Consider the following 144,179-nt stretch of genomic DNA (forward strand, 5'->3'; position numbering starts at 1 on the left):
GGCCCGAGCGCCCGGTAGCCAAGAGGGTCGAGAGCAAGTCTCGTAAATGTCCTCCCCGCCAGCAGCCTCGGAAGAAAACTTACATCGAGTCTTTCGAGGACGTGAACGCCAAGTCCGCGTTGCTGGCCAGGCTGGATGCCGAGGGTAGCGGAAAAGACGTCGCTGAAGAGATCTCGGACGGATCCTACCTCGAATACTACGCTGATTTGTTGGCAAGAGTCAGAGCCTCTAGGACTGACTAAGTGAAGCGCGGTCGATCGTACGCGTCGTGCAGATAACTGACTGCCTGCCCGGCTTTAAGACCTAGCCGGGATCATAGGGGGAAGAGAGAGGTGGGTTGTCGGGCCTCCCTTCCCCCGTTTTCCTCCTCTAGTCTACGCCTTGTCGCGGCGAGGGGGCTTGAGTGCACCGATGAAGACTTCGAGCTATGCCGGCAGTGGTTAAGAGCCACTTCAAGGGTTTCCCAAGCCGGACAGGTCGGAGTGGAGGTGCCAGACCGAGTAGACAAAACTGCAAACACAAATCCGCGGCAATGCGGTCACGAGAATTCGACTTTCTTTCAGCGAGAGAAATGTCTGGAGAAACTTTCGCAGCGCCATCTGTTGAACAGAATCGATCGCGCGAACGAAATCGGCCCCCCCCCCCCGAGTCGAAAACGCTGGATTCTACCAGCTCGTACCTGATATGACTTTGACGTATCAAGAGTAGCAAAGAGCTCTTTTGGGAGAATACCGACCGATGCGACAACTATCGATCGACGTTATCGAAAAGAATTTCCCATCACCCTTTGACATAGTTTTTTTTTTTTTTATTTACTCTCTCTCCCAAGATTCGTCACTACCATCGTTGCTGAGGAGAACCCGTGTTCGTCTGGGGATGTTTACGTGACACTTGGTCTCTTGTTATTTTTGAGAAAATTGCAGTCGGCTTACATCAATCGTAAGGAGACATTTTTCCCTGCTTTCGCGACTGGCGAATAAATATTTCGTACGAGCAGTTCGAAAATACATATTCACCCTCCAACTCCCTTTTCAAAAACTTCTATACCAACGTGCTTGCTGTTTTCCTCTGCGCGAGTTCTTTCCGAACGAGATTTGTGCGCACGGAAGGCGAGCAGAACATTCCTTAACTTGTCATTAGGGGAGGGGGATACCCGTCGTACTTTTTTTTCCACGAAAAAATTCGCCATTTCCAGGAAAACGTTTCAAAATTTTCTACGAACTGACTGGAATATTCCACGAAATAATTGGAATATTTGCGTACGGAACGCGCGCGCGAGCAGAACATTCCTCAGCTCTCCATTAGGGGAGGGGGATACCCGTCGTAGTGTTTTTCTTTTTTTTTCCACGAAAAAATTCGCCATTTCCAAGAAAACGTTTCAAAATTTTCCACGAAATCACTGGATTATTCCACGAAATAATTGGAATATTTTCCTCGACGCTAGGGTATATAAGGAATGCGAGAGGCTCACTCTTTCTCGGCTTTCGCCTTTCTGTCTCTCTGCGTGTTTTTCTCGGATATACGGAATCGCGGGCCGGCTCTTTTAATTTGTGTGCATCGTTATTTGTACGCCTCGTATTAACGTGTCGTGATGTATCTCTTCGGTTTTTTCGTGGCATTCGTATCTTGCTTCTGGTGGTTCTGGAAGCGGAACTCTGCTCCGGCTGTTGTTCCGAAGATGAACCGCCGCCGTCAGTCGGAGGGGCGTAGGTTGTTACCTCTCGTCTCGAATGGATCTGCTGAACTCGACCTGTCACTCGTGCCGTCGCTCACCTATTCGGATTTTCTCGCCGATCTTCTGGTAGGGGCGCACGTTCCAGGGAGGGTTAGCGATGTCTACCGTTACGATGTCGAGGACCGTATCGAGCCTTCACCCGAACTTGCACTGGTGCCTTGGCCTGCTTTTTCGACCTCTGACTGTTTCGTTTTCGAACGAACGCTCGCGATCGAAAATGCAGTCCTCAGCATCGACGAGAACCGGGTGAAGGGCGAGGAACGGGATCGTCGTGCGATCGAGCCTTCTCTTGCTTTGGTACCGTGGCCTCTCCCTTCATCTGCTGATCGATCGCTCAACTCAACGTTCGTGATCGAGAAGACAGATGTTATGAACGCTACTTTCGTGGTGGAGAGAACGGCTAAGGACAAGAAGAAGGGCGACGAACGGAAAATGCTCTCGCGCAAGCCTCGTCCGGTTAACGGTGCACGCTCGAAAATCCCCACCCCAGCGGGTAGGAGGCCCGAGCGCCCGGTAGCCAAGAGGGTCGAGAGCAAGTCTCGTAAATGTCCTCCCCGCCAGCAGCCTCGGAAGAAAACTTACATCGAGTCTTTCGAGGACGTGAACGCCAAGTCCGCGTTGCTGGCCAGGCTGGATGCCGAGGGTAGCGGAAAAGACGTCGCTGAAGAGATCTCGGACGGATCCTACCTCGAATACTACGCTGATTTGTTGGCAAGAGTCAGAGCCTCTAGGACTGACTAAGTGAAGCGCGGTCGATCGTACGCGTCGTGCAGATAACTGACTGCCTGCCCGGCTTTAAGTCCTAGCCGGGATCATAGGGGGAAGAGAGAGGTGGGTTGTCGGGCCTCCCTTCCCCCGTTTTCCTCCTCTAGTCTACGCCTTGTCGCGGCGAGGGGGCTTGAGTGCACCGATGAAGACTTCGAGCTATGCCGGCAGTGGTTAAGAGCCACTTCAAGGGTTTCCCAAGCCGGACAGGTCGGAGTGGAGGTGCCAGACCGAGTAGACAAAACTGCAAACACAAATCCGCGGCAATGCGGTCACGAGAATTCGACTTTCTTTCAGCGAGAGAAATGTCTGGAGAAACTTTCGCAGCGCCATCTGTTGAACAGAATCGATCGCGCGAACGAAATCGGCCCCCCCCCCGAGTCGAAAACGCTGGATTCTACCAGCTCGTACCTGATATGACTTTGACGTATCAAGAGTAGCAAAGAGCTCTTTTGGGAGAATACCGACCGATGCGACAACTATCGATCGACGTTATCGAAAAGAATTTCCCATCACCCGTGGACATAGTTTTTTTTTTTTTTATTTACTCTCTCTCCCAAGATTCGTCACTACCATCGTTGCTGAGGAGAACCCGTGTTCGTCTGGGGATGTTTACGTGACACTTGGTCTCTTGTTATTTTTGAGAAAATTGCAGTCGGCTTACATCAATCGTAAGGAGACATTTTTCCCTGCTTTCGCGACTGGCGAATAAATATTTCGTACGAGCAGTTCGAAAATACATATTCACCCTCCAACTCCCTTTTCAAAAACTTCTATACCAACGTGCTTGCTGTTTTCCTCTGCGCGAGTTCTTTCCGAACGAGATTTGTGCGCACGGAAGGCGAGCAGAACATTCCTTAACTTGCCATTAGGGGAGGGGGATACCCGTCGTACTTTTTTTTCCACGAAAAAATTCGCCATTTCCAGGAAAACGTTTCAAAATTTTCTACGAACTGACTGGAATATTCCACGAAATAATTGGAATATTTGCGTACGGAACGCGCGCGCGAGCAGAACATTCCTCAGCTCTCCATTAGGGGATGGGGATACCCGTCGTAGTGTTTTTCTTTTTTTTTCCACGAAAAAATTCGCCATTTCCAAGAAAACGTTTCAAAATTTTCCACGAAATCACTGGATTATTCCACGAAATAATTGGAATATTTTCCTCGACGCTAGGGTATATAAGGAATGCGAGAGGCTCACTCTTTCTCGGCTTTCGCCTTTCTGTCTCTCTGCGTGTTTTTCTCGGATATACGGAATCGCGGGCCGGCTCTTTTAATTTGTGTGCATCGTTATTTGTACGCCTCGTATTAACGTGTCGTGATGTATCTCTTCGGTTTTTTCGTGGCATTCGTATCTTGCTTCTGGTGGTTCTGGAAGCGGAACTCTGCTCCGGCTGTTGTTCCGAAGATGAACCGCCGCCGTCAGTCGGAGGGGCGTAGGTTGTTACCTCTCGTCTCGAATGGATCTGCTGAACTCGACCTGTCACTCGTGCCGTCGCTCACCTATTCGGATTTTCTCGCCGATCTTCTGGTAGGGGCGCACGTTCCAGGGAGGGTTAGCGATGTCTACCGTTACGATGTCGAGGACCGTATCGAGCCTTCACCCGAACTTGCACTGGTGCCTTGGCCTGCTTTTTCGACCTCTGACTGTTTCGTTTTCGAACGAACGCTCGCGATCGAAAATGCAGTCCTCAGCATCGACGAGAACCGGGTGAAGGGCGAGGAACGGGATCGTCGTGCGATCGAGCCTTCTCTTGCTTTGGTACCGTGGCCTCTCCCTTCATCTGCTGATCGATCGCTCAACTCAACGTTCGTGATCGAGAAGACAGATGTTATGAACGCTACTTTCGTGGTGGAGAGAACGGCTAAGGACAAGAAGAAGGGCGACGAACGGAAAATGCTCTCGCGCAAGCCTCGTCCGGTTAACGGTGCACGCTCGAAAATCCCCACCCCAGCGGGTAGGAGGCCCGAGCGCCCGGTAGCCAAGAGGGTCGAGAGCAAGTCTCGTAAATGTCCTCCCCGCCAGCAGCCTCGGAAGAAAACTTACATCGAGTCTTTCGAGGACGTGAACGCCAAGTCCGCGTTGCTGGCCAGGCTGGATGCCGAGGGTAGCGGAAAAGACGTCGCTGAAGAGATCTCGGACGGATCCTACCTCGAATACTACGCTGATTTGTTGGCAAGAGTCAGAGCCTCTAGGACTGACTAAGTGAAGCGCGGTCGATCGTACGCGTCGTGCAGATAACTGACTGCCTGCCCGGCTTTAAGTCCTAGCCGGGATCATAGGGGGAAGAGAGAGGTGGGTTGTCGGGCCTCCCTTCCCCCGTTTTCCTCCTCTAGTCTACGCCTTGTCGCGGCGAGGGGGCTTGAGTGCACCGATGAAGACTTCGAGCTATGCCGGCAGTGGTTAAGAGCCACTTCAAGGGTTTCCCAAGCCGGACAGGTCGGAGTGGAGGTGCCAGACCGAGTAGACAAAACTGCAAACACAAATCCGCGGCAATGCGGTCACGAGAATTCGACTTTCTTTCAGCGAGAGAAATGTCTGGAGAAACTTTCGCAGCGCCATCTGTTGAACAGAATCGATCGCGCGAACGAAATCGGCCCCCCCCCCGAGTCGAAAACGCTGGATTCTACCAGCTCGTACCTGATATGACTTTGACGTATCAAGAGTAGCAAAGAGCTCTTTTGGGAGAATACCGACCGATGCGACAACTATCGATCGACGTTATCGAAAAGAATTTCCCATCACCCGTGGACATAGTTTTTTTTTTTTTTTATTTACTCTCTCTCCCAAGATTCGTCACTACCATCGTTGCTGAGGAGAACCCGTGTTCGTCTGGGGATGTTTACGTGACACTTGGTCTCTTGTTATTTTTGAGAAAATTGCAGTCGGCTTACATCAATCGTAAGGAGACATTTTTCCCTGCTTTCGCGACTGGCGAATAAATATTTCGTACGAGCAGTTCGAAAATACATATTCACCCTCCAACTCCCTTTTCAAAAACTTCTATACCAACGTGCTTGCTGTTTTCCTCTGCGCGAGTTCTTTCCGAACGAGATTTGTGCGCACGGAAGGCGAGCAGAACATTCCTTAACTTGCCATTAGGGGAGGGGGATACCCGTCGTACTTTTTTTTCCACGAAAAAATTCGCCATTTCCAGGAAAACGTTTCAAAATTTTCTACGAACTGACTGGAATATTCCACGAAATAATTGGAATATTTGCGTACGGAACGCGCGCGCGAGCAGAACATTCCTCAGCTCTCCATTAGGGGATGGGGATACCCGTCGTAGTGTTTTTCTTTTTTTTTCCACGAAAAAATTCGCCATTTCCAAGAAAACGTTTCAAAATTTTCCACGAAATCACTGGATTATTCCACGAAATAATTGGAATATTTTCCTCGACGCTAGGGTATATAAGGAATGCGAGAGGCTCACTCTTTCTCGGCTTTCGCCTTTCTGTCTCTCTGCGTGTTTTTCTCGGATATACGGAATCGCGGGCCGGCTCTTTTAATTTGTGTGCATCGTTATTTGTACGCCTCGTATTAACGTGTCGTGATGTATCTCTTCGGTTTTTTCGTGGCATTCGTATCTTGCTTCTGGTGGTTCTGGAAGCGGAACTCTGCTCCGGCTGTTGTTCCGAAGATGAACCGCCGCCGTCAGTCGGAGGGGCGTAGGTTGTTACCTCTCGTCTCGAATGGATCTGCTGAACTCGACCTGTCACTCGTGCCGTCGCTCACCTATTCGGATTTTCTCGCCGATCTTCTGGTAGGGGCGCACGTTCCAGGGAGGGTTAGCGATGTCTACCGTTACGATGTCGAGGACCGTATCGAGCCTTCACCCGAACTTGCACTGGTGCCTTGGCCTGCTTTTTCGACCTCTGACTGTTTCGTTTTCGAACGAACGCTCGCGATCGAAAATGCAGTCCTCAGCATCGACGAGAACCGGGTGAAGGGCGAGGAACGGGATCGTCGTGCGATCGAGCCTTCTCTTGCTTTGGTACCGTGGCCTCTCCCTTCATCTGCTGATCGATCGCTCAACTCAACGTTCGTGATCGAGAAGACAGATGTTATGAACGCTACTTTCGTGGTGGAGAGAACGGCTAAGGACAAGAAGAAGGGCGACGAACGGAAAATGCTCTCGCGCAAGCCTCGTCCGGTTAACGGTGCACGCTCGAAAATCCCCACCCCAGCGGGTAGGAGGCCCGAGCGCCCGGTAGCCAAGAGGGTCGAGAGCAAGTCTCGTAAATGTCCTCCCCGCCAGCAGCCTCGGAAGAAAACTTACATCGAGTCTTTCGAGGACGTGAACGCCAAGTCCGCGTTGCTGGCCAGGCTGGATGCCGAGGGTAGCGGAAAAGACGTCGCTGAAGAGATCTCGGACGGATCCTACCTCGAATACTACGCTGATTTGTTGGCAAGAGTCAGAGCCTCTAGGACTGACTAAGTGAAGCGCGGTCGATCGTACGCGTCGTGCAGATAACTGACTGCCTGCCCGGCTTTAAGACCTAGCCGGGATCATAGGGGGAAGAGAGAGGTGGGTTGTCGGGCCTCCCTTCCCCCGTTTTCCTCCTCTAGTCTACGCCTTGTCGCGGCGAGGGGGCTTGAGTGCACCGATGAAGACTTCGAGCTATGCCGGCAGTGGTTAAGAGCCACTTCAAGGGTTTCCCAAGCCGGACAGGTCGGAGTGGAGGTGCCAGACCGAGTAGACAAAACTGCAAACACAAATCCGCGGCAATGCGGTCACGAGAATTCGACTTTCTTTCAGCGAGAGAAATGTCTGGAGAAACTTCCGCAGCGCCATCTGTTGAACAGAATCGATCGCGCGAACGAAATCGGCCCCCCCCCGAGTCGAAAACGCTGGATTCTACCAGCTCGTACCTGATATGACTTTGACGTATCAAGAGTAGCAAAGAGCTCTTTTGGGAGAATACCGACCGATGCGACAACTATCGATCGACGTTATCGAAAAGAATTTCCCATCACCCGTGGACATAGTTTTTTTTTTTTTTATTTACTCTCTCTCCCAAGATTCGTCACTACCATCGTTGCTGAGGAGAACCCGTGTTCGTCTGGGGATGTTTACGTGACACTTGGTCTCTTGTTATTTTTGAGAAAATTGCAGTCGGCTTACATCAATCGTAAGGAGACATTTTTCCCTGCTTTCGCGACTGGCGAATAAATATTTCGTACGAGCAGTTCGAAAATACATATTCACCCTCCAACTCCCTTTTCAAAAACTTCTATACCAACGTGCTTGCTGTTTTTCTCTGCGCGAGTTCTTTCCGAACGAGATTTGTGCGCACGGAAGGCGAGCAGAACATTCCTTAACTTGCCATTAGGGGAGGGGGATACCCGTCGTAGTTTTTTTTCCACGAAAAAATTCGCCATTTCCAGGAAAACGTTTCAAAATTTTCTACGAACTGACTGGAATATTCCACGAAATAATTGGAATATTTGCGTACGGAACGCGCGCGCGAGCAGAACATTCCTCAGCTCTCCATTAGGGGAGGGGGATACCCGTCGTAGTGTTTTTCTTTTTTTTTCCACGAAAAAATTCGCCATTTCCAAGAAAACGTTTCAAAATTTTCCACGAAATCACTGGATTATTCCACGAAATAATTGGAATATTTTCCTCGACGCTAGGGTATATAAGGAATGCGAGAGGCTCACTCTTTCTCGGCTTTCGCCTTTCTGTCTCTCTGCGTGTTTTTCTCGGATATACGGAATCGCGGGCCGGCTCTTTTAATTTGTGTGCATCGTTATTTGTACGCCTCGTATTAACGTGTCGTGATGTATCTCTTCGGTTTTTTCGTGGCATTCGTATCTTGCTTCTGGTGGTTCTGGAAGCGGAACTCTGCTCCGGCTGTTGTTCCGAAGATGAACCGCCGCCGTCAGTCGGAGGGGCGTAGGTTGTTACCTCTCGTCTCGAATGGATCTGCTGAGCTCGACCTGTCACTCGTGCCGTCGCTCACCTATTCGGATTTTCTCGCCGATCTTCTGGTAGGGGCGCACGTTCCAGGGAGGGTTAGCGATGTCTACCGTTACGATGTCGAGGACCGTATCGAGCCTTCACCCGAACTTGCACTGGTGCCTTGGCCTGCTTTTTCGACCTCTGACTGTTTCGTTTTCGAACGAACGCTCGCGATCGAAAATGCAGTCCTCAGCATCGACGAGAACCGGGTGAAGGGCGAGGAACGGGATCGTCGTGCGATCGAGCCTTCTCTTGCTTTGGTACCGTGGCCTCTCCCTTCATCTGCTGATCGATCGCTCAACTCAACGTTCGTGATCGAGAAGACAGATGTTATGAACGCTACTTTCGTGGTGGAGAGAACGGCTAAGGACAAGAAGAAGGGCGACGAACGGAAAATGCTCTCGCGCAAGCCTCGTCCGGTTAACGGTGCACGCTCGAAAATCCCCACCCCAGCGGGTAGGAGGCCCGGTAGCCAAGAGGGTCGAGAGCAAGTCTCGTAAATGTCCTCCCCGCCAGCAGCCTCGGAAGAAAACTTACATCGAGTCTTTCGAGGACGTGAACGCCAAGTCCGCGTTGCTGGCCAGGCTGGATGCCGAGGGTAGCGGAAAAGACGTCGCTGAAGAGATCTCGGACGGATCCTACCTCGAATACTACGCTGATTTGTTGGCAAGAGTCAGAGCCTCTAGGACTGACTAAGTGAAGCGCGGTCGATCGTACGCGTCGTGCAGATAACTGACTGCCTGCCCGGCTTTAAGACCTAGCCGGGATCATAGGGGGAAGAGAGAGGTGGGTTGTCGGGCCTCCCTTCCCCCGTTTTCCTCCTCTAGTCTACGCCTTGTCGCGGCGAGGGGGCTTGAGTGCACCGATGAAGACTTCGAGCTATGCCGGCAGTGGTTAAGAGCCACTTCAAGGGTTTCCCAAGCCGGACAGGTCGGAGTGGAGGTGCCAGACCGAGTAGACAAAACTGCAAACACAAATCCGCGGCAATGCGGTCACGAGAATTCGACTTTCTTTCAGCGAGAGAAATGTCTGGAGAAACTTCCGCAGCGCCATCTGTTGAACAGAATCGATCGCGCGAACGAAATCGCCCCCCCCCCCGAGTCGAAAACGCTGGATTCTACCAGCTCGTACCTGATATGACTTTGACGTATCAAGAGTAGCAAAGAGCTCTTTTGGGAGAATACCGACCGATGCGACAACTATCGATCGACGTTATCGAAAAGAATTTCCCATCACCCGTGGACATAGTTTTTTTTTTTTTTATTTACTCTCTCTCCCAAGATTCGTCACTACCATCGTTGCTGAGGAGAACCCGTGTTCGTCTGGGGATGTTTACGTGACACTTGGTCTCTTGTTATTTTTGAGAAAATTGCAGTCGGCTTACATCAATCGTAAGGAGACATTTTTCCCTGCTTTCGCGACTGGCGAATAAATATTTCGTACGAGCAGTTCGAAAATACATATTCACCCTCCAACTCCCTTTTCAAAAACTTCTATACCAACGTGCTTGCTGTTTTTCTCTGCGCGAGTTCTTTCCGAACGAGATTTGTGCGCACGGAAGGCGAGCAGAACATTCCTTAACTTGCCATTAGGGGAGGGGGATACCCGTCGTACTTTTTTTTCCACGAAAAAATTCGCCATTTCCAGGAAAACGTTTCAAAATTTTCTACGAACTGACTGGAATATTCCACGAAATAATTGGAATATTTGCGTACGGAACGCGCGCGCGAGCAGAACATTCCTCAGCTCTCCATTAGGGGAGGGGGATACCCGTCGTAGTGTTTTTCTTTTTTTTTCCACGAAAAAATTCGCCATTTCCAAGAAAACGTTTCAAAATTTTCCACGAAATCACTGGATTATTCCACGAAATAATTGGAATATTTTCCTCGACGCTAGGGTATATAAGGAATGCGAGAGGCTCACTCTTTCTCGGCTTTCGCCTTTCTGTCTCTCTGCGTGTTTTTCTCGGATATACGGAATCGCGGGCCGGCTCTTTTAATTTGTGTGCATCGTTATTTGTACGCCTCGTATTAACGTGTCGTGATGTATCTCTTCGGTTTTTTCGTGGCATTCGTATCTTGCTTCTGGTGGTTCTGGAAGCGGAACTCTTCTCCGGCTGTTGTTCCGAAGATGAACCGCCGCCGTCAGTCGGAGGGGCGTAGGTTGTTACCTCTCGTCTCGAATGGATCTGCTGAGCTCGACCTGTCACTCGTGCCGTCGCTCACCTATTCGGATTTTCTCGCCGATCTTCTGGTAGGGGCGCACGTTCCAGGGAGGGTTAGCGATGTCTACCGTTACGATGTCGAGGACCGTATCGAGCCTTCACCCGAACTTGCACTGGTGCCTTGGCCTGCTTTTTCGACCTCTGACTGTTTCGTTTTCGAACGAACGCTCGCGATCGAAAATGCAGTCCTCAGCATCGACGAGAACCGGGTGAAGGGCGAGGAACGGGATCGTCGTGCGATCGAGCCTTCTCTTGCTTTGGTACCGTGGCCTCTCCCTTCATCTGCTGATCGATCGCTCAACTCAACGTTCGTGATCGAGAAGACAGATGTTATGAACGCTACTTTCGTGGTGGAGAGAACGGCTAAGGACAAGAAGAAGGGCGACGAACGGAAAATGCTCTCGCGCAAGCCTCGTCCGGTTAACGGTGCACGCTCGAAAATCCCCACCCCAGCGGGTAGGAGGCCCGGTAGCCAAGAGGGTCGAGAGCAAGTCTCGTAAATGTCCTCCCCGCCAGCAGCCTCGGAAGAAAACTTACATCGAGTCTTTCGAGGACGTGAACGCCAAGTCCGCGTTGCTGGCCAGGCTGGATGCCGAGGGTAGCGGAAAAGACGTCGCTGAAGAGATCTCGGACGGATCCTACCTCGAATACTACGCTGATTTGTTGGCAAGAGTCAGAGCCTCTAGGACTGACTAAGTGAAGCGCGGTCGATCGTACGCGTCGTGCAGATAACTGACTGCCTGCCCGGCTTTAAGACCTAGCCGGGATCATAGGGGGAAGAGAGAGGTGGGTTGTCGGGCCTCCCTTCCCCCGTTTTCCTCCTCTAGTCTACGCCTTGTCGCGGCGAGGGGGCTTGAGTGCACCGATGAAGACTTCGAGCTATGCCGGCAGTGGTTAAGAGCCACTTCAAGGGTTTCCCAAGCCGGACAGGTCGGAGTGGAGGTGCCAGACCGAGTAGACAAAACTGCAAACACAAATCCGCGGCAATGCGGTCACGAGAATTCGACTTTCTTTCAGCGAGAGAAATGTCTGGAGAAACTTTCGCAGCGCCATCTGTTGAACAGAATCGATCGCGCGAACGAAATCGGCCCCCCCCCCCGAGTCGAAAACGCTGGATTCTACCAGCTCGTACCTGATATGACTTTGACGTATCAAGAGTAGCAAAGAGCTCTTTTGGGAGAATACCGACCGATGCGACAACTATCGATCGACGTTATCGAAAAGAATTTCCCATCACCCGTGGACATAGTTTTTTTTTTTTTTTATTTACTCTCTCTCCCAAGATTCGTCACTACCATCGTTGCTGAGGAGAACCCGTGTTCGTCTGGGGATGTTTACGTGACACTTGGTCTCTTGTTATTTTTGAGAAAATTGCAGTCGGCTTACATCAATCGTAAGGAGACATTTTTCCCTGCTTTCGCGACTGGCGAATAAATATTTCGTACGAGCAGTTCGAAAATACATATTCACCCTCCAACTCCCTTTTCAAAAACTTCTATACCAACGTGCTTGCTGTTTTCCTCTGCGCGAGTTCTTTCCGAACGAGATTTGTGCGCACGGAAGGCGAGCAGAACATTCCTTAACTTGCCATTAGGGGAGGGGGATACCCGTCGTACTTTTTTTTCCACGAAAAAATTCGCCATTTCCAGGAAAACGTTTCAAAATTTTCTACGAACTGACTGGAATATTCCACGAAATAATTGGAATATTTGCGTACGGAACGCGCGCGCGAGCAGAACATTCCTCAGCTCTCCATTAGGGGAGGGGGATACCCGTCGTAGTGTTTTTCTTTTTTTTTCCACGAAAAAATTCGCCATTTCCAAGAAAACGTTTCAAAATTTTCCACGAAATCACTGGATTATTCCACGAAATAATTGGAATATTTTCCTCGACGCTAGGGTATATAAGGAATGCGAGAGGCTCACTCTTTCTCGGCTTTCGCCTTTCTGTCTCTCTGCGTGTTTTTCTCGGATATACGGAATCGCGGGCCGGCTCTTTTAATTTGTGTGCATCGTTATTTGTACGCCTCGTATTAACGTGTCGTGATGTATCTCTTCGGTTTTTTCGTGGCATTCGTATCTTGCTTCTGGTGGTTCTGGAAGCGGAACTCTGCTCCGGCTGTTGTTCCGAAGATGAACCGCCGCCGTCAGTCGGAGGGGCGTAGGTTGTTACCTCTCGTCTCGAATGGATCTGCTGAACTCGACCTGTCACTCGTGCCGTCGCTCACCTATTCGGATTTTCTCGCCGATCTTCTGGTAGGGGCGCACGTTCCAGGGAGGGTTAGCGATGTCTACCGTTACGATGTCGAGGACCGTATCGAGCCTTCACCCGAACTTGCACTGGTGCCTTGGCCTGCTTTTTCGACCTCTGACTGTTTCGTTTTCGAACGAACGCTCGCGATCGAAAATGCAGTCCTCAGCATCGACGAGAACCGGGTGAAGGGCGAGGAACGGGATCGTCGTGCGATCGAGCCTTCTCTTGCTTTGGTACCGTGGCCTCTCCCTTCATCTGCTGATCGATCGCTCAACTCAACGTTCGTGATCGAGAAGACAGATGTTATGAACGCTACTTTCGTGGTGGAGAGAACGGCTAAGGACAAGAAGAAGGGCGACGAACGGAAAATGCTCTCGCGCAAGCCTCGTCCGGTTAACGGTGCACGCTCGAAAATCCCCACCCCAGCGGGTAGGAGGCCCGAGCGCCCGGTAGCCAAGAGGGTCGAGAGCAAGTCTCGTAAATGTCCTCCCCGCCAGCAGCCTCGGAAGAAAACTTACATCGAGTCTTTCGAGGACGTGAACGCCAAGTCCGCGTTGCTGGCCAGGCTGGATGCCGAGGGTAGCGGAAAAGACGTCGCTGAAGAGATCTCGGACGGATCCTACCTCGAATACTACGCTGATTTGTTGGCAAGAGTCAGAGCCTCTAGGACTGACTAAGTGAAGCGCGGTCGATCGTACGCGTCGTGCAGATAACTGACTGCCTGCCCGGCTTTAAGACCTAGCCGGGATCATAGGGGGAAGAGAGAGGTGGGTTGTCGGGCCTCCCTTCCCCCGTTTTCCTCCTCTAGTCTACGCCTTGTCGCGGCGAGGGGGCTTGAGTGCACCGATGAAGACTTCGAGCTATGCCGGCAGTGGTTAAGAGCCACTTCAAGGGTTTCCCAAGCCGGACAGGTCGGAGTGGAGGTGCCAGACCGAGTAGACAAAACTGCAAACACAAATCCGCGGCAATGCGGTCACGAGAATTCGACTTTCTTTCAGCGAGAGAAATGTCTGGAGAAACTTTCGCAGCGCCATCTGTTGAACAGAATCGATCGCGCGAACGAAATCGCCCCCCCCCCCGAGTCGAAAACGCTGGATTCTACCAGCTCGTACCTGATATGACTTTGACGTATCAAGAGTAGCAAAGAGCTCTTTTGGGAGAATACCGACCGATGCGACAACTATCGATCGACGTTATCGAAAAGAATTTCCCATCACCCGTGGACATAGTTTTTTTTTTTTTTTATTTACTCTCTCTCCCAAGATTCGTCACTACCATCGTTGCTGAGGAGAACCCGTGTTCGTCTGGGGATGTTTACGTGACACTTGGTCTCTTGTTATTTTTGAGAAAATTGCAGTCGGCTTACATCAATCGTAAGGAGACATTTTTCCCTGCTTTCGCGACTGGCGAATAAATATTTCGTACGAGCAGTTCGAAAATACATATTCACCCTCCAACTCCCATTTCAAAAACTTCTATACCAACGTGCTTGCTGTTTTTCTCTGCGCGAGTTCTTTCCGAACGAGATTTGTGCGCACGGAAGGCGAGCAGAACATTCCTTAACTTGCCATTAGGGGAGGGGGATACCCGTCGTACTTTTTTTTCCACGAAAAAATTCGCCATTTCCAGGAAAACGTTTCAAAATTTTCTACGAACTGACTGGAATATTCCACGAAATAATTGGAATATTTGCGTACGGAACGCGCGCGCGAGCAGAACATTCCTCAGCTCTCCATTAGGGGAGGGGGATACCCGTCGTAGTGTTTTTCTTTTTTTTTCCACGAAAAAATTCGCCATTTCCAAGAAAACGTTTCAAAATTTTCCACGAAATCACTGGATTATTCCACGAAATAATTGGAATATTTTCCTCGACGCTAGGGTATATAAGGAATGCGAGAGGCTCACTCTTTCTCGGCTTTCGCCTTTCTGTCTCTCTGCGTGTTTTTCTCGGATATACGGAATCGCGGGCCGGCTCTTTTAATTTGTGTGCATCGTTATTTGTACGCCTCGTATTAACGTGTCGTGATGTATCTCTTCGGTTTTTTCGTGGCATTCGTATCTTGCTTCTGGTGGTTCTGGAAGCGGAACTCTGCTCCGGCTGTTGTTCCGAAGATGAACCGCCGCCGTCAGTCGGAGGGGCGTAGGTTGTTACCTCTCGTCTCGAATGGATCTGCTGAACTCGACCTGTCACTCGTGCCGTCGCTCACCTATTCGGATTTTCTCGCCGATCTTCTGGTAGGGGCGCACGTTCCAGGGAGGGTTAGCGATGTCTACCGTTACGATGTCGAGGACCGTATCGAGCCTTCACCCGAACTTGCACTGGTGCCTTGGCCTGCTTTTTCGACCTCTGACTGTTTCGTTTTCGAACGAACGCTCGCGATCGAAAATGCAGTCCTCAGCATCGACGAGAACCGGGTGAAGGGCGAGGAACGGGATCGTCGTGCGATCGAGCCTTCTCTTGCTTTGGTACCGTGGCCTCTCCCTTCATCTGCTGATCGATCGCTCAACTCAACGTTCGTGATCGAGAAGACAGATGTTATGAACGCTACTTTCGTGGTGGAGAGAACGGCTAAGGACAAGAAGAAGGGCGACGAACGGAAAATGCTCTCGCGCAAGCCTCGTCCGGTTAACGGTGCACGCTCGAAAATCCCCACCCCAGCGGGTAGGAGGCCCGAGCGCCCGGTAGCCAAGAGGGTCGAGAGCAAGTCTCGTAAATGTCCTCCCCGCCAGCAGCCTCGGAAGAAAACTTACATCGAGTCTTTCGAGGACGTGAACGCCAAGTCCGCGTTGCTGGCCAGGCTGGATGCCGAGGGTAGCGGAAAAGACGTCGCTGAAGAGATCTCGGACGGATCCTACCTCGAATACTACGCTGATTTGTTGGCAAGAGTCAGAGCCTCTAGGACTGACTAAGTGAAGCGCGGTCGATCGTACGCGTCGTGCAGATAACTGACTGCCTGCCCGGCTTTAAGACCTAGCCGGGATCATAGGGGGAAGAGAGAGGTGGGTTGTCGGGCCTCCCTTCCCCCGTTTTCCTCCTCTAGTCTACGCCTTGTCGCGGCGAGGGGGCTTGAGTGCACCGATGAAGACTTCGAGCTATGCCGGCAGTGGTTAAGAGCCACTTCAAGGGTTTCCCAAGCCGGACAGGTCGGAGTGGAGGTGCCAGACCGAGTAGACAAAACTGCAAACACAAATCCGCGGCAATGCGGTCACGAGAATTCGACTTTCTTTCAGCGAGAGAAATGTCTGGAGAAACTTTCGCAGCGCCATCTGTTGAACAGAATCGATCGCGCGAACGAAATCGCCCCCCCCCCCCGAGTCGAAAACGCTGAATTCTACCAGCTCGTACCTGATATGACTTTGACGTATCAAGAGTAGCAAAGAGCTCTTTTGGGAGAATACCGACCGATGCGACAACTATCGATCGACGTTATCGAAAAGAATTTCCCATCACCCGTGGACATAGTTTTTTTTTTTTTTTATTTACTCTCTCTCCCAAGATTCGTCACTACCATCGTTGCTGAGGAGAACCCGTGTTCGTCTGGGGATGTTTACGTGACACTTGGTCTCTTGTTATTTTTGAGAAAATTGCAGTCGGCTTACATCAATCGTAAGGAGACATTTTTCCCTGCTTTCGCGACTGGCGAATAAATATTTCGTACGAGCAGTTCGAAAATACATATTCACCCTCCAACTCCCTTTTCAAAAACTTCTATACCAACGTGCTTGCTGTTTTTCTCTGCGCGAGTTCTTTCCGAACGAGATTTGTGCGCACGGAAGGCGAGCAGAACATTCCTTAACTTGCCATTAGGGGAGGGGGATACCCGTCGTACTTTTTTTTCCACGAAAAAATTCGCCATTTCCAGGAAAACGTTTCAAAATTTTCTACGAACTGACTGGAATATTCCACGAAATAATTGGAATATTTGCGTACGGAACGCGCGCGCGAGCAGAACATTCCTCAGCTCTCCATTAGGGGAGGGGGATACCCGTCGTAGTGTTTTTCTTTTTTTTTCCACGAAAAAATTCGCCATTTCCAAGAAAACGTTTCAAAATTTTCCACGAAATCACTGGATTATTCCACGAAATAATTGGAATATTTTCCTCGACGCTAGGGTATATAAGGAATGCGAGAGGCTTACTCTTTCTCGGCTTTCGCCTTTCTGTCTCTCTGCGTGTTTTTCTCGGATATACGGAATCGCGGGCCGGCTCTTTTAATTTGTGTGCATCGTTATTTGTACGCCTCGTATTAACGTGTCGTGATGTATCTCTTCGGTTTTTTCGTGGCATTCGTATCTTGCTTCTGGTGGTTCTGGAAGCGGAACTCTGCTCCGGCTGTTGTTCCGAAGATGAACCGCCGCCGTCAGTCGGAGGGGCGTAGGTTGTTACCTCTCGTCTCGAATGGATCTGCTGAACTCGACCTGTCACTCGTGCCGTCGCTCACCTATTCGGATTTTCTCGCCGATCTTCTGGTAGGGGCGCACGTTCCAGGGAGGGTTAGCGATGTCTACCGTTACGATGTCGAGGACCGTATCGAGCCTTCACCCGAACTTGCACTGGTGCCTTGGCCTGCTTTTTCGACCTCTGACTGTTTCGTTTTCGAACGAACGCTCGCGATCGAAAATGCAGTCCTCAGCATCGACGAGAACCGGGTGAAGGGCGAGGAACGGGATCGTCGTGCGATCGAGCCTTCTCTTGCTTTGGTACCGTGGCCTCTCCCTTCATCTGCTGATCGATCGCTCAACTCAACGTTCGTGATCGAGAAGACAGATGTTATGAACGCTACTTTCGTGGTGGAGAGAACGGCTAAGGACAAGAAGAAGGGCGACGAACGGAAAATGCTCTCGCGCAAGCCTCGTCCGGTTAACGGTGCACGCTCGAAAATCCCCACCCCAGCGGGTAGGAGGCCCGAGCGCCCGGTAGCCAAGAGGGTCGAGAGCAAGTCTCGTAAATGTCCTCCCCGCCAGCAGCCTCGGAAGAAAACTTACATCGAGTCTTTCGAGGACGTGAACGCCAAGTCCGCGTTGCTGGCCAGGCTGGATGCCGAGGGTAGCGGAAAAGACGTCGCTGAAGAGATCTCGGACGGATCCTACCTCGAATACTACGCTGATTTGTTGGCAAGAGTCAGAGCCTCTAGGACTGACTAAGTGAAGCGCGGTCGATCGTACGCGTCGTGCAGATAACTGACTGCCTGCCCGGCTTTAAGACCTAGCCGGGATCATAGGGGGAAGAGAGAGGTGGGTTGTCGGGCCTCCCTTCCCCCGTTTTCCTCCTCTAGTCTACGCCTTGTCGCGGCGAGGGGGCTTGAGTGCACCGATGAAGACTTCGAGCTATGCCGGCAGTGGTTAAGAGCCACTTCAAGGGTTTCCCAAGCCGGACAGGTCGGAGTGGAGGTGCCAGACCGAGTAGACAAAACTGCAAACACAAATCCGCGGCAATGCGGTCACGAGAATTCGACTTTCTTTCAGCGAGAGAAATGTCTGGAGAAACTTTCGCAGCGCCATCTGTTGAACAGAATCGATCGCGCGAACGAAATCGCCCCCCCCCCCGAGTCGAAAACGCTGGATTCTACCAGCTCGTACCTGATATGACTTTGACGTATCAAGAGTAGCAAAGAGCTCTTTTGGGAGAATACCGACCGATGCGACAACTATCGATCGACGTTATCGAAAAGAATTTCCCATCACCCGTGGACATAGTTTTTTTTTTTTTTTATTTACTCTCTCTCCCAAGATTCGTCACTACCATCGTTGCTGAGGAGAACCCGTGTTCGTCTGGGGATGTTTACGTGACACTTGGTCTCTTGTTATTTTTGAGAAAATTGCAGTCGGCTTACATCAATCGTAAGGAGACATTTTTCCCTGCTTTCGCGACTGGCGAATAAATATTTCGTACGAGCAGTTCGAAAATACATATTCACCCTCCAACTCCCTTTTCAAAAACTTCTATACCAACGTGCTTGCTGTTTTTCTCTGCGCGAGTTCTTTCCGAACGAGATTTGTGCGCACGGAAGGCGAGCAGAACATTCCTTAACTTGCCATTAGGGGAGGGGGATACCCGTCGTACTTTTTTTTCCACGAAAAAATTCGCCATTTCCAGGAAAACGTTTCAAAATTTTCTACGAACTGACTGGAATATTCCACGAAATAATTGGAATATTTGCGTACGGAACGCGCGCGCGAGCAGAACATTCCTCAGCTCTCCATTAGGGGAGGGGGATACCCGTCGTAGTGTTTTTCTTTTTTTTTCCACGAAAAAATTCGCCATTTCCAAGAAAACGTTTCAAAATTTTCCACGAAATCACTGGATTATTCCACGAAATAATTGGAATATTTTCCTCGACGCTAGGGTATATAAGGAATGCGAGAGGCTCACTCTTCCTCGGCTTTCGCCTTTCTGTCTCTCTGCGTGTTTTTCTCGGATATACGGAATCGCGGGCCGGCTCTTTTAATTTGTGTGCATCGTTATTTGTACGCCTCGTATTAACGTGTCGTGATGTATCTCTTCGGTTTTTTCGTGGCATTCGTATCTTGCTTCTGGTGGTTCTGGAAGCGGAACTCTGCTCCGGCTGTTGTTCCGAAGACGAACCGCCGCCGTCAGTCGGAGGGGCGTAGGTTGTTACCTCTCGTCTCGAATGGATCTGCTGAACTCGACCTGTCACTCGTGCCGTCGCTCACCTATTCGGATTTTCTCGCCGATCTTCTGGTAGGGGCGCACGTTCCAGGGAGGGTTAGCGATGTCTACCGTTACGATGTCGAGGACCGTATCGAGCCTTCACCCGAACTTGCACTGGTGCCTTGGCCTGCTTTTTCGACCTCTGACTGTTTCGTTTTCGAACGAACGCTCGCGATCGAAAATGCAGTCCTCAGCATCGACGAGAACCGGGTGAAGGGCGAGGAACGGGATCGTCGTGCGATCGAGCCTTCTCTTGCTTTGGTACCGTGGCCTCTCCCTTCATCTGCTGATCGATCGCTCAACTCAACGTTCGTGATCGAGAAGACAGATGTTATGAACGCTACTTTCGTGGTGGAGAGAACGGCTAAGGACAAGAAGAAGGGCGACGAACGGAAAATGCTCTCGCGCAAGCCTCGTCCGGTTAACGGTGCACGCTCGAAAATCCCCACCCCAGCGGGTAGGAGGCCCGAGCGCCCGGTAGCCAAGAGGGTCGAGAGCAAGTCTCGTAAATGTCCTCCCCGCCAGCAGCCTCGGAAGAAAACTTACATCGAGTCTTTCGAGGACGTGAACGCCAAGTCCGCGTTGCTGGCCAGGCTGGATGCCGAGGGTAGCGGAAAAGACGTCGCTGAAGAGATCTCGGACGGATCCTACCTCGAATACTACGCTGATTTGTTGGCAAGAGTCAGAGCCTCTAGGACTGACTAAGTGAAGCGCGGTCGATCGTACGCGTCGTGCAGATAACTGACTGCCTGCCCGGCTTTAAGACCTAGCCGGGATCATAGGGGGAAGAGAGAGGTGGGTTGTCGGGCCTCCCTTCCCCCGTTTTCCTCCTCTAGTCTACGCCTTGTCGCGGCGAGGGGGCTTGAGTGCACCGATGAAGACTTCGAGCTATGCCGGCAGTGGTTAAGAGCCACTTCAAGGGTTTCCCAAGCCGGACAGGTCGGAGTGGAGGTGCCAGACCGAGTAGACAAAACTGCAAACACAAATCCGCGGCAATGCGGTCACGAGAATTCGACTTTCTTTCAGCGAGAGAAATGTCTGGAGAAACTTTCGCAGCGCCATCTGTTGAACAGAATCGATCGCGCGAACGAAATCGGCCCCCCCCCCGAGTCGAAAACGCTGGATTCTACCAGCTCGTACCTGATATGACTTTGACGTATCAAGAGTAGCAAATAGCTCTTTTGGAAGCATACCGACCGATGCGACAACTATCGATCGACGTTATCGAAAAGAATTTCCCATCACCCGTGGACATAGTTTTTTTTTTTTTTTATTTACTCTCTCTCCCAAGATTCGTCACTACCATCGTTGCTGAGGAGAACCCGTGTTCGTCTGGGGATGTTTACGTGACACTTGGTCTCTTGTTATTTTTGAGAAAATTGCAGTCGGCTTACATCAATCGTAAGGAGACATTTTTCCCTGCTTTCGCGACTGGCGAATAAATATTTCGTACGAGCAGTTCGAAAATACATATTCACCCTCCAACTCCCTTTTCAAAAACTTCTATACCAACGTGCTTGCTGTTTTTCTCTGCGCGAGTTCTTTCCGAACGAGATTTGTGCGCACGGAAGGCGAGCAGAACATTCCTTAACTTGCCATTAGGGGAGGGGGATACCCGTCGTACTTTTTTTTCCACGAAAAAATTCGCCATTTCCAGGAAAACGTTTCAAAATTTTCTACGAACTGACTGGAATATTCCACGAAATAATTGGAATATTTGCGTACGGAACGCGCGCGCGAGCAGAACATTCCTCAGCTCTCCATTAGGGGAGGGGGATACCCGTCGTAGTGTTTTTCTTTTTTTTTCCACGAAAAAATTCGCCATTTCCAAGAAAACGTTTCAAAATTTTCCACGAAATCACTGGATTATTCCACGAAATAATTGGAATATTTTCCTCGACGCTAGGGTATATAAGGAATGCGAGAGGCTCACTCTTCCTCGGCTTTCGCCTTTCTGTCTCTCTGCGTGTTTTTCTCGGATATACGGAATCGCGGGCCGGCTCTTTTAATTTGTGTGCATCGTTATTTGTACGCCTCGTATTAACGTGTCGTGATGTATCTCTTCGGTTTTTTCGTGGCATTCGTATCTTGCTTCTGGTGGTTCTGGAAGCGGAACTCTGCTCCGGCTGTTGTTCCGAAGACGAACCGCCGCCGTCAGTCGGAGGGGCGTAGGTTGTTACCTCTCGTCTCGAATGGATCTGCTGAACTCGACCTGTCACTCGTGCCGTCGCTCACCTATTCGGATTTTCTCGCCGATCTTCTGGTAGGGGCGCACGTTCCAGGGAGGGTTAGCGATGTCTACCGTTACGATGTCGAGGACCGTATCGAGCCTTCACCCGAACTTGCACTGGTGCCTTGGCCTGCTTTTTCGACCTCTGACTGTTTCGTTTTCGAACGAACGCTCGCGATCGAAAATGCAGTCCTCAGCATCGACGAGAACCGGGTGAAGGGCGAGGAACGGGATCGTCGTGCGATCGAGCCTTCTCTTGCTTTGGTACCGTGGCCTCTCCCTTCATCTGCTGATCGATCGCTCAACTCAACGTTCGTGATCGAGAAGACAGATGTTATGAACGCTACTTTCGTGGTGGAGAGAACGGCTAAGGACAAGAAGAAGGGCGACGAACGGAAAATGCTCTCGCGCAAGCCTCGTCCGGTTAACGGTGCACGCTCGAAAATCCCCACCCCAGCGGGTAGGAGGCCCGAGCGCCCGGTAGCCAAGAGGGTCGAGAGCAAGTCTCGTAAATGTCCTCCCCGCCAGCAGCCTCGGAAGAAAACTTACATCGAGTCTTTCGAGGACGTGAACGCCAAGTCCGCGTTGCTGGCCAGGCTGGATGCCGAGGGTAGCGGAAAAGACGTCGCTGAAGAGATCTCGGACGGATCCTACCTCGAATACTACGCTGATTTGTTGGCAAGAGTCAGAGCCTCTAGGACTGACTAAGTGAAGCGCGGTCGATCGTACGCGTCGTGCAGATAACTGACTGCCTGCCCGGCTTTAAGACCTAGCCGGGATCATAGGGGGAAGAGAGAGGTGGGTTGTCGGGCCTCCCTTCCCCCGTTTTCCTCCTCTAGTCTACGCCTTGTCGCGGCGAGGGGGCTTGAGTGCACCGATGAAGACTTCGAGCTATGCCGGCAGTGGTTAAGAGCCACTTCAAGGGTTTCCCAAGCCGGACAGGTCGGAGTGGAGGTGCCAGACCGAGTAGACAAAACTGCAAACACAAATCCGCGGCAATGCGGTCACGAGAATTCGACTTTCTTTCAGCGAGAGAAATGTCTGGAGAAACTTTCGCAGCGCCATCTGTTGAACAGAATCGATCGCGCGAACGAAATCGGCCCCCCCCCCCGAGTCGAAAACGCTGGATTCTACCAGCTCGTACCTGATATGACTTTGACGTATCAAGAGTAGCAAATAGCTCTTTTGGAAGCATACCGACCGATGCGACAACTATCGATCGACGTTATCGAAAAGAATTTCCCATCACCCGTGGACATAGTTTTTTTTTTTTTTTATTTACTCTCTCTCCCAAGATTCGTCACTACCATCGTTGCTGAGGAGAACCCGTGTTCGTCTGGGGATGTTTACGTGACACTTGGTCTCTTGTTATTTTTGAGAAAATTGCAGTCGGCTTACATCAATCGTAAGGAGACATTTTTCCCTGCTTTCGCGACTGGCGAATAAATATTTCGTACGAGCAGTTCGAAAATACATATTCACCCTCCAACTCCCTTTTCAAAAACTTCTATACCAACGTGCTTGCTGTTTTTCTCTGCGCGAGTTCTTTCCGAACGAGATTTGTGCGCACGGAAGGCGAGCAGAACATTCCTTAACTTGCCATTAGGGGAGGGGGATACCCGTCGTACTTTTTTTTCCACGAAAAAATTCGCCATTTCCAGGAAAACGTTTCAAAATTTTCTACGAACTGACTGGAATATTCCACGAAATAATTGGAATATTTGCGTACGGAACGCGCGCGCGAGCAGAACATTCCTCAGCTCTCCATTAGGGGAGGGGGATACCCGTCGTAGTGTTTTTCTTTTTTTTTCCACGAAAAAATTCGCCATTTCCAAGAAAACGTTTCAAAATTTTCCACGAAATCACTGGATTATTCCACGAAATAATTGGAATATTTTCCTCGACGCTAGGGTATATAAGGAATGCGAGAGGCTCACTCTTCCTCGGCTTTCGCCTTTCTGTCTCTCTGCGTGTTTTTCTCGGATATACGGAATCGCGGGCCGGCTCTTTTAATTTGTGTGCATCGTTATTTGTACGCCTCGTATTAACGTGTCGTGATGTATCTCTTCGGTTTTTTCGTGGCATTCGTATCTTGCTTCTGGTGGTTCTGGAAGCGGAACTCTGCTCCGGCTGTTGTTCCGAAGACGAACCGCCGCCGTCAGTCGGAGGGGCGTAGGTTGTTACCTCTCGTCTCGAATGGATCTGCTGAACTCGACCTGTCACTCGTGCCGTCGCTCACCTATTCGGATTTTCTCGCCGATCTTCTGGTAGGGGCGCACGTTCCAGGGAGGGTTAGCGATGTCTACCGTTACGATGTCGAGGACCGTATCGAGCCTTCACCCGAACTTGCACTGGTGCCTTGGCCTGCTTTTTCGACCTCTGACTGTTTCGTTTTCGAACGAACGCTCGCGATCGAAAATGCAGTCCTCAGCATCGACGAGAACCGGGTGAAGGGCGAGGAACGGGATCGTCGTGCGATCGAGCCTTCTCTTGCTTTGGTACCGTGGCCTCTCCCTTCATCTGCTGATCGATCGCTCAACTCAACGTTCGTGATCGAGAAGACAGATGTTATGAACGCTACTTTCGTGGTGGAGAGAACGGCTAAGGACAAGAAGAAGGGCGACGAACGGAAAATGCTCTCGCGCAAGCCTCGTCCGGTTAACGGTGCACGCTCGAAAATCCCCACCCCAGCGGGTAGGAGGCCCGAGCGCCCGGTAGCCAAGAGGGTCGAGAGCAAGTCTCGTAAATGTCCTCCCCGCCAGCAGCCTCGGAAGAAAACTTACATCGAGTCTTTCGAGGACGTGAACGCCAAGTCCGCGTTGCTGGCCAGGCTGGATGCCGAGGGTAGCGGAAAAGACGTCGCTGAAGAGATCTCGGACGGATCCTACCTCGAATACTACGCTGATTTGTTGGCAAGAGTCAGAGCCTCTAGGACTGACTAAGTGAAGCGCGGTCGATCGTACGCGTCGTGCAGATAACTGACTGCCTGCCCGGCTTTAAGACCTAGCCGGGATCATAGGGGGAAGAGAGAGGTGGGTTGTCGGGCCTCCCTTCCCCCGTTTTCCTCCTCTAGTCTACGCCTTGTCGCGGCGAGGGGGCTTGAGTGCACCGATGAAGACTTCGAGCTATGCCGGCAGTGGTTAAGAGCCACTTCAAGGGTTTCCCAAGCCGGACAGGTCGGAGTGGAGGTGCCAGACCGAGTAGACAAAACTGCAAACACAAATCCGCGGCAATGCGGTCACGAGAATTCGACTTTCTTTCAGCGAGAGAAATGTCTGGAGAAACTTTCGCAGCGCCATCTGTTGAACAGAATCGATCGCGCGAACGAAATCGGCCCCCCCCCCGAGTCGAAAACGCTGGATTCTACCAGCTCGTACCTGATATGACTTTGACGTATCAAGAGTAGCAAATAGCTCTTTTGGAAGCATACCGACCGATGCGACAACTATCGATCGACGTTATCGAAAAGAATTTCCCATCACCCGTGGACATAGTTTTTTTTTTTTTTTATTTACTCTCTCTCCCAAGATTCGTCACTACCATCGTTGCTGAGGAGAACCCGTGTTCGTCTGGGGATGTTTACGTGACACTTGGTCTCTTGTTATTTTTGAGAAAATTGCAGTCGGCTTACATCAATCGTAAGGAGACATTTTTCCCTGCTTTCGCGACTGGCGAATAAATATTTAGTACGAGCAGTTCGAAAATACATATTCACCCTCCAACTCCCTTTTCAAAAACTTCTATACCAACGTGCTTGCTGTTTTTCTCTGCGCGAGTTCTTTCCGAACGAGATTTGTGCGCACGGAAGGCGAGCAGAACATTCCTTAACTTGCCATTAGGGGAGGGGGATAGCCGTCGTACTTTTTTTTCCACGAAAAAATTCGCCATTTCCAGGAAAACGTTTCAAAATTTTCTACGAACTGACTGGAATATTCCACGAAATAATTGGAATATTTGCGTACGGAACGCGCGCGCGAGCAGAACATTCCTCAGCTCTCCATTAGGGGAGGGGGATACCCGTCGTAGTGTTTTTCTTTTTTTTTCCACGAAAAAATTCGCCATTTCCAAGAAAACGTTTCAAAATTTTCCACGAAATCACTGGATTATTCCACGAAATAATTGGAATATTTTCCTCGACGCTAGGGTATATAAGGAATGCGAGAGGCTCACTCTTCCTCGGCTTTCGCCTTTCTGTCTCTCTGCGTGTTTTTCTCGGATATACGGAATCGCGGGCCGGCTCTTTTAATTTGTGTGCATCGTTATTTGTACGCCTCGTATTAACGTGTCGTGATGTATCTCTTCGGTTTTTTCGTGGCATTCGTATCTTGCTTCTGGTGGTTGTGGAAGCGGAATTCTGCTCCGGCTGTTGTTCCGAAGACGAACCGCCGCCGTCAGTCGGAGGGGCGTAGGTTGTTACCTCTCGTCTCGAATGGATCTGCTGAACTCGACCTGTCACTCGTGCCGTCGCTCACCTATTCGGATTTTCTCGCCGATCTTCTGGTAGGGGCGCACGTTCCAGGGAGGGTTAGCGATGTCTACCGTTACGATGTCGAGGACCGTATCGAGCCTTCACCCGAACTTGCACTGGTGCCTTGGCCTGCTTTTTCGACCTCTGACTGTTTCGTTTTCGAACGAACGCTCGCGATCGAAAATGCAGTCCTCAGCATCGACGAGAACCGGGTGAAGGGCGAGGAACGGGATCGTCGTGCGATCGAGCCTTCTCTTGCTTTGGTACCGTGGCCTCTCCCTTCATCTGCTGATCGATCGCTCAACTCAACGTTCGTGATCGAGAAGACAGATGTTATGAACGCTACTTTCGTGGTGGAGAGAACGGCTAAGGACAAGAAGAAGGGCGACGAACGGAAAATGCTCTCGCGCAAGCCTCGTCCGGTTAACGGTGCACGCTCGAAAATCCCCACCCCAGCGGGTAGGAGGCCCGAGCGCCCGGTAGCCAAGAGGGTCGAGAGCAAGTCTCGTAAATGTCCTCCCCGCCAGCAGCCTCGGAAGAAAACTTACATCGAGTCTTTCGAGGACGTGAACGCCAAGTCCGCGTTGCTGGCCAGGCTGGATGCCGAGGGTAGCGGAAAAGACGTCGCTGAAGAGATCTCGGACGGATCCTACCTCGAATACTACGCTGATTTGTTGGCAAGAGTCAGAGCCTCTAGGACTGACTAAGTGAAGCGCGGTCGATCGTACGCGTCGTGCAGATAACTGACTGCCTGCCCGGCTTTAAGACCTAGCCGGGATCATAGGGGGAAGAGAGAGGTGGGTTGTCGGGCCTCCCTTCCCCCGTTTTCCTCCTCTAGTCTACGCCTTGTCGCGGCGAGGGGGCTTGAGTGCACCGATGAAGACTTCGAGCTATGCCGGCAGTGGTTAAGAGCCACTTCAAGGGTTTCCCAAGCCGGACAGGTCGGAGTGGAGGTGCCAGACCGAGTAGACAAAACTGCAAACACAAATCCGCGGCAATGCGGTCACGAGAATTCGACTTTCTTTCAGCGAGAGAAATGTCTGGAGAAACTTTCGCAGCGCCATCTGTTGAACAGAATCGATCGCGCGAACGAAATCGCCCCCCCCCCCCCGAGTCGAAAACGCTGGATTCTACCAGCTCGTACCTGATATGACTTTGACGTATCAAGAGTAGCAAAGAGCTCTTTTGGGAGAATACCGACCGATGCGACAACTATCGATCGACGTTATCGAAAAGAATTTCCCATCACCCGTGGACATAGTTTTTTTTTTTTTTATTTACTCTCTCTCCCAAGATTCGTCACTACCATCGTTGCTGAGGAGAACCCGTGTTCGTCTGGGGATGTTTACGTGACACTTGGTCTCTTGTTATTTTTGAGAAAATTGCAGTCGGCTTACATCAATCGTAAGGAGACATTTTTCCCTGCTTTCGCGACTGGCGAATAAATATTTCGTACGAGCAGTTCGAAAATACATATTCATCCTCCAACTCCCTTTTCAAAAACTTCTATACCAACGTGCTTGCTGTTTTTCTCTGCGCGAGTTCTTTCCGAACGAGATTTGTGCGCACGGAAGGCGAGCAGAACATTCCTTAACTTGCCATTAGGGGAGGGGGATACCCGTCGTACTTTTTTTTCCACGAAAAAATTCGCCATTTCCAGGAAAACGTTTCAAAATTTTCTACGAACTGACTGGAATATTCCACGAAATAATTGGAATATTTGCGTACGGAACGCGCGCGCGAGCAGAACATTCCTCAGCTCTCCATTAGGGGAGGGGGATACCCGTCGTAGTGTTTTTCTTTTTTTTTCCACGAAAAAATTCGCCATTTCCAAGAAAACGTTTCAAAATTTTCCACGAAATCACTGGATTATTCCACGAAATAATTGGAATATTTTCCTCGACGCTAGGGTATATAAGGAATGCGAGAGGCTCACTCTTCCTCGGCTTTCGCCTTTCTGTCTCTCTGCGTGTTTTTCTCGGATATACGGAATCGCGGGCCGGCTCTTTTAATTTGTGTGCATCGTTATTTGTACGCCTCGTATTAACGTGTCGTGATGTATCTCTTCGGTTTTTTCGTGGCATTCGTATCTTGCTTCTGGTGGTTCTGGAAGCGGAACTCTGCTCCGGCTGTTGTTCCGAAGACGAACCGCCGCCGTCAGTCGGAGGGGCGTAGGTTGTTACCTCTCGTCTCGAATGGATCTGCTGAACTCGACCTGTCACTCGTGCCGTCGCTCACCTATTCGGATTTTCTCGCCGATCTTCTGGTAGGGGCGCACGTTCCAGGGAGGGTTAGCGATGTCTACCGTTACGATGTCGAGGACCGTATCGAGCCTTCACCCGAACTTGCACTGGTGCCTTGGCCTGCTTTTTCGACCTCTGACTGTTTCGTTTTCGAACGAACGCTCGCGATCGAAAATGCAGTCCTCAGCATCGACGAGAACCGGGTGAAGGGCGAGGAACGGGATCGTCGTGCGATCGAGCCTTCTCTTGCTTTGGTACCGTGGCCTCTCCCTTCATCTGCTGATCGATCGCTCAACTCAACGTTCGTGATCGAGAAGACAGATGTTATGAACGCTACTTTCGTGGTGGAGAGAACGGCTAAGGACAAGAAGAAGGGCGACGAACGGAAAATGCTCTCGCGCAAGCCTCGTCCGGTTAACGGTGCACGCTCGAAAATCCCCACCCCAGCGGGTAGGAGGCCCGAGCGCCCGGTAGCCAAGAGGGTCGAGAGCAAGTCTCGTAAATGTCCTCCCCGCCAGCAGCCTCGGAAGAAAACTTACATCGAGTCTTTCGAGGACGTGAACGCCAAGTCCGCGTTGCTGGCCAGGCTGGATGCCGAGGGTAGCGGAAAAGACGTCGCTGAAGAGATCTCGGACGGATCCTACCTCGAATACTACGCTGATTTGTTGGCAAGAGTCAGAGCCTCTAGGACTGACTAAGTGAAGCGCGGTCGATCGTACGCGTCGTGCAGATAACTGACTGCCTGCCCGGCTTTAAGACCTAGCCGGGATCATAGGGGGAAGAGAGAGGTGGGTTGTCGGGCCTCCCTTCCCCCGTTTTCCTCCTCTAGTCTACGCCTTGTCGCGGCGAGGGGGCTTGAGTGCACCGATGAAGACTTCGAGCTATGCCGGCAGTGGTTAAGAGCCACTTCAAGGGTTTCCCAAGCCGGACAGGTCGGAGTGGAGGTGCCAGACCGAGTAGACAAAACTGCAAACACAAATCCGCGGCAATGCGGTCACGAGAATTCGACTTTCTTTCAGCGAGAGAAATGTCTGGAGAAACTTTCGCAGCGCCATCTGTTGAACAGAATCGATCGCGCGAACGAAATCGGCCCCCCCCCCCCGAGTCGAAAACGCTGGATTCTACCAGCTCGTACCTGATATGACTTTGACGTATCAAGAGTAGCAAAGAGCTCTTTTGGAAGCATACCGACCGATGCGACAACTATCGATCGACGTTATCGAAAAGAATTTCCCATCACCCGTGGACATAGTTTTTTTTTTTTTTTATTTACTCTCTCTCCCAAGATTCGTCACTACCATCGTTGCTGAGGAGAACCCGTGTTCGTCTGGGGATGTTTACGTGACACTTGGTCTCTTGTTATTTTTGAGAAAATTGCAGTCGGCTTACATCAATCGTAAGGAGACATTTTTCCCTGCTTTCGCGACTGGCGAATAAATATTTCGTACGAGCAGTTCGAAAATACATATTCACCCTCCAACTCCCTTTTCAAAAACTTCTATACCAACGTGCTTGCTGTTTTTCTCTGCGCGAGTTCTTTCCGAACGAGATTTGTGCGCACGGAAGGCGAGCAGAACATTCCTTAACTTGCCATTAGGGGAGGGGGATACCCGTCGTACTTTTTTTTCCACGAAAAAATTCGCCATTTCCAGGAAAACGTTTCAAAATTTTCTACGAACTGACTGGAATATTCCACGAAATAATTGGAATATTTGCGTACGGAACGCGCGCGCGAGCAGAACATTCCTCAGCTCTCCATTAGGGGAGGGGGATACCCGTCGTAGTGTTTTTCTTTTTTTTTCCACGAAAAAATTCGCCATTTCCAAGAAAACGTTTCAAAATTTTCCACGAAATCACTGGATTATTCCACGAAATAATTGGAATATTTTCCTCGACGCTAGGGTATATAAGGAATGCGAGAGGCTCACTCTTTCTCGGCTTTCGCCTTTCTGTCTCTCTGCGTGTTTTTCTCGGATATACGGAATCGCGGGCCGGCTCTTTTAATTTGTGTGCATCGTTATTTGTACGCCTCGTATTAACGTGTCGTGATGTATCTCTTCGGTTTTTTCGTGGCATTCGTATCTTGCTTCTGGTGGTTCTGGAAGCGGAACTCTGCTCCGGCTGTTGTTCCGAAGATGAACCGCCGCCGTCAGTCGGAGGGGCGTAGGTTGTTACCTCTCGTCTCGAATGGATCTGCTGAACTCGACCTGTCACTCGTGCCGTCGCTCACCTATTCGGATTTTCTCGCCGATCTTCTGGTAGGGGCGCACGTTCCAGGGAGGGTTAGCGATGTCTACCGTTACGATGTCGAGGACCGTATCGAGCCTTCACCCGAACTTGCACTGGTGCCTTGGCCTGCTTTTTCGACCTCTGACTGTTTCGTTTTCGAACGAACGCTCGCGATCGAAAATGCAGTCCTCAGCATCGACGAGAACCGGGTGAAGGGCGAGGAACGGGATCGTCGTGCGATCGAGCCTTCTCTTGCTTTGGTACCGTGGCCTCTCCCTTCATCTGCTGATCGATCGCTCAACTCAACGTTCGTGATCGAGAAGACAGATGTTATGAACGCTACTTTCGTGGTGGAGAGAACGGCTAAGGACAAGAAGAAGGGCGACGAACGGAAAATGCTCTCGCGCAAGCCTCGTCCGGTTAACGGTGCACGCTCGAAAATCCCCACCCCAGCGGGTAGGAGGCCCGAGCGCCCGGTAGCCAAGAGGGTCGAGAGCAAGTCTCGTAAATGTCCTCCCCGCCAGCAGCCTCGGAAGAAAACTTACATCGAGTCTTTCGAGGACGTGAACGCCAAGTCCGCGTTGCTGGCCAGGCTGGATGCCGAGGGTAGCGGAAAAGACGTCGCTGAAGAGATCTCGGACGGATCCTACCTCGAATACTACGCTGATTTGTTGGCAAGAGTCAGAGCCTCTAGGACTGACTAAGTGAAGCGCGGTCGATCGTACGCGTCGTGCAGATAACTGACTGCCTGCCCGGCTTTAAGACCTAGCCGGGATCATAGGGGGAAGAGAGAGGTGGGTTGTCGGGCCTCCCTTCCCCCGTTTTCCTCCTCTAGTCTACGCCTTGTCGCGGCGAGGGGGCTTGAGTGCACCGATGAAGACTTCGAGCTATGCCGGCAGTGGTTAAGAGCCACTTCAAGGGTTTCCCAAGCCGGACAGGTCGGAGTGGAGGTGCCAGACCGAGTAGACAAAACTGCAAACACAAATCCGCGGCAATGCGGTCACGAGAATTCGACTTTCTTTCAGCGAGAGAAATGTCTGGAGAAACTTTCGCAGCGCCATCTGTTGAACAGAATCGATCGCGCGAACGAAATCGCCCCCCCCCCCGAGTCGAAAACGCTGGATTCTACCAGCTCGTACCTGATATGACTTTGACGTATCAAGAGTAGCAAAGAGCTCTTTTGGAAGCATACCGACCGATGCGACAACTATCGATCGACGTTATCGAAAAGAATTTCCCATCACCCGTGGACATAGTTTTTTTTTTTTTTTATTTACTCTCTCTCCCAAGATTCGTCACTACCATCGTTGCTGAGGAGAACCCGTGTTCGTCTGGGGATGTTTACGTGACACTTGGTCTCTTGTTATTTTTGAGAAAATTGCAGTCGGCTTACATCAATCGTAAGGAGACATTTTTCCCTGCTTTCGCGACTGGCGAATAAATATTTCGTACGAGCAGTTCGAAAATACATATTCACCCTCCAACTCCCTTTTCAAAAACTTCTATACCAACGTGCTTGCTGTTTTTCTCTGCGCGAGTTCTTTCCGAACGAGATTTGTGCGCACGGAAGGCGAGCAGAACATTCCTTAACTTGCCATTAGGGGAGGGGGATACCCGTCGTACTTTTTTTTCCACGAAAAAATTCGCCATTTCCAGGAAAACGTTTCAAAATTTTCTACGAACTGACTGGAATATTCCACGAAATAATTGGAATATTTGCGTACGGAACGCGCGCGCGAGCAGAACATTCCTCAGCTCTCCATTAGGGGAGGGGGATACCCGTCGTAGTGTTTTTCTTTTTTTTTCCACGAAAAAATTCGCCATTTCCAAGAAAACGTTTCAAAATTTTCCACGAAATCACTGGATTATTCCACGAAATAATTGGAATATTTTCCTCGACGCTAGGGTATATAAGGAATGCGAGAGGCTCACTCTTCCTCGGCTTTCGCCTTTCTGTCTCTCTGCGTGTTTTTCTCGGATATACGGAATCGCGGGCCGGCTCTTTTAATTTGTGTGCATCGTTATTTGTACGCCTCGTATTAACGTGTCGTGATGTATCTCTTCGGTTTTTTCGTGGCATTCGTATCTTGCTTCTGGTGGTTCTGGAAGCGGAACTCTGCTCCGGCTGTTGTTCCGAAGACGAACCGCCGCCGTCAGTCGGAGGGGCGTAGGTTGTTACCTCTCGTCTCGAATGGATCTGCTGAACTCGACCTGTCACTCGTGCCGTCGCTCACCTATTCGGATTTTCTCGCCGATCTTCTGGTAGGGGCGCACGTTCCAGGGAGGGTTAGCGATGTCTACCGTTACGATGTCGAGGACCGTATCGAGCCTTCACCCGAACTTGCACTGGTGCCTTGGCCTGCTTTTTCGACCTCTGACTGTTTCGTTTTCGAACGAACGCTCGCGATCGAAAATGCAGTCCTCAGCATCGACGAGAACCGGGTGAAGGGCGAGGAACGGGATCGTCGTGCGATCGAGCCTTCTCTTGCTTTGGTACCGTGGCCTCTCCCTTCATCTGCTGATCGATCGCTCAACTCAACGTTCGTGATCGAGAAGACAGATGTGTTGAACGCTACTTTCGTGGTGGAGAGAACGGCTAAGGACAAGAAGAAGGGCGACGAACGGAAAATGCTCTCGCGCAAGCCTCGTCCGGTTAACGGTGCACGCTCGAAAATCCCCACCCCAGCGGGTAGGAGGCCCGAGCGCCCGGTAGCCAAGAGGGTCGAGAGCAAGTCTCGTAAATGTCCTCCCCGCCAGCAGCCTCGGAAGAAAACTTACATCGAGTCTTTCGAGGACGTGAACGCCAAGTCCGCGTTGCTGGCCAGGCTGGATGCCGAGGGTAGCGGAAAAGACGTCGCTGAAGAGATCTCGGACGGATCCTACCTCGAATACTACGCTGATTTGTTGGCAAGAGTCAGAGCCTCTAGGACTGACTAAGTGAAGCGCGGTCGATCGTACGCGTCGTGCAGATAACTGACTGCCTGCCCGGCTTTAAGACCTAGCCGGGATCATAGGGGGAAGAGAGAGGTGGGTTGTCGGGCCTCCCTTCCCCCGTTTTCCTCCTCTAGTCTACGCCTTGTCGCGGCGAGGGGGCTTGAGTGCACCGATGAAGACTTCGAGCTATGCCGGCAGTGGTTAAGAGCCACTTCAAGGGTTTCCCAAGCCGGACAGGTCGGAGTGGAGGTGCCAGACCGAGTAGACAAAACTGCAAACACAAATCCGCGGCAATGCGGTCACGAGAATTCGACTTTCTTTCAGCGAGAGAAATGTCTGGAGAAACTTTCGCAGCGCCATCTGTTGAACAGAATCGATCGCGCGAACGAAATCGCCCCCCCCCCCGAGTCGAAAACGCTGGATTCTACCAGCTCGTACCTGATATGACTTTGACGTATCAAGAGTAGCAAAGAGCTCTTTTGGAAGCATACCGACCGATGCGACAACTATCGATCGACGTTATCGAAAAGAATTTCCCATCACCCGTGGACATAGTTTTTTTTTTTTTTTATTTACTCTCTCTCCCAAGATTCGTCACTACCATCGTTGCTGAGGAGAACCCGTGTTCGTCTGGGGATGTTTACGTGACACTTGGTCTCTTGTTATTTTTGAGAAAATTGCAGTCGGCTTACATCAATCGTAAGGAGACATTTTTCCCTGCTTTCGCGACTGGCGAATAAATATTTCGTACGAGCAGTTCGAAAATACATATTCACCCTCCAACTCCCTTTTCAAAAACTTCTATACCAACGTGCTTGCTGTTTTTCTCTGCGCGAGTTCTTTCCGAACGAGATTTGTGCGCACGGAAGGCGAGCAGAACATTCCTTAACTTGCCATTAGGGGAGGGGGATACCCGTCGTACTTTTTTTTCCACGAAAAAATTCGCCATTTCCAGGAAAACGTTTCAAAATTTTCTACGAACTGACTGGAATATTCCACGAAATAATTGGAATATTTGCGTACGGAACGCGCGCGCGAGCAGAACATTCCTCAGCTCTCCATTAGGGGAGGGGGATACCCGTCGTAGTGTTTTTCTTTTTTTTTCCACGAAAAAATTCGCCATTTCCAAGAAAACGTTTCAAAATTTTCCACGAAATCACTGGATTATTCCACGAAATAATTGGAATATTTTCCTCGACGCTAGGGTATATAAGGAATGCGAGAGGCTCACTCTTCCTCGGCTTTCGCCTTTCTGTCTCTCTGCGTGTTTTTCTCGGATATACGGAATCGCGGGCCGGCTCTTTTAATTTGTGTGCATCGTTATTTGTACGCCTCGTATTAACGTGTCGTGATGTATCTCTTCGGTTTTTTCGTGGCATTCGTATCTTGCTTCTGGTGGTTCTGGAAGCGGAACTCTGCTCCGGCTGTTGTTCCGAAGACGAACCGCCGCCGTCAGTCGGAGGGGCGTAGGTTGTTACCTCTCGTCTCGAATGGATCTGCTGAACTCGACCTGTCACTCGTGCCGTCGCTCACCTATTCGGATTTTCTCGCCGATCTTCTGGTAGGGGCGCACGTTCCAGGGAGGGTTAGCGATGTCTACCGTTACGATGTCGAGGACCGTATCGAGCCTTCACCCGAACTTGCACTGGTGCCTTGGCCTGCTTTTTCGACCTCTGACTGTTTCGTTTTCGAACGAACGCTCGCGATCGAAAATGCAGTCCTCAGCATCGACGAGAACCGGGTGAAGGGCGAGGAACGGGATCGTCGTGCGATCGAGCCTTCTCTTGCTTTGGTACCGTGGCCTCTCCCTTCATCTGCTGATCGATCGCTCAACTCAACGTTCGTGATCGAGAAGACAGATGTTATGAACGCTACTTTCGTGGTGGAGAGAACGGCTAAGGACAAGAAGAAGGGCGACGAACGGAAAATGCTCTCGCGCAAGCCTCGTCCGGTTAACGGTGCACGCTCGAAAATCCCCACCCCAGCGGGTAGGAGGCCCGAGCGCCCGGTAGCCAAGAGGGTCGAGAGCAAGTCTCGTAAATGTCCTCCCCGCCAGCAGCCTCGGAAGAAAACTTACATCGAGTCTTTCGAGGACGTGAACGCCAAGTCCGCGTTGCTGGCCAGGCTGGATGCCGAGGGTAGCGGAAAAGACGTCGCTGAAGAGATCTCGGACGGATCCTACCTCGAATACTACGCTGATTTGTTGGCAAGAGTCAGAGCCTCTAGGACTGACTAAGTGAAGCGCGGTCGATCGTACGCGTCGTGCAGATAACTGACTGCCTGCCCGGCTTTAAGACCTAGCCGGGATCATAGGGGGAAGAGAGAGGTGGGTTGTCGGGCCTCCCTTCCCCCGTTTTCCTCCTCTAGTCTACGCCTTGTCGCGGCGAGGGGGCTTGAGTGCACCGATGAAGACTTCGAGCTATGCCGGCAGTGGTTAAGAGCCACTTCAAGGGTTTCCCAAGCCGGACAGGTCGGAGTGGAGGTGCCAGACCGAGTAGACAAAACTGCAAACATAAATCCGCGGCAATGCGGTCACGAGAATTCGACTTTCTTTCAGCGAGAGAAATGTCTGGAGAAACTTTCGCAGCGCCATCTGTTGAACAGAATCGATCGCGCGAACGAAATCGGCCCCCCCCCCCGAGTCGAAAACGCTGGATTCTACCAGCTCGTACCTGATATGACTTTGACGTATCAAGAGTAGCAAAGAGCTCTTTTGGGAGAATACCGACCGATGCGACAACTATCGATCGACGTTATCGAAAAGAATTTCCCATCACCCGTGGACATAGTTTTTTTTTTTTTTTATTTACTCTCTCTCCCAAGATTCGTCACTACCATCGTTGCTGAGGAGAACCCGTGTTCGTCTGGGGATGTTTACGTGACACTTGGTCTCTTGTTATTTTTGAGAAAATTGCAGTCGGCTTACATCAATCGTAAGGAGACATTTTTCCCTGCTTTCGCGACTGGCGAATAAATATTTCGTACGAGCAGTTCGAAAATACATATTCACCCTCCAACTCCCTTTTCAAAAACTTCTATACCAACGTGCTTGCTGTTTTTCTCTGCGCGAGTTCTTTCCGAACGAGATTTGTGCGCACGGAAGGCGAGCAGAACATTCCTTAACTTGCCATTAGGGGAGGGGGATACCCGTCGTACTTTTTTTTCCACGAAAAAATTCGCCATTTCCAGGAAAACGTTTCAAAATTTTCTACGAACTGACTGGAATATTCCACGAAATAATTGGAATATTTGCGTACGGAACGCGCGCGCGAGCAGAACATTCCTCAGCTCTCCATTAGGGGAGGGGGATACCCGTCGTAGTGTTTTTCTTTTTTTTTCCACGAAAAAATTCGCCATTTCCAAGAAAACGTTTCAAAATTTTCCACGAAATCACTGGATTATTCCACGAAATAATTGGAATATTTTCCTCGACGCTAGGGTATATAAGGAATGCGAGAGGCTCACTCTTCCTCGGCTTTCGCCTTTCTGTCTCTCTGCGTGTTTTTCTCGGATATACGGAATCGCGGGCCGGCTCTTTTAATTTGTGTGCATCGTTATTTGTACGCCTCGTATTAACGTGTCGTGATGTATCTCTTCGGTTTTTTCGTGGCATTCGTATCTTGCTTCTGGTGGTTCTGGAAGCGGAACTCTGCTCCGGCTGTTGTTCCGAAGACGAACCGCCGCCGTCAGTCGGAGGGGCGTAGGTTGTTACCTCTCGTCTCGAATGGATCTGCTGAACTCGACCTGTCACTCGTGCCGTCGCTCACCTATTCGGATTTTCTCGCCGATCTTCTGGTAGGGGCGCACGTTCCAGGGAGGGTTAGCGATGTCTACCGTTACGATGTCGAGGACCGTATCGAGCCTTCACCCGAACTTGCACTGGTGCCTTGGCCTGCTTTTTCGACCTCTGACTGTTTCGTTTTCGAACGAACGCTCGCGATCGAAAATGCAGTCCTCAGCATCGACGAGAACCGGGTGAAGGGCGAGGAACGGGATCGTCGTGCGATCGAGCCTTCTCTTGCTTTGGTACCGTGGCCTCTCCCTTCATCTGCTGATCGATCGCTCAACTCAACGTTCGTGATCGAGAAGACAGATGTGTTGAACGCTACTTTCGTGGTGGAGAGAACGGCTAAGGACAAGAAGAAGGGCGACGAACGGAAAATGCTCTCGCGCAAGCCTCGTCCGGTTAACGGTGCACGCTCGAAAATCCCCACCCCAGCGGGTAGGAGGCCCGAGCGCCCGGTAGCCAAGAGGGTCGAGAGCAAGTCTCGTAAATGTCCTCCCCGCCAGCAGCCTCGGAAGAAAACTTACATCGAGTCTTTCGAGGACGTGAACGCCAAGTCCGCGTTGCTGGCCAGGCTGGATGCCGAGGGTAGCGGAAAAGACGTCGCTGAAGAGATCTCGGACGGATCCTACCTCGAATACTACGCTGATTTGTTGGCAAGAGTCAGAGCCTCTAGGACTGACTAAGTGAAGCGCGGTCGATCGTACGCGTCGTGCAGATAACTGACTGCCTGCCCGGCTTTAAGACCTAGCCGGGATCATAGGGGGAAGAGAGAGGTGGGTTGTCGGGCCTCCCTTCCCCCGTTTTCCTCCTCTAGTCTACGCCTTGTCGCGGCGAGGGGGCTTGAGTGCACCGATGAAGACTTCGAGCTATGCCGGCAGTGGTTAAGAGCCACTTCAAGGGTTTCCCAAGCCGGACAGGTCGGAGTGGAGGTGCCAGACCGAGTAGACAAAACTGCAAACACAAATCCGCGGCAATGCGGTCACGAGAATTCGACTTTCTTTCAGCGAGAGAAATGTCTGGAGAAACTTTCGCAGCGCCATCTGTTGAACAGAATCGATCGCGCGAACGAAATCGCCCCCCCCCCCGAGTCGAAAACGCTGGATTCTACCAGCTCGTACCTGATATGACTTTGACGTATCAAGAGTAGCAAAGAGCTCTTTTGGGAGAATACCGACCGATGCGACAACTATCGATCGACGTTATCGAAAAGAATTTCCCATCACCCGTGGACATAGTTTTTTTTTTTTTTATTTACTCTCTCTCCCAAGATTCGTCACTACCATCGTTGCTGAGGAGAACCCGTGTTCGTCTGGGGATGTTTACGTGACACTTGGTCTCTTGTTATTTTTGAGAAAATTGCAGTCGGCTTACATCAATCGTAAGGAGACATTTTTCCCTGCTTTCGCGACTGGCGAATAAATATTTCGTACGAGCAGTTCGAAAATACATATTCACCCTCCAACTCCCTTTTCAAAAACTTCTATACCAACGTGCTTGCTGTTTTTCTCTGCGCGAGTTCTTTCCGAACGAGATTTGTGCGCACGGAAGGCGAGCAGAACATTCCTTAACTTGCCATTAGGGGAGGGGGATACCCGTCGTACTTTTTTTTCCACGAAAAAATTCGCCATTTCCAGGAAAACGTTTCAAAATTTTCTACGAACTGACTGGAATATTCCACGAAATAATTGGAATATTTGCGTACGGAACGCGCGCGCGAGCAGAACATTCCTCAGCTCTCCATTAGGGGAGGGGGATACCCGTCGTAGTGTTTTTCTTTTTTTTTCCACGAAAAAATTCGCCATTTCCAAGAAAACGTTTCAAAATTTTCCACGAAATCACTGGATTATTCCACGAAATAATTGGAATATTTTCCTCGACGCTAGGGTATATAAGGAATGCGAGAGGCTCACTCTTCCTCGGCTTTCGCCTTTCTGTCTCTCTGCGTGTTTTTCTCGGATATACGGAATCGCGGGCCGGCTCTTTTAATTTGTGTGCATCGTTATTTGTACGCCTCGTATTAACGTGTCGTGATGTATCTCTTCGGTTTTTTCGTGGCATTCGTATCTTGCTTCTGGTGGTTCTGGAAGCGGAACTCTGCTCCGGCTGTTGTTCCGAAGACGAACCGCCGCCGTCAGTCGGAGGGGCGTAGGTTGTTACCTATCGTCTCGAATGGATCTGCTGAACTCGACCTGTCACTCGTGCCGTCGCTCACCTATTCGGATTTTCTCGCCGATCTTCTGGTAGGGGCGCACGTTCCAGGGAGGGTTAGCGATGTCTACCGTTACGATGTCGAGGACCGTATCGAGCCTTCACCCGAACTTGCACTGGTGCCTTGGCCTGCTTTTTCGACCTCTGACTGTTTCGTTTTCGAACGAACGCTCGCGATCGAAAATGCAGTCCTCAGCATCGACGAGAACCGGGTGAAGGGCGAGGAACGGGATCGTCGTGCGATCGAGCCTTCTCTTGCTTTGGTACCGTGGCCTCTCCCTTCATCTGCTGATCGATCGCTCAACTCAACGTTCGTGATCGAGAAGACAGATGTGTTGAACGCTACTTTCGTGGTGGAGAGAACGGCTAAGGACAAGAAGAAGGGCGACGAACGGAAAATGCTCTCGCGCAAGCCTCGTCCGGTTAACGGTGCACGCTCGAAAATCCCCACCCCAGCGGGTAGGAGGCCCGAGCGCCCGGTAGCCAAGAGGGTCGAGAGCAAGTCTCGTAAATGTCCTCCCCGCCAGCAGCCTCGGAAGAAAACTTACATCGAGTCTTTCGAGGACGTGAACGCCAAGTCCGCGTTGCTGGCCAGGCTGGATGCCGAGGGTAGCGGAAAAGACGTCGCTGAAGAGATCTCGGACGGATCCTACCTCGAATACTACGCTGATTTGTTGGCAAGAGTCAGAGCCTCTAGGACTGACTAAGTGAAGCGCGGTCGATCGTACGCGTCGTGCAGATAACTGACTGCCTGCCCGGCTTTAAGACCTAGCCGGGATCATAGGGGGAAGAGAGAGGTGGGTTGTCGGGCCTCCCTTCCCCCGTTTTCCTCCTCTAGTCTACGCCTTGTCGCGGCGAGGGGGCTTGAGTGCACCGATGAAGACTTCGAGCTATGCCGGCAGTGGTTAAGAGCCACTTCAAGGGTTTCCCAAGCCGGACAGGTCGGAGTGGAGGTGCCAGACCGAGTAGACAAAACTGCAAACATAAATCCGCGGCAATGCGGTCACGAGAATTCGACTTTCTTTCAGCGAGAGAAATGTCTGGAGAAACTTTCGCAGCGCCATCTGTTGAACAGAATCGATCGCGCGAACGAAATCGGCCCCCCCCCCGAGTCGAAAACGCTGGATTCTACCAGCTCGTACCTGATATGACTTTGACGTATCAAGAGTAGCAAAGAGCTCTTTTGGAAGCATACCGACCGATGCGACAACTATCGATCGACGTTATCGAAAAGAATTTCCCATCACCCGTGGACATAGTTTTTTTTTTTTTTTATTTACTCTCTCTCCCAAGATTCGTCACTACCATCGTTGCTGAGGAGAACCCGTGTTCGTCTGGGGATGTTTACGTGACACTTGGTCTCTTGTTATTTTTGAGAAAATTGCAGTCGGCTTACATCAATCGTAAGGAGACATTTTTCCCTGCTTTCGCGACTGGCGAATAAATATTTCGTACGAGCAGTTCGAAAATACATATTCACCCTCCAACTCCCTTTTCAAAAACTTCTATACCAACGTGCTTGCTGTTTTTCTCTGCGCGAGTTCTTTCCGAACGAGATTTGTGCGCACGGAAGGCGAGCAGAACATTCCTTAACTTGCCATTAGGGGAGGGGGATACCCGTCGTACTTTTTTTTCCACGAAAAAATTCGCCATTTCCAGGAAAACGTTTCAAAATTTTCTACGAACTGACTGGAATATTCCACGAAATAATTGGAATATTTGCGTACGGAACGCGCGCGCGAGCAGAACATTCCTGAGCTCTCCATTAGGGGAGGGGGATACCCGTCGTAGTGTTTTTCTTTTTTTTTCCACGAAAAAATTCGCCATTTCCAAGAAAACGTTTCAAAATTTTCCACGAAATCACTGGATTATTCCACGAAATAATTGGAATATTTTCCTCGACGCTAGGGTATATAAGGAATGCGAGAGGCTCACTCTTCCTCGGCTTTCGCCTTTCTGTCTCTCTGCGTGTTTTTCTCGGATATACGGAATCGCGGGCCGGCTCTTTTAATTTGTGTGCATCGTTATTTGTACGCCTCGTATTAACGTGTCGTGATGTATCTCTTCGGTTTTTTCGTGGCATTCGTATCTTGCTTCTGGTGGTTCTGGAAGCGGAACTCTGCTCCGGCTGTTGTTCCGAAGACGAACCGCCGCCGTCAGTCGGAGGGGCGTAGGTTGTTACCTATCGTCTCGAATGGATCTGCTGAACTCGACCTGTCACTCGTGCCGTCGCTCACCTATTCGGATTTTCTCGCCGATCTTCTGGTAGGGGCGCACGTTCCAGGGAGGGTTAGCGATGTCTACCGTTACGATGTCGAGGACCGTATCGAGCCTTCACCCGAACTTGCACTGGTGCCTTGGCCTGCTTTTTCGACCTCTGACTGTTTCGTTTTCGAACGAACGCTCGCGATCGAAAATGCAGTCCTCAGCATCGACGAGAACCGGGTGAAGGGCGAGGAACGGGATCGTCGTGCGATCGAGCCTTCTCTTGCTTTGGTACCGTGGCCTCTCCCTTCATCTGCTGATCGATCGCTCAACTCAACGTTCGTGATCGAGAAGACAGATGTGTTGAACGCTACTTTCGTGGTGGAGAGAACGGCTAAGGACAAGAAGAAGGGCGACGAACGGAAAATGCTCTCGCGCAAGCCTCGTCCGGTTAACGGTGCACGCTCGAAAATCCCCACCCCAGCGGGTAGGAGGCCCGAGCGCCCGGTAGCCAAGAGGGTCGAGAGCAAGTCTCGTAAATGTCCTCCCCGCCAGCAGCCTCGGAAGAAAACTTACATCGAGTCTTTCGAGGACGTGAACGCCAAGTCCGCGTTGCTGGCCAGGCTGGATGCCGAGGGTAGCGGAAAAGACGTCGCTGAAGAGATCTCGGACGGATCCTACCTCGAATACTACGCTGATTTGTTGGCAAGAGTCAGAGCCTCTAGGACTGACTAAGTGAAGCGCGGTCGATCGTACGCGTCGTGCAGATAACTGACTGCCTGCCCGGCTTTAAGACCTAGCCGGGATCATAGGGGGAAGAGAGAGGTGGGTTGTCGGGCCTCCCTTCCCCCGTTTTCCTCCTCTAGTCTACGCCTTGTCGCGGCGAGGGGGCTTGAGTGCACCGATGAAGACTTCGAGCTATGCCGGCAGTGGTTAAGAGCCACTTCAAGGGTTTCCCAAGCCGGACAGGTCGGAGTGGAGGTGCCAGACCGAGTAGACAAAACTGCAAACATAAATCCGCGGCAATGCGGTCACGAGAATTCGACTTTCTTTCAGCGAGAGAAATGTCTGGAGAAACTTTCGCAGCGCCATCTGTTGAACAGAATCGATCGCGCGAACGAAATCGGCCCCCCCCCCGAGTCGAAAACGCTGGATTCTACCAGCTCGTACCTGATATGACTTTGACGTATCAAGAGTAGCAAAGAGCTCTTTTGGAAGCATACCGACCGATGCGACAACTATCGATCGACGTTATCGAAAAGAATTTCCCATCACCCGTGGACATAGTTTTTTTTTTTTTTTATTTACTCTCTCTCCCAAGATTCGTCACTACCATCGTTGCTGAGGAGAACCCGTGTTCGTCTGGGGATGTTTACGTGACACTTGGTCTCTTGTTATTTTTGAGAAAATTGCAGTCGGCTTACATCAATCGTAAGGAGACATTTTTCCCTGCTTTCGCGACTGGCGAATAAATATTTCGTACGAGCAGTTCGAAAATACATATTCACCCTCCAACTCCCTTTTCAAAAACTTCTATACCAACGTGCTTGCTGTTTTTCTCTGCGCGAGTTCTTTCCGAACGAGATTTGTGCGCACGGAAGGCGAGCAGAACATTCCTTAACTTGCCATTAGGGGAGGGGGATACCCGTCGTACTTTTTTTTCCACGAAAAAATTCGCCATTTCCAGGAAAACGTTTCAAAATTTTCTACGAACTGACTGGAATATTCCACGAAATAATTGGAATATTTGCGTACGGAACGCGCGCGCGAGCAGAACATTCCTCAGCTCTCCATTAGGGGAGGGGGATACCCGTCGTAGTGTTTTTCTTTTTTTTTCCACGAAAAAATTCGCCATTTCCAAGAAAACGTTTCAAAATTTTCCACGAAATCACTGGATTATTCCACGAAATAATTGGAATATTTTCCTCGACGCTAGGGTATATAAGGAATGCGAGAGGCTCACTCTTTCTCGGCTTTCGCCTTTCTGTCTCTCTGCGTGTTTTTCTCGGATATACGGAATCGCGGGCCGGCTCTTTTAATTTGTGTGCATCGTTATTTGTACGCCTCGTATTAACGTGTCGTGATGTATCTCTTCGGTTTTTTCGTGGCATTCGTATCTTGCTTCTGGTGGTTCTGGAAGCGGAACTCTGCTCCGGCTGTTGTTCCGAAGACGAACCGCCGCCGTCAGTCGGAGGGGCGTAGGTTGTTACCTCTCGTCTCGAATGGATCTGCTGAACTCGACCTGTCACTCGTGCCGTCGCTCACCTATTCGGATTTTCTCGCCGATCTTCTGGTAGGGGCGCACGTTCCAGGGAGGGTTAGCGATGTCTACCGTTACGATGTCGAGGACCGTATCGAGCCTTCACCCGAACTTGCACTGGTGCCTTGGCCTGCTTTTTCGACCTCTGACTGTTTCGTTTTCGAACGAACGCTCGCGATCGAAAATGCAGTCCTCAGCATCGACGAGAACCGGGTGAAGGGCGAGGAACGGGATCGTCGTGCGATCGAGCCTTCTCTTGCTTTGGTACCGTGGCCTCTCCCTTCATCTGCTGATCGATCGCTCAACTCAACGTTCGTGATCGAGAAGACAGATGTTATGAACGCTACTTTCGTGGTGGAGAGAACGGCTAAGGACAAGAAGAAGGGCGACGAACGGAAAATGCTCTCGCGCAAGCCTCGTCCGGTTAACGGTGCACGCTCGAAAATCCCCACCCCAGCGGGTAGGAGGCCCGAGCGCCCGGTAGCCAAGAGGGTCGAGAGCAAGTCTCGTAAATGTCCTCCCCGCCAGCAGCCTCGGAAGAAAACTTACATCGAGTCTTTCGAGGACGTGAACGCCAAGTCCGCGTTGCTGGCCAGGCTGGATGCCGAGGGTAGCGGAAAAGACGTCGCTGAAGAGATCTCGGACGGATCCTACCTCGAATACTACGCTGATTTGTTGGCAAGAGTCAGAGCCTCTAGGACTGACTAAGTGAAGCGCGGTCGATCGTACGCGTCGTGCAGATAACTGACTGCCTGCCCGGCTTTAAGACCTAGCCGGGATCATAGGGGGAAGAGAGAGGTGGGTTGTCGGGCCTCCCTTCCCCCGTTTTCCTCCTCTAGTCTACGCCTTGTCGCGGCGAGGGGGCTTGAGTGCACCGATGAAGACTTCGAGCTATGCCGGCAGTGGTTAAGAGCCACTTCAAGGGTTTCCCAAGCCGGACAGGTCGGAGTGGAGGTGCCAGACCGAGTAGACAAAACTGCAAACACAAATCCGCGGCAATGCGGTCACGAGAATTCGACTTTCTTTCAGCGAGAGAAATGTCTGGAGAAACTTTCGCAGCGCCATCTGTTGAACAGAATCGATCGCGCGAACGAAATCGCCCCCCCCCCCCCCGAGTCGAAAACGCTGGATTCTACCAGCTCGTACCTGATATGACTTTGACGTATCAAGAGTAGCAAAGAGCTCTTTTGGAAGCATACCGACCGATGCGACAACTATCGATCGACGTTATCGAAAAGAATTTCCCATCACCCGTGGACATAGTTTTTTTTTTTTTTTATTTACTCTCTCTCCCAAGATTCGTCACTACCATCGTTGCTGAGGAGAACCCGTGTTCGTCTGGGGATGTTTACGTGACACTTGGTCTCTTGTTATTTTTGAGAAAATTGCAGTCGGCTTACATCAATCGTAAGGAGACATTTTTCCCTGCTTTCGCGACTGGCGAATAAATATTTCGTACGAGCAGTTCGAAAATACATATTCACCCTCCAACTCCCTTTTCAAAAACTTCTATACCAACGTGCTTGCTGTTTTTCTCTGCGCGAGTTCTTTCCGAACGAGATTTGTGCGCACGGAAGGCGAGCAGAACATTCCTTAACTTGCCATTAGGGGAGGGGGATACCCGTCGTACTTTTTTTTCCACGAAAAAATTCGCCATTTCCAGGAAAACGTTTCAAAATTTTCTACGAACTGACTGGAATATTCCACGAAATAATTGGAATATTTGCGTACGGAACGCGCGCGCGAGCAGAACATTCCTCAGCTCTCCATTAGGGGAGGGGGATACCCGTCGTAGTGTTTTTCTTTTTTTTTCCACGAAAAAATTCGCCATTTCCAAGAAAACGTTTCAAAATTTTCCACGAAATCACTGGATTATTCCACGAAATAATTGGAATATTTTCCTCGACGCTAGGGTATATAAGGAATGCGAGAGGCTCACTCTTCCTCGGCTTTCGCCTTTCTGTCTCTCTGCGTGTTTTTCTCGGATATACGGAATCGCGGGCCGGCTCTTTTAATTTGTGTGCATCGTTATTTGTACGCCTCGTATTAACGTGTCGTGATGTATCTCTTCGGTTTTTTCGTGGCATTCGTATCTTGCTTCTGGTGGTTCTGGAAGCGGAACTCTGCTCCGGCTGTTGTTCCGAAGACGAACCGCCGCCGTCAGTCGGAGGGGCGTAGGTTGTTACCTCTCGTCTCGAATGGATCTGCTGAACTCGACCTGTCACTCGTGCCGTCGCTCACCTATTCGGATTTTCTCGCCGATCTTCTGGTAGGGGCGCACGTTCCAGGGAGGGTTAGCGATGTCTACCGTTACGATGTCGAGGACCGTATCGAGCCTTCACCCGAACTTGCACTGGTGCCTTGGCCTGCTTTTTCGACCTCTGACTGTTTCGTTTTCGAACGAACGCTCGCGATCGAAAATGCAGTCCTCAGCATCGACGAGAACCGGGTGAAGGGCGAGGAACGGGATCGTCGTGCGATCGAGCCTTCTCTTGCTTTGGTACCGTGGCCTCTCCCTTCATCTGCTGATCGATCGCTCAACTCAACGTTCGTGATCGAGAAGACAGATGTTATGAACGCTACTTTCGTGGTGGAGAGAACGGCTAAGGACAAGAAGAAGGGCGACGAACGGAAAATGCTCTCGCGCAAGCCTCGTCCGGTTAACGGTGCACGCTCGAAAATCCCCACCCCAGCGGGTAGGAGGCCCGAGCGCCCGGTAGCCAAGAGGGTCGAGAGCAAGTCTCGTAAATGTCCTCCCCGCCAGCAGCCTCGGAAGAAAACTTACATCGAGTCTTTCGAGGACGTGAACGCCAAGTCCGCGTTGCTGGCCAGGCTGGATGCCGAGGGTAGCGGAAAAGACGTCGCTGAAGAGATCTCGGACGGATCCTACCTCGAATACTACGCTGATTTGTTGGCAAGAGTCAGAGCCTCTAGGACTGACTAAGTGAAGCGCGGTCGATCGTACGCGTCGTGCAGATAACTGACTGCCTGCCCGGCTTTAAGACCTAGCCGGGATCATAGGGGGAAGAGAGAGGTGGGTTGTCGGGCCTCCCTTCCCCCGTTTTCCTCCTCTAGTCTACGCCTTGTCGCGGCGAGGGGGCTTGAGTGCACCGATGAAGACTTCGAGCTATGCCGGCAGTGGTTAAGAGCCACTTCAAGGGTTTCCCAAGCCGGACAGGTCGGAGTGGAGGTGCCAGACCGAGTAGACAAAACTGCAAACACAAATCCGCGGCAATGCGGTCACGAGAATTCGACTTTCTTTCAGCGAGAGAAATGTCTGGAGAAACTTTCGCAGCGCCATCTGTTGAACAGAATCGATCGCGCGAACGAAATCGCCCCCCCCCCCGAGTCGAAAACGCTGGATTCTACCAGCTCGTACCTGATATGACTTTGACGTATCAAGAGTAGCAAAGAGCTCTTTTGGAAGCATACCGACCGATGCGACAACTATCGATCGACGTTATCGAAAAGAATTTCCCATCACCCGTGGACATAGTTTTTTTTTTTTTTTATTTACTCTCTCTCCCAAGATTCGTCACTACCATCGTTGCTGAGGAGAACCCGTGTTCGTCTGGGGATGTTTACGTGACACTTGGTCTCTTGTTATTTTTGAGAAAATTGCAGTCGGCTTACATCAATCGTAAGGAGACATTTTTCCCTGCTTTCGCGACTGGCGAATAAATATTTCGTACGAGCAGTTCGAAAATACATATTCACCCTCCAACTCCCTTTTCAAAAACTTCTATACCAACGTGCTTGCTGTTTTTCTCTGCGCGAGTTCTTTCCGAACGAGATTTGTGCGCACGGAAGGCGAGCAGAACATTCCTTAACTTGCCATTAGGGGAGGGGGATACCCGTCGTACTTTTTTTTCCACGAAAAAATTCGCCATTTCCAGGAAAACGTTTCAAAATTTTCTACGAACTGACTGGAATATTCCACGAAATAATTGGAATATTTGCGTACGGAACGCGCGCGCGAGCAGAACATTCCTCAGCTCTCCATTAGGGGAGGGGGATACCCGTCGTAGTGTTTTTCTTTTTTTTTCCACGAAAAAATTCGCCATTTCCAAGAAAACGTTTCAAAATTTTCCACGAAATCACTGGATTATTCCACGAAATAATTGGAATATTTTCCTCGACGCTAGGGTATATAAGGAATGCGAGAGGCTCACTCTTTCTCGGCTTTCGCCTTTCTGTCTCTCTGCGTGTTTTTCTCGGATATACGGAATCGCGGGCCGGCTCTTTTAATTTGTGTGCATCGTTATTTGTACGCCTCGTATTAACGTGTCGTGATGTATCTCTTCGGTTTTTTCGTGGCATTCGTATCTTGCTTCTGGTGGTTCTGGAAGCGGAACTCTGCTCCGGCTGTTGTTCCGAAGACGAACCGCCGCCGTCAGTCGGAGGGGCGTAGGTTGTTACCTCTCGTCTCGAATGGATCTGCTGAACTCGACCTGTCACTCGTGCCGTCGCTCACCTATTCGGATTTTCTCGCCGATCTTCTGGTAGGGGCGCACGTTCCAGGGAGGGTTAGCGATGTCTACCGTTACGATGTCGAGGACCGTATCGAGCCTTCACCCGAACTTGCACTGGTGCCTTGGCCTGCTTTTTCGACCTCTGACTGTTTCGTTTTCGAACGAACGCTCGCGATCGAAAATGCAGTCCTCAGCATCGACGAGAACCGGGTGAAGGGCGAGGAACGGGATCGTCGTGCGATCGAGCCTTCTCTTGCTTTGGTACCGTGGCCTCTCCCTTCATCTGCTGATCGATCGCTCAACTCAACGTTCGTGATCGAGAAGACAGATGTTATGAACGCTACTTTCGTGGTGGAGAGAACGGCTAAGGACAAGAAGAAGGGCGACGAACGGAAAATGCTCTCGCGCAAGCCTCGTCCGGTTAACGGTGCACGCTCGAAAATCCCCACCCCAGCGGGTAGGAGGCCCGAGCGCCCGGTAGCCAAGAGGGTCGAGAGCAAGTCTCGTAAATGTCCTCCCCGCCAGCAGCCTCGGAAGAAAACTTACATCGAGTCTTTCGAGGACGTGAACGCCAAGTCCGCGTTGCTGGCCAGGCTGGATGCCGAGGGTAGCGGAAAAGACGTCGCTGAAGAGATCTCGGACGGATCCTACCTCGAATACTACGCTGATTTGTTGGCAAGAGTCAGAGCCTCTAGGACTGACTAAGTGAAGCGCGGTCGATCGTACGCGTCATGCAGATAACTGACTGCCTGCCCGGCTTTAAGACCTAGCCGGGATCATAGGGGGAAGAGAGAGGTGGGTTGTCGGGCCTCCCTTCCCCCGTTTTCCTCCTCTAGTCTACGCCTTGTCGCGGCGAGGGGGCTTGAGTGCACCGATGAAGACTTCGAGCTATGCCGGCAGTGGTTAAGAGCCACTTCAAGGGTTTCCCAAGCCGGACAGGTCGGAGTGGAGGTGCCAGACCGAGTAGACAAAACTGCAAACACAAATCCGCGGCAATGCGGTCACGAGAATTCGACTTTCTTTCAGCGAGAGAAATGTCTGGAGAAACTTTCGCAGCGCCATCTGTTGAACAGAATCGATCGCGCGAACGAAATCGGCCCCCCCCCCCGAGTCGAAAACGCTGGATTCTACCAGCTCGTACCTGATATGACTTTGACGTATCAAGAGTAGCAAAGAGCTCTTTTGGAAGCATACCGACCGATGCGACAACTATCGATCGACGTTATCGAAAAGAATTTCCCATCACCCGTGGACATAGTTTTTTTTTTTTTTTATTTACTCTCTCTCCCAAGATTCGTCACTACCATCGTTGCTGAGGAGAACCCGTGTTCGTCTGGGGATGTTTACGTGACACTTGGTCTCTTGTTATTTTTGAGAAAATTGCAGTCGGCTTACATCAATCGTAAGGAGACCTTTTTCCCTGCTTTCGCGACTGGCGAATAAATATTTCGTACGAGCAGTTCGAAAATACATATTCACCCTCCAACTCCCTTTTCAAAAACTTCTATACCAACGTGCTTGCTGTTTTTCTCTGCGCGAGTTCTTTCCGAACGAGATTTGTGCGCACGGAAGGCGAGCAGAACATTCCTTAACTTGCCATTAGGGGAGGGGGATACCCGTCGTACTTTTTTTTCCACGAAAAAATTCGCCATTTCCAGGAAAACGTTTCAAAATTTTCTACGAACTGACTGGAATATTCCACGAAATAATTGGAATATTTGCGTACGGAACGCGCGCGCGAGCAGAACATTCCTCAGCTCTCCATTAGGGGAGGGGGATACCCGTCGTAGTGTTTTTCTTTTTTTTTCCACGAAAAAATTCGCCATTTCCAAGAAAACGTTTCAAAATTTTCCACGAAATCACTGGATTATTCCACGAAATAATTGGAATATTTTCCTCGACGCTAGGGTATATAAGGAATGCGAGAGGCTCACTCTTTCTCGGCTTTCGCCTTTCTGTCTCTCTGCGTGTTTTTCTCGGATATACGGAATCGCGGGCCGGCTCTTTTAATTTGTGTGCATCGTTATTTGTACGCCTCGTATTAACGTGTCGTGATGTATCTCTTCGGTTTTTTCGTGGCATTCGTATCTTGCTTCTGGTGGTTCTGGAAGCGGAACTCTGCTCCGGCTGTTGTTCCGAAGATGAACCGCCGCCGTCAGTCGGAGGGGCGTAGGTTGTTACCTCTCGTCTCGAATGGATCTGCTGAACTCGACCTGTCACTCGTGCCGTCGCTCACCTATTCGGATTTTCTCGCCGATCTTCTGGTAGGGGCGCACGTTCCAGGGAGGGTTAGCGATGTCTACCGTTACGATGTCGAGGACCGTATCGAGCCTTCACCCGAACTTGCACTGGTGCCTTGGCCTGCTTTTTCGACCTCTGACTGTTTCGTTTTCGAACGAACGCTCGCGATCGAAAATGCAGTCCTCAGCATCGACGAGAACCGGGTGAAGGGCGAGGAACGGGATCGTCGTGCGATCGAGCCTTCTCTTGCTTTGGTACCGTGGCCTCTCCCTTCATCTGCTGATCGATCGCTCAACTCAACGTTCGTGATCGAGAAGACAGATGTTATGAACGCTACTTTCGTGGTGGAGAGAACGGCTAAGGACAAGAAGAAGGGCGACGAACGGAAAATGCTCTCGCGCAAGCCTCGTCCGGTTAACGGTGCACGCTCGAAAATCCCCACCCCAGCGGGTAGGAGGCCCGAGCGCCCGGTAGCCAAGAGGGTCGAGAGCAAGTCTCGTAAATGTCCTCCCCGCCAGCAGCCTCGGAAGAAAACTTACATCGAGTCTTTCGAGGACGTGAACGCCAAGTCCGCGTTGCTGGCCAGGCTGGATGCCGAGGGTAGCGGAAAAGACGTCGCTGAAGAGATCTCGGACGGATCCTACCTCGAATACTACGCTGATTTGTTGGCAAGAGTCAGAGCCTCTAGGACTGACTAAGTGAAGCGCGGTCGATCGTACGCGTCGTGCAGATAACTGACTGCCTGCCCGGCTTTAAGACCTAGCCGGGATCATAGGGGGAAGAGAGAGGTGGGTTGTCGGGCCTCCCTTCCCCCGTTTTCCTCCTCTAGTCTACGCCTTGTCGCGGCGAGGGGGCTTGAGTGCACCGATGAAGACTTCGAGCTATGCCGGCAGTGGTTAAGAGCCACTTCAAGGGTTTCCCAAGCCGGACAGGTCGGAGTGGAGGTGCCAGACCGAGTAGACAAAACTGCAAACACAAATCCGCGGCAATGCGGTCACGAGAATTCGACTTTCTTTCAGCGAGAGAAATGTCTGGAGAAACTTTCGCAGCGCCATCTGTTGAACAGAATCGATCGCGCGAACGAAATCGCCCCCCCCCCCCCCCCGAGTCGAAAACGCTGGATTCTACCAGCTCGTACCTGATATGACTTTGACGTATCAAGAGTAGCAAAGAGCTCTTTTGGAAGCATACCGACCGATGCGACAACTATCGATCGACGTTATCGAAAAGAATTTCCCATCACCCGTGGACATAGTTTTTTTTTTTTTTTATTTACTCTCTCTCCCAAGATTCGTCACTACCATCGTTGCTGAGGAGAACCCGTGTTCGTCTGGGGATGTTTACGTGACACTTGGTCTCTTGTTATTTTTGAGAAAATTGCAGTCGGCTTACATCAATCGTAAGGAGACATTTTTCCCTGCTTTCGCGACTGGCGAATAAATATTTCGTACGAGCAGTTCGAAAATACATATTCACCCTCCAACTCCCTTTTCAAAAACTTCTATACCAACGTGCTTGCTGTTTTTCTCTGCGCGAGTTCTTTCCGAACGAGATTTGTGCGCACGGAAGGCGAGCAGAACATTCCTTAACTTGCCATTAGGGGAGGGGGATACCCGTCGTACTTTTTTTTCCACGAAAAAATTCGCCATTTCCAGGAAAACGTTTCAAAATTTTCTACGAACTGACTGGAATATTCCACGAAATAATTGGAATATTTGCGTACGGAACGCGCGCGCGAGCAGAACATTCCTCAGCTCTCCATTAGGGGAGGGGGATACCCGTCGTAGTGTTTTTCTTTTTTTTTCCACGAAAAAATTCGCCATTTCCAAGAAAACGTTTCAAAATTTTCCACGAAATCACTGGATTATTCCACGAAATAATTGGAATATTTTCCTCGACGCTAGGGTATATAAGGAATGCGAGAGGCTCACTCTTTCTTGGCTTTCGCCTTTCTGTCTCTCTGCGTGTTTTTCTCGGATATACGGAATCGCGGGCCGGCTCTTTTAATTTGTGTGCATCGTTATTTGTACGCCTCGTATTAACGTGTCGTGATGTATCTCTTCGGTTTTTTCGTGGCATTCGTATCTTGCTTCTGGTGGTTCTGGAAGCGGAACTCTGCTCCGGCTGTTGTTCCGAAGATGAACCGCCGCCGTCAGTCGGAGGGGCGTAGGTTGTTACCTCTCGTCTCGAATGGATCTGCTGAACTCGACCTGTCACTCGTGCCGTCGCTCACCTATTCGGATTTTCTCGCCGATCTTCTGGTAGGGGCGCACGTTCCAGGGAGGGTTAGCGATGTCTACCGTTACGATGTCGAGGACCGTATCGAGCCTTCACCCGAACTTGCACTGGTGCCTTGGCCTGCTTTTTCGACCTCTGACTGTTTCGTTTTCGAACGAACGCTCGCGATCGAAAATGCAGTCCTCAGCATCGACGAGAACCGGGTGAAGGGCGAGGAACGGGATCGTCGTGCGATCGAGCCTTCTCTTGCTTTGGTACCGTGGCCTCTCCCTTCATCTGCTGATCGATCGCTCAACTCAACGTTCGTGATCGAGAAGACAGATGTTATGAACGCTACTTTCGTGGTGGAGAGAACGGCTAAGGACAAGAAGAAGGGCGACGAACGGAAAATGCTCTCGCGCAAGCCTCGTCCGGTTAACGGTGCACGCTCGAAAATCCCCACCCCAGCGGGTAGGAGGCCCGAGCGCCCGGTAGCCAAGAGGGTCGAGAGCAAGTCTCGTAAATGTCCTCCCCGCCAGCAGCCTCGGAAGAAAACTTACATCGAGTCTTTCGAGGACGTGAACGCCAAGTCCGCGTTGCTGGCCAGGCTGGATGCCGAGGGTAGCGGAAAAGACGTCGCTGAAGAGATCTCGGACGGATCCTACCTCGAATACTACGCTGATTTGTTGGCAAGAGTCAGAGCCTCTAGGACTGACTAAGTGAAGCGCGGTCGATCGTACGCGTCGTGCAGATAACTGACTGCCTGCCCGGCTTTAAGACCTAGCCGGGATCATAGGGGGAAGAGAGAGGTGGGTTGTCGGGCCTCCCTTCCCCCGTTTTCCTCCTCTAGTCTACGCCTTGTCGCGGCGAGGGGGCTTGAGTGCACCGATGAAGACTTCGAGCTATGCCGGCAGTGGTTAAGAGCCACTTCAAGGGTTTCCCAAGCCGGACAGGTCGGAGTGGAGGTGCCAGACCGAGTAGACAAAACTGCAAACACAAATCCGCGGCAATGCGGTCACGAGAATTCGACTTTCTTTCAGCGAGAGAAATGTCTGGAGAAACTTTCGCAGCGCCATCTGTTGAACAGAATCGATCGCGCGAACGAAATCGCCCCCCCCCCCCCCCGAGTCGAAAACGCTGGATTCTACCAGCTCGTACCTGATATGACTTTGACGTATCAAGAGTAGCAAAGAGCTCTTTTGGAAGCATACCGACCGATGCGACAACTATCGATCGACGTTATCGAAAAGAATTTCCCATCACCCGTGGACATAGTTTTTTTTTTTTTTTTATTTACTCTCTCTCCCAAGATTCGTCACTACCATCGTTGCTGAGGAGAACCCGTGTTCGTCTGGGGATGTTTACGTGACACTTGGTCTCTTGTTATTTTTGAGAAAATTGCAGTCGGCTTACATCAATCGTAAGGAGACATTTTTCCCTGCTTTCGCGACTGGCGAATAAATATTTCGTACGAGCAGTTCGAAAATACATATTCACCCTCCAACTCCCTTTTCAAAAACTTCTATACCAACGTGCTTGCTGTTTTTCTCTGCGCGAGTTCTTTCCGAACGAGATTTGTGCGCACGGAAGGCGAGCAGAACATTCCTTAACTTGCCATTAGGGGAGGGGGATACCCGTCGTACTTTTTTTTCCACGAAAAAATTCGCCATTTCCAGGAAAACGTTTCAAAATTTTCTACGAACTGACTGGAATATTCCACGAAATAATTGGAATATTTGCGTACGGAACGCGCGCGCGAGCAGAACATTCCTCAGCTCTCCATTAGGGGAGGGGGATACCCGTCGTAGTGTTTTTCTTTTTTTTTCCACGAAAAAATTCGCCATTTCCAAGAAAACGTTTCAAAATTTTCCACGAAATCACTGGATTATTCCACGAAATAATTGGAATATTTTCCTCGACGCTAGGGTATATAAGGAATGCGAGAGGCTCACTCTTTCTCGGCTTTCGCCTTTCTGTCTCTCTGCGTGTTTTTCTCGGATATACGGAATCGCGGGCCGGCTCTTTTAATTTGTGTGCATCGTTATTTGTACGCCTCGTATTAACGTGTCGTGATGTATCTCTTCGGTTTTTTCGTGGCATTCGTATCTTGCTTCTGGTGGTTCTGGAAGCGGAACTCTGCTCCGGCTGTTGTTCCGAAGATGAACCGCCGCCGTCAGTCGGAGGGGCGTAGGTTGTTACCTCTCGTCTCGAATGGATCTGCTGAACTCGACCTGTCACTCGTGCCGTCGCTCACCTATTCGGATTTTCTCGCCGATCTTCTGGTAGGGGCGCACGTTCCAGGGAGGGTTAGCGATGTCTACCGTTACGATGTCGAGGACCGTATCGAGCCTTCACCCGAACTTGCACTGGTGCCTTGGCCTGCTTTTTCGACCTCTGACTGTTTCGTTTTCGAACGAACGCTCGCGATCGAAAATGCAGTCCTCAGCATCGACGAGAACCGGGTGAAGGGCGAGGAACGGGATCGTCGTGCGATCGAGCCTTCTCTTGCTTTGGTACCGTGGCCTCTCCCTTCATCTGCTGATCGATCGCTCAACTCAACGTTCGTGATCGAGAAGACAGATGTTATGAACGCTACTTTCGTGGTGGAGAGAACGGCTAAGGACAAGAAGAAGGGCGACGAACGGAAAATGCTCTCGCGCAAGCCTCGTCCGGTTAACGGTGCACGCTCGAAAATCCCCACCCCAGCGGGTAGGAGGCCCGAGCGCCCGGTAGCCAAGAGGGTCGAGAGCAAGTCTCGTAAATGTCCTCCCCGCCAGCAGCCTCGGAAGAAAACTTACATCGAGTCTTTCGAGGACGTGAACGCCAAGTCCGCGTTGCTGGCCAGGCTGGATGCCGAGGGTAGCGGAAAAGACGTCGCTGAAGAGATCTCGGACGGATCCTACCTCGAATACTACGCTGATTTGTTGGCAAGAGTCAGAGCCTCTAGGACTGACTAAGTGAAGCGCGGTCGATCGTACGCGTCGTGCAGATAACTGACTGCCTGCCCGGCTTTAAGACCTAGCCGGGATCATAGGGGGAAGAGAGAGGTGGTTTGTCGGGCCTCCCTTCCCCCGTTTTCCTCCTCTAGTCTACGCCTTGTCGCGGCGAGGGGGCTTGAGTGCACCGATGAAGACTTCGAGCTATGCCGGCAGTGGTTAAGAGCCACTTCAAGGGTTTCCCAAGCCGGACAGGTCGGAGTGGAGGTGCCAGACCGAGTAGACAAAACTGCAAACACAAATCCGCGGCAATGCGGTCACGAGAATTCGACTTTCTTTCAGCGAGAGAAATGTCTGGAGAAACTTTCGCAGCGCCATCTGTTGAACAGAATCGATCGCGCGAACGAAATCGCCCCCCCCCCGAGTCGAAAACGCTGGATTCTACCAGCTCGTACCTGATATGACTTTGACGTATCAAGAGTAGCAAAGAGCTCTTTTGGAAGCATACCGACCGATGCGACAACTATCGATCGACGTTATCGAAAAGAATTTCCCATCACCCGTGGACATAGTTTTTTTTTTTTTTTTATTTACTCTCTCTCCCAAGATTCGTCACTACCATCGTTGCTGAGGAGAACCCGTGTTCGTCTGGGGATGTTTACGTGACACTTGGTCTCTTGTTATTTTTGAGAAAATTGCAGTCGGCTTACATCAATCGTAAGGAGACATTTTTCCCTGCTTTCGCGACTGGCGAATAAATATTTCGTACGAGCAGTTCGAAAATACATATTCACCCTCCAACTCCCTTTTCAAAAACTTCTATACCAACGTGCTTGCTGTTTTTCTCTGCGCGAGTTCTTTCCGAACGAGATTTGTGCGCACGGAAGGCGAGCAGAACATTCCTTAACTTGCCATTAGGGGAGGGGGATACCCGTCGTACTTTTTTTTCCACGAAAAAATTCGCCATTTCCAGGAAAACGTTTCAAAATTTTCTACGAACTGACTGGAATATTCCACGAAATAATTGGAATATTTGCGTACGGAACGCGCGCGCGAGCAGAACATTCCTCAGCTCTCCATTAGGGGAGGGGGATACCCGTCGTAGTGTTTTTCTTTTTTTTTCCACGAAAAAATTCGCCATTTCCAAGAAAACGTTTCAAAATTTTCCACGAAATCACTGGATTATTCCACGAAATAATTGGAATATTTTCCTCGACGCTAGGGTATATAAGGAATGCGAGAGGCTCACTCTTTCTCGGCTTTCGCCTTTCTGTCTCTCTGCGTGTTTTTCTCGGATATACGGAATCGCGGGCCGGCTCTTTTAATTTGTGTGCATCGTTATTTGTACGCCTCGTATTAACGTGTCGTGATGTATCTCTTCGGTTTTTTCGTGGCATTCGTATCTTGCTTCTGGTGGTTCTGGAAGCGGAACTCTGCTCCGGCTGTTGTTCCGAAGATGAACCGCCGCCGTCAGTCGGAGGGGCGTAGGTTGTTACCTCTCGTCTCGAATGGATCTGCTGAACTCGACCTGTCACTCGTGCCGTCGCTCACCTATTCGGATTTTCTCGCCGATCTTCTGGTAGGGGCGCACGTTCCAGGGAGGGTTAGCGATGTCTACCGTTACGATGTCGAGGACCGTATCGAGCCTTCACCCGAACTTGCACTGGTGCCTTGGCCTGCTTTTTCGACCTCTGACTGTTTCGTTTTCGAACGAACGCTCGCGATCGAAAATGCAGTCCTCAGCATCGACGAGAACCGGGTGAAGGGCGAGGAACGGGATCGTCGTGCGATCGAGCCTTCTCTTGCTTTGGTACCGTGGCCTCTCCCTTCATCTGCTGATCGATCGCTCAACTCAACGTTCGTGATCGAGAAGACAGATGTTATGAACGCTACTTTCGTGGTGGAGAGAACGGCTAAGGACAAGAAGAAGGGCGACGAACGGAAAATGCTCTCACGCAAGCCTCGTCCGGTTAACGGTGCACGCTCGAAAATCCCCACCCCAGCGGGTAGGAGGCCCGAGCGCCCGGTAGCCAAGAGGGTCGAGAGCAAGTCTCGTAAATGTCCTCCCCGCCAGCAGCCTCGGAAGAAAACTTACATCGAGTCTTTCGAGGACGTGAACGCCAAGTCCGCGTTGCTGGCCAGGCTGGATGCCGAGGTTAGCGGAAAAGACGTCGCTGAAGAGATCTCGGACGGATCCTACCTCGAATACTACGCTGATTTGTTGGCAAGAGTCAGAGCCTCTAGGACTGACTAAGTGAAGCGCGGTCGATCGTACGCGTCGTGCAGATAACTGACTGCCTGCCCGGCTTTAAGACCTAGCCGGGATCATAGTGGGAAGAGAGAGGTGGGTTGTCGGGCCTCCCTTCCCCCGTTTTCCTCCTCTAGTCTACGCCTTGTCGCGGCGAGGGGGCTTGAGTGCACCGATGAAGACTTCGAGCTATGCCGGCAGTGGTTAAGAGCCACTTCAAGGGTTTCCCAAGCCGGACAGGTCGGAGTGGAGGTGCCAGACCGAGTAGACAAAACTGCAAACACAAATCCGCGGCAATGCGGTCACGAGAATTCGACTTTCTTTCAGCGAGAGAAATGTCTGGAGAAACTTTCGCAGCGCCATCTGTTGAACAGAATCGATCGCGCGAACGAAATCGCCCCCCCCCCCCGAGTCGAAAACGCTGGATTCTACCAGCTCGTACCTGATATGACTTTGACGTATCAAGAGTAGCAAAGAGCTCTTTTGGGAGAATACCGACCGATGCGACAACTATCGATCGACGTTATCGAAAAGAATTTCCCATCACCCATGGACATAGTTTTTTTTTTTTTTATTTACTCTCTCTCCCAAGATTCGTCACTACCATCGTTGCTGAGGAGAACCCGTGTTCGTCTGGGGATGTTTACGTGACACTTGGTCTCTTGTTATTTTTGAGAAAATTGCAGTCGGCTTACATCAATCGTAAGGAGACATTTTTCCCTGCTTTCGCGACTGGCGAATAAATATTTCGTACGAGCAGTTCGAAAATACATATTCACCCTCCAACTCCCTTTTCAAAAACTTCTATACCAACGTGCTTGCTGTTTTTCTCTGCGCGAGTTCTTTCCGAACGAGATTTGTGCGCACGGAAGGCGAGCAGAACATTCCTTAACTTGCCATTAGGGGAGGGGGATACCCGTCGTAGTTTTTTTTCCACGAAAAAATTCGCCATTTCCAGGAAAACGTTTCAAAATTTTCTACGAACTGACTGGAATATTCCACGAAATAATTGGAATATTTGCGTACGGAACGCGCGCGCGAGCAGAACATTCCTCAGCTCTCCATTAGGGGAGGGGGATACCCGTCGTAGTGTTTTTCTTTTTTTTTCCACGAAAAAATTCGCCATTTCCAAGAAAACGTTTCAAAATTTTCCACGAAATCACTGGATTATTCCACGAAATAATTGGAATATTTTCCTCGACGCTAGGGTATATAAGGAATGCGAGAGGCTCACTCTTTCTCGGCTTTCGCCTTTCTGTCTCTCTGCGTGTTTTTCTCGGATATACGGAATCGCGGGCCGGCTCTTTTAATTTGTGTGCATCGTTATTTGTACGCCTCGTATTAACGTGTTGTGATGTATCTCTTCGGTTTTTTCGTGGCATTCGTATCTTGCTTCTGGTGGTTCTGGAAGCGGAACTCTGCTCCGGCTGTTGTTCCGAAGATGAACCGCCGCCGTCAGTCGGAGGGGCGTAGGTTGTTACCTCTCGTCTCGAATGGATCTGCTGAACTCGACCTGTCACTCGTGCCGTCGCTCACCTATTCGGATTTTCTCGCCGATCTTCTGGTAGGGGCGCACGTTCCAGGGAGGGTTAGCGATGTCTACCGTTACGATGTCGAGGACCGTATCGAGCCTTCACCCGAACTTGCACTGGTGCCTTGGCCTGCTTTTTCGACCTCTGACTGTTTCGTTTTCGAACGAACGCTCGCGATCGAAAATGCAGTCCTCAGCATCGACGAGAACCGGGTGAAGGGCGAGGAACGGGATCGTCGTGCGATCGAGCCTTCTCTTGCTTTGGTACCGTGGCCTCTCCCTTCATCTGCTGATCGATCGCTCAACTCAACGTTCGTGATCGAGAAGACAGATGTTATGAACGCTACTTTCGTGGTGGAGAGAACGGCTAAGGACAAGAAGAAGGGCGACGAACGGAAAATGCTCTCGCGCAAGCCTCGTCCGGTTAACGGTGCACGCTCGAAAATCCCCACCCCAGCGGGTAGGAGGCCCGAGCGCCCGGTAGCCAAGAGGGTCGAGAGCAAGTCTCGTAAATGTCCTCCCCGCCAGCAGCCTCGGAAGAAAACTTACATCGAGTCTTTCGAGGACGTGAACGCCAAGTCCGCGTTGCTGGCCAGGCTGGATGCCGAGGGTAGCGGAAAAGACGTCGCTGAAGAGATCTCGGACGGATCCTACCTCGAATACTACGCTGATTTGTTGGCAAGAGTCAGAGCCTCTAGGACTGACTAAGTGAAGCGCGGTCGATCGTACGCGTCGTGCAGATAACTGACTGCCTGCCCGGCTTTAAGACCTAGCCGGGATCATAGGGGGAAGAGAGAGGTGGGTTGTCGGGCCTCCCTTCCCCCGTTTTCCTCCTCTAGTCTACGCCTTGTCGCGGCGAGGGGGCTTGAGTGCACCGATGAAGACTTCGAGCTATGCCGGCAGTGGTTAAGAGCCACTTCAAGGGTTTCCCAAGCCGGACAGGTCGGAGTGGAGGTGCCAGACCGAGTAGACAAAACTGCAAACACAAATCCGCGGCAATGCGGTCACGAGAATTCGACTTTCTTTCAGCGAGAGAAATGTCTGGAGAAACTTTCGCAGCGCCATCTGTTGAACAGAATCGATCGCGCGAACGAAATCGCCCCCCCCCCGAGTCGAAAACGCTGGATTCTACCAGCTCGTACCTGATATGACTTTGACGTATCAAGAGTAGCAAAGAGCTCTTTTGGGAGAATACCGACCGATGCGACAACTATCGATCGACGTTATCGAAAAGAATTTCCCATCACCCGTGGACATAGTTTTTTTTTTTTTTTATTTACTCTCTCTCCCAAGATTCGTCACTACCATCGTTGCTGAGGAGAACCCGTGTTCGTCTGGGGATGTTTACGTGACACTTGGTCTCTTGTTATTTTTGAGAAAATTGCAGTCGGCTTACATCAATCGTAAGGAGACATTTTTCCCTGCTTTCGCGACTGGCGAATAAATATTTCGTACGAGCAGTTCGAAAATACATATTCACCCTCCAACTCCCTTTTCAAAAACTTCTATACCAACGTGCTTGCTGTTTTTCTCTGCGCGAGTTCTTTCCGAACGAGATTTGTGCGCACGGAAGGCGAGCAGAACATTCCTTAACTTGCCATTAGGGGAGGGGGATACCCGTCGTACTTTTTTTTCCACGAAAAAATTCGCCATTTCCAGGAAAACGTTTCAAAATTTTCTACGAACTGACTGGAATATTCCACGAAATAATTGGAATATTTGCGTACGGAACGCGCGCGCGAGCAGAACATTCCTCAGCTCTCCATTAGGGGAGGGGGATACCCGTCGTAGTGTTTTTCTTTTTTTTTCCACGAAAAAATTCGCCATTTCCAAGAAAACGTTTCAAAATTTTCCACGAAATCACTGGATTATTCCACGAAATAATTGGAATATTTTCCTCGACGCTAGGGTATATAAGGAATGCGAGAGGCTCACTCTTCCTCGGCTTTCGCCTTTCTGTCTCTCTGCGTGTTTTTCTCGGATATACGGAATCGCGGGCCGGCTCTTTTAATTTGTGTGCATCGTTATTTGTACGCCTCGTATTAACGTGTCGTGATGTATCTCTTCGGTTTTTTCGTGGCATTCGTATCTTGCTTCTGGTGGTTCTGGAAGCGGAACTCTGCTCCGGCTGTTGTTCCGAAGACGAACCGCCGCCGTCAGTCGGAGGGGCGTAGGTTGTTACCTCTCGTCTCGAATGGATCTGCTGAACTCGACCTGTCACTCGTGCCGTCGCTCACCTATTCGGATTTTCTCGCCGATCTTCTGGTAGGGGCGCACGTTCCAGGGAGGGTTAGCGATGTCTACCGTTACGATGTCGAGGACCGTATCGAGCCTTCACCCGAACTTGCACTGGTGCCTTGGCCTGCTTTTTCGACCTCTGACTGTTTCGTTTTCGAACGAACGCTCGCGATCGAAAATGCAGTCCTCAGCATCGACGAGAACCGGGTGAAGGGCGAGGAACGGGATCGTCGTGCGATCGAGCCTTCTCTTGCTTTGGTACCGTGGCCTCTCCCTTCATCTGCTGATCGATCGCTCAACTCAACGTTCGTGATCGAGAAGACAGATGTTATGAACGCTACTTTCGTGGTGGAGAGAACGGCTAAGGACAAGAAGAAGGGCGACGAACGGAAAATGCTCTCGCGCAAGCCTCGTCCGGTTAACGGTGCACGCTCGAAAATCCCCACCCCAGCGGGTAGGAGGCCCGAGCGCCCGGTAGCCAAGAGGGTCGAGAGCAAGTCTCGTAAATGTCCTCCCCGCCAGCAGCCTCGGAAGAAAACTTACATCGAGTCTTTCGAGGACGTGAACGCCAAGTCCGCGTTGCTGGCCAGGCTGGATGCCGAGGGTAGCGGAAAAGACGTCGCTGAAGAGATCTCGGACGGATCCTACCTCGAATACTACGCTGATTTGTTGGCAAGAGTCAGAGCCTCTAGGACTGACTAAGTGAAGCGCGGTCGATCGTACGCGTCGTGCAGATAACTGACTGCCTGCCCGGCTTTAAGACCTAGCCGGGATCATAGGGGGAAGAGAGAGGTGGGTTGTCGGGCCTCCCTTCCCCCGTTTTCCTCCTCTAGTCTACGCCTTGTCGCGGCGAGGGGGCTTGAGTGCACCGATGAAGACTTCGAGCTATGCCGGCAGTGGTTAAGAGCCACTTCAAGGGTTTCCCAAGCCGGACAGGTCGGAGTGGAGGTGCCAGACCGAGTAGACAAAACTGCAAACACAAATCCGCGGCAATGCGGTCACGAGAATTCGACTTTCTTTCAGCGAGAGAAATGTCTGGAGAAACTTTCGCAGCGCCATCTGTTGAACAGAATCGATCGCGCGAACGAAATCGCCCCCCCCCCCCGAGTCGAAAACGCTGGATTCTACCAGCTCGTATCTGATATGACTTTGACGTATCAAGAGTAGCAAAGAGCTCTTTTGGGAGAATACCGACCGATGCGACAACTATCGATCGACGTTATCGAAAAGAATTTCCCATCACCCGTGGACATAGTTTTTTTTTTTTTTTATTTACTCTCTCTCCCAAGATTCGTCACTACCATCGTTGCTGAGGAGAACCCGTGTTCGTCTGGGGATGTTTACGTGACACTTGGTCTCTTGTTATTTTTGAGAAAATTGCAGTCGGCTTACATCAATCGTAAGGAGACATTTTTCCCTGCTTTCGCGACTGGCGAATAAATATTTCGTACGAGCAGTTCGAAAATACATATTCACCCTCCAACTCCCTTTTCAAAAACTTCTATACCAACGTGCTTGCTGTTTTTCTCTGCGCGAGTTCTTTCCGAACGAGATTTGTGCGCACGGAAGGCGAGCAGAACATTCCTTAACTTGCCATTAGGGGAGGGGGATACCCGTCGTACTTTTTTTTCCACGAAAAAATTCGCCATTTCCAGGAAAACGTTTCAAAATTTTCTACGAACTGACTGGAATATTCCACGAAATAATTGGAATATTTGCGTACGGAACGCGCGCGCGAGCAGAACATTCCTCAGCTCTCCATTAGGGGAGGGGGATACCCGTCGTAGTGTTTTTCTTTTTTTTTCCACGAAAAAATTCGCCATTTCCAAGAAAACGTTTCAAAATTTTCCACGAAATCACTGGATTATTCCACGAAATAATTGGAATATTTTCCTCGACGCTAGGGTATATAAGGAATGCGAGAGGCTCACTCTTCCTCGGCTTTCGCCTTTCTGTCTCTCTGCGTGTTTTTCTCGGATATACGGAATCGCGGGCCGGCTCTTTTAATTTGTGTGCATCGTTATTTGTACGCCTCGTATTAACGTGTCGTGATGTATCTCTTCGGTTTTTTCGTGGCATTCGTATCTTGCTTCTGGTGGTTCTGGAAGCGGAACTCTGCTCCGGCTGTTGTTCCGAAGACGAACCGCCGCCGTCAGTCGGAGGGGCGTAGGTTGTTACCTCTCGTCTCGAATGGATCTGCTGAACTCGACCTGTCACTCGTGCCGTCGCTCACCTATTCGGATTTTCTCGCCGATCTTCTGGTAGGGGCGCACGTTCCAGGGAGGGTTAGCGATGTCTACCGTTACGATGTCGAGGACCGTATCGAGCCTTCACCCGAACTTGCACTGGTGCCTTGGCCTGCTTTTTCGACCTCTGACTGTTTCGTTTTCGAACGAACGCTCGCGATCGAAAATGCAGTCCTCAGCATCGACGAGAACCGGGTGAAGGGCGAGGAACGGGATCGTCGTGCGATCGAGCCTTCTCTTGCTTTGGTACCGTGGCCTCTCCCTTCATCTGCTGATCGATCGCTCAACTCAACGTTCGTGATCGAGAAGACAGATGTTATGAACGCTACTTTCGTGGTGGAGAGAACGGCTAAGGACAAGAAGAAGGGCGACGAACGGAAAATGCTCTCGCGCAAGCCTCGTCCGGTTAACGGTGCACGCTCGAAAATCCCCACCCCAGCGGGTAGGAGGCCCGAGCGCCCGGTAGCCAAGAGGGTCGAGAGCAAGTCTCGTAAATGTCCTCCCCGCCAGCAGCCTCGGAAGAAAACTTACATCGAGTCTTTCGAGGACGTGAACGCCAAGTCCGCGTTGCTGGCCAGGCTGGATGCCGAGGGTAGCGGAAAAGACGTCGCTGAAGAGATCTCGGACGGATCCTACCTCGAATACTACGCTGATTTGTTGGCAAGAGTCAGAGCCTCTAGGACTGACTAAGTGAAGCGCGGTCGATCGTACGCGTCGTGCAGATAACTGACTGCCTGCCCGGCTTTAAGACCTAGCCGGGATCATAGGGGGAAGAGAGAGGTGGGTTGTCGGGCCTCCCTTCCCCCGTTTACCTCCTCTAGTCTACGCCTTGTCGCGGCGAGGGGGCTTGAGTGCACCGATGAAGACTTCGAGCTATGCCGGCAGTGGTTAAGAGCCACTTCAAGGGTTTCCCAAGCCGGACAGGTCGGAGTGGAGGTGCCAGACCGAGTAGAAAAAACTGCAAACACAAATCCGCGGCAATGCGGTCACGAGAATTCGACTTTCTTTCAGCGAGAGAAATGTCTGGAGAAACTTTCGCAGCGCCATCTGTTGAACAGAATCGATCGCGCGAACGAAATCGCCCCCCCCCCCGAGTCGAAAACGCTGGATTCTACCAGCTCGTACCTGATATGACTTTGACGTATCAAGAGTAGCAAAGAGCTCTTTTGGGAGAATACCGACCGATGCGACAACTATCGATCGACGTTATCGAAAAGAATTTCCCATCACCCGTGGACATAGTTTTTTTTTTTTTTATTTACTCTCTCTCCCAAGATTCGTCACTACCATCGTTGCTGAGGAGAACCCGTGTTCGTCTGGGGATGTTTACGTGACACTTGGTCTCTTGTTATTTTTGAGAAAATTGCAGTCGGCTTACATCAATCGTAAGGAGACATTTTTCCCTGCTTTCGCGACTGGCGAATAAATATTTCGTACGAGCAGTTCGAAAATACATATTCACCCTCCAACTCCCTTTTCAAAAACTTCTATACCAACGTGCTTGCTGTTTTTCTCTGCGCGAGTTCTTTCCGAACGAGATTTGTGCGCACGGAAGGCGAGCAGAACATTCCTTAACTTGCCATTAGGGGAGGGGGATACCCGTCGTACTTTTTTTTCCACGAAAAAATTCGCCATTTCCAGGAAAACGTTTCAAAATTTTCTACGAACTGACTGGAATATTCCACGAAATAATTGGAATATTTGCGTACGGAACGCGCGCGCGAGCAGAACATTCCTCAGCTCTCCATTAGGGGAGGGGGATACCCGTCGTAGTGTTTTTCTTTTTTTTTCCACGAAAAAATTCGCCATTTCCAAGAAAACGTTTCAAAATTTTCCACGAAATCACTGGATTATTCCACGAAATAATTGGAATATTTTCCTCGACGCTAGGGTATATAAGGAATGCGAGAGGCTCACTCTTCCTCGGCTTTCGCCTTTCTGTCTCTCTGCGTGTTTTTCTCGGATATACGGAATCGCGGGCCGGCTCTTTTAATTTGTGTGCATCGTTATTTGTACGCCTCGTATTAACGTGTCGTGATGTATCTCTTCGGTTTTTTCGTGGCATTCGTATCTTGCTTCTGGTGGTTCTGGAAGCGGAACTCTGCTCCGGCTGTTGTTCCGAAGACGAACCGCCGCCGTCAGTCGGAGGGGCGTAGGTTGTTACCTCTCGTCTCGAATGGATCTGCTGAACTCGACCTGTCACTCGTGCCGTCGCTCACCTATTCGGATTTTCTCGCCGATCTTCTGGTAGGGGCGCACGTTCCAGGGAGGGTTAGCGATGTCTACCGTTACGATGTCGAGGACCGTATCGAGCCTTCACCCGAACTTGCACTGGTGCCTTGGCCTGCTTTTTCGACCTCTGACTGTTTCGTTTTCGAACGAACGCTCGCGATCGAAAATGCAGTCCTCAGCATCGACGAGAACCGGGTGAAGGGCGAGGAACGGGATCGTCGTGCGATCGAGCCTTCTCTTGCTTTGGTACCGTGGCCTCTCCCTTCATCTGCTGATCGATCGCTCAACTCAACGTTCGTGATCGAGAAGACAGATGTTATGAACGCTACTTTCGTGGTGGAGAGAACGGCTAAGGACAAGAAGAAGGGCGACGAACGGAAAATGCTCTCGCGCAAGCCTCGTCCGGTTAACGGTGCACGCTCGAAAATCCCCACCCCAGCGGGTAGGAGGCCCGAGCGCCCGGTAGCCAAGAGGGTCGAGAGCAAGTCTCGTAAATGTCCTCCCCGCCAGCAGCCTCGGAAGAAAACTTACATCGAGTCTTTCGAGGACGTGAACGCCAAGTCCGCGTTGCTGGCCAGGCTGGATGCCGAGGGTAGCGGAAAAGACGTCGCTGAAGAGATCTCGGACGGATCCTACCTCGAATACTACGCTGATTTGTTGGCAAGAGTCAGAGCCTCTAGGACTGACTAAGTGAAGCGCGGTCGATCGTACGCGTCGTGCAGATAACTGACTGCCTGCCCGGCTTTAAGACCTAGCCGGGATCATAGGGGGAAGAGAGAGGTGGGTTGTCGGGCCTCCCTTCCCCCGTTTTCCTCCTCTAGTCTACGCCTTGTCGCGGCGAGGGGGCTTGAGTGCACCGATGAAGACTTCGAGCTATGCCGGCAGTGGTTAAGAGCCACTTCAAGGGTTTCCCAAGCCGGACAGGTCGGAGTGGAGGTGCCAGACCGAGTAGACAAAACTGCAAACACAAATCCGCGGCAATGCGGTCACGAGAATTCGACTTTCTTTCAGCGAGAGAAATGTCTGGAGAAACTTTCGCAGCGCCATCTGTTGAACAGAATCGATCGCGCGAACGAAATCGCCCCCCCCCCCGAGTCGAAAACGCTGGATTCTACCAGCTCGTACCTGATATGACTTTGACGTATCAAGAGTAGCAAAGAGCTCTTTTGGGAGAATACCGACCGATGCGACAACTATCGATCGACGTTATCGAAAAGAATTTCCCATCACCCGTGGACATAGTTTTTTTTTTTTTTTATTTACTCTCTCTCCCAAGATTCGTCACTACCATCGTTGCTGAGGAGAACCCGTGTTCGTCTGGGGATGTTTACGTGACACTTGGTCTCTTGTTATTTTTGAGAAAATTGCAGTCGGCTTACATCAATCGTAAGGAGACATTTTTCCCTGCTTTCGCGACTGGCGAATAAATATTTCGTACGAGCAGTTCGAAAATACATATTCACCCTCCAACTCCCTTTTCAAAAACTTCTATACCAACGTGCTTGCTGTTTTTCTCTGCGCGAGTTCTTTCCGAACGAGATTTGTGCGCACGGAAGGCGAGCAGAACATTCCTTAACTTGCCATTAGGGGAGGGGGATACCCGTCGTACTTTTTTTTCCACGAAAAAATTCGCCATTTCCAGGAAAACGTTTCAAAATTTTCTACGAACTGACTGGAATATTCCACGAAATAATTGGAATATTTGCGTACGGAACGCGCGCGCGAGCAGAACATTCCTCAGCTCTCCATTAGGGGAGGGGGATACCCGTCGTAGTGTTTTTCTTTTTTTTTCCACGAAAAAATTCGCCATTTCCAAGAAAACGTTTCAAAATTTTCCACGAAATCACTGGATTATTCCACGAAATAATTGGAATATTTTCCTCGACGCTAGGGTATATAAGGAATGCGAGAGGCTCACTCTTTCTCGGCTTTCGCCTTTCTGTCTCTCTGCGTGTTTTTCTCGGATATACGGAATCGCGGGCCGGCTCTTTTAATTTGTGTGCATCGTTATTTGTACGCCTCGTATTAACGTGTCGTGATGTATCTCTTCGGTTTTTTCGTGGCATTCGTATCTTGCTTCTGGTGGTTCTGGAAGCGGAACTCTGCTCCGGCTGTTGTTCCGAAGATGAACCGCCGCCGTCAGTCGGAGGGGCGTAGGTTGTTACCTCTCGTCTCGAATGGATCTGCTGAACTCGACCTGTCACTCGTGCCGTCGCTCACCTATTCGGATTTTCTCGCCGATCTTCTGGTAGGGGCGCACGTTCCAGGGAGGGTTAGCGATGTCTACCGTTACGATGTCGAGGACCGTATCGAGCCTTCACCCGAACTTGCACTGGTGCCTTGGCCTGCTTTTTCGACCTCTGACTGTTTCGTTTTCGAACGAACGCTCGCGATCGAAAATGCAGTCCTCAGCATCGACGAGAACCGGGTGAAGGGCGAGGAACGGGATCGTCGTGCGATCGAGCCTTCTCTTGCTTTGGTACCGTGGCCTCTCCCTTCATCTGCTGATCGATCGCTCAACTCAACGTTCGTGATCGAGAAGACAGATGTTATGAACGCTACTTTCGTGGTGGAGAGAACGGCTAAGGACAAGAAGAAGGGCGAAGAACGGAAAATGCTCTCGCGCAAGCCTCGTCCGGTCAACGGTGCACGCTCGAAAATCCCCACCCCAGCGGGTAGGAGGCCCGAGCGCCCGGTAGCCAAGAGGGTCGAGAGCAAGTCTCGTAAATGTCCTCCCCGCCAGCAGCCTCGGAAGAAAACTTACATCGAGTCTTTCGAGGACGTGAACGCCAAGTCCGCGTTGCTGGCCAGGCTGGATGCCGAGGGTAGCGGAAAAGACGTCGCTGAAGAGATCTCGGACGGATCCTACCTCGAATACTACGCTGATTTGTTGGCAAGAGTCAGAGCCTCTAGGACTGACTAAGTGAAGCGCGGTCGATCGTACGCGTCGTGCAGATAACTGACTGCCTGCCCGGCTTTAAGACCTAGCCGGGATCATAGGGGGAAGAGAGAGGTGGGTTGTCGGGCCTCCCTTCCCCCGTTTTCCTCCTCTAGTCTACGCCTTGTCGCGGCGAGGGGGCTTGAGTGCACCGATGAAGACTTCGAGCTATGCCGGCAGTGGTTAAGAGCCACTTCAAGGGTTTCCCAAGCCGGACAGGTCGGAGTGGAGGTGCCAGACCGAGTAGACAAAACTGCAAACACAAATCCGCGGCAATGCGGTCACGAGAATTCGACTTTCTTTCAGCGAGAGAAATGTCTGGAGAAACTTTCGCAGCGCCATCTGTTGAACAGAATCGATCGCGCGAACGAAATCGCCCCCCCCCCCGAGTCGAAAACGCTGGATTCTACCAGCTCGTACCTGATATGACTTTGACGTATCAAGAGTAGCAAAGAGCTCTTTTGGAAGCATACCGACCGATGCGACAACTATCGATCGACGTTATCGAAAAGAATTTCCCATCACCCGTGGACATAGTTTTTTTTTTTTTTTTATTTACTCTCTCTCCCAAGATTCGTCACTACCATCGTTGCTGAGGAGAACCCGTGTTCGTCTGGGGATGTTTACGTGACACTTGGTCTCTTGTTATTTTTGAGAAAATTGCAGTCGGCTTACATCAATCGTAAGGAGACATTTTTCCCTGCTTTCGCGACTGGCGAATAAATATTTCGTACGAGCAGTTCGAAAATACATATTCACCCACCAACTCCCTTTTCAAAAACTTCTATACCAACGTGCTTGCTGTTTTTCTCTGCGCGAGTTCTTTCCGAACGAGATTTGTGCGCACGGAAGGCGAGCAGAACATTCCTTAACTTGCCATTAGGGGAGGGGGATACCCGTCGTACTTTTTTTCCACGAAAAAATTCGCCATTTCCAGGAAAACGTTTCAAAATTTTCTACGAACTGACTGGAATATTCCACGAAATAATTGGAATATTTGCGTACGGAACGCGCGCGCGAGCAGAACATTCCTCAGCTCTCCATTAGGGGAGGGGGATACCCGTCGTAGTGTTTTTCTTTTTTTTTCCACGAAAAAATTCGCCATTTCCAAGAAAACGTTTCAAAATTTTCCACGAAATCACTGGATTATTCCACGAAATAATTGGAATATTTTCCTCGACGCTAGGGTATATAAGGAATGCGAGAGGCTCACTCTTTCTCGGCTTTCGCCTTTCTGTCTCTCTGCGTGTTTTTCTCGGATATACGGAATCGCGGGCCGGCTCTTTTAATTTGTGTGCATCGTTATTTGTACGCCTCGTATTAACGTGTCGTGATGTATCTCTTCGGTTTTTTCGTGGCATTCGTATCTTGCTTCTGGTGGTTCTGGAAGCGGAACTCTGCTCCGGCTGTTGTTCCGAAGATGAACCGCCGCCGTCAGTCGGAGGGGCGTAGGTTGTTACCTCTCGTCTCGAATGGATCTGCTGAACTCGACCTGTCACTCGTGCCGTCGCTCACCTATTCGGATTTTCTCGCCGATCTTCTGGTAGGGGCGCACGTTCCAGGGAGGGTTAGCGATGTCTACCGTTACGATGTCGAGGACCGTATCGAGCCTTCACCCGAACTTGCACTGGTGCCTTGGCCTGCTTTTTCGACCTCTGACTGTTTCGTTTTCGAACGAACGCTCGCGATCGAAAATGCAGTCCTCAGCATCGACGAGAACCGGGTGAAGGGCGAGGAACGGGATCGTCGTGCGATCGAGCCTTCTCTTGCTTTGGTACCGTGGCCTCTCCCTTCATCTGCTGATCGATCGCTCAACTCAACGTTCGTGATCGAGAAGACAGATGTTATGAACGCTACTTTCGTGGTGGAGAGAACGGCTAAGGACAAGAAGAAGGGCGACGAACGGAAAATGCTCTCGCGCAAGCCTCGTCCGGTTAACGGTGCACGCTCGAAAATCCCCACCCCAGCGGGTAGGAGGCCCGAGCGCCCGGTAGCCAAGAGGGTCGAGAGCAAGTCTCGTAAATGTCCTCCCCGCCAGCAGCCTCGGAAGAAAACTTACATCGAGTCTTTCGAGGACGTGAACGCCAAGTCCGCGTTGCTGGCCAGGCTGGATGCCGAGGTTAGCGGAAAAGACGTCGCTGAAGAGATCTCGGACGGATCCTACCTCGAATACTACGCTGATTTGTTGGCAAGAGTCAGAGCCTCTAGGACTGACTAAGTGAAGCGCGGTCGATCGTACGCGTCGTGCAGATAACTGACTGCCTGCCCGGCTTTAAGACCTAGCCGGGATCATAGGGGGAAGAGAGAGGTGGGTTGTCGGGCCTCCCTTCCCCCGTTTTCCTCCTCTAGTCTACGCCTTGTCGCGGCGAGGGGGCTTGAGTGCACCGATGAAGACTTCGAGCTATGCCGGCAGTGGTTAAGAGCCACTTCAAGGGTTTCCCAAGCCGGACAGGTCGGAGTGGAGGTGCCAGACCGAGTAGACAAAACTGCAAACACAAATCCGCGGCAATGCGGTCACGAGAATTCGACTTTCTTTCAGCGAGAGAAATGTCTGGAGAAACTTTCGCAGCGCCATCTGTTGAACAGAATCGATCGCGCGAACGAAATCGCCCCCCCCCCCCCGAGTCGAAAACGCTGGATTCTACCAGCTCGTACCTGATATGACTTTGACGTATCAAGAGTAGCAAAGAGCTCTTTTGGGAGAATACCGACCGATGCGACAACTATCGATCGACGTTATCGAAAAGAATTTCCCATCACCCGTGGACATAGTTTTTTTTTTTTTTTATTTACTCTCTCTCCCAAGATTCGTCACTACCATCGTTGCTGAGGAGAACCCGTGTTCGTCTGGGGATGTTTACGTGACACTTGGTCTCTTGTTATTTTTGAGAAAATTGCAGTCGGCTTACATCAATCGTAAGGAGACATTTTTCCCTGCTTTCGCGACTGGCGAATAAATATTTCGTACGAGCAGTTCGAAAATACATATTCACCCTCCAACTCCCTTTTCAAAAACTTCTATACCAACGTGCTTGCTGTTTTTCTCTGCGCGAGTTCTTTCCGAACGAGATTTGTGCGCACGGAAGGCGAGCAGAACATTCCTTAACTTGCCATTAGGGGAGGGGGATACCCGTCGTACTTTTTTTTCCACGAAAAAATTCGCCATTTCCAGGAAAACGTTTCAAAATTTTCTACGAACTGACTGGAATATTCCACGAAATAATTGGAATATTTGCGTACGGAACGCGCGCGCGAGCAGAACATTCCTCAGCTCTCCATTAGGGGAGGGGGATACCCGTCGTAGTGTTTTTCTTTTTTTTTCCACGAAAAAATTCGCCATTTCCAAGAAAACGTTTCAAAATTTTCCACGAAATCACTGGATTATTCCACGAAATAATTGGAATATTTTCCTCGACGCTAGGGTATATAAGGAATGCGAGAGGCTCACTCTTCCTCGGCTTTCGCCTTTCTGTCTCTCTGCGTGTTTTTCTCGGATATACGGAATCGCGGGCCGGCTCTTTTAATTTGTGTGCATCGTTATTTGTACGCCTCGTATTAACGTGTCGTGATGTATCTCTTCGGTTTTTTCGTGGCATTCGTATCTTGCTTCTGGTGGTTCTGGAAGCGGAACTCTGCTCCGGCTGTTGTTCCGAAGACGAACCGCCGCCGTCAGTCGGAGGGGCGTAGGTTGTTACCTCTCGTCTCGAATGGATCTGCTGAACTCGACCTGTCACTCGTGCCGTCGCTCACCTATTCGGATTTTCTCGCCGATCTTCTGGTAGGGGCGCACGTTCCAGGGAGGGTTAGCGATGTCTACCGTTACGATGTCGAGGACCGTATCGAGCCTTCACCCGAACTTGCACTGGTGCCTTGGCCTGCTTTTTCGACCTCTGACTGTTTCGTTTTCGAACGAACGCTCGCGATCGAAAATGCAGTCCTCAGCATCGACGAGAACCGGGTGAAGGGCGAGGAACGGGATCGTCGTGCGATCGAGCCTTCTCTTGCTTTGGTACCGTGGCCTCTCCCTTCATCTGCTGATCGATCGCTCAACTCAACGTTCGTGATCGAGAAGACAGATGTTATGAACGCTACTTTCGTGGTGGAGAGAACGGCTAAGGACAAGAAGAAGGGCGACGAACGGAAAATGCTCTCGCGCAAGCCTCGTCCGGTTAACGGTGCACGCTCGAAAATCCCCACCCCAGCGGGTAGGAGGCCCGAGCGCCCGGTAGCCAAGAGGGTCGAGAGCAAGTCTCGTAAATGTCCTCCCCGCCAGCAGCCTCGGAAGAAAACTTACATCGAGTCTTTCGAGGACGTGAACGCCAAGTCCGCGTTGCTGGCCAGGCTGGATGCCGAGGGTAGCGGAAAAGACGTCGCTGAAGAGATCTCGGACGGATCCTACCTCGAATACTACGCTGATTTGTTGGCAAGAGTCAGAGCCTCTAGGACTGACTAAGTGAAGCGCGGTCGATCGTACGCGTCGTGCAGATAACTGACTGCCTGCCCGGCTTTAAGACCTAGCCGGGATCATAGGGGGAAGAGAGAGGTGGGTTGTCGGGCCTCCCTTCCCCCGTTTTCCTCCTCTAGTCTACGCCTTGTCGCGGCGAGGGGGCTTGAGTGCACCGATGAAGACTTCGAGCTATGCCGGCAGTGGTTAAGAGCCACTTCAAGGGTTTCCCAAGCCGGACAGGTCGGAGTGGAGGTGCCAGACCGAGTAGACAAAACTGCAAACACAAATCCGCGGCAATGCGGTCACGAGAATTCGACTTTCTTTCAGCGAGAGAAATGTCTGGAGAAACTTTCGCAGCGCCATCTGTTGAACAGAATCGATCGCGCGAACGAAATCGCCCCCCCCCCGAGTCGAAAACGCTGGATTCTACCAGCTCGTACCTGATATGACTTTGACGTATCAAGAGTAGCAAAGAGCTCTTTTGGGAGAATACCGACCGATGCGACAACTATCGATCGACGTTATCGAAAAGAATTTCCCATCACCCGTGGACATAGTTTTTTTTTTTTTTTATTTACTCTCTCTCCCAAGATTCGTCACTACCATCGTTGCTGAGGAGAACCCGTGTTCGTCTGGGGATGTTTACGTGACACTTGGTCTCTTGTTATTTTTGAGAAAATTGCAGTCGGCTTACATCAATCGTAAGGAGACATTTTTCCCTGCTTTCGCGACTGGCGAATAAATATTTCGTACGAGCAGTTCGAAAATACATATTCACCCTCCAACTCCCTTTTCAAAAACTTCTATACCAACGTGCTTGCTGTTTTTCTCTGCGCGAGTTCTTTCCGAACGAGATTTGTGCGCACGGAAGGCGAGCAGAACATTCCTTAACTTGCCATTAGGGGAGGGGGATACCCGTCGTACTTTTTTTTCCACGAAAAAATTCGCCATTTCCAGGAAAACGTTTCAAAATTTTCTACGAACTGACTGGAATATTCCACGAAATAATTGGAATATTTGCGTACGGAACGCGCGCGCGAGCAGAACATTCCTCAGCTCTCCATTAGGGGAGGGGGATACCCGTCGTAGTGTTTTTCTTTTTTTTTCCACGAAAAAATTCGCCATTTCCAAGAAAACGTTTCAAAATTTTCCACGAAATCACTGGATTATTCCACGAAATAATTGGAATATTTTCCTCGACGCTAGGGTATATAAGGAATGCGAGAGGCTCACTCTTCCTCGGCTTTCGCCTTTCTGTCTCTCTGCGTGTTTTTCTCGGATATACGGAATCGCGGGCCGGCTCTTTTAATTTGTGTGCATCGTTATTTGTACGCCTCGTATTAACGTGTCGTGATGTATCTCTTCGGTTTTTTCGTGGCATTCGTATCTTGCTTCTGGTGGTTCTGGAAGCGGAACTCTGCTCCGGCTGTTGTTCCGAAGACGAACCGCCGCCGTCAGTCGGAGGGGCGTAGGTTGTTACCTCTCGTCTCGAATGGATCTGCTGAACTCGACCTGTCACTCGTGCCGTCGCTCACCTATTCGGATTTTCTCGCCGATCTTCTGGTAGGGGCGCACGTTCCAGGGAGGGTTAGCGATGTCTACCGTTACGATGTCGAGGACCGTATCGAGCCTTCACCCGAACTTGCACTGGTGCCTTGGCCTGCTTTTTCGACCTCTGACTGTTTCGTTTTCGAACGAACGCTCGCGATCGAAAATGCAGTCCTCAGCATCGACGAGAACCGGGTGAAGGGCGAGGAACGGGATCGTCGTGCGATCGAGCCTTCTCTTGCTTTGGTACCGTGGCCTCTCCCTTCATCTGCTGATCGATCGCTCAACTCAACGTTCGTGATCGAGAAGACAGATGTTATGAACGCTACTTTCGTGGTGGAGAGAACGGCTAAGGACAAGAAGAAGGGCGACGAACGGAAAATGCTCTCGCGCAAGCCTCGTCCGGTTAACGGTGCACGCTCGAAAATCCCCACCCCAGCGGGTAGGAGGCCCGAGCGCCCGGTAGCCAAGAGGGTCGAGAGCAAGTCTCGTAAATGTCCTCCCCGCCAGCAGCCTCGGAAGAAAACTTACATCGAGTCTTTCGAGGACGTGAACGCCAAGTCCGCGTTGCTGGCCAGGCTGGATGCCGAGGGTAGCGGAAAAGACGTCGCTGAAGAGATCTCGGACGGATCCTACCTCGAATACTACGCTGATTTGTTGGCAAGAGTCAGAGCCTCTAGGACTGACTAAGTGAAGCGCGGTCGATCGTACGCGTCGTGCAGATAACTGACTGCCTGCCCGGCTTTAAGACCTAGCCGGGATCATAGGGGGAAGAGAGAGGTGGGTTGTCGGGCCTCCCTTCCCCCGTTTTCCTCCTCTAGTCTACGCCTTGTCGCGGCGAGGGGGCTTGAGTGCACCGATGAAGACTTCGAGCTATGCCGGCAGTGGTTAAGAGCCACTTCAAGGGTTTCCCAAGCCGGACAGGTCGGAGTGGAGGTGCCAGACCGAGTAGACAAAACTGCAAACACAAATCCGCGGCAATGCGGTCACGAGAATTCGACTTTCTTTCAGCGAGAGAAATGTCTGGAGAAACTTTCGCAGCGCCATCTGTTGAACAGAATCGATCGCGCGAACGAAATCGCCCCCCCCCCCCCCGAGTCGAAAACGCTGGATTCTACCAGCTCGTACCTGATATGACTTTGACGTATCAAGAGTAGCAAAGAGCTCTTTTGGGAGAATACCGACCGATGCGACAACTATCGATCGACGTTATCGAAAAGAATTTCCCATCACCCGTGGACATAGTTTTTTTTTTTTTTTATTTACTCTCTCTCCCAAGATTCGTCACTACCATCGTTGCTGAGGAGAACCCGTGTTCGTCTGGGGATGTTTACGTGACACTTGGTCTCTTGTTATTTTTGAGAAAATTGCAGTCGGCTTACATCAATCGTAAGGAGACATTTTTCCCTGCTTTCGCGACTGGCGAATAAATATTTCGTACGAGCAGTTCGAAAATACATATTCACCCTCCAACTCCCTTTTCAAAAACTTCTATACCAACGTGCTTGCTGTTTTTCTCTGCGCGAGTTCTTTCCGAACGAGATTTGTGCGCACGGAAGGCGAGCAGAACATTCCTTAACTTGCCATTAGGGGAGGGGGATACCCGTCGTACTTTTTTTTCCACGAAAAAATTCGCCATTTCCAGGAAAACGTTTCAAAATTTTCTACGAACTGACTGGAATATTCCACGAAATAATTGGAATATTTGCGTACGGAACGCGCGCGCGAGCAGAACATTCCTCAGCTCTCCATTAGGGGAGGGGGATACCCGTCGTAGTGTTTTTCTTTTTTTTTCCACGAAAAAATTCGCCATTTCCAAGAAAACGTTTCAAAATTTTCCACGAAATCACTGGATTATTCCACGAAATAATTGGAATATTTTCCTCGACGCTAGGGTATATAAGGAATGCGAGAGGCTCACTCTTCCTCGGCTTTCGCCTTTCTGTCTCTCTGCGTGTTTTTCTCGGATATACGGAATCGCGGGCCGGCTCTTTTAATTTGTGTGCATCGTTATTTGTACGCCTCGTATTAACGTGTCGTGATGTATCTCTTCGGTTTTTTCGTGGCATTCGTATCTTGCTTCTGGTGGTTCTGGAAGCGGAACTCTGCTCCGGCTGTTGTTCCGAAGACGAACCGCCGCCGTCAGTCGGAGGGGCGTAGGTTGTTACCTCTCGTCTCGAATGGATCTGCTGAACTCGACCTGTCACTCGTGCCGTCGCTCACCTATTCGGATTTTCTCGCCGATCTTCTGGTAGGGGCGCACGTTCCAGGGAGGGTTAGCGATGTCTACCGTTACGATGTCGAGGACCGTATCGAGCCTTCACCCGAACTTGCACTGGTGCCTTGGCCTGCTTTTTCGACCTCTGACTGTTTCGTTTTCGAACGAACGCTCGCGATCGAAAATGCAGTCCTCAGCATCGACGAGAACCGGGTGAAGGGCGAGGAACGGGATCGTCGTGCGATCGAGCCTTCTCTTGCTTTGGTACCGTGGCCTCTCCCTTCATCTGCTGATCGATCGCTCAACTCAACGTTCGTGATCGAGAAGACAGATGTGTTGAACGCTACTTTCGTGGTGGAGAGAACGGCTAAGGACAAGAAGAAGGGCGACGAACGGAAAATGCTCTCGCGCAAGCCTCGTCCGGTTAACGGTGCACGCTCGAAAATCCCCACCCCAGCGGGTAGGAGGCCCGAGCGCCCGGTAGCCAAGAGGGTCGAGAGCAAGTCTCGTAAATGTCCTCCCCGCCAGCAGCCTCGGAAGAAAACTTACATCGAGTCTTTCGAGGACGTGAACGCCAAGTCCGCGTTGCTGGCCAGGCTGGATGCCGAGGGTAGCGGAAAAGACGTCGCTGAAGAGATCTCGGACGGATCCTACCTCGAATACTACGCTGATTTGTTGGCAAGAGTCAGAGCCTCTAGGACTGACTAAGTGAAGCGCGGTCGATCGTACGCGTCGTGCAGATAACTGACTGCCTGCCCGGCTTTAAGACCTAGCCGGGATCATAGGGGGAAGAGAGAGGTGGGTTGTCGGGCCTCCCTTCCCCCGTTTTCCTCCTCTAGTCTACGCCTTGTCGCGGCGAGGGGGCTTGAGTGCACCGATGAAGACTTCGAGCTATGCCGGCAGTGGTTAAGAGCCACTTCAAGGGTTTCCCAAGCCGGACAGGTCGGAGTGGAGGTGCCAGACCGAGTAGACAAAACTGCAAACACAAATCCGCGGCAATGCGGTCACGAGAATTCGACTTTCTTTCAGCGAGAGAAATGTCTGGAGAAACTTTCGCAGCGCCATCTGTTGAACAGAATCGATCGCGCGAACGAAATCGGCCCCCCCCCCGAGTCGAAAACGCTGGATTCTACCAGCTCGTACCTGATATGACTTTGACGTATCAAGAGTAGCAAAGAGCTCTTTTGGAAGCATACCGACCGATGCGACAACTATCGATCGACGTTATCGAAAAGAATTTCCCATCACCCGTTGACATAGTTTTTTTTTTTTTTATTTACTCTCTCTCCCAAGATTCGTCACTACCATCGTTGCTGAGGAGAACCCGTGTTCGTCTGGGGATGTTTACGTGACACTTGGTCTCTTGTTATTTTTGAGAAAATTGCAGTCGGCTTACATCAATCGTAAGGAGACATTTTTCCCTGCTTTCGCGACTGGCGAATAAATATTTCGTACGAGCAGTTCGAAAATACATATTCACCCTCCAACTCCCTTTTCAAAAACTTCTATACCAACGTGCTTGCTGTTTTTCTCTGCGCGAGTTCTTTCCGAACGAGATTTGTGCGCACGGAAGGCGAGCAGAACATTCCTTAACTTGCCATTAGGGGAGGGGGATACCCGTCGTACTTTTTTTTCCACGAAAAAATTCGCCATTTCCAGGAAAACGTTTCAAAATTTTCTACGAACTGACTGGAATATTCCACGAAATAATTGGAATATTTGCGTACGGAACGCGCGCGCGAGCAGAACATTCCTCAGCTCTCCATTAGGGGAGGGGGATACCCGTCGTAGTGTTTTTCTTTTTTTTTCCACGAAAAAATTCGCCATTTCCAAGAAAACGTTTCAAAATTTTCCACGAAATCACTGGATTATTCCACGAAATAATTGGAATATTTTCCTCGACGCTAGGGTATATAAGGAATGCGAGAGGCTCACTCTTCCTCGGCTTTCGCCTTTCTGTCTCTCTGCGTGTTTTTCTCGGATATACGGAATCGCGGGCCGGCTCTTTTAATTTGTGTGCATCGTTATTTGTACGCCTCGTATTAACGTGTCGTGATGTATCTCTTCGGTTTTTTCGTGGCATTCGTATCTTGCTTCTGGTGGTTCTGGAAGCGGAACTCTGCTCCGGCTGTTGTTCCGAAGACGAACCGCCGCCGTCAGTCGGAGGGGCGTAGGTTGTTACCTCTCGTCTCGAATGGATCTGCTGAACTCGACCTGTCACTCGTGCCGTCGCTCACCTATTCGGATTTTCTCGCCGATCTTCTGGTAGGGGCGCACGTTCCAGGGAGGGTTAGCGATGTCTACCGTTACGATGTCGAGGACCGTATCGAGCCTTCACCCGAACTTGCACTGGTGCCTTGGCCTGCTTTTTCGACCTCTGACTGTTTCGTTTTCGAACGAACGCTCGCGATCGAAAATGCAGTCCTCAGCATCGACGAGAACCGGGTGAAGGGCGAGGAACGGGATCGTCGTGCGATCGAGCCTTCTCTTGCTTTGGTACCGTGGCCTCTCCCTTCATCTGCTGATCGATCGCTCAACTCAACGTTCGTGATCGAGAAGACAGATGTTATGAACGCTACTTTCGTGGTGGAGAGAACGGCTAAGGACAAGAAGAAGGGCGACGAACGGAAAATGCTCTCGCGCAAGCCTCGTCCGGTTAACGGTGCACGCTCGAAAATCCCCACCCCAGCGGGTAGGAGGCCCGAGCGCCCGGTAGCCAAGAGGGTCGAGAGCAAGTCTCGTAAATGTCCTCCCCGCCAGCAGCCTCGGAAGAAAACTTACATCGAGTCTTTCGAGGACGTGAACGCCAAGTCCGCGTTGCTGGCCAGGCTGGATGCCGAGGGTAGCGGAAAAGACGTCGCTGAAGAGATCTCGGACGGATCCTACCTCGAATACTACGCTGATTTGTTGGCAAGAGTCAGAGCCTCTAGGACTGACTAAGTGAAGCGCGGTCGATCGTACGCGTCGTGCAGATAACTGACTGCCTGCCCGGCTTTAAGACCTAGCCGGGATCATAGGGGGAAGAGAGAGGTGGGTTGTCGGGCCTCCCTTCCCCCGTTTTCCTCCTCTAGTCTACGCCTTGTCGCGGCGAGGGGGCTTGAGTGCACCGATGAAGACTTCGAGCTATGCCGGCAGTGGTTAAGAGCCACTTCAAGGGTTTCCCAAGCCGGACAGGTCGGAGTGGAGGTGCCAGACCGAGTAGACAAAACTGCAAACACAAATCCGCGGCAATGCGGTCACGAGAATTCGACTTTCTTTCAGCGAGAGAAATGTCTGGAGAAACTTTCGCAGCGCCATCTGTTGAACAGAATCGATCGCGCGAACGAAATCGCCCCCCCCCCGAGTCGAAAACGCTGGATTCTACCAGCTCGTACCTGATATGACTTTGACGTATCAAGAGTAGCAAAGAGCTCTTTTGGGAGAATACCGACCGATGCGACAACTATCGATCGACGTTATCGAAAAGAATTTCCCATCACCCGTGGACATAGTTTTTTTTTTTTTTATTTACTCTCTCTCCCAAGATTCGTCACTACCATCGTTGCTGAGGAGAACCCGTGTTCGTCTGGGGATGTTTACGTGACACTTGGTCTCTTGTTATTTTTGAGAAAATTGCAGTCGGCTTACATCAATCGTAAGGAGACATTTTTCCCTGCTTTCGCGACTGGCGAATAAATATTTCGTACGAGCAGTTCGAAAATACATATTCACCCTCCAACTCCCTTTTCAAAAACTTCTATACCAACGTGCTTGCTGTTTTTCTCTGCGCGAGTTCTTTCCGAACGAGATTTGTGCGCACGGAAGGCGAGCAGAACATTCCTTAACTTGCCATTAGGGGAGGGGGATACCCGTCGTACTTTTTTTTCCACGAAAAAATTCGCCATTTCCAGGAAAACGTTTCAAAATTTTCTACGAACTGACTGGAATATTCCACGAAATAATTGGAATATTTGCGTACGGAACGCGCGCGCGAGCAGAACATTCCTCAGCTCTCCATTAGGGGAGGGGGATACCCGTCGTAGTGTTTTTCTTTTTTTTTCCACGAAAAAATTCGCCATTTCCAAGAAAACGTTTCAAAATTTTCCACGAAATCACTGGATTATTCCACGAAATAATTGGAATATTTTCCTCGACGCTAGGGTATATAAGGAATGCGAGAGGCTCACTCTTCCTCGGCTTTCGCCTTTCTGTCTCTCTGCGTGTTTTTCTCGGATATACGGAATCGCGGGCCGGCTCTTTTAATTTGTGTGCATCGTTATTTGTACGCCTCGTATTAACGTGTCGTGATGTATCTCTTCGGTTTTTTCGTGGCATTCGTATCTTGCTTCTGGTGGTTCTGGAAGCGGAACTCTGCTCCGGCTGTTGTTCCGAAGACGAACCGCCGCCGTCAGTCGGAGGGGCGTAGGTTGTTACCTCTCGTCTCGAATGGATCTGCTGAACTCGACCTGTCACTCGTGCCGTCGCTCACCTATTCGGATTTTCTCGCCGATCTTCTGGTAGGGGCGCACGTTCCAGGGAGGGTTAGCGATGTCTACCGTTACGATGTCGAGGACCGTATCGAGCCTTCACCCGAACTTGCACTGGTGCCTTGGCCTGCTTTTTCGACCTCTGACTGTTTCGTTTTCGAACGAACGCTCGCGATCGAAAATGCAGTCCTCAGCATCGACGAGAACCGGGTGAAGGGCGAGGAACGGGATCGTCGTGCGATCGAGCCTTCTCTTGCTTTGGTACCGTGGCCTCTCCCTTCATCTGCTGATCGATCGCTCAACTCAACGTTCGTGATCGAGAAGACAGATGTTATGAACGCTACTTTCGTGGTGGAGAGAACGGCTAAGGACAAGAAGAAGGGCGACGAACGGAAAATGCTCTCGCGCAAGCCTCGTCCGGTTAACGGTGCACGCTCGAAAATCCCCACCCCAGCGGGTAGGAGGCCCGAGCGCCCGGTAGCCAAGAGGGTCGAGAGCAAGTCTCGTAAATGTCCTCCCCGCCAGCAGCCTCGGAAGAAAACTTACATCGAGTCTTTCGAGGACGTGAACGCCAAGTCCGCGTTGCTGGCCAGGCTGGATGCCGAGGGTAGCGGAAAAGACGTCGCTGAAGAGATCTCGGACGGATCCTACCTCGAATACTACGCTGATTTGTTGGCAAGAGTCAGAGCCTCTAGGACTGACTAAGTGAAGCGCGGTCGATCGTACGCGTCGTGCAGATAACTGACTGCCTGCCCGGCTTTAAGACCTAGCCGGGATCATAGGGGGAAGAGAGAGGTGGGTTGTCGGGCCTCCCTTCCCCCGTTTTCCTCCTCTAGTCTACGCCTTGTCGCGGCGAGGGGGCTTGAGTGCACCGATGAAGACTTCGAGCTATGCCGGCAGTGGTTAAGAGCCACTTCAAGGGTTTCCCAAGCCGGACAGGTCGGAGTGGAGGTGCCAGACCGAGTAGACAAAACTGCAAACACAAATCCGCGGCAATGCGGTCACGAGAATTCGACTTTCTTTCAGCGAGAGAAATGTCTGGAGAAACTTTCGCAGCGCCATCTGTTGAACAGAATCGATCGCGCGAACGAAATCGCCCCCCCCCCCCGAGTCGAAAACGCTGGATTCTACCAGCTCGTACCTGATATGACTTTGACGTATCAAGAGTAGCAAAGAGCTCTTTTGGGAGAATACCGACCGATGCGACAACTATCGATCGACGTTATCGAAAAGAATTTCCCATCACCCGTGGACATAGTTTTTTTTTTTTTTTATTTACTCTCTCTCCCAAGATTCGTCACTACCATCGTTGCTGAGGAGAACCCGTGTTCGTCTGGGGATGTTTACGTGACACTTGGTCTCTTGTTATTTTTGAGAAAATTGCAGTCGGCTTACATCAATCGTAAGGAGACATTTTTCCCTGCTTTCGCGACTGGCGAATAAATATTTCGTACGAGCAGTTCGAAAATACATATTCACCCTCCAACTCCCTTTTCAAAAACTTCTATACCAACGTGCTTGCTGTTTTTCTCTGCGCGAGTTCTTTCCGAACGAGATTTGTGCGCACGGAAGGCGAGCAGAACATTCCTTAACTTGCCATTAGGGGAGGGGGATACCCGTCGTACTTTTTTTTCCACGAAAAAATTCGCCATTTCCAGGAAAACGTTTCAAAATTTTCTACGAACTGACTGGAATATTCCACGAAATAATTGGAATATTTGCGTACGGAACGCGCGCGCGAGCAGAACATTCCTCAGCTCTCCATTAGGGGAGGGGGATACCCGTCGTAGTGTTTTTCTTTTTTTTTCCACGAAAAAATTCGCCATTTCCAAGAAAACGTTTCAAAATTTTCCACGAAATCACTGGATTATTCCACGAAATAATTGGAATATTTTCCTCGACGCTAGGGTATATAAGGAATGCGAGAGGCTCACTCTTCCTCGGCTTTCGCCTTTCTGTCTCTCTGCGTGTTTTTCTCGGATATACGGAATCGCGGGCCGGCTCTTTTAATTTGTGTGCATCGTTATTTGTACGCCTCGTATTAACGTGTCGTGATGTATCTCTTCGGTTTTTTCGTGGCATTCGTATCTTGCTTCTGGTGGTTCTGGAAGCGGAACTCTGCTCCGGCTGTTGTTCCGAAGACGAACCGCCGCCGTCAGTCGGAGGGGCGTAGGTTGTTACCTCTCGTCTCGAATGGATCTGCTGAACTCGACCTGTCACTCGTGCCGTCGCTCACCTATTCGGATTTTCTCGCCGATCTTCTGGTAGGGGCGCACGTTCCAGGGAGGGTTAGCGATGTCTACCGTTACGATGTCGAGGACCGTATCGAGCCTTCACCCGAACTTGCACTGGTGCCTTGGCCTGCTTTTTCGACCTCTGACTGTTTCGTTTTCGAACGAACGCTCGCGATCGAAAATGCAGTCCTCAGCATCGACGAGAACCGGGTGAAGGGCGAGGAACGGGATCGTCGTGCGATCGAGCCTTCTCTTGCTTTGGTACCGTGGCCTCTCCCTTCATCTGCTGATCGATCGCTCAACTCAACGTTCGTGATCGAGAAGACAGATGTTATGAACGCTACTTTCGTGGTGGAGAGAACGGCTAAGGACAAGAAGAAGGGCGACGAACGGAAAATGCTCTCGCGCAAGCCTCGTCCGGTTAACGGTGCACGCTCGAAAATCCCCACCCCAGCGGGTAGGAGGCCCTAGCGCCCGGTAGCCAAGAGGGTCGAGAGCAAGTCTCGTAAATGTCCTCCCCGCCAGCAGCCTCGGAAGAAAACTTACATCGAGTCTTTCGAGGACGTGAACGCCAAGTCCGCGTTGCTGGCCAGGCCGGATGCCGAGGGTAGCGGAAAAGACGTCGCTGAAGAGATCTCGGACGGATCCTACCTCGAATACTACGCTGATTTGTTGGCAAGAGTCAGAGCCTCTAGGACTGACTAAGTGAAGCGCGGTCGATCGTACGCGTCGTGCAGATAACTGACTGCCTGCCCGGCTTTAAGACCTAGCCGGGATCATAGGGGGAAGAGAGAGGTGGGTTGTCGGGCCTCCCTTCCCCCGTTTTCCTCCTCTAGTCTACGCCTTGTCGCGGCGAGGGGGCTTGAGTGCACCGATGAAGACTTCGAGCTATGCCGGCAGTGGTTAAGAGCCACTTCAATGGTTTCCCAAGCCGGACAGGTCGGAGTGGAGGTGCCAGACCGAGTAGACAAAACTGCAAACACAAATCCGCGGCAATGCGGTCACGAGAATTCGACTTTCTTTCAGCGAGAGAAATGTCTGGAGAAACTTTCGCAGCGCCATCTGTTGAACAGAATCGATCGCGCGAACGAAATCGCCCCCCCCCCCCGAGTCGAAAACGCTGGATTCTACCAGCTCGTACCTGATATGACTTTGACGTATCAAGAGTAGCAAAGAGCTCTTTTGGGAGAATACCGACCGATGCGACAACTATCGATCGACGTTATCGAAAAGAATTTCCCATCACCCGTGGACATAGTTTTTTTTTTTTTTTATTTACTCTCTCTCCCAAGATTCGTCACTACCATCGTTGCTGAGGAGAACCCGTGTTCGTCTGGGGATGTTTACGTGACACTTGGTCTCTTGTTATTTTTGAGAAAATTGCAGTCGGCTTACATCAATCGTAAGGAGACATTTTTCCCTGCTTTCGCGACTGGCGAATAAATATTTCGTACGAGCAGTTCGAAAATACATATTCACCCTCCAACTCCCTTTTCAAAAACTTCTATACCAACGTGCTTGCTGTTTTTCTCTGCGCGAGTTCTTTCCGAACGAGATTTGTGCGCACGGAAGGCGAGCAGAACATTCCTTAACTTGCCATTAGGGGAGGGGGATACCCGTCGTACTTTTTTTTCCACGAAAAAATTCGCCATTTCCAGGAAAACGTTTCAAAATTTTCTACGAACTGACTGGAATATTCCACGAAATAATTGGAATATTTGCGTACGGAACGCGCGCGCGAGCAGAACATTCCTCAGCTCTCCATTAGGGGAGGGGGATACCCGTCGTAGTGTTTTTCTTTTTTTTTCCACGAAAAAATTCGCCATTTCCAAGAAAACGTTTCAAAATTTTCCACGAAATCACTGGATTATTCCACGAAATAATTGGAATATTTTCCTCGACGCTAGGGTATATAAGGAATGCGAGAGGCTCACTCTTCCTCGGCTTTCGCCTTTCTGTCTCTCTGCGTGTTTTTCTCGGATATACGGAATCGCGGGCCGGCTCTTTTAATTTGTGTGCATCGTTATTTGTACGCCTCGTATTAACGTGTCGTGATGTATCTCTTCGGTTTTTTCGTGGCATTCGTATCTTGCTTCTGGTGGTTCTGGAAGCGGAACTCTGCTCCGGCTGTTGTTCCGAAGACGAACCGCCGCCGTCAGTCGGAGGGGCGTAGGTTGTTACCTCTCGTCTCGAATGGATCTGCTGAACTCGACCTGTCACTCGTGCCGTCGCTCACCTATTCGGATTTTCTCGCCGATCTTCTGGTAGGGGCGCACGTTCCAGGGAGGGTTAGCGATGTCTACCGTTACGATGTCGAGGACCGTATCGAGCCTTCACCCGAACTTGCACTGGTGCCTTGGCCTGCTTTTTCGACCTCTGACTGTTTCGTTTTCGAACGAACGCTCGCGATCGAAAATGCAGTCCTCAGCATCGACGAGAACCGGGTGAAGGGCGAGGAACGGGATCGTCGTGCGATCGAGCCTTCTCTTGCTTTGGTACCGTGGCCTCTCCCTTCATCTGCTGATCGATCGCTCAACTCAACGTTCGTGATCGAGAAGACAGATGTTATGAACGCTACTTTCGTGGTGGAGAGAACGGCTAAGGACAAGAAGAAGGGCGACGAACGGAAAATGCTCTCGCGCAAGCCTCGTCCGGTTAACGGTGCACGCTCGAAAATCCCCACCCCAGCGGGTAGGAGGCCCGAGCGCCCGGTAGCCAAGAGGGTCGAGAGCAAGTCTCGTAAATGTCCTCCCCGCCAGCAGCCTCGGAAGAAAACTTACATCGAGTCTTTCGAGGACGTGAACGCCAAGTCCGCGTTGCTGGCCAGGCTGGATGCCGAGGGTAGCGGAAAAGACGTCGCTGAAGAGATCTCGGACGGATCCTACCTCGAATACTACGCTGATTTGTTGGCAAGAGTCAGAGCCTCTAGGACTGACTAAGTGAAGCGCGGTCGATCGTACGCGTCGTGCAGATAACTGACTGCCTGCCCGGCTTTAAGACCTAGCCGGGATCATAGGGGGAAGAGAGAGGTGGGTTGTCGGGCCTCCCTTCCCCCGTTTTCCTCCTCTAGTCTACGCCTTGTCGCGGCGAGGGGGCTTGAGTGCACCGATGAAGACTTCGAGCTATGCCGGCAGTGGTTAAGAGCCACTTCAAGGGTTTCCCAAGCCGGACAGGTCGGAGTGGAGGTGCCAGACCGAGTAGACAAAACTGCAAACACAAATCCGCGGCAATGCGGTCACGAGAATTCGACTTTCTTTCAGCGAGAGAAATGTCTGGAGAAACTTTCGCAGCGCCATCTGTTGAACAGAATCGATCGCGCGAACGAAATCGCCCCCCCCCCCCGAGTCGAAAACGCTGGATTCTACCAGCTCGTACCTGATATGACTTTGACGTATCAAGAGTAGCAAAGAGCTCTTTTGGGAGAATACCGACCGATGCGACAACTATCGATCGACGTTATCGAAAAGAATTTCCCATCACCCGTGGGCATAGTTTTTTTTTTTTTTTATTTACTCTCTCTCCCAAGATTCGTCACTACCATCGTTGCTGAGGAGAACCCGTGTTCGTCTGGGGATGTTTACGTGACACTTGGTCTCTTGTTATTTTTGAGAAAATTGCAGTCGGCTTACATCAATCGTAAGGAGACATTTTTCCCTGCTTTCGCGACTGGCGAATAAATATTTCGTACGAGCAGTTCGAAAATACATATTCACCCTCCAACTCCCTTTTCAAAAACTTCTATACCAACGTGCTTGCTGTTTTTCTCTGCGCGAGTTCTTTCCGAACGAGATTTGTGCGCACGGAAGGCGAGCAGAACATTCCTTAACTTGCCATTAGGGGAGGGGGATACCCGTCGTACTTTTTTTTCCACGAAAAAATTCGCCATTTCCAGGAAAACGTTTCAAAATTTTCTACGAACTGACTGGAATATTCCACGAAATAATTGGAATATTTGCGTACGGAACGCGCGCGCGAGCAGAACATTCCTCAGCTCTCCATTAGGGGAGGGGGATACCCGTCGTAGTGTTTTTCTTTTTTTTTCCACGAAAAAATTCGCCATTTCCAAGAAAACGTTTCAAAATTTTCCACGAAATCACTGGATTATTCCACGAAATAATTGGAATATTTTCCTCGACGCTAGGGTATATAAGGAATGCGAGAGGCTCACTCTTCCTCGGCTTTCGCCTTTCTGTCTCTCTGCGTGTTTTTCTCGGATATACGGAATCGCGGGCCGGCTCTTTTAATTTGTGTGCATCGTTATTTGTACGCCTCGTATTAACGTGTCGTGATGTATCTCTTCGGTTTTTTCGTGGCATTCGTATCTTGCTTCTGGTGGTTCTGGAAGCGGAACTCTGCTCCGGCTGTTGTTCCGAAGACGAACCGCCGCCGTCAGTCGGAGGGGCGTAGGTTGTTACCTCTCGTCTCGAATGGATCTGCTGAACTCGACCTGTCACTCGTGCCGTCGCTCACCTATTCGGATTTTCTCGCCGATCTTCTGGTAGGGGCGCACGTTCCAGGGAGGGTTAGCGATGTCTACCGTTACGATGTCGAGGACCGTATCGAGCCTTCACCCGAACTTGCACTGGTACCTTGGCCTGCTTTTTCGACCTCTGACTGTTTCGTTTTCGAACGAACGCTCGCGATCGAAAATGCAGTCCTCAGCATCGACGAGAACCGGGTGAAGGGCGAGGAACGGGATCGTCGTGCGATCGAGCCTTCTCTTGCTTTGGTACCGTGGCCTCTCCCTTCATCTGCTGATCGATCGCTCAACTCAACGTTCGTGATCGAGAAGACAGATGTTATGAACGCTACTTTCGTGGTGGAGAGAACGGCTAAGGACAAGAAGAAGGGCGACGAACGGAAAATGCTCTCGCGCAAGCCTCGTCCGGTTAACGGTGCACGCTCGAAAATCCCCACCCCAGCGGGTAGGAGGCCCTAGCGCCCGGTAGCCAAGAGGGTCGAGAGCAAGTCTCGTAAATGTCCTCCCCGCCAGCAGCCTCGGAAGAAAACTTACATCGAGTCTTTCGAGGACGTGAACGCCAAGTCCGCGTTGCTGGCCAGGCTGGATGCCGAGGGTAGCGGAAAAGACGTCGCTGAAGAGATCTCGGACGGATCCTACCTCGAATACTACGCTGATTTGTTGGCAAGAGTCAGAGCCTCTAGGACTGACTAAGTGAAGCGCGGTCGATCGTACGCGTCGTGCAGATAACTGACTGCCTGCCCGGCTTTAAGACCTAGCCGGGATCATAGGGGGAAGAGAGAGGTGGGTTGTCGGGCCTCCCTTCCCCCGTTTTCCTCCTCTAGTCTACGCCTTGTCGCGGCGAGGGGGCTTGAGTGCACCGATGAAGACTTCGAGCTATGCCGGCAGTGGTTAAGAGCCACTTCAAGGGTTTCCCAAGCCGGACAGGTCGGAGTGGAGGTGCCAGACCGAGTAGACAAAACTGCAAACACAAATCCGCGGCAATGCGGTCACGAGAATTCGACTTTCTTTCAGCGAGAGAAATGTCTGGAGAAACTTTCGCAGCGCCATCTGTTGAACAGAATCGATCGCGCGAACGAAATCGCCCCCCCCCCCCGAGTCGAAAACGCTGGATTCTACCAGCTCGTACCTGATATGACTTTGACGTATCAAGAGTAGCAAAGAGCTCTTTTGGGAGAATACCGACCGATGCGACAACTATCGATCGACGTTATCGAAAAGAATTTCCCATCACCCGTGGACATAGTTTTTTTTTTTTTTTATTTACTCTCTCTCCCAAGATTCGTCACTACCATCGTTGCTGAGGAGAACCCGTGTTCGTCTGGGGATGTTTACGTGACACTTGGTCTCTTGTTATTTTTGAGAAAATTGCAGTCGGCTTACATCAATCGTAAGGAGACATTTTTCCCTGCTTTCGCGACTGGCGAATAAATATTTCGTACGAGCAGTTCGAAAATACATATTCACCCTCCAACTCCCTTTTCAAAAACTTCTATACCAACGTGCTTGCTGTTTTTCTCTGCGCGAGTTCTTTCCGAACGAGATTTGTGCGCACGGAAGGCGAGCAGAACATTCCTTAACTTGCCATTAGGGGAGGGGGATACCCGTCGTACTTTTTTTTCCACGAAAAAATTCGCCATTTCCAGGAAAACGTTTCAAAATTTTCTACGAACTGACTGGAATATTCCACGAAATAATTGGAATATTTGCGTACGGAACGCGCGCGCGAGCAGAACATTCCTCAGCTCTCCATTAGGGGAGGGGGATACCCGTCGTAGTGTTTTTCTTTTTTTTTCCACGAAAAAATTCGCCATTTCCAAGAAAACGTTTCAAAATTTTCCACGAAATCACTGGATTATTCCACGAAATAATTGGAATATTTTCCTCGACGCTAGGGTATATAAGGAATGCGAGAGGCTCACTCTTCCTCGGCTTTCGCCTTTCTGTCTCTCTGCGTGTTTTTCTCGGATATACGGAATCGCGGGCCGGCTCTTTTAATTTGTGTGCATCGTTATTTGTACGCCTCGTATTAACGTGTCGTGATGTATCTCTTCGGTTTTTTCGTGGCATTCGTATCTTGCTTCTGGTGGTTCTGGAAGCGGAACTCTGCTCCGGCTGTTGTTCCGAAGACGAACCGCCGCCGTCAGTCGGAGGGGCGTAGGTTGTTACCTCTCGTCTCGAATGGATCTGCTGAACTCGACCTGTCACTCGTGCCGTCGCTCACCTATTCGGATTTTCTCGCCGATCTTCTGGTAGGGGCGCACGTTCCAGGGAGGGTTAGCGATGTCTACCGTTACGATGTCGAGGACCGTATCGAGCCTTCACCCGAACTTGCACTGGTGCCTTGGCCTGCTTTTTCGACCTCTGACTGTTTCGTTTTCGAACGAACGCTCGCGATCGAAAATGCAGTCCTCAGCATCGACGAGAACCGGGTGAAGGGCGAGGAACGGGATCGTCGTGCGATCGAGCCTTCTCTTGCTTTGGTACCGTGGCCTCTCCCTTCATCTGCTGATCGATCGCTCAACTCAACGTTCGTGATCGAGAAGACAGATGTTATGAACGCTACTTTCGTGGTGGAGAGAACGGCTAAGGACAAGAAGAAGGGCGACGAACGGAAAATGCTCTCGCGCAAGCCTCGTCCGGTTAACGGTGCACGCTCGAAAATCCCCACCCCAGCGGGTAGGAGGCCCGAGCGCCCGGTAGCCAAGAGGGTCGAGAGCAAGTCTCGTAAATGTCCTCCCCGCCAGCAGCCTCGGAAGAAAACTTACATCGAGTCTTTCGAGGACGTGAACGCCAAGTCCGCGTTGCTGGCCAGGCTGGATGCCGAGGGTAGCGGAAAAGACGTCGCTGAAGAGATCTCGGACGGATCCTACCTCGAATACTACGCTGATTTGTTGGCAAGAGTCAGAGCCTCTAGGACTGACTAAGTGAAGCGCGGTCGATCGTACGCGTCGTGCAGATAACTGACTGCCTGCCCGGCTTTAAGACCTAGCCGGGATCATAGGGGGAAGAGAGAGGTGGGTTGTCGGGCCTCCCTTCCCCCGTTTTCCTCCTCTAGTCTACGCCTTGTCGCGGCGAGGGGGCTTGAGTGCACCGATGAAGACTTCGAGCTATGCCGGCAGTGGTTAAGAGCCACTTCAAGGGTTTCCCAAGCCGGACAGGTCGGAGTGGAGGTGCCAGACCGAGTAGATAAAACTGCAAACACAAATCCGCGGCAATGCGGTCACGAGAATTCGACTTTCTTTCAGCGAGAGAAATGTCTGGAGAAACTTTCGCAGCGCCATCTGTTGAACAGAATCGATCGCGCGAACGAAATCGCTCCCCCCCCCCCCCGAGTCGAAAACGCTGGATTCTACCAGCTCGTACCTGATATGACTTTGACGTATCAAGAGTAGCAAAGAGCTCTTTTGGGAGAATACCGACCGATGCGACAACTATCGATCGACGTTATCGAAAAGAATTTCCCATCACCCGTGGACATAGTTTTTTTTTTTTTTATTTACTCTCTCTCCCAAGATTCGTCACTACCATCGTTGCTGAGGAGAACCCGTGTTCGTCTGGGGATGTTTACGTGACACTTGGTCTCTTGTTATTTTTGAGAAAATTGCAGTCGGCTTACATCAATCGTAAGGAGACATTTTTCCCTGCTTTCGCGACTGGCGAATAAATATTTCGTACGAGCAGTTCGAAAATACATATTCACCCTCCAACTCCCTTTTCAAAAACTTCTATACCAACGTGCTTGCTGTTTTTCTCTGCGCGAGTTCTTTCCGAACGAGATTTGTGCGCACGGAAGGCGAGCAGAACATTCCTTAACTTGCCATTAGGGGAGGGGGATACCCGTCGTACTTTTTTTTCCACGAAAAAATTCGCCATTTCCAGGAAAACGTTTCAAAATTTTCTACGAACTGACTGGAATATTCCACGAAATAATTGGAATATTTGCGTACGGAACGCGCGCGCGAGCAGAACATTCCTCAGCTCTCCATTAGGGGAGGGGGATACCCGTCGTAGTGTTTTTCTTTTTTTTTCCACGAAAAAATTCGCCATTTCCAAGAAAACGTTTCAAAATTTTCCACGAAATCACTGGATTATTCCACGAAATAATTGGAATATTTTCCTCGACGCTAGGGTATATAAGGAATGCGAGAGGCTCACTCTTCCTCGGCTTTCGCCTTTCTGTCTCTCTGCGTGTTTTTCTCGGATATACGGAATCGCGGGCCGGCTCTTTTAATTTGTGTGCATCGTTATTTGTACGCCTCGTATTAACGTGTCGTGATGTATCTCTTCGGTTTTTTCGTGGCATTCGTATCTTGCTTCTGGTGGTTCTGGAAGCGGAACTCTGCTCCGGCTGTTGTTCCGAAGACGAACCGCCGCCGTCAGTCGGAGGGGCGTAGGTTGTTACCTCTCGTCTCGAATGGATCTGCTGAACTCGACCTGTCACTCGTGCCGTCGCTCACCTATTCGGATTTTCTCGCCGATCTTCTGGTAGGGGCGCACGTTCCAGGGAGGGTTAGCGATGTCTACCGTTACGATGTCGAGGACCGTATCGAGCCTTCACCCGAACTTGCACTGGTGCCTTGGCCTGCTTTTTCGACCTCTGACTGTTTCGTTTTCGAACGAACGCTCGCGATCGAAAATGCAGTCCTCAGCATCGACGAGAACCGGGTGAAGGGCGAGGAACGGGATCGTCGTGCGATCGAGCCTTCTCTTGCTTTGGTACCGTGGCCTCTCCCTTCATCTGCTGATCGATCGCTCAACTCAACGTTCGTGATCGAGAAGACAGATGTTATGAACGCTACTTTCGTGGTGGAGAGAACGGCTAAGGACAAGAAGAAGGGCGACGAACGGAAAATGCTCTCGCGCAAGCCTCGTCCGGTTAACGGTGCACGCTCGAAAATCCCCACCCCAGCGGGTAGGAGGCCCTAGCGCCCGGTAGCCAAGAGGGTCGAGAGCAAGTCTCGTAAATGTCCTCCCCGCCAGCAGCCTCGGAAGAAAACTTACATCGAGTCTTTCGAGGACGTGAACGCCAAGTCCGCGTTGCTGGCCAGGCTGGATGCCGAGGGTAGCGGAAAAGACGTCGCTGAAGAGATCTCGGACGGATCCTACCTCGAATACTACGCTGATTTGTTGGCAAGAGTCAGAGCCTCTAGGACTGACTAAGTGAAGCGCGGTCGATCGTACGCGTCGTGCAGATAACTGACTGCCTGCCCGGCTTTAAGACCTAGCCGGGATCATAGGGGGAAGAGAGAGGTGGGTTGTCGGGCCTCCCTTCCCCCGTTTTCCTCCTCTAGTCTACGCCTTGTCGCGGCGAGGGGGCTTGAGTGCACCGATGAAGACTTCGAGCTATGCCGGCAGTGGTTAAGAGCCACTTCAAGGGTTTCCCAAGCCGGACAGGTCGGAGTGGAGGTGCCAGACCGAGTAGACAAAACTGCAAACACAAATCCGCGGCAATGCGGTCACGAGAATTCGACTTTCTTTCAGCGAGAGAAATGTCTGGAGAAACTTTCGCAGCGCCATCTGTTGAACAGAATCGATCGCGCGAACGAAATCGCCCCCCCCCCCCCGAGTCGAAAACGCTGGATTCTACCAGCTCGTACCTGATATGACTTTGACGTATCAAGAGTAGCAAAGAGCTCTTTTGGGAGAATACCGACCGATGCGACAACTATCGATCGACGTTATCGAAAAGAATTTCCCATCACCCGTGGACATAGTTTTTTTTTTTTTTATTTACTCTCTCTCCCAAGATTCGTCACTACCATCGTTGCTGAGGAGAACCCGTGTTCGTCTGGGGATGTTTACGTGACACTTGGTCTCTTGTTATTTTTGAGAAAATTGCAGTCGGCTTACATCAATCGTAAGGAGACATTTTTCCCTGCTTTCGCGACTGGCGAATAAATATTTCGTACGAGCAGTTCGAAAATACATATTCACCCTCCAACTCCCTTTTCAAAAACTTCTATACCAACGTGCTTGCTGTTTTTCTCTGCGCGAGTTCTTTCCGAACGAGATTTGTGCGCACGGAAGGCGAGCAGAACATTCCTTAACTTGCCATTAGGGGAGGGGGATACCCGTCGTACTTTTTTTTCCACGAAAAAATTCGCCATTTCCAGGAAAACGTTTCAAAATTTTCTACGAACTGACTGGAATATTCCACGAAATAATTGGAATATTTGCGTACGGAACGCGCGCGCGAGCAGAACATTCCTCAGCTCTCCATTAGGGGAGGGGGATACCCGTCGTAGTGTTTTTCTTTTTTTTTCCACGAAAAAATTCGCCATTTCCAAGAAAACGTTTCAAAATTTTCCACGAAATCACTGGATTATTCCACGAAATAATTGGAATATTTTCCTCGACGCTAGGGTATATAAGGAATGCGAGAGGCTCACTCTTCCTCGGCTTTCGCCTTTCTGTCTCTCTGCGTGTTTTTCTCGGATATACGGAATCGCGGGCCGGCTCTTTTAATTTGTGTGCATCGTTATTTGTACGCCTCGTATTAACGTGTCGTGATGTATCTCTTCGGTTTTTTCGTGGCATTCGTATCTTGCTTCTGGTGGTTCTGGAAGCGGAACTCTGCTCCGGCTGTTGTTCCGAAGACGAACCGCCGCCGTCAGTCGGAGGGGCGTAGGTTGTTACCTCTCGTCTCGAATGGATCTGCTGAACTCGACCTGTCACTCGTGCCGTCGCTCACCTATTCGGATTTTCTCGCCGATCTTCTGGTAGGGGCGCACGTTCCAGGGAGGGTTAGCGATGTCTACCGTTACGATGTCGAGGACCGTATCGAGCCTTCACCCGAACTTGCACTGGTGCCTTGGCCTGCTTTTTCGACCTCTGACTGTTTCGTTTTCGAACGAACGCTCGCGATCGAAAATGCAGTCCTCAGCATCGACGAGAACCGGGTGAAGGGCGAGGAACGGGATCGTCGTGCGATCGAGCCTTCTCTTGCTTTGGTACCGTGGCCTCTCCCTTCATCTGCTGATCGATCGCTCAACTCAACGTTCGTGATCGAGAAGACAGATGTTATGAACGCTACTTTCGTGGTGGAGAGAACGGCTAAGGACAAGAAGAAGGGCGACGAACGGAAAATGCTCTCGCGCAAGCCTCGTCCGGTTAACGGTGCACGCTCGAAAATCCCCACCCCAGCGGGTAGGAGGCCCGAGCGCCCGGTAGCCAAGAGGGTCGAGAGCAAGTCTCGTAAATGTCCTCCCCGCCAGCAGCCTCGGAAGAAAACTTACATCGAGTCTTTCGAGGACGTGAACGCCAAGTCCGCGTTGCTGGCCAGGCTGGATGCCGAGGGTAGCGGAAAAGACGTCGCTGAAGAGATCTCGGACGGATCCTACCTCGAATACTACGCTGATTTGTTGGCAAGAGTCAGAGCCTCTAGGACTGACTAAGTGAAGCGCGGTCGATCGTACGCGTCGTGCAGATAACTGACTGCCTGCCCGGCTTTAAGACCTAGCCGGGATCATAGGGGGAAGAGAAAGGTGGGTTGTCGGGCCTCCCTTCCCCCGTTTTCCTCCTCTAGTCTACGCCTTGTCGCGGCGAGGGGGCTTGAGTGCACCGATGAAGACTTCGAGCTATGCCGGCAGTGGTTAAGAGCCACTTCAAGGGTTTCCCAAGCCGGACAGGTCGGAGTGGAGGTGCCAGACCGAGTAGACAAAACTGCAAACACAAATCCGCGGCAATGCGGTCACGAGAATTCGACTTTCTTTCAGCGAGAGAAATGTCTGGAGAAACTTTCGCAGCGCCATCTGTTGAACAGAATCGATCGCGCGAACGAAATCGCCCCCCCCCCCGAGTCGAAAACGCTGGATTCTACCAGCTCGTACCTGATATGACTTTGACGTATCAAGAGTAGCAAAGAGCTCTTTTGGGAGAATACCGACCGATGCGACAACTATCGATCGACGTTATCGAAAAGAATTTCCCATCACCCGTGGACATAGTTTTTTTTTTTTTTTATTTACTCTCTCTCCCAAGATTCGTCACTACCATCGTTGCTGAGGAGAACCCGTGTTCGTCTGGGGATGTTTACGTGACACTTGGTCTCTTGTTATTTTTGAGAAAATTGCAGTCGGCTTACATCAATCGTAAGGAGACATTTTTCCCTGCTTTCGCGACTGGCGAATAAATATTTCGTACGAGCAGTTCGAAAATACATATTCACCCTCCAACTCCCTTTTCAAAAACTTCTATACCAACGTGCTTGCTGTTTTTCTCTGCGCGAGTTCTTTCCGAACGAGATTTGTGCGCACGGAAGGCGAGCAGAACATTCCTTAACTTGCCATTAGGGGAGGGGGATACCCGTCGTACTTTTTTTTCCACGAAAAAATTCGCCATTTCCAGGAAAACGTTTCAAAATTTTCTACGAACTGACTGGAATATTCCACGAAATAATTGGAATATTTGCGTACGGAACGCGCGCGCGAGCAGAACATTCCTCAGCTCTCCATTAGGGGAGGGGGATACCCGTCGTAGTGTTTTTCTTTTTTTTTCCACGAAAAAATTCGCCATTTCCAAGAAAACGTTTCAAAATTTTCCACGAAATCACTGGATTATTCCACGAAATAATTGGAATATTTTCCTCGACGCTAGGGTATATAAGGAATGCGAGAGGCTCACTCTTCCTCGGCTTTCGCCTTTCTGTCTCTCTGCGTGTTTTTCTCGGATATACGGAATCGCGGGCCGGCTCTTTTAATTTGTGTGCATCGTTATTTGTACGCCTCGTATTAACGTGTCGTGATGTATCTCTTCGGTTTTTTCGTGGCATTCGTATCTTGCTTCTGGTGGTTCTGGAAGCGGAACTCTGCTCCGGCTGTTGTTCCGAAGACGAACCGCCGCCGTCAGTCGGAGGGGCGTAGGTTGTTACCTCTCGTCTCGAATGGATCTGCTGAACTCGACCTGTCACTCGTGCCGTCGCTCACCTATTCGGATTTTCTCGCCGATCTTCTGGTAGGGGCGCACGTTCCAGGGAGGGTTAGCGATGTCTACCGTTACGATGTCGAGGACCGTATCGAGCCTTCACCCGAACTTGCACTGGTGCCTTGGCCTGCTTTTTCGACCTCTGACTGTTTCGTTTTCGAACGAACGCTCGCGATCGAAAATGCAGTCCTCAGCATCGACGAGAACCGGGTGAAGGGCGAGGAACGGGATCGTCGTGCGATCGAGCCTTCTCTTGCTTTGGTACCGTGGCCTCTCCCTTCATCTGCTGATCGATCGCTCAACTCAACGTTCGTGATCGAGAAGACAGATGTTATGAACGCTACTTTCGTGGTGGAGAGAACGGCTAAGGACAAGAAGAAGGGCGACGAACGGAAAATGCTCTCGCGCAAGCCTCGTCCGGTTAACGGTGCACGCTCGAAAATCCCCACCCCAGCGGGTAGGAGGCCCGAGCGCCCGGTAGCCAAGAGGGTCGAGAGCAAGTCTCGTAAATGTCCTCCCCGCCAGCAGCCTCGGAAGAAAACTTACATCGAGTCTTTCGAGGACGTGAACGCCAAGTCCGCGTTGCTGGCCAGGCTGGATGCCGAGGGTAGCGGAAAAGACGTCGCTGAAGAGATCTCGGACGGATCCTACCTCGAATACTACGCTGATTTGTTGGCAAGAGTCAGAGCCTCTAGGACTGACTAAGTGAAGCGCGGTCGATCGTACGCGTCGTGCAGATAACTGACTGCCTGCCCGGCTTTAAGACCTAGCCGGGATCATAGGGGGAAGAGAGAGGTGGGTTGTCGGGCCTCCCTTCCCCCGTTTTCCTCCTCTAGTCTACGCCTTGTCGCGGCGAGGGGGCTTGAGTGCACCGATGAAGACTTCGAGCTATGCCGGCAGTGGTTAAGAGCCACTTCAAGGGTTTCCCAAGCCGGACAGGTCGGAGTGGAGGTGCCAGACCGAGTAGATAAAACTGCAAACACAAATCCGCGGCAATGCGGTCACGAGAATTCGACTTTCTTTCAGCGAGAGAAATGTCTGGAGAAACTTTCGCAGCGCCATCTGTTGAACAGAATCGATCGCGCGAACGAAATCGCTCCCCCCCCCCCGAGTCGAAAACGCTGGATTCTACCAGCTCGTACCTGATATGACTTTGACGTATCAAGAGTAGCAAAGAGCTCTTTTGGGAGAATACCGACCGATGCGACAACTATCGATCGACGTTATCGAAAAGAATTTCCCATCACCCGTGGACATAGTTTTTTTTTTTTTTTATTTACTCTCTCTCCCAAGATTCGTCACTACCATCGTTGCTGAGGAGAACCCGTGTTCGTCTGGGGATGTTTACGTGACACTTGGTCTCTTGTTATTTTTGAGAAAATTGCAGTCGGCTTACATCAATCGTAAGGAGACATTTTTCCCTGCTTTCGCGACTGGCGAATAAATATTTCGTACGAGCAGTTCGAAAATACATATTCACCCTCCAACTCCCTTTTCAAAAACTTCTATACCAACGTGCTTGCTGTTTTTCTCTGCGCGAGTTCTTTCCGAACGAGATTTGTGCGCACGGAAGGCGAGCAGAACATTCCTTAACTTGCCATTAGGGGAGGGGGATACCCGTCGTACTTTTTTTTCCACGAAAAAATTCGCCATTTCCAGGAAAACGTTTCAAAATTTTCTACGAACTGACTGGAATATTCCACGAAATAATTGGAATATTTGCGTACGGAACGCGCGCGCGAGCAGAACATTCCTCAGCTCTCCATTAGGGGAGGGGGATACCCGTCGTAGTGTTTTTCTTTTTTTTTCCACGAAAAAATTCGCCATTTCCAAGAAAACGTTTCAAAATTTTCCACGAAATCACTGGATTATTCCACGAAATAATTGGAATATTTTCCTCGACGCTAGGGTATATAAGGAATGCGAGAGGCTCACTCTTCCTCGGCTTTCGCCTTTCTGTCTCTCTGCGTGTTTTTCTCGGATATACGGAATCGCGGGCCGGCTCTTTTAATTTGTGTGCATCGTTATTTGTACGCCTCGTATTAACGTGTCGTGATGTATCTCTTCGGTTTTTTCGTGGCATTCGTATCTTGCTTCTGGTGGTTCTGGAAGCGGAACTCTGCTCCGGCTGTTGTTCCGAAGACGAACCGCCGCCGTCAGTCGGAGGGGCGTAGGTTGTTACCTCTCGTCTCGAATGGATCTGCTGAACTCGACCTGTCACTCGTGCCGTCGCTCACCTATTCGGATTTTCTCGCCGATCTTCTGGTAGGGGCGCACGTTCCAGGGAGGGTTAGCGATGTCTACCGTTACGATGTCGAGGACCGTATCGAGCCTTCACCCGAACTTGCACTGGTGCCTTGGCCTGCTTTTTCGACCTCTGACTGTTTCGTTTTCGAACGAACGCTCGCGATCGAAAATGCAGTCCTCAGCATCGACGAGAACCGGGTGAAGGGCGAGGAACGGGATCGTCGTGCGATCGAGCCTTCTCTTGCTTTGGTACCGTGGCCTCTCCCTTCATCTGCTGATCGATCGCTCAACTCAACGTTCGTGATCGAGAAGACAGATGTTATGAACGCTACTTTCGTGGTGGAGAGAACGGCTAAGGACAAGAAGAAGGGCGACGAACGGAAAATGCTCTCGCGCAAGCCTCGTCCGGTTAACGGTGCACGCTCGAAAATCCCCACCCCAGCGGGTAGGAGGCCCTAGCGCCCGGTAGCCAAGAGGGTCGAGAGCAAGTCTCGTAAATGTCCTCCCCGCCAGCAGCCTCGGAAGAAAACTTACATCGAGTCTTTCGAGGACGTGAACGCCAAGTCCGCGTTGCTGGCCAGGCTGGATGCCGAGGGTAGCGGAAAAGACGTCGCTGAAGAGATCTCGGACGGATCCTACCTCGAATACTACGCTGATTTGTTGGCAAGAGTCAGAGCCTCTAGGACTGACTAAGTGAAGCGCGGTCGATCGTACGCGTCGTGCAGATAACTGACTGCCTGCCCGGCTTTAAGACCTAGCCGGGATCATAGGGGGAAGAGAGAGGTGGGTTGTCGGGCCTCCCTTCCCCCGTTTTCCTCCTCTAGTCTACGCCTTGTCGCGGCGAGGGGGCTTGAGTGCACCGATGAAGACTTCGAGCTATGCCGGCAGTGGTTAAGAGCCACTTCAAGGGTTTCCCAAGCCGGACAGGTCGGAGTGGAGGTGCCAGACCGAGTAGACAAAACTGCAAACACAAATCCGCGGCAATGCGGTCACGAGAATTCGACTTTCTTTCAGCGAGAGAAATGTCTGGAGAAACTTTCGCAGCGCCATCTGTTGAACAGAATCGATCGCGCGAACGAAATCGCCCCCCCCCCCCGAGTCGAAAACGCTGGATTCTACCAGCTCGTACCTGATATGACTTTGACGTATCAAGAGTAGCAAAGAGCTCTTTTGGGAGAATACCGACCGATGCGACAACTATCGATCGACGTTATCGAAAAGAATTTCCCATCACCCGTGGACATAGTTTTTTTTTTTTTTATTTACTCTCTCTCCCAAGATTCGTCACTACCATCGTTGCTGAGGAGAACCCGTGTTCGTCTGGGGATGTTTACGTGACACTTGGTCTCTTGTTATTTTTGAGAAAATTGCAGTCGGCTTACATCAATCGTAAGGAGACATTTTTCCCTGCTTTCGCGACTGGCGAATAAATATTTCGTACGAGCAGTTCGAAAATACATATTCACCCTCCAACTCCCTTTTCAAAAACTTCTATACCAACGTGCTTGCTGTTTTTCTCTGCGCGAGTTCTTTCCGAACGAGATTTGTGCGCACGGAAGGCGAGCAGAACATTCCTTAACTTGCCATTAGGGGAGGGGGATACCCGTCGTACTTTTTTTTCCACGAAAAAATTCGCCATTTCCAGGAAAACGTTTCAAAATTTTCTACGAACTGACTGGAATATTCCACGAAATAATTGGAATATTTGCGTACGGAACGCGCGCGCGAGCAGAACATTCCTCAGCTCTCCATTAGGGGAGGGGGATACCCGTCGTAGTGTTTTTCTTTTTTTTTCCACGAAAAAATTCGCCATTTCCAAGAAAACGTTTCAAAATTTTCCACGAAATCACTGGATTATTCCACGAAATAATTGGAATATTTTCCTCGACGCTAGGGTATATAAGGAATGCGAGAGGCTCACTCTTCCTCGGCTTTCGCCTTTCTGTCTCTCTGCGTGTTTTTCTCGGATATACGGAATCGCGGGCCGGCTCTTTTAATTTGTGTGCATCGTTATTTGTACGCCTCGTATTAACGTGTCGTGATGTATCTCTTCGGTTTTTTCGTGGCATTCGTATCTTGCTTCTGGTGGTTCTGGAAGCGGAACTCTGCTCCGGCTGTTGTTCCGAAGACGAACCGCCGCCGTCAGTCGGAGGGGCGTAGGTTGTTACCTCTCGTCTCGAATGGATCTGCTGAACTCGACCTGTCACTCGTGCCGTCGCTCACCTATTCGGATTTTCTCGCCGATCTTCTGGTAGGGGCGCACGTTCCAGGGAGGGTTAGCGATGTCTACCGTTACGATGTCGAGGACCGTATCGAGCCTTCACCCGAACTTGCACTGGTGCCTTGGCCTGCTTTTTCGACCTCTGACTGTTTCGTTTTCGAACGAACGCTCGCGATCGAAAATGCAGTCCTCAGCATCGACGAGAACCGGGTGAAGGGCGAGGAACGGGATCGTCGTGCGATCGAGCCTTCTCTTGCTTTGGTACCGTGGCCTCTCCCTTCATCTGCTGATCGATCGCTCAACTCAACGTTCGTGATCGAGAAGACAGATGTTATGAACGCTACTTTCGTGGTGGAGAGAACGGCTAAGGACAAGAAGAAGGGCGACGAACGGAAAATGCTCTCGCGCAAGCCTCGTCCGGTTAACGGTGCACGCTCGAAAATCCCCACCCCAGCGGGTAGGAGGCCCGAGCGCCCGGTAGCCAAGAGGGTCGAGAGCAAGTCTCGTAAATGTCCTCCCCGCCAGCAGCCTCGGAAGAAAACTTACATCGAGTCTTTCGAGGACGTGAACGCCAAGTCCGCGTTGCTGGCCAGGCTGGATGCCGAGGGTAGCGGAAAAGACGTCGCTGAAGAGATCTCGGACGGATCCTACCTCGAATACTACGCTGATTTGTTGGCAAGAGTCAGAGCCTCTAGGACTGACTAAGTGAAGCGCGGTCGATCGTACGCGTCGTGCAGATAACTGACTGCCTGCCCGGCTTTAAGACCTAGCCGGGATCATAGGGGGAAGAGAGAGGTGGGTTGTCGGGCCTCCCTTCCCCCGTTTTCCTCCTCTAGTCTACGCCTTGTCGCGGCGAGGGGGCTTGAGTGCACCGATGAAGACTTCGAGCTATGCCGGCAGTGGTTAAGAGCCACTTCAAGGGTTTCCCAAGCCGGACAGGTCGGAGTGGAGGTGCCAGACCGAGTAGACAAAACTGCAAACACAAATCCGCGGCAATGCGGTCACGAGAATTCGACTTTCTTTCAGCGAGAGAAATGTCTGGAGAAACTTTCGCAGCGCCATCTGTTGAACAGAATCGATCGCGCGAACGAAATCGCCCCCCCCCCCGAGTCGAAAACGCTGGATTCTACCAGCTCGTACCTGATATGACTTTGACGTATCAAGAGTAGCAAAGAGCTCTTTTGGGAGAATACCGACCGATGCGACAACTATCGATCGACGTTATCGAAAAGAATTTCCCATCACCCGTGGACATAGTTTTTTTTTTTTTTTATTTACTCTCTCTCCCAAGATTCGTCACTACCATCGTTGCTGAGGAGAACCCGTGTTCGTCTGGGGATGTTTACGTGACACTTGGTCTCTTGTTATTTTTGAGAAAATTGCAGTCGGCTTACATCAATCGTAAGGAGACATTTTTCCCTGCTTTCGCGACTGGCGAATAAATATTTCGTACGAGCAGTTCGAAAATACATATTCACCCTCCAACTCCCTTTTCAAAAACTTCTATACCAACGTGCTTGCTGTTTTTCTCTGCGCGAGTTCTTTCCGAACGAGATTTGTGCGCACGGAAGGCGAGCAGAACATTCCTTAACTTGCCATTAGGGGAGGGGGATACCCGTCGTACTTTTTTTTCCACGAAAAAATTCGCCATTTCCAGGAAAACGTTTCAAAATTTTCTACGAACTGACTGGAATATTCCACGAAATAATTGGAATATTTGCGTACGGAACGCGCGCGCGAGCAGAACATTCCTCAGCTCTCCATTAGGGGAGGGGGATACCCGTCGTAGTGTTTTTCTTTTTTTTTCCACGAAAAAATTCGCCATTTCCAAGAAAACGTTTCAAAATTTTCCACGAAATCACTGGATTATTCCACGAAATAATTGGAATATTTTCCTCGACGCTAGGGTATATAAGGAATGCGAGAGGCTCACTCTTCCTCGGCTTTCGCCTTTCTGTCTCTCTGCGTGTTTTTCTCGGATATACGGAATCGCGGGCCGGCTCTTTTAATTTGTGTGCATCGTTATTTGTACGCCTCGTATTAACGTGTCGTGATGTATCTCTTCGGTTTTTTCGTGGCATTCGTATCTTGCTTCTGGTGGTTCTGGAAGCGGAACTCTGCTCCGGCTGTTGTTCCGAAGACGAACCGCCGCCGTCAGTCGGAGGGGCGTAGGTTGTTACCTCTCGTCTCGAATGGATCTGCTGAACTCGACCTGTCACTCGTGCCGTCGCTCACCTATTCGGATTTTCTCGCCGATCTTCTGGTAGGGGCGCACGTTCCAGGGAGGGTTAGCGATGTCTACCGTTACGATGTCGAGGACCGTATCGAGCCTTCACCCGAACTTGCACTGGTGCCTTGGCCTGCTTTTTCGACCTCTGACTGTTTCGTTTTCGAACGAACGCTCGCGATCGAAAATGCAGTCCTCAGCATCGACGAGAACCGGGTGAAGGGCGAGGAACGGGATCGTCGTGCGATCGAGCCTTCTCTTGCTTTGGTACCGTGGCCTCTCCCTTCATCTGCTGATCGATCGCTCAACTCAACGTTCGTGATCGAGAAGACAGATGTTATGAACGCTACTTTCGTGGTGGAGAGAACGGCTAAGGACAAGAAGAAGGGCGACGAACGGAAAATGCTCTCGCGCAAGCCTCGTCCGGTTAACGGTGCACGCTCGAAAATCCCCACCCCAGCGGGTAGGAGGCCCTAGCGCCCGGTAGCCAAGAGGGTCGAGAGCAAGTCTCGTAAATGTCCTCCCCGCCAGCAGCCTCGGAAGAAAACTTACATCGAGTCTTTCGAGGACGTGAACGCCAAGTCCGCGTTGCTGGCCAGGCTGGATGCCGAGGGTAGCGGAAAAGACGTCGCTGAAGAGATCTCGGACGGATCCTACCTCGAATACTACGCTGATTTGTTGGCAAGAGTCAGAGCCTCTAGGACTGACTAAGTGAAGCGCGGTCGATCGTACGCGTCGTGCAGATAACTGACTGCCTGCCCGGCTTTAAGACCTAGCCGGGATCATAGGGGGAAGAGAAAGGTGGGTTGTCGGGCCTCCCTTCCCCCGTTTTCCTCCTCTAGTCTACGCCTTGTCGCGGCGAGGGGGCTTGAGTGCACCGATGAAGACTTCGAGCTATGCCGGCAGTGGTTAAGAGCCACTTCAAGGGTTTCCCAAGCCGGACAGGTCGGAGTGGAGGTGCCAGACCGAGTAGACAAAACTGCAAACACAAATCCGCGGCAATGCGGTCACGAGAATTCGACTTTCTTTCAGCGAGAGAAATGTCTGGAGAAACTTTCGCAGCGCCATCTGTTGAACAGAATCGATCGCGCGAACGAAATCGCCCCCCCCCCCCGAGTCGAAAACGCTGGATTCTACCAGCTCGTACCTGATATGACTTTGACGTATCAAGAGTAGCAAAGAGCTCTTTTGGGAGAATACCGACCGATGCGACAACTATCGATCGACGTTATCGAAAAGAATTTCCCATCACCCGTGGACATAGTTTTTTTTTTTTTTTATTTACTCTCTCTCCCAAGATTCGTCACTACCATCGTTGCTGAGGAGAACCCGTGTTCGTCTGGGGATGTTTACGTGACACTTGGTCTCTTGTTATTTTTGAGAAAATTGCAGTCGGCTTACATCAATCGTAAGGAGACATTTTTCCCTGCTTTCGCGACTGGCGAATAAATATTTCGTACGAGCAGTTCGAAAATACATATTCACCCTCCAACTCCCTTTTCAAAAACTTCTATACCAACGTGCTTGCTGTTTTTCTCTGCGCGAGTTCTTTCCGAACGAGATTTGTGCGCACGGAAGGCGAGCAGAACATTCCTTAACTTGCCATTAGGGGAGGGGGATACCCGTCGTACTTTTTTTTCCACGAAAAAATTCGCCATTTCCAGGAAAACGTTTCAAAATTTTCTACGAACTGACTGGAATATTCCACGAAATAATTGGAATATTTGCGTACGGAACGCGCGCGCGAGCAGAACATTCCTCAGCTCTCCATTAGGGGAGGGGGATACCCGTCGTAGTGTTTTTCTTTTTTTTTCCACGAAAAAATTCGCCATTTCCAAGAAAACGTTTCAAAATTTTCCACGAAATCACTGGATTATTCCACGAAATAATTGGAATATTTTCCTCGACGCTAGGGTATATAAGGAATGCGAGAGGCTCACTCTTCCTCGGCTTTCGCCTTTCTGTCTCTCTGCGTGTTTTTCTCGGATATACGGAATCGCGGGCCGGCTCTTTTAATTTGTGTGCATCGTTATTTGTACGCCTCGTATTAACGTGTCGTGATGTATCTCTTCGGTTTTTTCGTGGCATTCGTATCTTGCTTCTGGTGGTTCTGGAAGCGGAACTCTGCTCCGGCTGTTGTTCCGAAGACGAACCGCCGCCGTCAGTCGGAGGGGCGTAGGTTGTTACCTCTCGTCTCGAATGGATCTGCTGAACTCGACCTGTCACTCGTGCCGTCGCTCACCTATTCGGATTTTCTCGCCGATCTTCTGGTAGGGGCGCACGTTCCAGGGAGGGTTAGCGATGTCTACCGTTACGATGTCGAGGACCGTATCGAGCCTTCACCCGAACTTGCACTGGTGCCTTGGCCTGCTTTTTCGACCTCTGACTGTTTCGTTTTCGAACGAACGCTCGCGATCGAAAATGCAGTCCTCAGCATCGACGAGAACCGGGTGAAGGGCGAGGAACGGGATCGTCGTGCGATCGAGCCTTCTCTTGCTTTGGTACCGTGGCCTCTCCCTTCATCTGCTGATCGATCGCTCAACTCAACGTTCGTGATCGAGAAGACAGATGTTATGAACGCTACTTTCGTGGTGGAGAGAACGGCTAAGGACAAGAAGAAGGGCGACGAACGGAAAATGCTCTCGCGCAAGCCTCGTCCGGTTAACGGTGCACGCTCGAAAATCCCCACCCCAGCGGGTAGGAGGCCCGAGCGCCCGGTAGCCAAGAGGGTCGAGAGCAAGTCTCGTAAATGTCCTCCCCGCCAGCAGCCTCGGAAGAAAACTTACATCGAGTCTTTCGAGGACGTGAACGCCAAGTCCGCGTTGCTGGCCAGGCTGGATGCCGAGGGTAGCGGAAAAGACGTCGCTGAAGAGATCTCGGACGGATCCTACCTCGAATACTACGCTGATTTGTTGGCAAGAGTCAGAGCCTCTAGGACTGACTAAGTGAAGCGCGGTCGATCGTACGCGTCGTGCAGATAACTGACTGCCTGCCCGGCTTTAAGACCTAGCCGGGATCATAGGGGGAAGAGAGAGGTGGGTTGTCGGGCCTCCCTTCCCCCGTTTTCCTCCTCTAGTCTACGCCTTGTCGCGGCGAGGGGGCTTGAGTGCACCGATGAAGACTTCGAGCTATGCCGGCAGTGGTTAAGAGCCACTTCAAGGGTTTCCCAAGCCGGACAGGTCGGAGTGGAGGTGCCAGACCGAGTAGATAAAACTGCAAACACAAATCCGCGGCAATGCGGTCACGAGAATTCGACTTTCTTTCAGCGAGAGAAATGTCTGGAGAAACTTTCGCAGCGCCATCTGTTGAACAGAATCGATCGCGCGAACGAAATCGCTCCCCCCCCCCCGAGTCGAAAACGCTGGATTCTACCAGCTCGTACCTGATATGACTTTGACGTATCAAGAGTAGCAAAGAGCTCTTTTGGGAGAATACCGACCGATGCGACAACTATCGATCGACGTTATCGAAAAGAATTTCCCATCACCCGTGGACATAGTTTTTTTTTTTTTTTATTTACTCTCTCTCCCAAGATTCGTCACTACCATCGTTGCTGAGGAGAACCCGTGTTCGTCTGGGGATGTTTACGTGACACTTGGTCTCTTGTTATTTTTGAGAAAATTGCAGTCGGCTTACATCAATCGTAAGGAGACATTTTTCCCTGCTTTCGCGACTGGCGAATAAATATTTCGTACGAGCAGTTCGAAAATACATATTCACCCTCCAACTCCCTTTTCAAAAACTTCTATACCAACGTGCTTGCTGTTTTTCTCTGCGCGAGTTCTTTCCGAACGAGATTTGTGCGCACGGAAGGCGAGCAGAACATTCCTTAACTTGCCATTAGGGGAGGGGGATACCCGTCGTACTTTTTTTTCCACGAAAAAATTCGCCATTTCCAGGAAAACGTTTCAAAATTTTCTACGAACTGACTGGAATATTCCACGAAATAATTGGAATATTTGCGTACGGAACGCGCGCGCGAGCAGAACATTCCTCAGCTCTCCATTAGGGGAGGGGGATACCCGTCGTAGTGTTTTTCTTTTTTTTTCCACGAAAAAATTCGCCATTTCCAAGAAAACGTTTCAAAATTTTCCACGAAATCACTGGATTATTCCACGAAATAATTGGAATATTTTCCTCGACGCTAGGGTATATAAGGAATGCGAGAGGCTCACTCTTTCTCGGCTTTCGCCTTTCTGTCTCTCTGCGTGTTTTTCTCGGATATACGGAATCGCGGGCCGGCTCTTTTAATTTGTGTGCATCGTTATTTGTACGCCTCGTATTAACGTGTCGTGATGTATCTCTTCGGTTTTTTCGTGGCATTCGTATCTTGCTTCTGGTGGTTCTGGAAGCGGAACTCTGCTCCGGCTGTTGTTCCGAAGACGAACCGCCGCCGTCAGTCGGAGGGGCGTAGGTTGTTACCTCTCGTCTCGAATGGATCTGCTGAACTCGACCTGTCACTCGTGCCGTCGCTCACCTATTCGGATTTTCTCGCCGATCTTCTGGTAGGGGCGCACGTTCCAGGGAGGGTTAGCGATGTCTACCGTTACGATGTCGAGGACCGTATCGAGCCTTCACCCGAACTTGCACTGGTGCCTTGGCCTGCTTTTTCGACCTCTGACTGTTTCGTTTTCGAACGAACGCTCGCGATCGAAAATGCAGTCCTCAGCATCGACGAGAACCGGGTGAAGGGCGAGGAACGGGATCGTCGTGCGATCGAGCCTTCTCTTGCTTTGGTACCGTGGCCTCTCCCTTCATCTGCTGATCGATCGCTCAACTCAACGTTCGTGATCGAGAAGACAGATGTTATGAACGCTACTTTCGTGGTGGAGAGAACGGCTAAGGACAAGAAGAAGGGCGACGAACGGAAAATGCTCTCGCGCAAGCCTCGTCCGGTTAACGGTGCACGCTCGAAAATCCCCACCCCAGCGGGTAGGAGGCCCGAGCGCCCGGTAGCCAAGAGGGTCGAGAGCAAGTCTCGTAAATGTCCTCCCCGCCAGCAGCCTCGGAAGAAAACTTACATCGAGTCTTTCGAGGACGTGAACGCCAAGTCCGCGTTGCTGGCCAGGCTGGATGCCGAGGGTAGCGGAAAAGACGTCGCTGAAGAGATCTCGGACGGATCCTACCTCGAATACTACGCTGATTTGTTGGCAAGAGTCAGAGCCTCTAGGACTGACTAAGTGAAGCGCGGTCGATCGTACGCGTCGTGCAGATAACTGACTGCCTGCCCGGCTTTAAGACCTAGCCGGGATCATAGGGGGAAGAGAGAGGTGGGTTGTCGGGCCTCCCTTCCCCCGTTTTCCTCCTCTAGTCTACGCCTTGTCGCGGCGAGGGGGCTTGAGTGCACCGATGAAGACTTCGAGCTATGCCGGCAGTGGTTAAGAGCCACTTCAAGGGTTTCCCAAGCCGGACAGGTCGGAGTGGAGGTGCCAGACCGAGTAGACAAAACTGCAAACACAAATCCGCGGCAATGCGGTCACGAGAATTCGACTTTCTTTCAGCGAGAGAAATGTCTGGAGAAACTTTCGCAGCGCCATCTGTTGAACAGAATCGATCGCGCGAACGAAATCGGCCCCCCCCCCCGAGTCGAAAACGCTGGATTCTACCAGCTCGTACCTGATATGACTTTGACGTATCAAGAGAAGCAAAGAGCTCTTTTGGAAGCATACCGACCGATGCGACAACTATCGATCGACGTTATCGAAAAGAATTTCCCATCACCCGTTGACATAGTTTTTTTTTTTTTTATTTACTCTCTCTCCCAAGATTCGTCACTACCATCGTTGCTGAGGAGAACCCGTGTTCGTCTGGGGATGTTTACGTGACACTTGGTCTCTTGTTATTTTTGAGAAAATTGCAGTCGGCTTACATCAATCGTAAGGAGACATTTTTCCCTGCTTTCGCGACTGGCGAATAAATATTTCGTACGAGCAGTTCGAAAATACATATTCACCCTCCAACTCCCTTTTCAAAAACTTCTATACCAACGTGCTTGCTGTTTTTCTCTGCGCGAGTTCTTTCCGAACGAGATTTGTGCGCACGGAAGGCGAGCAGAACATTCCTTAACTTGCCATTAGGGGAGGGGGATACCCGTCGTACTTTTTTTTCCACGAAAAAATTCGCCATTTCCAGGAAAACGTTTCAAAATTTTCTACGAACTGACTGGAATATTCCACGAAATAATTGGAATATTTGCGTACGGAACGCGCGCGCGAGCAGAACATTCCTCAGCTCTCCATTAGGGGAGGGGGATACCCGTCGTAGTGTTTTTCTTTTTTTTTCCACGAAAAAATTCGCCATTTCCAAGAAAACGTTTCAAAATTTTCCACGAAATCACTGGATTATTCCACGAAATAATTGGAATATTTTCCTCGACGCTAGGGTATATAAGGAATGCGAGAGGCTCACTCTTTCTCGGCTTTCGCCTTTCTGTCTCTCTGCGTGTTTTTCTCGGATATACGGAATCGCGGGCCGGCTCTTTTAATTTGTGTGCATCGTTATTTGTACGCCTCGTATTAACGTGTCGTGATGTATCTCTTCGGTTTTTTCGTGGCATTCGTATCTTGCTTCTGGTGGTTCTGGAAGCGGAACTCTGCTCCGGCTGTTGTTCCGAAGATGAACCGCCGCCGTCAGTCGGAGGGGTGTAGGTTGTTACCTCTCGTCTCGAATGGATCTGCTGAACTCGACCTGTCACTCGTGCCGTCGCTCACCTATTCGGATTTTCTCGCCGATCTTCTGGTAGGGGCGCACGTTCCAGGGAGGGTTAGCGATGTCTACCGTTACGATGTCGAGGACCGTATCGAGCCTTCACCCGAACTTGCACTGGTGCCTTGGCCTGCTTTTTCGACCTCTGACTGTTTCGTTTTCGAACGAACGCTCGCGATCGAAAATGCAGTCCTCAGCATCGACGAGAACCGGGTGAAGGGCGAGGAACGGGATCGTCGTGCGATCGAGCCTTCTCTTGCTTTGGTACCGTGGCCTCTCCCTTCATCTGCTGATCGATCGCTCAACTCAACGTTCGTGATCGAGAAGACAGATGTTATGAACGCTACTTTCGTTGTGGAGAGAACGGCTAAGGACAAGAAGAAGGGCGACGAACGGAAAATGCTCTCGCGCAAGCCTCGTCCGGTTAACGGTGCACGCTCGAAAATCCCCACCCCAGCGGGTAGGAGGCCCGAGCGCCCGGTAGCCAAGAGGGTCGAGAGCAAGTCTCGTAAATGTCCTCCCCGCCAGCAGCCTCGGAAGAAAACTTACATCGAGTCTTTCGAGGACGTGAACGCCAAGTCCGCGTTGCTGGCCAGGCTGGATGCCGAGGGTAGCGGAAAAGACGTCGCTGAAGAGATCTCGGACGGATCCTACCTCGAATACTACGCTGATTTGTTGGCAAGAGTCAGAGCCTCTAGGACTGACTAAGTGAAGCGCGGTCGATCGTACGCGTCGTGCAGATAACTGACTGCCTGCCCGGCTTTAAGACCTAGCCGGGATCATAGGGGGAAGAGAGAGGTGGGTTGTCGGGCCTCCCTTCCCCCGTTTTCCTCCTCTAGTCTACGCCTTGTCGCGGCGAGGGGGCTTGAGTGCACCGATGAAGACTTCGAGCTATGCCGGCAGTGGTTAAGAGCCACTTCAAGGGTTTCCCAAGCCGGACAGGTCGGAGTGGAGGTGCCAGACCGAGTAGACAAAACTGCAAACATAAATCCGCGGCAATGCGGTCACGAGAATTCGACTTTCTTTCAGCGAGAGAAATGTCTGGAGAAACTTTCGCAGCGCCATCTGTTGAACAGAATCGATCGCGCGAACGAAATCGGCCCCCCCCCCCGAGTCGAAAACGCTGGATTCTACCAGCTCGTACCTGATATGACTTTGACGTATCAAGAGTAGCAAAGAGCTCTTTTGGAAGCATACCGACCGATGCGACAACTATCGATCGACGTTATCGAAAAGAATTTCCCATCACCCGTTGACATAGTTTTTTTTTTTTTTATTTACTCTCTCTCCCAAGATTCGTCACTACCATCGTTGCTGAGGAGAACCCGTGTTCGTCTGGGGATGTTTACGTGACACTTGGTCTCTTGTTATTTTTGAGAAAATTGCAGTCGGCTTACATCAATCGTAAGGAGACATTTTTCCCTGCTTTCGCGACTGGCGAATAAATATTTCGTACGAGCAGTTCGAAAATACATATTCACCCTCCAACTCCCTTTTCAAAAACTTCTATACCAACGTGCTTGCTGTTTTTCTCTGCGCGAGTTCTTTCCGAACGAGATTTGTGCGCACGGATGGCGAGCAGAACATTCCTTAACTTGCCATTAGGGGAGGGGGATACCCGTCGTACTTTTTTTTCCACGAAAAAATTCGCCATTTCCAGGAAAACGTTTCAAAATTTTCTACGAACTGACTGGAATATTCCACGAAATAATTGGAATATTTGCGTACGGAACGCGCGCGCGAGCAGAACATTCCTCAGCTCTCCATTAGGGGAGGGGGATACCCGTCGTAGTGTTTTTCTTTTTTTTTCCACGAAAAAATTCGCCATTTCCAAGAAAACGTTTCAAAATTTTCCACGAAATCACTGGATTATTCCACGAAATAATTGGAATATTTTCCTCGACGCTAGGGTATATAAGGAATGCGAGAGGCTCACTCTTTCTCGGCTTTCGCCTTTCTGTCTCTCTGCGTGTTTTTCTCGGATATACGGAATCGCGGGCCGGCTCTTTTAATTTGTGTGCATCGTTATTTGTACGCCTCGTATTAACGTGTCGTGATGTATCTCTTCGGTTTTTTCGTGGCATTCGTATCTTGCTTCTGGTGGTTCTGGAAGCGGAACTCTGCTCCGGCTGTTGTTCCGAAGATGAACCGCCGCCGTCAGTCGGAGGGGCGTAGGTTGTTACCTCTCGTCTCGAATGGATCTGCTGAACTCGACCTGTCACTCGTGCCGTCGCTCACCTATTCGGATTTTCTCGCCGATCTTCTGGTAGGGGCGCACGTTCCAGGGAGGGTTAGCGATGTCTACCGTTACGATGTCGAGGACCGTATCGAGCCTTCACCCGAACTTGCACTGGTGCCTTGGCCTGCTTTTTCGACCTCTGACTGTTTCGTTTTCGAACGAACGCTCGCGATCGAAAATGCAGTCCTCAGCATCGACGAGAACCGGGTGAAGGGCGAGGAACGGGATCGTCGTGCGATCGAGCCTTCTCTTGCTTTGGTACCGTGGCCTCTCCCTTCATCTGCTGATCGATCGCTCAACTCAACGTTCGTGATCGAGAAGACAGATGTTATGAACGCTACTTTCGTTGTGGAGAGAACGGCTAAGGACAAGAAGAAGGGCGACGAACGGAAAATGCTCTCGCGCAAGCCTCGTCCGGTTAACGGTGCACGCTCGAAAATCCCCACCCCAGCGGGTAGGAGGCCCGAGCGCCCGGTAGCCAAGAGGGTCGAGAGCAAGTCTCGTAAATGTCCTCCCCGCCAGCAGCCTCGGAAGAAAACTTACATCGAGTCTTTCGAGGACGTGAACGCCAAGTCCGCGTTGCTGGCCAGGCTGGATGCCGAGGGTAGCGGAAAAGACGTCGCTGAAGAGATCTCGGACGGATCCTACCTCGAATACTACGCTGATTTGTTGGCAAGAGTCAGAGCCTCTAGGACTGACTAAGTGAAGCGCGGTCGATCGTACGCGTCGTGCAGATAACTGACTGCCTGCCCGGCTTTAAGACCTAGCCGGGATCATAGGGGGAAGAGAGAGGTGGGTTGTCGGGCCTCCCTTCCCCCGTTTTCCTCCTCTAGTCTACGCCTTGTCGCGGCGAGGGGGCTTGAGTGCACCGATGAAGACTTCGAGCTATGCCGGCAGTGGTTAAGAGCCACTTCAAGGGTTTCCCAAGCCGGACAGGTCGGAGTGGAGGTGCCAGACCGAGTAGACAAAACTGCAAACATAAATCCGCGGCAATGCGGTCACGAGAATTCGACTTTCTTTCAGCGAGAGAAATGTCTGGAGAAACTTTCGCAGCGCCATCTGTTGAACAGAATCGATCGCGCGAACGAAATCGGCCCCCCCCCCCCGAGTCGAAAACGCTGGATTCTACCAGCTCGTACCTGATATGACTTTGACGTATCAAGAGTAGCAAAGAGCTCTTTTGGAAGCATACCGACCGATGCGACAACTATCGATCGACGTTATCGAAAAGAATTTCCCATCACCCGTGGACATAGTTTTTTTTTTTTTTTATTTACTCTCTCTCCCAAGATTCGTCACTACCATCGTTGCTGAGGAGAACCCGTGTTCGTCTGGGGATGTTTACGTGACACTTGGTCTCTTGTTATTTTTGAGAAAATTGCAGTCGGCTTACATCAATCGTAAGGAGACATTTTTCCCTGCTTTCGCGACTGGCGAATAAATATTTCGTACGAGCAGTTCGAAAATACATATTCACCCTCCAACTCCCTTTTCAAAAACTTCTATACCAACGTGCTTGCTGTTTTTCTCTGCGCGAGTTCTTTCCGAACGAGATTTGTGCGCACGGAAGGCGAGCAGAACATTCCTTAACTTGCCATTAGGGGAGGGGGATACCCGTCGTACTTTTTTTTCCACGAAAAAATTCGCCATTTCCAGGAAAACGTTTCAAAATTTTCTACGAACTGACTGGAATATTCCACGAAATAATTGGAATATTTGCGTACGGAACGCGCGCGCGAGCAGAACATTCCTCAGCTCTCCATTAGGGGAGGGGGATACCCGTCGTAGTGTTTTTCTTTTTTTTTCCACGAAAAAATTCGCCATTTCCAAGAAAACGTTTCAAAATTTTCCACGAAATCACTGGATTATTCCACGAAATAATTGGAATATTTTCCTCGACGCTAGGGTATATAAGGAATGCGAGAGGCTCACTCTTTCTCGGCTTTCGCCTTTCTGTCTCTCTGCGTGTTTTTCTCGGATATACGGAATCGCGGGCCGGCTCTTTTAATTTGTGTGCATCGTTATTTGTACGCCTCGTATTAACGTGTCGTGATGTATCTCTTCGGTTTTTTCGTGGCATTCGTATCTTGCTTCTGGTGGTTCTGGAAGCGGAACTCTGCTCCGGCTGTTGTTCCGAAGATGAACCGCCGCCGTCAGTCGGAGGGGCGTAGGTTGTTACCTCTCGTCTCGAATGGATCTGCTGAACTCGACCTGTCACTCGTACCGTCGCTCACCTATTCGGATTTTCTCGCCGATCTTCTGGTAGGGGCGCACGTTCCAGGGAGGGTTAGCGATGTCTACCGTTACGATGTCGAGGACCGTATCGAGCCTTCACCCGAACTTGCACTGGTGCCTTGGCCTGCTTTTTCGACCTCTGACTGTTTCGTTTTCGAACGAACGCTCGCGATCGAAAATGCAGTCCTCAGCATCGACGAGAACCGGGTGAAGGGCGAGGAACGGGATCGTCGTGCGATCGAGCCTTCTCTTGCTTTGGTACCGTGGCCTCTCCCTTCATCTGCTGATCGATCGCTCAACTCAACGTTCGTGATCGAGAAGACAGATGTTATGAACGCTACTTTCGTGGTGGAGAGAACGGCTAAGGACAAGAAGAAGGGCGACGAACGGAAAATGCTCTCGCGCAAGCCTCGTCCGGTTAACGGTGCACGCTCGAAAATCCCCACCCCAGCGGGTAGGAGGCCCGAGCGCCCGGTAGCCAAGAGGGTCGAGAGCAAGTCTCGTAAATGTCCTCCCCGCCAGCAGCCTCGGAAGAAAACTTACATCGAGTCTTTCGAGGACGTGAACGCCAAGTCCGCGTTGCTGGCCAGGCTGGATGCCGAGGGTAGCGGAAAAGACGTCGCTGAAGAGATCTCGGACGGATCCTACCTCGAATACTACGCTGATTTGTTGGCAAGAGTCAGAGCCTCTAGGACTGACTAAGTGAAGCGCGGTCGATCGTACGCGTCGTGCAGATAACTGACTGCCTGCCCGGCTTTAAGACCTAGCCGGGATCATAGGGGGAAGAGAGAGGTGGGTTGTCGGGCCTCCCTTCCCCCGTTTTCCTCCTCTAGTCTACGCCTTGTCGCGGCGAGGGGGCTTGGGTGCACCGATGAAGACTTCGAGCTATGCCGGCAGTGGTTAAGAGCCACTTCAAGGGTTTCCCAAGCCGGACAGGTCGGAGTGGAGGTGCCAGACCGAGTAGACAAAACTGCAAACACAAATCCGCGGCAATGCGGTCACGAGAATTCGACTTTCTTTCAGCGAGAGAAATGTCTGGAGAAACTTTCGCAGCGCCATCTGTTGAACAGAATCGATCGCGCGAACGAAATCGCTCCCCCCCCCCCGAGTCGAAAACGCTGGATTCTACCAGCTCGTACCTGATATGACTTTGACGTATCAAGAGTAGCAAAGAGCTCTTTTGGGAGAATACCGACCGATGCGACAACTATCGATCGACGTTATCGAAAAGAATTTCCCATCACCCGTGGACATAGTTTTTTTTTTTTTTTATTTACTCTCTCTCCCAAGATTCGTCACTACCATCGTTGCTGAGGAGAACCCGTGTTCGTCTGGGGATGTTTACGTGACACTTGGTCTCTTGTTATTTTTGAGAAAATTGCAGTCGGCTTACATCAATCGTAAGGAGACATTTTTCCCTGCTTTCGCGACTGGCGAATAAATATTTCGTACGAGCAGTTCGAAAATACATATTCACCCTCCAACTCCCTTTTCAAAAACTTCTATACCAACGTGCTTGCTGTTTTTCTCTGCGCGAGTTCTTTCCGAACGAGATTTGTGCGCACGGAAGGCGAGCAGAACATTCCTTAACTTGCCATTAGGGGAGGGGGATACCCGTCGTACTTTTTTTTCCACGAAAAAATTCGCCATTTCCAGGAAAACGTTTCAAAATTTTCTACGAACTGACTGGAATATTCCACGAAATAATTGGAATATTTGCGTACGGAACGCGCGCGCGAGCAGAACATTCCTCAGCTCTCCATTAGGGGAGGGGGATACCCGTCGTAGTGTTTTTCTTTTTTTTTCCACGAAAAAATTCGCCATTTCCAAGAAAACGTTTCAAAATTTTCCACGAAATCACTGGATTATTCCACGAAATAATTGGAATATTTTCCTCGACGCTAGGGTATATAAGGAATGCGAGAGGCTCACTCTTTCTCGGCTTTCGCCTTTCTGTCTCTCTGCGTGTTTTTCTCGGATATACGGAATCGCGGGCCGGCTCTTTTAATTTGTGTGCATCGTTATTTGTACGCCTCGTATTAACGTGTCGTGATGTATCTCTTCGGTTTTTTCGTGGCATTCGTATCTTGCTTCTGGTGGTTCTGGAAGCGGAACTCTGCTCCGGCTGTTGTTCCGAAGATGAACCGCCGCCGTCAGTCGGAGGGGCGTAGGTTGTTACCTCTCGTCTCGAATGGATCTGCTGAACTCGACCTGTCACTCGTACCGTCGCTCACCTATTCGGATTTTCTCGCCGATCTTCTGGTAGGGGCGCACGTTCCAGGGAGGGTTAGCGATGTCTACCGTTACGATGTCGAGGACCGTATCGAGCCTTCACCCGAACTTGCACTGGTGCCTTGGCCTGCTTTTTCGACCTCTGACTGTTTCGTTTTCGAACGAACGCTCGCGATCGAAAATGCAGTCCTCAGCATCGACGAGAACCGGGTGAAGGGCGAGGAACGGGATCGTCGTGCGATCGAGCCTTCTCTTGCTTTGGTACCGTGGCCTCTCCCTTCATCTGCTGATCGATCGCTCAACTCAACGTTCGTGATCGAGAAGACAGATGTTATGAACGCTACTTTCGTGGTGGAGAGAACGGCTAAGGACAAGAAGAAGGGCGACGAACGGAAAATGCTCTCGCGCAAGCCTCGTCCGGTTAACGGTGCACGCTCGAAAATCCCCACCCCAGCGGGTAGGAGGCCCGAGCGCCCGGTAGCCAAGAGGGTCGAGAGCAAGTCTCGTAAATGTCCTCCCCGCCAGCAGCCTCGGAAGAAAACTTACATCGAGTCTTTCGAGGACGTGAACGCCAAGTCCGCGTTGCTGGCCAGGCTGGATGCCGAGGGTAGCGGAAAAGACGTCGCTGAAGAGATCTCGGACGGATCCTACCTCGAATACTACGCTGATTTGTTGGCAAGAGTCAGAGCCTCTAGGACTGACTAAGTGAAGCGCGGTCGATCGTACGCGTCGTGCAGATAACTGACTGCCTGCCCGGCTTTAAGACCTAGCCGGGATCATAGGGGGAAGAGAGAGGTGGGTTGTCGGGCCTCCCTTCCCCCGTTTTCCTCCTCTAGTCTACGCCTTGTCGCGGCGAGGGGGCTTGGGTGCACCGATGAAGACTTCGAGCTATGCCGGCAGTGGTTAAGAGCCACTTCAAGGGTTTCCCAAGCCGGACAGGTCGGAGTGGAGGTGCCAGACCGAGTAGACAAAACTGCAAACACAAATCCGCGGCAATGCGGTCACGAGAATTCGACTTTCTTTCAGCGAGAGAAATGTCTGGAGAAACTTTCGCAGCGCCATCTGTTGAACAGAATCGATCGCGCGAACGAAATCGCTCCCCCCCCCCCCCGAGTCGAAAACGCTGGATTCTACCAGCTCGTACCTGATATGACTTTGACGTATCAAGAGTAGCAAAGAGCTCTTTTGGGAGAATACCGACCGATGCGACAACTATCGATCGACGTTATCGAAAAGAATTTCCCATCACCCGTGGACATAGTTTTTTTTTTTTTTTATTTACTCTCTCTCCCAAGATTCGTCACTACCATCGTTGCTGAGGAGAACCCGTGTTCGTCTGGGGATGTTTACGTGACACTTGGTCTCTTGTTATTTTTGAGAAAATTGCAGTCGGCTTACATCAATCGTAAGGAGACATTTTTCCCTGCTTTCGCGACTGGCGAATAAATATTTCGTACGAGCAGTTCGAAAATACATATTCACCCTCCAACTCCCTTTTCAAAAACTTCTATACCAACGTGCTTGCTGTTTTTCTCTGCGCGAGTTCTTTCCGAACGAGATTTGTGCGCACGGAAGGCGAGCAGAACATTCCTTAACTTGCCATTAGGGGAGGGGGATACCCGTCGTACTTTTTTTTCCACGAAAAAATTCGCCATTTCCAGGAAAACGTTTCAAAATTTTCTACGAACTGACTGGAATATTCCACGAAATAATTGGAATATTTGCGTACGGAACGCGCGCGCGAGCAGAACATTCCTCAGCTCTCCATTAGGGGAGGGGGATACCCGTCGTAGTGTTTTTCTTTTTTTTTCCACGAAAAAATTCGCCATTTCCAAGAAAACGTTTCAAAATTTTCCACGAAATCACTGGATTATTCCACGAAATAATTGGAATATTTTCCTCGACGCTAGGGTATATAAGGAATGCGAGAGGCTCACTCTTTCTCGGCTTTCGCCTTTCTGTCTCTCTGCGTGTTTTTCTCGGATATACGGAATCGCGGGCCGGCTCTTTTAATTTGTGTGCATCGTTATTTGTACGCCTCGTATTAACGTGTCGTGATGTATCTCTTCGGTTTTTTCGTGGCATTCGTATCTTGCTTCTGGTGGTTCTGGAAGCGGAACTCTGCTCCGGCTGTTGTTCCGAAGATGAACCGCCGCCGTCAGTCGGAGGGGCGTAGGTTGTTACCTCTCGTCTCGAATGGATCTGCTGAACTCGACCTGTCACTCGTACCGTCGCTCACCTATTCGGATTTTCTCGCCGATCTTCTGGTAGGGGCGCACGTTCCAGGGAGGGTTAGCGATGTCTACCGTTACGATGTCGAGGACCGTATCGAGCCTTCACCCGAACTTGCACTGGTGCCTTGGCCTGCTTTTTCGACCTCTGACTGTTTCGTTTTCGAACGAACGCTCGCGATCGAAAATGCAGTCCTCAGCATCGACGAGAACCGGGTGAAGGGCGAGGAACGGGATCGTCGTGCGATCGAGCCTTCTCTTGCTTTGGTACCGTGGCCTCTCCCTTCATCTGCTGATCGATCGCTCAACTCAACGTTCGTGATCGAGAAGACAGATGTTATGAACGCTACTTTCGTGGTGGAGAGAACGGCTAAGGACAAGAAGAAGGGCGACGAACGGAAAATGCTCTCGCGCAAGCCTCGTCCGGTTAACGGTGCACGCTCGAAAATCCCCACCCCAGCGGGTAGGAGGCCCGAGCGCCCGGTAGCCAAGAGGGTCGAGAGCAAGTCTCGTAAATGTCCTCCCCGCCAGCAGCCTCGGAAGAAAACTTACATCGAGTCTTTCGAGGACGTGAACGCCAAGTCCGCGTTGCTGGCCAGGCTGGATGCCGAGGGTAGCGGAAAAGACGTCGCTGAAGAGATCTCGGACGGATCCTACCTCGAATACTACGCTGATTTGTTGGCAAGAGTCAGAGCCTCTAGGACTGACTAAGTGAAGCGCGGTCGATCGTACGCGTCGTGCAGATAACTGACTGCCTGCCCGGCTTTAAGACCTAGCCGGGATCATAGGGGGAAGAGAGAGGTGGGTTGTCGGGCCTCCCTTCCCCCGTTTTCCTCCTCTAGTCTACGCCTTGTCGCGGCGAGGGGGCTTGGGTGCACCGATGAAGACTTCGAGCTATGCCGGCAGTGGTTAAGAGCCACTTCAAGGGTTTCCCAAGCCGGACAGGTCGGAGTGGAGGTGCCAGACCGAGTAGACAAAACTGCAAACACAAATCCGCGGCAATGCGGTCACGAGAATTCGACTTTCTTTCAGCGAGAGAAATGTCTGGAGAAACTTTCGCAGCGCCATCTGTTGAACAGAATCGATCGCGCGAACGAAATCGCTCCCCCCCCCCCCCGAGTCGAAAACGCTGGATTCTACCAGCTCGTACCTGATATGACTTTGACGTATCAAGAGTAGCAAAGAGCTCTTTTGGGAGAATACCGACCGATGCGACAACTATCGATCGACGTTATCGAAAAGAATTTCCCATCACCCGTGGACATAGTTTTTTTTTTTTTTTATTTACTCTCTCTCCCAAGATTCGTCACTACCATCGTTGCTGAGGAGAACCCGTGTTCGTCTGGGGATGTTTACGTGACACTTGGTCTCTTGTTATTTTTGAGAAAATTGCAGTCGGCTTACATCAATCGTAAGGAGACATTTTTCCCTGCTTTCGCGACTGGCGAATAAATATTTCGTACGAGCAGTTCGAAAATACATATTCACCCTCCAACTCCCTTTTCAAAAACTTCTATACCAACGTGCTTGCTGTTTTTCTCTGCGCGAGTTCTTTCCGAACGAGATTTGTGCGCACGGAAGGCGAGCAGAACATTCCTTAACTTGCCATTAGGGGAGGGGGATACCCGTCGTACTTTTTTTTCCACGAAAAAATTCGCCATTTCCAGGAAAACGTTTCAAAATTTTCTACGAACTGACTGGAATATTCCACGAAATAATTGGAATATTTGCGTACGGAACGCGCGCGCGAGCAGAACATTCCTCAGCTCTCCATTAGGGGAGGGGGATACCCGTCGTAGTGTTTTTCTTTTTTTTTCCACGAAAAAATTCGCCATTTCCAAGAAAACGTTTCAAAATTTTCCACGAAATCACTGGATTATTCCACGAAATAATTGGAATATTTTCCTCGACGCTAGGGTATATAAGGAATGCGAGAGGCTCACTCTTTCTCGGCTTTCGCCTTTCTGTCTCTCTGCGTGTTTTTCTCGGATATACGGAATCGCGGGCCGGCTCTTTTAATTTGTGTGCATCGTTATTTGTACGCCTCGTATTAACGTGTCGTGATGTATCTCTTCGGTTTTTTCGTGGCATTCGTATCTTGCTTCTGGTGGTTCTGGAAGCGGAACTCTGCTCCGGCTGTTGTTCCGAAGATGAACCGCCGCCGTCAGTCGGAGGGCGTAGGCCTCTCGTCTCGAATGGATCTGCTGAACTCGACCTGTCACTCGTGCCGTCGCTCACCTATTCGGATTTTCTCGCCGATCTTCTGGTAGGGGCGCACGTTCCAGGGAGGGTTAGCGATGTCTACCGTTACGATGTCGAGGACCGTATCGAGCCTTCACCCGAACTTGCACTGGTGCCTTGGCCTGCTTTTTCGACCTCTGACTGTTTCGTTTTCGAACGAACGCTCGCGATCGAAAATGCAGTCCTCAGCATCGACGAGAACCGGGTGAAGGGCGAGGAACGGGATCGTCGTGCGATCGAGCCTTCTCTTGCTTTGGTACCGTGGCCTCTCCCTTCATCTGCTGATCGATCGCTCAACTCAACGTTCGTGATCGAGAAGACAGATGTTATGAACGCTACTTTCGTGGTGGAGAGAACGGCTAAGGACAAGAAGAAGGGCGACGAACGGAAAATGCTCTCGCGCAAGCCTCGTCCGGTTAACGGTGCACGCTCGAAAATCCCCACCCCAGCGGGTAGGAGGCCCGAGCGCCCGGTAGCCAAGAGGGTCGAGAGCAAGTCTCGTAAATGTCCTCCCCGCCAGCAGCCTCGGAAGAAAACTTACATCGAGTCTTTCGAGGACGTGAACGCCAAGTCCGCGTTGCTGGCCAGGCTGGATGCCGAGGGTAGCGGAAAAGACGTCGCTGAAGAGATCTCGGACGGATCCTACCTCGAATACTACGCTGATTTGTTGGCAAGAGTCAGAGCCTCTAGGACTGACTAAGTGAAGCGCGGTCGATCGTACGCGTCGTGCAGATAACTGACTGCCTGCCCGGCTTTAAGACCTAGCCGGGATCATAGGGGGAAGAGAGAGGTGGGTTGTCGGGCCTCCCTTCCCCCGTTTTCCTCCTCTAGTCTACGCCTTGTCGCGGCGAGGGGGCTTGAGTGCACCGATGAAGACTTCGAGCTATGCCGGCAGTGGTTAAGAGCCACTTCAAGGGTTTCCCAAGCCGGACAGGTCGGAGTGGAGGTGCCAGACCGAGTAGACAAAACTGCAAACACAAATCCGCGGCAATGCGGTCACGAGAATTCGACTTTCTTTCAGCGAGAGAAATGTCTGGAGAAACTTTCGCAGCGCCATCTGTTGAACAGAATCGATCGCGCGAACGAAATCGCCCCCCCCCCGAGTCGAAAACGCTGGATTCTACCAGCTCGTACCTGATATGACTTTGACGTATCAAGAGTAGCAAAGAGCTCTTTTGGGAGAATACCGACCGATGCGACAACTATCGATCGACGTTATCGAAAAGAATTTCCCATCACCCGTGGACATAGTTTTTTTTTTTTTTATTTACTCTCTCTCCCAAGATTCGTCACTACCATCGTTGCTGAGGAGAACCCGTGTTCGTCTGGGGATGTTTACGTGACACTTGGTCTCTTGTTATTTTTGAGAAAATTGCAGTCGGCTTACATCAATCGTAAGGAGACATTTTTCCCTGCTTTCGCGACTGGCGAATAAATATTTCGTACGAGCAGTTCGAAAATACATATTCACCCTCCAACTCCCTTTTCAAAAACTTCTATACCAACGTGCTTGCTGTTTTTCTCTGCGCGAGTTCTTTCCGAACGAGATTTGTGCGCACGGAAGGCGAGCAGAACATTCCTTAACTTGCCATTAGGGGAGGGGGATACCCGTCGTACTTTTTTTTCCACGAAAAAATTCGCCATTTCCAGGAAAACGTTTCAAAATTTTCTACGAACTGACTGGAATATTCCACGAAATAATTGGAATATTTGCGTACGGAACGCGCGCGCGAGCAGAACATTCCTCAGCTCTCCATTAGGGGAGGGGGATACCCGTCGTAGTGTTTTTCTTTTTTTTTCCACGAAAAAATTCGCCATTTCCAAGAAAACGTTTCAAAATTTTCCACGAAATCACTGGATTATTCCACGAAATAATTGGAATATTTTCCTCGACGCTAGGGTATATAAGGAATGCGAGAGGCTCACTCTTCCTCGGCTTTCGCCTTTCTGTCTCTCTGCGTGTTTTTCTCGGATATACGGAATCGCGGGCCGGCTCTTTTAATTTGTGTGCATCGTTATTTGTACGCCTCGTATTAACGTGTCGTGATGTATCTCTTCGGTTTTTTCGTGGCATTCGTATCTTGCTTCTGGTGGTTCTGGAAGCGGAACTCTGCTCCGGCTGTTGTTCCGAAGACGAACCGCCGCCGTCAGTCGGAGGGGCGTAGGTTGTTACCTCTCGTCTCGAATGGATCTGCTGAACTCGACCTGTCACTCGTGCCGTCGCTCACCTATTCGGATTTTCTCGCCGATCTTCTGGTAGGGGCGCACGTTCCAGGGAGGGTTAGCGATGTCTACCGTTACGATGTCGAGGACCGTATCGAGCCTTCACCCGAACTTGCACTGGTGCCTTGGCCTGCTTTTTCGACCTCTGACTGTTTCGTTTTCGAACGAACGCTCGCGATCGAAAATGCAGTCCTCAGCATCGACGAGAACCGGGTGAAGGGCGAGGAACGGGATCGTCGTGCGATCGAGCCTTCTCTTGCTTTGGTACCGTGGCCTCTCCCTTCATCTGCTGATCGATCGCTCAACTCAACGTTCGTGATCGAGAAGACAGATGTTATGAACGCTACTTTCGTGGTGGAGAGAACGGCTAAGGACAAGAAGAAGGGCGACGAACGGAAAATGCTCTCGCGCAAGCCTCGTCCGGTTAACGGTGCACGCTCGAAAATCCCCACCCCAGCGGGTAGGAGGCCCGAGCGCCCGGTAGCCAAGAGGGTCGAGAGCAAGTCTCGTAAATGTCCTCCCCGCCAGCAGCCTCGGAAGAAAACTTACATCGAGTCTTTCGAGGACGTGAACGCCAAGTCCGCGTTGCTGGCCAGGCTGGATGCCGAGGGTAGCGGAAAAGACGTCGCTGAAGAGATCTCGGACGGATCCTACCTCGAATACTACGCTGATTTGTTGGCAAGAGTCAGAGCCTCTAGGACTGACTAAGTGAAGCGCGGTCGATCGTACGCGTCGTGCAGATAACTGACTGCCTGCCCGGCTTTAAGACCTAGCCGGGATCATAGGGGGAAGAGAGAGGTGGGTTGTCGGGCCTCCCTTCCCCCGTTTTCCTCCTCTAGTCTACGCCTTGTCGCGGCGAGGGGGCTTGAGTGCACCGATGAAGACTTCGAGCTATGCCGGCAGTGGTTAAGAGCCACTTCAAGGGTTTCCCAAGCCGGACAGGTCGGAGTGGAGGTGCCAGACCGAGTAGACAAAACTGCAAACATAAATCCGCGGCAATGCGGTCACGAGAATTCGACTTTCTTTCAGCGAGAGAAATGTCTGGAGAAACTTTCGCAGCGCCATCTGTTGAACAGAATCGATCGCGCGAACGAAATCGGCCCCCCCCCCCGAGTCGAAAACGCTGGATTCTACCAGCTCGTACCTGATATGACTTTGACGTATCAAGAGTAGCAAAGAGCTCTTTTGGAAGCATACCGACCGATGCGACAACTATCGATCGACGTTATCGAAAAGAATTTCCCATCACCCGTGGACATAGTTTTTTTTTTTTTTTATTTACTCTCTCTCCCAAGATTCGTCACTACCATCGTTGCTGAGGAGAACCCGTGTTCGTCTGGGGATGTTTACGTGACACTTGGTCTCTTGTTATTTTTGAGAAAATTGCAGTCGGCTTACATCAATCGTAAGGAGACATTTTTCCCTGCTTTCGCGACTGGCGAATAAATATTTCGTACGAGCAGTTCGAAAATACATATTCACCCTCCAACTCCCTTTTCAAAAACTTCTATACCAACGTGCTTGCTGTTTTTCTCTGCGCGAGTTCTTTCCGAACGAGATTTGTGCGCACGGAAGGCGAGCAGAACATTCCTTAACTAGCCATTAGGGGAGGGGGATACCCGTCGTACTTTTTTTTCCACGAAAAAATTCGCCATTTCCAGGAAAACGTTTCAAAATTTTCTACGAACTGACTGGAATATTCCACGAAATAATTGGAATATTTGCGTACGGAACGCGCGCGCGAGCAGAACATTCCTCAGCTCTCCATTAGGGGAGGGGGATACCCGTCGTAGTGTTTTTCTTTTTTTTTCCACGAAAAAATTCGCCATTTCCAAGAAAACGTTTCAAAATTTTCCACGAAATCACTGGATTATTCCACGAAATAATTGGAATATTTTCCTCGACGCTAGGGTATATAAGGAATGCGAGAGGCTCACTCTTTCTCGGCTTTCGCCTTTCTGTCTCTCTGCGTGTTTTTCTCGGATATACGGAATCGCGGGCCGGCTCTTTTAATTTGTGTGCATCGTTATTTGTACGCCTCGTATTAACGTGTCGTGATGTATCTCTTCGGTTTTTTCGTGGCATTCGTATCTTGCTTCTGGTGGTTCTGGAAGCGGAACTCTGCTCCGGCTGTTGTTCCGAAGATGAACCGCCGCCGTCAGTCGGAGGGGCGTAGGTTGTTACCTCTCGTCTCGAATGGATCTGCTGAACTCGACCTGTCACTCGTGCCGTCGCTCACCTATTCGGATTTTCTCGCCGATCTTCTGGTAGGGGCGCACGTTCCAGGGAGGGTTAGCGATGTCTACCGTTACGATGTCGAGGACCGTATCGAGCCTTCACCCGAACTTGCACTGGTGCCTTGGCCTGCTTTTTCGACCTCTGACTGTTTCGTTTTCGAACGAACGCTCGCGATCGAAAATGCAGTCCTCAGCATCGACGAGAACCGGGTGAAGGGCGAGGAACGGGATCGTCGTGCGATCGAGCCTTCTCTTGCTTTGGTACCGTGGCCTCTCCCTTCATCTGCTGATCGATCGCTCAACTCAACGTTCGTGATCGAGAAGACAGATGTTATGAACGCTACTTTCGTGGTGGAGAGAACGGCTAAGGACAAGAAGAAGGGCGACGAACGGAAAATGCTCTCGCGCAAGCCTCGTCCGGTTAACGGTGCACGCTCGAAAATCCCCACCCCAGCGGGTAGGAGGCCCGAGCGCCCGGTAGCCAAGAGGGTCGAGAGCAAGTCTCGTAAATGTCCTCCCCGCCAGCAGCCTCGGAAGAAAACTTACATCGAGTCTTTCGAGGACGTGAACGCCAAGTCCGCGTTGCTGGCCAGGCTGGATGCCGAGGGTAGCGGAAAAGACGTCGCTGAAGAGATCTCGGACGGATCCTACCTCGAATACTACGCTGATTTGTTGGCAAGAGTCAGAGCCTCTAGGACTGACTAAGTGAAGCGCGGTCGATCGTACGCGTCGTGCAGATAACTGACTGCCTGCCCGGCTTTAAGACCTAGCCGGGATCATAGGGGGAAGAGAGAGGTGGGTTGTCGGGCCTCCCTTCCCCCGTTTTCCTCCTCTAGTCTACGCCTTGTCGCGGCGAGGGGGCTTGGGTGCACCGATGAAGACTTCGAGCTATGCCGGCAGTGGTTAAGAGCCACTTCAAGGGTTTCCCAAGCCGGACAGGTCGGAGTGGAGGTGCCAGACCGAGTAGACAAAACTGCAAACACAAATCCGCGGCAATGCGGTCACGAGAATTCGACTTTCTTTCAGCGAGAGAAATGTCTGGAGAAACTTTCGCAGCGCCATCTGTTGAACAGAATCGATCGCGCGAACGAAATCGCTCCCCCCCCCCGAGTCGAAAACGCTGGATTCTACCAGCTCGTACCTGATATGACTTTGACGTATCAAGAGTAGCAAAGAGCTCTTTTGGGAGAATACCGACCGATGCGACAACTATCGATCGACGTTATCGAAAAGAATTTCCCATCACCCGTGGACATAGTTTTTTTTTTTTTTTATTTACTCTCTCTCCCAAGATTCGTCACTACCATCGTTGCTGAGGAGAACCCGTGTTCGTCTGGGGATGTTTACGTGACACTTGGTCTCTTGTTATTTTTGAGAAAATTGCAGTCGGCTTACATCAATCGTAAGGAGACATTTTTCCCTGCTTTCGCGACTGGCGAATAAATATTTCGTACGAGCAGTTCGAAAATACATATTCACCCTCCAACTCCCTTTTCAAAAACTTCTATACCAACGTGCTTGCTGTTTTTCTCTGCGCGAGTTCTTTCCGAACGAGATTTGTGCGCACGGAAGGCGAGCAGAACATTCCTTAACTTGCCATTAGGGGAGGGGGATACCCGTCGTACTTTTTTTTCCACGAAAAAATTCGCCATTTCCAGGAAAACGTTTCAAAATTTTCTACGAACTGACTGGAATATTCCACGAAATAATTGGAATATTTGCGTACGGAACGCGCGCGCGAGCAGAACATTCCTCAGCTCTCCATTAGGGGAGGGGGATACCCGTCGTAGTGTTTTTCTTTTTTTTTCCACGAAAAAATTCGCCATTTCCAAGAAAACGTTTCAAAATTTTCCACGAAATCACTGGATTATTCCACGAAATAATTGGAATATTTTCCTCGACGCTAGGGTATATAAGGAATGCGAGAGGCTCACTCTTTCTCGGCTTTCGCCTTTCTGTCTCTCTGCGTGTTTTTCTCGGATATACGGAATCGCGGGCCGGCTCTTTTAATTTGTGTGCATCGTTATTTGTACGCCTCGTATTAACGTGTCGTGATGTATCTCTTCGGTTTTTTCGTGGCATTCGTATCTTGCTTCTGGTGGTTCTGGAAGCGGAACTCTGCTCCGGCTGTTGTTCCGAAGATGAACCGCCGCCGTCAGTCGGAGGGGCGTAGGTTGTTACCTCTCGTCTCGAATGGATCTGCTGAACTCGACCTGTCACTCGTGCCGTCGCTCACCTATTCGGATTTTCTCGCCGATCTTCTGGTAGGGGCGCACGTTCCAGGGAGGGTTAGCGATGTCTACCGTTACGATGTCGAGGACCGTATCGAGCCTTCACCCGAACTTGCACTGGTGCCTTGGCCTGCTTTTTCGACCTCTGACTGTTTCGTTTTCGAACGAACGCTCGCGATCGAAAATGCAGTCCTCAGCATCGACGAGAACCGGGTGAAGGGCGAGGAACGGGATCGTCGTGCGATCGAGCCTTCTCTTGCTTTGGTACCGTGGCCTCTCCCTTCATCTGCTGATCGATCGCTCAACTCAACGTTCGTGATCGAGAAGACAGATGTTATGAACGCTACTTTCGTGGTGGAGAGAACGGCTAAGGACAAGAAGAAGGGCGACGAACGGAAAATGCTCTCGCGCAAGCCTCGTCCGGTTAACGGTGCACGCTCGAAAATCCCCACCCCAGCGGGTAGGAGGCCCGAGCGCCCGGTAGCCAAGAGGGTCGAGAGCAAGTCTCGTAAATGTCCTCCCCGCCAGCAGCCTCGGAAGAAAACTTACATCGAGTCTTTCGAGGACGTGAACGCCAAGTCCGCGTTGCTGGCCAGGCTGGATGCCGAGGGTAGCGGAAAAGACGTCGCTGAAGAGATCTCGGACGGATCCTACCTCGAATACTACGCTGATTTGTTGGCAAGAGTCAGAGCCTCTAGGACTGACTAAGTGAAGCGCGGTCGATCGTACGCGTCGTGCAGATAACTGACTGCCTGCCCGGCTTTAAGACCTAGCCGGGATCATAGGGGGAAGAGAGAGGTGGGTTGTCGGGCCTCCCTTCCCCCGTTTTCCTCCTCTAGTCTACGCCTTGTCGCGGCGAGGGGGCTTGAGTGCACCGATGAAGACTTCGAGCTATGCCGGCAGTGGTTAAGAGCCACTTCAAGGGTTTCCCAAGCCGGACAGGTCGGAGTGGAGGTGCCAGACCGAGTAGACAAAACTGCAAACACAAATCCGCGGCAATGCGGTCACGAGAATTCGACTTTCTTTCAGCGAGAGAAATGTCTGGAGAAACTTTCGCAGCGCCATCTGTTGAACAGAATCGATCGCGCGAACGAAATCGGCCCCCCCCCCGAGTCGAAAACGCTGGATTCTACCAGCTCGTACCTGATATGACTTTGACGTATCAAGAGTAGCAAAGAGCTCTTTTGGAAGCATACCGACCGATGCGACAACTATCGATCGACGTTATCGAAAAGAATTTCCCATCACCCGTGGACATAGTTTTTTTTTTTTTTATTTACTCTCTCTCCCAAGATTCGTCACTACCATCGTTGCTGAGGAGAACCCGTGTTCGTCTGGGGATGTTTACGTGACACTTGGTCTCTTGTTATTTTTGAGAAAATTGCAGTCGGCTTACATCAATCGTAAGGAGACATTTTTCCCTGCTTTCGCGACTGGCGAATAAATATTTCGTACGAGCAGTTCGAAAATACATATTCACCCTCCAACTCCCTTTTCAAAAACTTCTATACCAACGTGCTTGCTGTTTTTCTCTGCGCGAGTTCTTTCCGAACGAGATTTGTGCGCACGGAAGGCGAGCAGAACATTCCTTAACTTGCCATTAGGGGAGGGGGATACCCGTCGTACTTTTTTTTCCACGAAAAAATTCGCCATTTCCAGGAAAACGTTTCAAAATTTTCTACGAACTGACTGGAATATTCCACGAAATAATTGGAATATTTGCGTACGGAACGCGCGCGCGAGCAGAACATTCCTCAGCTCTCCATTAGGGGAGGGGGATACCCGTCGTAGTGTTTTTCTTTTTTTTTCCACGAAAAAATTCGCCATTTCCAAGAAAACGTTTCAAAATTTTCCACGAAATCACTGGATTATTCCACGAAATAATTGGAATATTTTCCTCGACGCTAGGGTATATAAGGAATGCGAGAGGCTCACTCTTCCTCGGCTTTCGCCTTTCTGTCTCTCTGCGTGTTTTTCTCGGATATACGGAATCGCGGGCCGGCTCTTTTAATTTGTGTGCATCGTTATTTGTACGCCTCGTATTAACGTGTCGTGATGTATCTCTTCGGTTTTTTCGTGGCATTCGTATCTTGCTTCTGGTGGTTCTGGAAGCGGAACTCTGCTCCGGCTGTTGTTCCGAAGACGAACCGCCGCCGTCAGTCGGAGGGGCGTAGGTTGTTACCTCTCGTCTCGAATGGATCTGCTGAACTCGACCTGTCACTCGTGCCGTCGCTCACCTATTCGGATTTTCTCGCCGATCTTCTGGTAGGGGCGCACGTTCCAGGGAGGGTTAGCGATGTCTACCGTTACGATGTCGAGGACCGTATCGAGCCTTCACCCGAACTTGCACTGGTGCCTTGGCCTGCTTTTTCGACCTCTGACTGTTTCGTTTTCGAACGAACGCTCGCGATCGAAAATGCAGTCCTCAGCATCGACGAGAACCGGGTGAAGGGCGAGGAACGGGATCGTCGTGCGATCGAGCCTTCTCTTGCTTTGGTACCGTGGCCTCTCCCTTCATCTGCTGATCGATCGCTCAACTCAACGTTCGTGATCGAGAAGACAGATGTTATGAACGCTACTTTCGTGGTGGAGAGAACGGCTAAGGACAAGAAGAAGGGCGACGAACGGAAAATGCTCTCGCGCAAGCCTCGTCCGGTTAACGGTGCACGCTCGAAAATCCCCACCCCAGCGGGTAGGAGGCCCGAGCGCCCGGTAGCCAAGAGGGTCGAGAGCAAGTCTCGTAAATGTCCTCCCCGCCAGCAGCCTCGGAAGAAAACTTACATCGAGTCTTTCGAGGACGTGAACGCCAAGTCCGCGTTGCTGGCCAGGCTGGATGCCGAGGGTAGCGGAAAAGACGTCGCTGAAGAGATCTCGGACGGATCCTACCTCGAATACTACGCTGATTTGTTGGCAAGAGTCAGAGCCTCTAGGACTGACTAAGTGAAGCGCGGTCGATCGTACGCGTCGTGCAGATAACTGACTGCCTGCCCGGCTTTAAGACCTAGCCGGGATCATAGGGGGAAGAGAGAGGTGGGTTGTCGGGCCTCCCTTCCCCCGTTTTCCTCCTCTAGTCTACGCCTTGTCGCGGCGAGGGGGCTTGAGTGCACCGATGAAGACTTCGAGCTATGCCGGCAGTGGTTAAGAGCCACTTCAAGGGTTTCCCAAGCCGGACAGGTCGGAGTGGAGGTGCCAGACCGAGTAGACAAAACTGCAAACATAAATCCGCGGCAATGCGGTCACGAGAATTCGACTTTCTTTCAGCGAGAGAAATGTCTGGTGAAACTTTCGCAGCGCCATCTGTTGAACAGAATCGATCGCGCGAACGAAATCGGCCCCCCCCCCGAGTCGAAAACGCTGGATTCTACCAGCTCGTACCTGATATGACTTTGACGTATCAAGAGTAGCAAAAAGCTCTTTTGGAAGCATACCGACCGATGCGACAACTATCGATCGACGTTATCGAAAAGAATTTCCCATCACCCGTGGACATAGTTTTTTTTTTTTTTTATTTACTCTCTCTCCCAAGATTCGTCACTACCATCGTTGCTGAGGAGAACCCGTGTTCGTCTGGGGATGTTTACGTGACACTTGGTCTCTTGTTATTTTTGAGAAAATTGCAGTCGGCTTACATCAATCGTAAGGAGACATTTTTCCCTGCTTTCGCGACTGGCGAATAAATATTTCGTACGAGCAGTTCGAAAATACATATTCACCCTCCAACTCCCTTTTCAAAAACTTCTATACCAACGTGCTTGCTGTTTTTCTCTGCGCGAGTTCTTTCCGAACGAGATTTGTGCGCACGGAAGGCGAGCAGAACATTCCTTAACTTGCCATTAGGGGAGGGGGATACCCGTCGTACTTTTTTTTCCACGAAAAAATTCGCCATTTCCAGGAAAACGTTTCAAAATTTTCTACGAACTGACTGGAATATTCCACGAAATAATTGGAATATTTGCGTACGGAACGCGCGCGCGAGCAGAACATTCCTCAGCTCTCCATTAGGGGAGGGGGATACCCGTCGTAGTGTTTTTCTTTTTTTTTCCACGAAAAAATTCGCCATTTCCAAGAAAACGTTTCAAAATTTTCCACGAAATCACTGGATTATTCCACGAAATAATTGGAATATTTTCCTCGACGCTAGGGTATATAAGGAATGCGAGAGGCTCACTCTTTCTCGGCTTTCGCCTTTCTGTCTCTCTGCGTGTTTTTCTCGGATATACGGAATCGCGGGCCGGCTCTTTTAATTTGTGTGCATCGTTATTTGTACGCCTCGTATTAACGTGTCGTGATGTATCTCTTCGGTTTTTTCGTGGCATTCGTATCTTGCTTCTGGTGGTTCTGGAAGCGGAACTCTGCTCCGGCTGTTGTTCCGAAGATGAACCGCCGCCGTCAGTCGGAGGGGCGTAGGTTGTTACCTCTCGTCTCGAATGGATCTGCTGAACTCGACCTGTCACTCGTGCCGTCGCTCACCTATTCGGATTTTCTCGCCGATCTTCTGGTAGGGGCGCACGTTCCAGGGAGGGTTAGCGATGTCTACCGTTACGATGTCGAGGACCGTATCGAGCCTTCACCCGAACTTGCACTGGTGCCTTGGCCTGCTTTTTCGACCTCTGACTGTTTCGTTTTCGAACGAACGCTCGCGATCGAAAATGCAGTCCTCAGCATCGACGAGAACCGGGTGAAGGGCGAGGAACGGGATCGTCGTGCGATCGAGCCTTCTCTTGCTTTGGTACCGTGGCCTCTCCCTTCATCTGCTGATCGATCGCTCAACTCAACGTTCGTGATCGAGAAGACAGATGTTATGAACGCTACTTTCGTGGTGGAGAGAACGGCTAAGGACAAGAAGAAGGGCGACGAACGGAAAATGCTCTCGCGCAAGCCTCGTCCGGTTAACGGTGCACGCTCGAAAATCCCCACCCCAGCGGGTAGGAGGCCCGAGCGCCCGGTAGCCAAGAGGGTCGAGAGCAAGTCTCGTAAATGTCCTCCCCGCCAGCAGCCTCGGAAGAAAACTTACATCGAGTCTTTCGAGGACGTGAACGCCAAGTCCGCGTTGCTGGCCAGGCTGGATGCCGAGGGTAGCGGAAAAGACGTCGCTGAAGAGATCTCGGACGGATCCTACCTCGAATACTACGCTGATTTGTTGGCAAGAGTCAGAGCCTCTAGGACTGACTAAGTGAAGCGCGGTCGATCGTACGCGTCGTGCAGATAACTGACTGCCTGCCCGGCTTTAAGACCTAGCCGGGATCATAGGGGGAAGAGAGAGGTGGGTTGTCGGGCCTCCCTTCCCCCGTTTTCCTCCTCTAGTCTACGCCTTGTCGCGGCGAGGGGGCTTGGGTGCACCGATGAAGACTTCGAGCTATGCCGGCAGTGGTTAAGAGCCACTTCAAGGGTTTCCCAAGCCGGACAGGTCGGAGTGGAGGTGCCAGACCGAGTAGACAAAACTGCAAACACAAATCCGCGGCAATGCGGTCACGAGAATTCGACTTTCTTTCAGCGAGAGAAATGTCTGGAGAAACTTTCGCAGCGCCATCTGTTGAACAGAATCGATCGCGCGAACGAAATCGCTCCCCCCCCCCGAGTCGAAAACGCTGGATTCTACCAGCTCGTACCTGATATGACTTTGACGTATCAAGAGTAGCAAAGAGCTCTTTTGGGAGAATACCGACCGATGCGACAACTATCGATCGACGTTATCGAAAAGAATTTCCCATCACCCGTGGACATAGTTTTTTTTTTTTTTTATTTACTCTCTCTCCCAAGATTCGTCACTACCATCGTTGCTGAGGAGAACCCGTGTTCGTCTGGGGATGTTTACGTGACACTTGGTCTCTTGTTATTTTTGAGAAAATTGCAGTCGGCTTACATCAATCGTAAGGAGACATTTTTCCCTGCTTTCGCGACTGGCGAATAAATATTTCGTACGAGCAGTTCGAAAATACATATTCACCCTCCAACTCCCTTTTCAAAAACTTCTATACCAACGTGCTTGCTGTTTTTCTCTGCGCGAGTTCTTTCCGAACGAGATTTGTGCGCACGGAAGGCGAGCAGAACATTCCTTAACTTGCCATTAGGGGAGGGGGATACCCGTCGTACTTTTTTTTCCACGAAAAAATTCGCCATTTCCAGGAAAACGTTTCAAAATTTTCTACGAACTGACTGGAATATTCCACGAAATAATTGGAATATTTGCGTACGGAACGCGCGCGCGAGCAGAACATTCCTCAGCTCTCCATTAGGGGAGGGGGATACCCGTCGTAGTGTTTTTCTTTTTTTTTCCACGAAAAAATTCGCCATTTCCAAGAAAACGTTTCAAAATTTTCCACGAAATCACTGGATTATTCCACGAAATAATTGGAATATTTTCCTCGACGCTAGGGTATATAAGGAATGCGAGAGGCTCACTCTTTCTCGGCTTTCGCCTTTCTGTCTCTCTGCGTGTTTTTCTCGGATATACGGAATCGCGGGCCGGCTCTTTTAATTTGTGTGCATCGTTATTTGTACGCCTCGTATTAACGTGTCGTGATGTATCTCTTCGGTTTTTTCGTGGCATTCGTATCTTGCTTCTGGTGGTTCTGGAAGCGGAACTCTGCTCCGGCTGTTGTTCCGAAGATGAACCGCCGCCGTCAGTCGGAGGGGCGTAGGTTGTTACCTCTCGTCTCGAATGGATCTGCTGAACTCGACCTGTCACTCGTGCCGTCGCTCACCTATTCGGATTTTCTCGCCGATCTTCTGGTAGGGGCGCACGTTCCAGGGAGGGTTAGCGATGTCTACCGTTACGATGTCGAGGACCGTATCGAGCCTTCACCCGAACTTGCACTGGTGCCTTGGCCTGCTTTTTCGACCTCTGACTGTTTCGTTTTCGAACGAACGCTCGCGATCGAAAATGCAGTCCTCAGCATCGACGAGAACCGGGTGAAGGGCGAGGAACGGGATCGTCGTGCGATCGAGCCTTCTCTTGCTTTGGTACCGTGGCCTCTCCCTTCATCTGCTGATCGATCGCTCAACTCAACGTTCGTGATCGAGAAGACAGATGTTATGAACGCTACTTTCGTGGTGGAGAGAACGGCTAAGGACAAGAAGAAGGGCGACGAACGGAAAATGCTCTCGCGCAAGCCTCGTCCGGTTAACGGTGCACGCTCGAAAATCCCCACCCCAGCGGGTAGGAGGCCCGAGCGCCCGGTAGCCAAGAGGGTCGAGAGCAAGTCTCGTAAATGTCCTCCCCGCCAGCAGCCTCGGAAGAAAACTTACATCGAGTCTTTCGAGGACGTGAACGCCAAGTCCGCGTTGCTGGCCAGGCTGGATGCCGAGGGTAGCGGAAAAGACGTCGCTGAAGAGATCTCGGACGGATCCTACCTCGAATACTACGCTGATTTGTTGGCAAGAGTCAGAGCCTCTAGGACTGACTAAGTGAAGCGCGGTCGATCGTACGCGTCGTGCAGATAACTGACTGCCTGCCCGGCTTTAAGACCTAGCCGGGATCATAGGGGGAAGAGAGAGGTGGGTTGTCGGGCCTCCCTTCCCCCGTTTTCCTCCTCTAGTCTACGCCTTGTCGCGGCGAGGGGGCTTGGGTGCACCGATGAAGACTTCGAGCTATGCCGGCAGTGGTTAAGAGCCACTTCAAGGGTTTCCCAAGCCGGACAGGTCGGAGTGGAGGTGCCAGACCGAGTAGACAAAACTGCAAACACAAATCCGCGGCAATGCGGTCACGAGAATTCGACTTTCTTTCAGCGAGAGAAATGTCTGGAGAAACTTTCGCAGCGCCATCTGTTGAACAGAATCGATCGCGCGAACGAAATCGCTCCCCCCCCCCGAGTCGAAAACGCTGGATTCTACCAGCTCGTACCTGATATGACTTTGACGTATCAAGAGTAGCAAAGAGCTCTTTTGGGAGAATACCGACCGATGCGACAACTATCGATCGACGTTATCGAAAAGAATTTCCCATCACCCGTGGACATAGTTTTTTTTTTTTTTTATTTACTCTCTCTCCCAAGATTCGTCACTACCATCGTTGCTGAGGAGAACCCGTGTTCGTCTGGGGATGTTTACGTGACACTTGGTCTCTTGTTATTTTTGAGAAAATTGCAGTCGGCTTACATCAATCGTAAGGAGACATTTTTCCCTGCTTTCGCGACTGGCGAATAAATATTTCGTACGAGCAGTTCGAAAATACATATTCACCCTCCAACTCCCTTTTCAAAAACTTCTATACCAACGTGCTTGCTGTTTTTCTCTGCGCGAGTTCTTTCCGAACGAGATTTGTGCGCACGGAAGGCGAGCAGAACATTCCTTAACTTGCCATTAGGGGAGGGGGATACCCGTCGTACTTTTTTTTCCACGAAAAAATTCGCCATTTCCAGGAAAACGTTTCAAAATTTTCTACGAACTGACTGGAATATTCCACGAAATAATTGGAATATTTGCGTACGGAACGCGCGCGCGAGCAGAACATTCCTCAGCTCTCCATTAGGGGAGGGGGATACCCGTCGTAGTGTTTTTCTTTTTTTTTCCACGAAAAAATTCGCCATTTCCAAGAAAACGTTTCAAAATTTTCCACGAAATCACTGGATTATTCCACGAAATAATTGGAATATTTTCCTCGACGCTAGGGTATATAAGGAATGCGAGAGGCTCACTCTTTCTCGGCTTTCGCCTTTCTGTCTCTCTGCGTGTTTTTCTCGGATATACGGAATCGCGGGCCGGCTCTTTTAATTTGTGTGCATCGTTATTTGTACGCCTCGTATTAACGTGTCGTGATGTATCTCTTCGGTTTTTTCGTGGCATTCGTATCTTGCTTCTGGTGGTTCTGGAAGCGGAACTCTGCTCCGGCTGTTGTTCCGAAGATGAACCGCCGCCGTCAGTCGGAGGGGCGTAGGTTGTTACCTCTCGTCTCGAATGGATCTGCTGAACTCGACCTGTCACTCGTGCCGTCGCTCACCTATTCGGATTTTCTCGCCGATCTTCTGGTAGGGGCGCACGTTCCAGGGAGGGTTAGCGATGTCTACCGTTACGATGTCGAGGACCGTATCGAGCCTTCACCCGAACTTGCACTGGTGCCTTGGCCTGCTTTTTCGACCTCTGACTGTTTCGTTTTCGAACGAACGCTCGCGATCGAAAATGCAGTCCTCAGCATCGACGAGAACCGGGTGAAGGGCGAGGAACGGGATCGTCGTGCGATCGAGCCTTCTCTTGCTTTGGTACCGTGGCCTCTCCCTTCATCTGCTGATCGATCGCTCAACTCAACGTTCGTGATCGAGAAGACAGATGTTATGAACGCTACTTTCGTGGTGGAGAGAACGGCTAAGGACAAGAAGAAGGGCGACGAACGGAAAATGCTCTCGCGCAAGCCTCGTCCGGTTAACGGTGCACGCTCGAAAATCCCCACCCCAGCGGGTAGGAGGCCCGAGCGCCCGGTAGCCAAGAGGGTCGAGAGCAAGTCTCGTAAATGTCCTCCCCGCCAGCAGCCTCGGAAGAAAACTTACATCGAGTCTTTCGAGGACGTGAACGCCAAGTCCGCGTTGCTGGCCAGGCTGGATGCCGAGGGTAGCGGAAAAGACGTCGCTGAAGAGATCTCGGACGGATCCTACCTCGAATACTACGCTGATTTGTTGGCAAGAGTCAGAGCCTCTAGGACTGACTAAGTGAAGCGCGGTCGATCGTACGCGTCGTGCAGATAACTGACTGCCTGCCCGGCTTTAAGACCTAGCCGGGATCATAGGGGGAAGAGAGAGGTGGGTTGTCGGGCCTCCCTTCCCCCGTTTTCCTCCTCTAGTCTACGCCTTGTCGCGGCGAGGGGGCTTGAGTGCACCGATGAAGACTTCGAGCTATGCCGGCAGTGGTTAAGAGCCACTTCAAGGGTTTCCCAAGCCGGACAGGTCGGAGTGGAGGTGCCAGACCGAGTAGACAAAACTGCAAACACAAATCCGCGGCAATGCGGTCACGAGAATTCGACTTTCTTTCAGCGAGAGAAATGTCTGGAGAAACTTTCGCAGCGCCATCTGTTGAACAGAATCGATCGCGCGAACGAAATCGCCCCCCCCCCCCGAGTCGAAAACGCTGGATTCTACCAGCTCGTACCTGATATGACTTTGACGTATCAAGAGTAGCAAAGAGCTCTTTTGGGAGAATACCGACCGATGCGACAACTATCGATCGACGTTATCGAAAAGAATTTCCCATCACCCGTGGACATAGTTTTTTTTTTATTTACTCTCTCTCCCAAGATTCGTCACTACCATCGTTGCTGAGGAGAACCCGTGTTCGTCTGGGGATGTTTACGTGACACTTGGTCTCTTGTTATTTTTGAGAAAATTGCAGTCGGCTTACATCAATCGTAAGGAGACATTTTTCCCTGCTTTCGCGACTGGCGAATAAATATTTCGTACGAGCAGTTCGAAAATACATATTCACCCTCCAACTCCCTTTTCAAAAACTTCTATACCAACGTGCTTGCTGTTTTTCTCTGCGCGAGTTCTTTCCGAACGAGATTTGTGCGCACGGAAGGCGAGCAGAACATTCCTTAACTTGCCATTAGGGGAGGGGGATACCCGTCGTACTTTTTTTTCCACGAAAAAATTCGCCATTTCCAGGAAAACGTTTCAAAATTTTCTACGAACTGACTGGAATATTCCACGAAATAATTGGAATATTTGCGTACGGAACGCGCGCGCGAGCAGAACATTCCTCAGCTCTCCATTAGGGGAGGGGGATACCCGTCGTAGTGTTTTTCTTTTTTTTTCCACGAAAAAATTCGCCATTTCCAAGAAAACGTTTCAAAATTTTCCACGAAATCACTGGATTATTCCACGAAATAATTGGAATATTTTCCTCGACGCTAGGGTATATAAGGAATGCGAGAGGCTCACTCTTTCTCGGCTTTCGCCTTTCTGTCTCTCTGCGTGTTTTTCTCGGATATACGGAATCGCGGGCCGGCTCTTTTAATTTGTGTGCATCGTTATTTGTACGCCTCGTATTAACGTGTCGTGATGTATCTCTTCGGTTTTTTCGTGGCATTCGTATCTTGCTTCTGGTGGTTCTGGAAGCGGAACTCTGCTCCGGCTGTTGTTCCGAAGACGAACCGCCGCCGTCAGTCGGAGGGGCGTAGGTTGTTACCTCTCGTCTCGAATGGATCTGCTGAACTCGACCTGTCACTCGTGCCGTCGCTCACCTATTCGGATTTTCTCGCCGATCTTCTGGTAGGGGCGCACGTTCCAGGGAGGGTTAGCGATGTCTACCGTTACGATGTCGAGGACCGTATCGAGCCTTCACCCGAACTTGCACTGGTGCCTTGGCCTGCTTTTTCGACCTCTGACTGTTTCGTTTTCGAACGAACGCTCGCGATCGAAAATGCAGTCCTCAGCATCGACGAGAACCGGGTGAAGGGCGAGGAACGGGATCGTCGTGCGATCGAGCCTTCTCTTGCTTTGGTACCGTGGCCTCTCCCTTCATCTGCTGATCGATCGCTCAACTCAACGTTCGTGATCGAGAAGACAGATGTTATGAACGCTACTTTCGTGGTGGAGAGAACGGCTAAGGACAAGAAGAAGGGCGACGAACGGAAAATGCTCTCGCGCAAGCCTCGTCCGGTTAACGGTGCACGCTCGAAAATCCCCACCCCAGCGGGTAGGAGGCCCGAGCGCCCGGTAGCCAAGAGGGTCGAGAGCAAGTCTCGTAAATGTCCTCCCCGCCAGCAGCCTCGGAAGAAAACTTACATCGAGTCTTTCGAGGACGTGAACGCCAAGTCCGCGTTGCTGGCCAGGCTGGATGCCGAGGGTAGCGGAAAAGACGTCGCTGAAGAGATCTCGGACGGATCCTACCTCGAATACTACGCTGATTTGTTGGCAAGAGTCAGAGCCTCTAGGACTGACTAAGTGAAGCGCGGTCGATCGTACGCGTCGTGCAGATAACTGACTGCCTGCCCGGCTTTAAGACCTAGCCGGGATCATAGGGGGAAGAGAGAGGTGGGTTGTCGGGCCTCCCTTCCCCCGTTTTCCTCCTCTAGTCTACGCCTTGTCGCGGCGAGGGGGCTTGAGTGCACCGATGAAGACTTCGAGCTATGCCGGCAGTGGTTAAGAGCCACTTCAAGGGTTTCCCAAGCCGGACAGGTCGGAGTGGAGGTGCCAGACCGAGTAGACAAAACTGCAAACACAAATCCGCGGCAATGCGGTCACGAGAATTCGACTTTCTTTCAGCGAGAGAAATGTCTGGAGAAACTTTCGCAGCGCCATCTGTTGAACAGAATCGATCGCGCGAACGAAATCGCCCCCCCCCCCGAGTCGAAAACGCTGGATTCTACCAGCTCGTACCTGATATGACTTTGACGTATCAAGAGTAGCAAAGAGCTCTTTTGGGAGAATACCGACCGATGCGACAACTATCGATCGACGTTATCGAAAAGAATTTCCCATCACCCGTGGACATAGTTTTTTTTTTATTTACTCTCTCTCCCAAGATTCGTCACTACCATCGTTGCTGAGGAGAACCCGTGTTCGTCTGGGGATGTTTACGTGACACTTGGTCTCTTGTTATTTTTGAGAAAATTGCAGTCGGCTTACATCAATCGTAAGGAGACATTTTTCCCTGCTTTCGCGACTGGCGAATAAATATTTCGTACGAGCAGTTCGAAAATACATATTCACCCTCCAACTCCCTTTTCAAAAACTTCTATACCAACGTGCTTGCTGTTTTTCTCTGCGCGAGTTCTTTCCGAACGAGATTTGTGCGCACGGAAGGCGAGCAGAACATTCCTTAACTTGCCATTAGGGGAGGGGGATACCCGTCGTACTTTTTTTTCCACGAAAAAATTCGCCATTTCCAGGAAAACGTTTCAAAATTTTCTACGAACTGACTGGAATATTCCACGAAATAATTGGAATATTTGCGTACGGAACGCGCGCGCGAGCAGAACATTCCTCAGCTCTCCATTAGGGGAGGGGGATACCCGTCGTAGTGTTTTTCTTTTTTTTTCCACGAAAAAATTCGCCATTTCCAAGAAAACGTTTCAAAATTTTCCACGAAATCACTGGATTATTCCACGAAATAATTGGAATATTTTCCTCGACGCTAGGGTATATAAGGAATGCGAGAGGCTCACTCTTTCTCGGCTTTCGCCTTTCTGTCTCTCTGCGTGTTTTTCTCGGATATACGGAATCGCGGGCCGGCTCTTTTAATTTGTGTGCATCGTTATTTGTACGCCTCGTATTAACGTGTCGTGATGTATCTCTTCGGTTTTTTCGTGGCATTCGTATCTTGCTTCTGGTGGTTCTGGAAGCGGAACTCTGCTCCGGCTGTTGTTCCGAAGATGAACCGCCGCCGTCAGTCGGAGGGGCGTAGGTTGTTACCTCTCGTCTCGAATGGATCTGCTGAACTCGACCTGTCACTCGTGCCGTCGCTCACCTATTCGGATTTTCTCGCCGATCTTCTGGTAGGGGCGCACGTTCCAGGGAGGGTTAGCGATGTCTACCGTTACGATGTCGAGGACCGTGTATCGAGCCTTCACCCGAACTTGCACTGGTGCCTTGGCCTGCTTTTTCGACCTCTGACTGTTTCGTTTTCGAACGAACGCTCGCGATCGAAATGCAGTCCTCAGCATCGACGAGAACCGGGTGAAGGGCGAGGAACGGGATCGTCGTGCGATCGAGCCTTCTCTTGCTTTGGTACCGTGGCCTCTCCCTTCATCTGCTGATCGATCGCTCAACTCAACGTTCGTGATCGAGAAGACAGATGTTATGAACGCTACTTTCGTGGTGGAGAGAACGGCTAAGGACAAGAAGAAGGGCGACGAACGGAAAATGCTCTCGCGCAAGCCTCGTCCGGTTAACGGTGCACGCTCGAAAATCCCCACCCCAGCGGGTAGGAGGCCCGAGCGCCCGGTAGCCAAGAGGTCGAGAGCAAGTCTCGTAAATGTCCTCCCCGCCAGCAGCCTCGGAAGAAAACTTACATCGAGTCTTTCGAGGACGTGAACGCCAAGTCCGCGTTGCTGGCCAGGCTGGATGCCGAGGGTAGCGGAAAAGACGTCGCTGAAGAGATCTCGGACGGATCCTACCTCGAATACTACGCTGATTTGTTGGCAAGAGTCAGAGCCTCTAGGACTGACTAAGTGAAGCGCGGTCGATCGTACGCGTCGTGCAGATAACTGACTGCCTGCCCGGCTTTAAGACCTAGCCGGGATCATAGGGGGAAGAGAGAGGTGGGTTGTCGGGCCTCCCTTCCCCCGTTTTCCTCCTCTAGTCTACGCCTTGTCGCGGCGAGGGGGCTTGAGTGCACCGATGAAGACTTCGAGCTATGCCGGCAGTGGTTAAGAGCCACTTCAAGGGTTTCCCAAGCCGGACAGGTCGGAGTGGAGGTGCCAGACCGAGTAGACAAAACTGCAAACACAAATCCGCGGCAATGCGGTCACGAGAATTCGACTTTCTTTCAGCGAGAGAAATGTCTGGAGAAACTTTCGCAGCGCCATCTGTTGAACAGAATCGATCGCGCGAACGAAATCGCCCCCCCCCCGAGTCGAAAACGCTGGATTCTACCAGCTCGTACCTGATATGACTTTGACGTATCAAGAGTAGCAAAGAGCTCTTTTGGGAGAATACCGACCGATGCGACAACTATCGATCGACGTTATCGAAAAGAATTTCCCATCACCCGTGGACATAGTTTTTTTTTTTTTTTATTTACTCTCTCTCCCAAGATTCGTCACTACCATCGTTGCTGAGGAGAACCCGTGTTCGTCTGGGGATGTTTACGTGACACTTGGTCTCTTGTTATTTTTGAGAAAATTGCAGTCGGCTTACATCAATCGTAAGGAGACATTTTTCCCTGCTTTCGCGACTGGCGAATAAATATTTCGTACGAGCAGTTCGAAAATACATATTCACCCTCCAACTCCCTTTTCAAAAACTTCTATACCAACGTGCTTGCTGTTTTTCTCTGCGCGAGTTCTTTCCGAACGAGATTTGTGCGCACGGAAGGCGAGCAGAACATTCCTTAACTTGCCATTAGGGGAGGGGGATACCCGTCGTACTTTTTTTTCCACGAAAAAATTCGCCATTTCCAGGAAAACGTTTCAAAATTTTCTACGAACTGACTGGAATATTCCACGAAATAATTGGAATATTTG

This window comes from Pholcus phalangioides, unplaced genomic scaffold (assembly GCF_987345545.1).
Source record: "Pholcus phalangioides strain wild (caught in Gottingen) unplaced genomic scaffold, Ppha-v1.0 ptg000032l_1, whole genome shotgun sequence".
NCBI lineage: Eukaryota > Metazoa > Arthropoda > Arachnida > Araneae > Pholcidae > Pholcus > Pholcus phalangioides.